Source organism: Vigna angularis, chromosome 11 (assembly GCF_016808095.1).
Source record: "Vigna angularis cultivar LongXiaoDou No.4 chromosome 11, ASM1680809v1, whole genome shotgun sequence".
Taxonomy (NCBI): Eukaryota; Viridiplantae; Streptophyta; class Magnoliopsida; order Fabales; family Fabaceae; genus Vigna; species Vigna angularis.
In genome coordinates, this window is record NC_068980.1 from 22658095 (window position 1) to 22802273 (window position 144179).

The 144179-nt window shown below is 35.2% G+C and overlaps 8 protein-coding genes, 2 long non-coding RNA genes, 1 other non-coding gene and 1 pseudogene across 12 annotated transcripts; 9 read left to right on the top strand and 3 right to left on the bottom strand.

The window, feature by feature from the left end:
* Positions 1 to 361: 361 nt before the first annotated feature.
* LOC108333810 (peroxidase 7) lies at positions 362 to 2508 on the top strand. The gene is made up of 2 exons (XM_017569268.2): positions 362 to 639; positions 1665 to 2508. The coding sequence occupies exons 1-2, from the start codon at positions 385 to 387 to the stop codon at positions 2412 to 2414; spliced, it is 1005 nt and encodes a 334-aa protein (XP_017424757.1). The 5' UTR covers positions 362 to 384; the 3' UTR covers positions 2415 to 2508.
* A 3404-nt stretch (positions 2509 to 5912) lies between these two features.
* LOC108333788 (metacaspase-6) lies at positions 5913 to 10414 on the top strand. The gene is made up of 2 exons (XM_017569257.2): positions 5913 to 6340; positions 9621 to 10414. The coding sequence occupies exons 1-2, from the start codon at positions 5995 to 5997 to the stop codon at positions 10412 to 10414; spliced, it is 1140 nt and encodes a 379-aa protein (XP_017424746.1). The 5' UTR covers positions 5913 to 5994.
* Positions 10415 to 21838: 11424 nt separating this feature from the next.
* Positions 21839 to 33000, top strand: LOC108333202 (E3 ubiquitin-protein ligase RGLG4). 2 transcript variants are annotated; one of them, XM_052871105.1, is made up of 11 exons: positions 21839 to 22428; positions 29324 to 29408; positions 29580 to 29720; positions 29809 to 29922; positions 30363 to 30460; positions 30548 to 30627; positions 31776 to 31881; positions 32110 to 32255; positions 32351 to 32480; positions 32566 to 32622; positions 32698 to 33000. In XM_052871105.1, exons 1-11 carry the CDS (start codon positions 22096 to 22098, stop codon positions 32782 to 32784), a joined length of 1377 nt encoding a protein of 458 aa, XP_052727065.1. In that variant the 5' UTR covers positions 21839 to 22095; the 3' UTR covers positions 32785 to 33000. The 2 variants fall into 2 exon arrangements, with proteins under 2 accessions (XP_052727065.1, XP_017424067.1); XM_017568578.2 differs by having other exon boundaries at positions 21853 to 22428; positions 32110 to 32237.
* Positions 33001 to 34848: 1848 nt separating this feature from the next.
* TRNAN-GUU (transfer RNA asparagine (anticodon GUU)) lies at positions 34849 to 34922 on the top strand. The gene has a single exon. It is a non-coding gene; the product is annotated as a tRNA-Asn (tRNA).
* A 4026-nt stretch (positions 34923 to 38948) lies between these two features.
* Positions 38949 to 64295, top strand: LOC108332493 (uncharacterized). Its single transcript, XM_017567784.2, has 5 exons — positions 38949 to 39030; positions 58930 to 58976; positions 59144 to 59585; positions 60655 to 60705; positions 61059 to 64295. The coding sequence occupies exons 1-5, from the start codon at positions 38949 to 38951 to the stop codon at positions 61151 to 61153; spliced, it is 717 nt and encodes a 238-aa protein (XP_017423273.2). The 3' UTR covers positions 61154 to 64295.
* A 6676-nt stretch (positions 64296 to 70971) lies between these two features.
* LOC128194669 (uncharacterized) lies at positions 70972 to 87171 on the bottom strand. Its single transcript, XM_052870231.1, has 8 exons — positions 87013 to 87171; positions 86404 to 86486; positions 85981 to 86062; positions 72405 to 72844; positions 72205 to 72331; positions 71831 to 72109; positions 71640 to 71744; positions 70972 to 71554 (listed from the first exon to the last, which is right to left on the bottom strand). The coding sequence occupies exons 4-8, from the start codon at positions 72839 to 72841 to the stop codon at positions 71039 to 71041; spliced, it is 1464 nt and encodes a 487-aa protein (XP_052726191.1). The 5' UTR covers positions 72842 to 72844; positions 85981 to 86062; positions 86404 to 86486; positions 87013 to 87171; the 3' UTR covers positions 70972 to 71038.
* Positions 76449 to 79868, bottom strand: LOC128194670 (uncharacterized). Its single transcript, XM_052870232.1, has 4 exons — positions 79357 to 79868; positions 77847 to 79274; positions 77496 to 77754; positions 76449 to 77186 (listed from the first exon to the last, which is right to left on the bottom strand). The coding sequence occupies exons 1-4, from the start codon at positions 79866 to 79868 to the stop codon at positions 76449 to 76451; spliced, it is 2937 nt and encodes a 978-aa protein (XP_052726192.1).
* Positions 87172 to 90243: 3072 nt separating the features above from the next.
* LOC108332624 (protein ACCELERATED CELL DEATH 6) lies at positions 90244 to 98679 on the top strand. The gene is made up of 3 exons (XM_017567944.1): positions 90244 to 90792; positions 91119 to 91740; positions 98591 to 98679. The coding sequence occupies exons 1-3, from the start codon at positions 90244 to 90246 to the stop codon at positions 98677 to 98679; spliced, it is 1260 nt and encodes a 419-aa protein (XP_017423433.1).
* A 5105-nt stretch (positions 98680 to 103784) lies between these two features.
* Positions 103785 to 104939, top strand: LOC128194844 (uncharacterized). Its single transcript, XR_008246287.1, has 2 exons — positions 103785 to 104067; positions 104155 to 104939. It is a non-coding gene; the product is annotated as an uncharacterized LOC128194844 (long non-coding RNA).
* Positions 104940 to 108480: 3541 nt separating this feature from the next.
* Positions 108481 to 113829, top strand: LOC108333595 (protein ACCELERATED CELL DEATH 6). The gene is made up of 6 exons (XM_017569065.2): positions 108481 to 109270; positions 109896 to 109946; positions 110032 to 110136; positions 110990 to 111531; positions 111842 to 112463; positions 112739 to 113829. Exons 1-6 carry the CDS (start codon positions 108574 to 108576, stop codon positions 112915 to 112917), a joined length of 2196 nt encoding a protein of 731 aa, XP_017424554.1. The 5' UTR covers positions 108481 to 108573; the 3' UTR covers positions 112918 to 113829.
* Positions 113830 to 135929: 22100 nt separating this feature from the next.
* LOC128194705 (uncharacterized) lies at positions 135930 to 136523 on the bottom strand. The gene is made up of 3 exons (XR_008246031.1): positions 136468 to 136523; positions 136042 to 136132; positions 135930 to 135963 (listed from the first exon to the last, which is right to left on the bottom strand). It is a non-coding gene; the product is annotated as an uncharacterized LOC128194705 (long non-coding RNA).
* Positions 136524 to 137383: 860 nt separating this feature from the next.
* LOC108332622 (triphosphate tunnel metalloenzyme 3-like) lies at positions 137384 to 137788 on the top strand (annotated as a pseudogene).
* Positions 137789 to 144179: the final 6391 nt, after the last annotated feature.

The following is a 144179-nucleotide window of genomic DNA, read 5'->3' on the forward strand; positions in this document are numbered from 1 at the left end:
CGACCTGGTGGTAGAAGGAGAGCTACGCATAGTTGTGAAGAATGATATAAATAAATACAAAATGTACAAATTCCAAATTAAATGTAACATGTCCATGTGGTTGACTTAAACATTGCAAAACTCAAGCCAGGTTGTCACACAAAACCTCAATGTCTGCTTAGTTCTGCACCAAGTATAGCACCTGCGAGCTATAGACAACAAACATAAAAGCAACAACATCTAGGGCCATATCAACCAGCACGTTGGCACGTCAACCTTAAAACGAAGAAAGTGCCTACCACGTTTTCACCATCAACCTCTACCATAAATGCATGCACCACTCTCTGAAATTAATGCAGCAAACATACATAACCAACTCAATCTGGCATTGCAAACTTTTGAAACATGAGGCTCCACTACTTCACCCTTTTCCTTCTCTTGGTCCCTTTGAAGTTGAGCAGCATTTATGGCATCTCTCCACAACCCAATAAATCATTAAAGTCCTTACCCCCTGAGGCCTTCCTCTCCATTGATCACTATCACACAACATGTCCTGATGCTGAAGGCATCATCTCACAGAAGGTTGCTGCTTGGGTTAAGCAGGACCCCACTTTGGCCCCTGCCATCATACGCCTTCATTTCCATGACTGTGCTGTTAGAGTAATTCATCACATAACCCAACATCTCTTTAAATTTCGCATCTTCTGTTTCCAGTCTTACATTATCTAAATAGGGTGCACTAGAATTTGCCAAGTGCTTCTTGGTTTATGCATGCATCACTTTAACTCTATAGGTGCCATTTCAACATAGTAGTGAGGGTGGGCCCAGTTGAAGGTTTTGGTGTTTACTTGGTGATAAATATTCATGTTTAATTTGGATCCTTTTTTACTCTAGTCAAATATCTTTAAAATTATGATTAAAAAAATCCAACTTCTAAAAATAATTGTAACAAGGAACTAATATAATGCAATTTTCTCTTAAAATTTAATTTAAAAGAAGATTGCAATACAGGTAACACGTTTAGAGTTTACTTTTGATCAAGAGGAATTTATAATTATTTTTTCACTGCAAACCAGTTAAGAATCTTTTTAGATACTTTTTAGTAGGATTTTAAAATACTTTAAAGTAATTAATCTGGGGTTCATTCATTAGTACTAAAAAACACTACAAATTTGCATTACGTGATATATATTACTGGACCATTTTTATAAGATGTTGGTAATAAGTGTGATGTGGTTGGGAATAGAACTAACTTCTGGTTTGAAAACTGGAACACGTGAAGATCTTGATCCCGTCATTTTCTGAATGATGATAATCAAAGCTTACTTGAAACACATACAATATATGGCCGGACCATGATACTATGCTACCACTTACACTTTTATTTCTCCAAACTAACTTTTTATGTCCAAATTTCTACATAGTTTTGCGGTCATTTGTTTTACTTCAGTAAAATAACAATTTTTATTGTACAAAATCAAATAAATGATGTTAAGTAATATTAGTTATACACATTTAAGTAGATGATAGCTTCGAAAACACTTAGTTTCAGATTGCAAAAAAAAATCATAATGTTTTTGACTCTATGATTCTGGTTTGATATTTTAATATTGCGATTAGCAGTGTTGAGTTAAAGTGAATGTGACATGATTTGGTTTGTTTGATGATTGATCAAACTAAATTAGGGATGTGATGGATCAATTTTGCTGAACCATCTAGGGAGTGAGAGGACTGCTTTGGAGAGCAAAACCCTCAGAGGGTTCCAATTGATTGATGATATCAAGGCTGAGTTGGAGAGGAAGTGTCCAAAAACAGTCTCTTGTGCTGATATTCTCACTGCTGCTGCAAGAGATGCCACTCTTTTGGTTGGAGGACCATTCTGGGAAGTTCCATTTGGCCGCAAAGATGGCAAGATTTCCTTATCAACAGAAGCCAATTTGGTTCCCCATGGCCATGAAAACATCACAGCTCTTATTGCATTCTTCCAAGAAAAGGGGTTAGACATTCTTGACTTGGTCACACTCTCAGGTTCACACACAATTGGGAGGAGCACTTGCTCTTCTGTTATGGACAGGATTTACAATTTCAATGGGACTCAAAAGCCTGACCCCTCAATCAACGTGTATTTCTTGAAATTGTTGAGGAAGAGGTGTAAATCAGAGATGGATTTGGTGCACCTTGATGTTATAACCCCAAGAACTTTTGACACAATCTATTATACAAACCTTATGAGGAAGGTGGGGTTGTTGTCAACAGATCAGTCTCTCTTTTCAGATGCAAGGACAGCTCCTTTTGTTGAAGCATTTGCAACACAACCTTTCCTTTTCACTAGCCAGTTTTCAGTGTCAATGGTGAAACTTGGGAATGTTCAAGTTTTGACTAGGCCTAATGAAGGTGAAATAAGGGTTAATTGTAATCGTGTCAATACTGTCTAACTTCTGTCCTACTTAATATGTGGTCTATTTCATTGCTCCAATCTTACATTTGGAATGTCATAGAAGACAATATATACATGTCTCTACTTCTGTGTTGTATGAGAAATTACCTTTCACCTTGTTAATTATGTAACTAAATGTATTGATAAATTTTTAATAAAATACAGTTACAATCTTACTATATCAAAGTTGTTAGCAAACTACATATCTAAAAGCACAGCAATTATATATTTTTAGATTATGTTTCGGTACCAAGAGAAATATAAATATCCCTTTACCCAATATGTATTTTAAGGAGAAAACTGTGGAGAGAATATAATTTTAGATTTTTTTTACTGAATCCTTATTTTCTTATTTTAATGAGTTTTATCGTTACAAAATAAAAGTGAAGAGAATGTAATTGAAGTGATTGTTATAAAGAAAATAAATTATTATTTTTATATGTAATTCAACTTGTTATGAGTGTTTTTTCCTTGTCATGTAAATAGTTGTTCCTGATATTGTCGGTTATTGTTATTGTTATTGAGGTCAAAGTTTGGTAAAAAGGTGCATCTAACAAATATGGTGAAAAGTGTTGGCAATTTTATTCTTAATAGAGTTGTCGTACACTATCAAACATCACCACCAATATTGATGCATATACTTATCTAGTTTCGACAAAGCTCATTCGCCACTACTAGATAAGGTCGTCTGGACCTCCTAACCTTATTCAAAGGATAATGATGTTTCATTTGGCTATGATTTCAGTAAATCTAACATATTGGTTCTTTTGCCAACTGAATTTCCTAGTTTAGAGCCATTTTGTGTTTTGTATTTCAATGTATGGTATGCAAGTCAATAAGAGGAACTTGGTCGTCTTAGAGTAATGCCTGAATCTATAAGTAAGTGTTTTATATAGTATATCTTTTAATGAAAGTTAAGTGAACATTCAATATTGTTGACTCAATTTCTCACGATGCTTTGAATTTTTATTCAGAAGTAACTAATATCATGGTTTGATTTCCCATGATCTTCGATTCACATGTTAAAAAAATACTAAAGAATTGAAATATGAAGATAATGATATATCATCATCACATAATGTTATGAAATCTAACATTTTCACATTATTCTTATACCAGTGAAAAAACATGATTTTATAACGACTTATCATATTGGTTATAATTAACTCATAATAAGTGACACAGTAACAATTTTGTAAGTATGATAAGAATTTTTACAGTGATCAGACCAAGAATGGATATAGAAAGTTGGTGCGATGATATTATTGGTAATTAGAAGACTTTCTGTACAATAGTTAACTTCTTGGCAAGTATACTAAATCGTTCAAGTAATATAAATTGTAAGTCCAAGTATCGTTTCCCAAGAGATTTATGTTTGTTTAGATAATTATGATTACTTACTAGTTTAGGCAATGAATATAAACAGTAGTTGGTTCAAATAAGTTGCAAACATGTAAAGTTACTAAATATAAAGATTATAAAGTGATACAGGTAAAGACTCATCACAGTTGGACTTCATGACCCAAACTCTATGCACTTATACACACAATATATCTTTAACATATTCAAGTATTCACATCATAAGTATACAAGCCCTAATTCCTTAGAGACAAGTTCTAAATCTTTATGTAGAAATACTAATCCCTTAGATATTCAAATACAAGATTTGCATTAAGAAAAGATGTTTAGAATGACCAAGAATCTAGGTCTAGAACCAAGCCTCTTGGTTGTTCTATCCATTTTTAGGCTCCAAAGCATTGTCCAATGATTAGACACCACCAAAATAGCATAGATATTCCACCATGAAAATGCATAAAAAGAATTAACATAAGAAATATGAAAGATATTTATTGCATAGAAAAAACTACAAAGTTTAAGTACATTACATCCAACCCCAATAAAATGAAGTTTAGCTACTTCTATATATCTAGAACACAAGAATGAATTAGAATGATGAAAATGATTGAGGAAGATGGAGTTCTTGAGCCCTAGAAATGCCTCAGCCTATGTCTTGAGCATCTAGTTTGTTTCCACATCCAAAAAACTATCTTTTCTTCAACTCTTGACACTTCAAAATGTTCATCAAAAAGTGTTTTCTTGTTAGGCCACCAAATCCTCTCGGTGGGTGAGAGGTAGCTTTACTGACATGTGGCTTCTTAAGCTCATTGGGCTTCTTAGCTGGACTAGAGTTGCCAATGTTTCACTGGACGAGTGGCTTCTAGCAGTATCTCTTTAATCTTCTCCAATCTTCCATTTCCCTGCAAAATAAACCAAAAACAGATAAGTATCTCTATAAAAACTATATACAAGTCTTGCACCTTTTCATGAAATTCAACACAATAAATGAAAAAAAAGACAAATAAAGGATTCTAAGAAGTGTGAATAATAGATGATTATCACACCTATCAACTCTCCCAAAACTTGAACTTTTTCATGTCCTAAAAAAGCAAAACTGGCAAAAACAAGTATAGGTAATTATCACCCTCTTCAACATATTTCTTGTTCTCCTCTTCTAGGGTATGGGACAAGGTAGATTTTTCTTTTACAAGCTTAGGCATTACAAGACAATTTACAATGCTCAAAAGATTCACAAAGGAAGACAATTTACAAAGCTCAAAAGATTCACAAAGGATTCAATGTTGTGCATTAGGGTGGTCATTTGGCCAAGTAGCTTCATTTCACAAAAGAAAAATGGCCTATCTTATCTCCAAACAAATGTGTGTATGCATTTATAAGAATCATGCAAAAATCAAATTTATAGCAACAACAACTTTCTCACTGGCTCACTATATACATTCTCATCACACTCAAATATTTAATCCATTAGGTTAATATCAAGCAGGATAAAGAATAATTATATAGCCACCACCTCCATAAATCTCAACACTTAAATTTGCAGTGATTTTTTCGAGATCAAACAAATTATCATCCAATGGATTCAAATCTCTAAATGCTAAAAGAAAAATAAAGGCATCCAAAAACAAGGTTGACCAACAAAAATCAATTTAAAATACTACATGAAAATGTTCTAACATAAAGCAAAGTACTAAATATAAAAAACTAAAACAGATTAAAAGAAACTATATAACGGTTAAGAAAGAATAAACTTTGTCTTTTCTATAGCACTTTTACAAATAACATGCTTTTTTTATATGAAAATATAGAAATTATACCAATTCATAAGCCACTGAAGGGAAAAAAAATTAAAATATTAAAAGGAAAATAAAACCATAAACTTTAAAATAACAAGCCCTTTTATAGAAAAGTGTTAAAGGAAAAATTAATTGAAGCAATATCCTAAACTGCAATCTCAAAAAGAACTCAATCAATTTCCTTAAGGCACGCGATAATTTACCATATATAAAAAAAATAATGAAACCAAAACACAAGTTAGAATATTATTTTCTAATTATACCAATAGACAATTAATGAATTAATGAATGAATAAATTAATTAATTAATGCAAATCTAATACATTTTCTTTGATTGATCCTGTGATAAGCAACATTGCAACATCAAGCAAACCCATCAATTCATTTTCCCTGCCCCTCCAAAGCAAAAGACTTTGAAGTTTTGAGATGGGTAAGAGGGCAGTGTTAATAGGATGCAACTACCCCGGAACAAAGGCTGAATTGAGAGGGTGTGTTAATGATGTGTGGAATATGAAGAAGTGCCTCATCAACATATATGGTTTCTCAGAAAGGGACATTGTTGTTCTCATTGACACTCATCATTCCTACACTCAACCCACCGGCAAGAACATCAGGTTGGCTCTGTCCAAGCTTGTCCGGTCCGCCAAGCCCCGCGACGCCCTCTTTGTCCACTACAGCGGCCACGGCACGCGTCTTCCGGCGGAATCCGACGACGAAGACAATACTGGCTATGACGAATGCATTGTTCCCACAGATATGAATCTCATCACTGGTAGGTTAAGTCTTCAACATTTCCCTACTATATTATGTTTTGATTAAGAAATTATTGGTTGAGAATTATTATGTGTTTGTACCTTGATTAATCTTAAGGGACACGTAATTAAATTTATTTATTTATTGAAATTCGATAGAAAAATTATTGTTTGTATACTTCGATGTCTATTACGTGATTATAAATTTGGTTATTTTTATATGATATATAATTGAGTTGCGTATAAAATGTAATATTCTAATTTTAGTAGCTAAAAAATAAGGCGTTATAAAATTAATAAAAAATAAGATTTGTTCCAATTTATATATAATATTAATTTAGTTATTTAAAAAATAAAAATAAATATATCTAAAAGAGTTAAATATAATTATTAGACAAACCAAAAATGTAACATTATCGTTCTTTACTAGAAATGTTTCTACATATATCCTTAAGTTAAAAGAAAACTTCATAAAATAATTTAACACATCACATATTATTTCAACATTTATAACATTTTATAATTCATAAATATATAAGTAGTTGGCTATAGACTTAATTGTTCGGATACATGTTTTGACATATGTATTTAATATAGGTGTGCACCCGTAATAGTATTTATACTCTAAAGAGTCATAAAGGTAAGGATTATCACCCTATATTCACGATGTTAATCTTTCACACCTAAGACCAAAAGTTTAGGATAGACCTCTTGTTATTCTCTCCCATTTCATTCATCTCTATATAAGTTGAATGATTGGTAGTATATCAGGATACCTACTTTTAGAATCCCCACATGTCAAAGCACACACTAACAACATCACCACCAATTCCTCCTTGGATTGGTTCCAACCATTCTCAATTACGCATCAGAAACTAGTCATCATATTATCATACATGCATAAACGTCATACATACTCATAATCATATTATAAATCAATAATTGTTTTTTCATATTCACATAATCACACTTCATAAACACACATCATAAGAGATATATGAAAACTTAGTTAAAATTTTGGTATTTTCGCTCAACCACCAAATTTGTTCCCTCAACACATTAGTGCTTGATAGCACAATCGCTCAGCGAAAAAACGACTATAACTTACAGACTTAAATTCTCCAAAAAATCGTCCAACGAGTATATTCTTGCCTAGGGACCGTCAAGTTAGTGAACTCTCTAACTTTGACTTCGTCCATCGAGTATATTCTTTCTCAGCGAGTATGCATAATTCTACAAAACAAAATTCTACATATTTATGTCATTCCACCCTACAAAACTAGTCTAACACCAACCACAAATGTTTAAACCAACCAATTCTTAGATCATATAAATTTCAACAATACAATTCACTCCAAATACAAGCTTAATCATTCAATTACAACAGAGTTTCAATCACATTATATCTAAGGCAATTCAAGCTTCCTAATTGAAATCAAGATGTCATATCTCATCTGACAACTCAATTACACAATGTAATTGTCATGCAAGCATACAAGCATCAATCATAACTTTTCTATCAGCTAAAATCAAAGTAATTAGCTTCCTTTACCTGATAGATGACCAAACAACTCTAGGATCCTAAAATAGCTCCAAAAGCTCAAGAAGCTCTATGTGCTCCTATGAACAAAACAAACACAATCAAGATACACCATTAGAATCACTGATCAACAAAGACTCAAAAGACACATGCAAGCTAAGTGGAGCCTAAATGCTACAAATACAAGAAAGGACCAAGAAAAATTATTGAAACTCAACTTACTCAAACAGAGAATGGTCCAAATTGAAGAGTTCACCACCATGATCAATCTTGTGGTCTTGGTTCTTCCATTAGACGATGAAAACTCTTAGTGAGAAGTCAGAAAACTCAAGAAAAGTGGTTTTATAAAAAATTGTATGTTTTGAAATAATGTTATAACGAAACAATTTATATTAAAACAATTTAATATTAAAATAATCAAATTATACTAAAAAATATAAAAAAATATATATTTCTAAGTCTTTACCTATAAGTCATTTAAAATTGTAGATATAGATGAGCTGAAATAATACAATGATTTTTAATTTATGTAGCAATATCTCTTTTCAATATATATATTTTTAAAAGATTTTAAAAATATGGTTTATATATATAGTGTGAAAAATTGATTATGGAAAACTTAAAATATTGCATATTTAAATATATTTTTTCTTATTTTGAAACTTTTATCTATTTGTGCGTAAGAGGTACGGGCAGAGGAGGAGTTGTAATTCACAGAATTTTAAAATTTTCGTTGAATTTCAATAATAACAATCAATATTTATTTTTTAATATTGATCACATTTAATTATAGGCTTAATTAATGAAGGTATTTTCAATTTAGCTTTTATTAAATTTTTTTAGTCTAATTATTGATAAAAAAATTTATATTTTTCATTTGAGTTTCTCTTATTTATTTATTTTTATGGAATGGGTGATGTGATTATTACTGTGTTTGGTAATAAATGTGAAGTTTTATAATTAATATAAAATGATAAATAATAAATCGTTTTTATTGAAAATAGAACATCTTTATCACCTACATTAATGGTAGTGATGATTAGAGTCTCTTAACTGTTGTAGTTGATAATATGGAAACCATCGATAAACTTGACAGCATCATATATATCATACTCTCAATTAAAAAGTAATATAAGTCACTAATAGTTTTGTATTAATTATAATATTAGTTTATATTTTATACAAAATTTTATATTTTTTAATACCTAAACAAGATATTGAAGCAATAAAAATGTCACGTGAGTTAACATAAAATTTAAATCATAGACATTTAGTTAAAAAATATTAAAGTTTTGAGTTTACATGGAATTTAAACTTTAATAATTCTTGAGTTATTTTCTTTATTTATGGATGATTGGTAATGAAAAACTTTTAAACTAACACTAGCTATGTCTATTAAGCTCGAAAAAAATGTAGAAAATCATAAGTAATGTAATGCTTTTCATACCTAGCAAGTTTTAAAACATAGTTAATGCAATAACAAGGTTTCTTAAAATTTATGCTAGTCTCACTTGGAAACATAAATACCGAATAAGAACAAAAATTCACATATTTGATAACGTACCACAAGAAATTCATCAAAAGAAAATTTAAAAAAATGTGTAAGTAGAATTTCAATTTTTCTTACATTCAAAATATTAGTATATTTACAACAAAATACGATGTTTTCAATTGTAAGATATTTGGAATGTAAAATCATAGAGGTTTATATTAAGTGATTCTTTGGGAAGGCAGGCTAAGTTGTATTTTGTGTGCAACAGATGATGATTTCAGACAGCTTGTAGACAAGGTCCCAAGAGGTTGCAATATAACAATCGTTTCAGATTGCTGCCACAGTGGTGGCCTAATTGAAGCAGCAAAGGAACAAATAGGAGACAGCACAAACGAAGAAGGCTACGTTTCAACCTCTCTATTTCACTTCAAAAACTTCCTTCATCGAAGCATGCACCAAGAACAAGAAGAAGAAACCACTGTGAAGAACCGATCTTTGCCTCTCTCAACTCTCTCAGACATACTCCGGCACAAAACTGGCAACGACATAGAAACTGGGAAACTAAGGCGTACACTCTTCCACATCTTTGGTGAAGATGCAAGTCCCAAAGTGAAGAAGTTTTCAAATTTAGTCATGAACAAACTCCAACATGTAAAAAGTGGTGAGAGTGGAGGGCACAGAATTGGGGGTGTGAGTGATCTTGCAGAAAAATTCTTCGAACAGAAGTTAAATTATGATGGTGATGAGGTGGAAAAACGTGGGGGAATCAGGAAAGAGGAACATGCTGCATCAATCAAGCGCAATGTTTTGGATTGTGGGATTCTGCTGAGTGGTTGCCAGAGTGACCAAACTTCTGCAGATGCATGTCCTGCTGGGAATTCTGGGTCAGCTTACGGGGCTTTCAGCAATGTGATTAGAGCTATAATTGAAGAGAGTGAAGGAGCAGTGACAAACCGGGAACTTGTGCTGAAGGCTAGGATGATACTTAAGAAACAAGGGTTTTCTCAGAAACCTGGTCTCTATTGCAGCGACAGCAACGTTAATGCTTCCTTTGTGTGTTGAATAAATGATTAAGAATTTGTGGGGTTGGGTTTGGTAGTGTTAATTGGAGACCATTAAAAACATGTGTTTTTTTTTTTTTTTTTGTTTTTTAGTTAGAATATTCAAAAACTTAAAACTTGGTATCTTTGCTTAGGATGACACGTGATTTTCTCTATGGATTTGGCTGGTTTGTTCTATTACCTCTAGATAAATGATATTATCTATCCATTAAACCTCATGTTAACCCTAATTAATTTTAAGTAGTACAACTGTGTTTTTCACCTAATAGTTTTAGTAATTTTATTTAGTCTCTAATAATGATTAATAAATCCTATAATCAACCCATCCAATCAGGCTAACAACCCACACTCAAACCCCCTTATGTCGAACCTAGAAGACAGAGAAACTTAAGTAATTAGAATAAACTACCACTTTAACTGACTAGACAACAAATCCTTTAGATCGGTTATACGGTGTGATTTATCCTAAAGCTGAGTTGCGTGATTTAGAATATTCGTAACTTGTATATCGTTTGATTTTAATATGGTTTTACGATTGGGATCAGTTGGTGTTGTAATTAGAAGGTCTTTGAATCATTGGGTGAAGCAGAGGCTTTTGGAAGAAGGAGTTTGTTTTGCCAGGAACATGAAAGGTGAGTTGGCTCTTTGGATTGATTTTGAAATATGTTCATAACAAAATATTTTACGTTCATTTGATAGTATCTTTATTTATTTTTCTCTTTCTTAAAATAATATAAAAGTTTATATTTTTTTATTATTTTACTCTTATAATATGTGTGAAATAAACGTAAAAATGTGTCATTTTTCATGTGTTTAAGAGTGGTATAATGTATTTTTGAACGAGTATCTTCTCTACTCTGCACCAACACTTGTTCCCATTATCTTGGAGTGAGAGAAGGAAAAGCCTACCAGGTTTAATCAAATGGGCCTCTGTTCAAACCAAAAAAAAGCCCTTTTATTGAAAAGCAAATAGAAAGATGATTGTGAGTTTTATTTTCTCATTTAAAAATTCATATTTGTTTTAAATCAATGTATATCTGCAATATTGAAAAAAAAAACTGCAAGTATAACAAAATAGGTAATATGTACGAGATAAATATTATCCGACCTGTTATCATTTCTAGTCAAAACGACGTTACTTGACTATTGGAGTGGGCTTTTATCTTTTGACGTCCCTTTTTGGCTGAAGCTAAAATGCAACATTCTTGTAAAGTTTTCAACATTGCGAATATAATAGTATGTTTTAGAAAATATATTTTCAAGTATTGATTATAGTCTGCAACAACAGCAAAGAAATGTTTAGACAAAAATTATAAAAATGTTTAGACAAAAATAAAATGATATATACAATATCATTTTAAATTTTGTTTGAATATTTAGGGGACTATATTTTAAATAATATATTAATAATTTTATTATAAAAATATTAATTAAATAAATGTATCATATTAACATATATAGTTGAAATAAAATAAAATAAAAAAAATTCGAAGTATTAATTAAAACATTTCTAATATATTATGGAATTTAGACTTTATACATATATTTTAAAATTGCATTCCAATATTTTCTACACTTTCATAATTAAAAGTAATTAAAAAATATTATCTTCAAAATAAAGAGAGAACAGATAATTCAATCATTACTCAAGAACACAAATATTTGTAAGCAGTAAAAATTTCGAACATAAAAAAAAATCATTCCTCTTAATATTATCTTAATGTCCAACCTAAAAAAATTAAAAGAAGAAATATAAATATTTTAAAATATGAACAAGTTTTTAAATAACATGACATGAATATAGAGTTCCATACTTGACTAATTTATTTCAACTTCCAATTCAAGAAACGAAGAAAACATTTAAATTAATTTTTACAATATTTAACAATTTATTTATAAAAACTTAACAATTTTTATTGAAAATGCAGAATCAATATAAGAAATAAAATAGATTTTATATCCTCCAATGTGATATGGGAATAAATAAAAATATTTCAAATAATGCATATATAATATAGATATTTATGATTATATATGAATTATTTCTTAATTCTATAACTATAACATATATCTTATGTAAGTAATAAACATTTATCATATTCATCATTCTCTCAACTAGTTTCCAGACCAAGAAAGACAACTCGCCCATTCATTATAAATAATTCTTGTCGATGAAACGTTATCGATAAAAATAAATCTGTTAGTAATATATATATATATATATATATATATATATATATATATATATATATATATATATATATATATATATATATATATATATATCAACTGATTTTACCATAAAAAATAAATACATAGATAAAATTAGTCAGTAAATTAAGATTTGAATTATTAAAAAAGTATTTGTTGATAAATATTTATAGTAAATTTTGTTGATAAATTTTTTTAAAAATCTAAAATTGTTATTATAGACAAATGATTACATTTTTTATTTTGATTTGCGGTAAAATCTATCGTAAATTCATTGATAATAAATTTTTTTAAAATTTGTTGGTAAAAATTTGTTGATAAAATAAAATTTTTTGATTACCAAAAAACATTAATTTGGTGCTAAATTTTCCACTCCATCTAACCGAAATATATTTTATAATTTAATTATAGATGTGTGAGAAAAAGAAGAGAAGGGTAAAGAAAAAGAAAGAGAAGAAAAAGGTGGAAGGGGAAGGAGAAAGGAAAGAAGAAAAAGGAGAGGAGCGAGAGGTGGTGCAACGACAATGCGACGTAGCGGGGTGACACCATCATCAATGGTCGAGGTGGTGGTGGTAGTAGAGGAAAAAAAGAAAGAGTCAGAAAAAAAGGAGGAGAATGAGGAGAGCACTCAGAGGTGGCAAAGTCAGATGATGGTGGCGATAACTTTTCCGTAATTGGAGTAGGGAAGGAAAAATAGGAAAAAAGAGAAATGAAAAAATAAAAGGAAGAAGAAGAAGAAGAAGGGAGGAGGAAAAGGATGAACCACATCGTAAAGTTAACGAATTTTATCAACATATATTTATGAACAAAGTTTTCCTCGATGATATTTAATGGAAATTTTTTACCGATAGATATTTATTGACGATTTTTATATTGGTAATTATCGATAAAAAATTATTAATGAATTTTTTGTTTTTGATAATTATTGACACATTTTTTATCCGTTAGTAAAATGTATAGATAAACATTTTATTGATTGATTTTTGGTCATCGGTAGATCGTTGATAATTTTGATTTACAAGAAAATTTCAAATGTTACTGATAGATTTTAAACATCGATAATATTATGTTTTGATATTTATTGATATAGTGAAATAAGATAATTATTTAACAATATCAAATAAAATATCTTAAGATATATTTTATTCAAATTATCTTTAATCATAAACATTTATCAATTATCAAAGTCCTTTTTATAAATAAAATAGAGAAAACTACAAGATCCAATTTTTGTTGCTTGTTCCCTCTTATTGGCTTAGACAAATTTCTTCACTTTTTCATGTTATGTTTGGATTGACTTCTTGTAGTCTTGATTATTTGCTATTACTGAATTTATCTTTAAGGTGTTATGAAACTTTAACCAATTTATTTTCACAGCTTAATGAGCTCAACTTAGTTGTAGCTGCACCAAAACACCTCAAAATATCCAAAAATATTTATGCAACTAAAAAACTATTTTTAACATGTTTTAGTATCTCATCCTAAATAAACTCAATTATAACAAATCCTAATTAAAATATTTTATAGTAAAAAACCAATTAAGAATTCAATATTAAAGGCTAAATGAAGGCATAAATATGCAGTTATCACCTAGCATCCACCCTAGCGTGATGTCTCACAAGGTGGCCTTGTTTAAAGAGGTGTGCCCAATGGCGCCAAAGAAGAGGGGTTGGGAGAATAAAAGGGACATGCGATAGACACAGAGATCAAGAAGCTCCTTTAAGCTAGTTTCATTCCTGAAGTTACATACACCACTTGGCTAGCCAATGTGGTAATGACCACTTGGCTAGCCAATGTGGTAATGGTAAAAAAGGCGAACGACCAATGGAGGATGTGCACGAACTTCACTGATCTCAACAAGGTGTGCCCGAAGGTCGCATATCTTCTTTTGAGCATAGATGGCCTAGTGGATGGCGCCTCCGGCTTCCAAGTGTCAAGCTTCCTATATGCGTATTTTGGGTATAACCACATTCCTATGTTTCCATCCGACCATGAGAATACAACATTCATCATCAAGCGAACAAACTACTGTTATGAGGTGATGTCTTTTGGTTTCAAGAACGCAGGCGCATGTATCAATGATTGATAGATAAAATCTTTCGTCATCAGATCGGGAGGTGTATGGACGTCTATGTTGATGATGTGGTCATTCAAAGTCGGTCAGTGGAGGAACATGTCGGAGACTGAGAGGAAGTGTTTAAGCAAGTCCACAAGTATACGATGTGCTTAAACCCTACTAAGTGCACGTTTGGAGTGACCGTTAGGAAGTCCCTAGGTTTTAGGGTGACGGCTAGGGTATTGAGGCCAACCCGGACAAGTGCAAAGCAGTGTTGGAGATGAGAAGCCCTTAGTGCTTGAAAGGTGCAGCGGCTAGTAGAAAGTTTGACCTCATTGTCCCACTTCATCCCCAAGTTGGCGGAATGCATCAAACCAATCTTGAAGATATGAAGAAGAATACCACAACTAAGTGGGATGAGCAGTTGCAAACAACTTTCTCCAAGGTTAAATACATTTTGGCTAGCTTGTCGGTCATGGCTCGACCGATACAAGGGCACGAGCTGCATGTCTACCTACACCATGATCAGTGCTAGTCCAATAAACCCCGGAGTTCAAGTTGGTATACTTCGTTAGTCGGGTCTTGCAAGGCCCCAAAACACGATATCAAAATATAGAGAAGGTGGCCCTAGTGTTGCTGTCGCTTGAGACTATATTTTCAAAGTCACTAGTTGGTCGTCCAAACCAATCACCTGGTGGCAAAAATTTTGAGGCAGCTTTACCTAGCAGGGATGACCGTAGGATGGTTAGGTTAAATTTCAGAGTTCGGTCTGCGTTTCGAAACGCGCGGTTTAGTGCAGAGACAACGCTTGGCCAATTTTACGACAAAATTGTCTTTCGGAGCTACAAACCCCTCTCAGCCACGGACCAAGCGATCAAGATACTTCTTGATCCAATGTGAAATGATCGACAGGCCGGTCCGTTGGACCACAAACAAGATTAACAATAAAAATAATTATGTTGACTCTAAGTCAGGTCATTACTGTTTGGATCGTAATTAGACCGACACTAAGTAAAAGTTTATCCCAAAATTTATAAATACATATTTAATATCGAGGTAGTTGGTTACTTTTACTATATATTTATTGTTACAATATTAAGACATATATTAACTTTACACTAGTAAAAAAGAAGGCTTTTAACGCGCTATATACGCTTCGATTATTACAAAACCGAAGCGTATAAAAATGCGGTGGCATTTCTGTAAATATTGAAACATTATATGCCTCGGTTATCCATAACCTGATGCTTATTCCCTCTACTGCCTCGGTCATTATGAGAACCGAATCATAAAACTACGCGCCACCTCACCAGCCCCGTCTGTCCCATCTGCAAAAGCAGACTTTTTCAAGCCTTTTTCCTCGGTTTTACTCAGACCCGAGGCAGTATCCCTTTTAGGTTAAAATTTCCTTCTTCCTTTCTCTCTCACACTTTCTTCTTCAACGTTGGTTCCTTCTTGCTGCCATCGTTGCTGGTGCTTCGTCCAAGGAGTCCACGGTGTTGCCTCCTCCACCGCTTCTCGTCGCCCCTCTACTGTGTGCTCGGCCCTCCGTCGCGTGCTCGCCCCTCTGTCGCGTGCTCGTTCCTCTGTCGCGTGCTCGCCCCTTGATGACCCAAACTTGTTAGCCGTTGCTAGGACTCGGGTTCAATCCCCAAATCCCCGGCAACGGCGTCAAAAACTTGATGAGGCCCATTTTTAACTTGTTAGCCGTTGCTAGGACTCGGGTTCAATCCCCAAATCCCCGGCAGCGGCGCCAAAAACTTGTTAGCTCAAAAAATACTTGTTGGGCTCGATTTCGGCAAGTGCACCGAATCGTTCAAGTAATAAACCGGTAAGACCGGGTATCGTTTTCCCAAGAGACTCGTAATACTAGAGAATTGTGCGATTAACAACTCATATAGACTCAATAACATAACATCAATATACAGAACAAGTGCAGGAATGTAAATTCATACATAATTACAAGGTTGGACTTTGGTATTGAAGGCACTTGGAAATGGAAAAGACTAGAAATGGTATGAAATGACATTGTTAAGGCTAGTTTTCACCAATGCACTCTTGTGTATAACCAATTTCATCTCCTCTCTATCAATTTACTAAAGTCAATCCACTAAAACACTCTAGCCCTAATTCCTTAGGTGAAAGAGCCTAGGTTTTCCTTATCAAACCCCAATTCCTTGGCAATCTAACAAGCAAAACCCACATTAAAGAATTGGGATCTAAGACAACATGTGAATCATCTTCCATTCCTGGAATCAATGACCCACAAGGACTCTTATTTCAGTTCAAGATTTCATCTTACGTTCCCATAATCCATAAAACCCCAAAATCAAGTCATGAACGTTCCCATTACATGCAAGCTTTAAGATTGGAAACAAGAATACTAGCAATTGATAGAAAAGGCATATATAAATTCAAATCATTCAACAATTACAAAAGAATTCAAAGGCTACAACTAATCCCAACAAAGATGGGTTTGGCTCTCCATTTCCATGGAGAGCCCTAAAGCTTACAAGATGACCATGGAAGAAGATGAAGAACCCAAGAGGAAGAAGGGAGTGTTCCCACGAACCCTAGCAGTCCTCCAAGCTCTCCTCTGAGTGAAATCGCGCCTCCAAATGACCAAAGACCTATAACCCTTCGCGTTTCTGGGTTAAATAAGCTGTCTGCCACATCAGTAAAAGTCGCGCCCGGGCGCGAGACTCTCTGGAAAGTCACGCCCGGGCGCCCCATTTCTCACGCCCGGGCGTGAAACTCTCTGGAAGCTGAAAGTGGACGAACGTCCACTTCTCGCTGCCGAGCGTTAACGCCTCCTTGGACGAGCGTCCACTTCTGCTGGACGAACGTCCTCCTGCATGGACGAGCGTCCTCTTCTGCATGGACGAGCGTCCTCTCGTTTCTTCTGCATGGACGAGCGTCCCTCGTGTCTGGCTGGACGAGCGTCCCTCGTGTCTGGCTGGACGAGCGTCCTCTCTGCAACTTGGACGAGCGCCCTCTGCCTGGCTGGACGAGCGTCCTCTGCCTGGCTTGGACGAGCGCCCGCCTGACTGGACGAGCGTCCTCAATCTGGGACGAACGTCCTCCATGAGCTCCTGGACGAGCGTCCGCTCTTGCTTCCACTCTGGACGAGCGTCTGCTCTTCTGCCTTCTGGACGAGCGTCCGCTCTCCTGGGACGAGCGTTCTTGCACTGCTGATGGCATTTCTTCGTGTTAATTTCTTGGTCCAGTTCTATAGTTTGTTGGAGAGTCTTCCAAGCTCATTTTTAGCTACAAAATAAGGGATTATTGATGAAAGTACATCAAAGTAGCCAAAAACACAAATATTTAGAAAACAAGACAAAACAAGAGGATTAAGCAAGTTATAAGTTAGAAAGGAGTTGATTTTGCTACTAAAATGATGCTTAAAATATGGTATAATTTAGCATTATCAAAATACCCCCAAACTTACAACTTTGCTTGTCCTCAAGCAAAAGTACTTCTCCTAGCAAACAATTCAATCACAATGGTCTAGCAACTCAAGCATAGTTTCAATCAAATAAACAATATCTCTTTTTGAAGCTTGTATTGTGGCTGGGCTAAGAAGAAAAATTGGTTTTTCTGGACAACAAAGCACCTTGAGATAAGAGACCAAACAATTTAGTTCATGATATAGCAAAGTATCTCTTTTTCTCCAAAATTGAATAAACCACTCTCAACTTATTTCCCAACTCTTTTTCATTGAATTCATGTTTTTGTCTTTCTTCTTCTTTCTTCTTTTTCTTTCTTTTTAACTCAACTTATTGTTTTTCTCAATGCTCCCCTTTGACAAGAACTCCCCCAAACTTAGACCATTCTCCTCATCCTAACATATATGTTCATCTCAACTCAAGGTAAGGAGGTTAATGATTTTTCAATAGGCTTAAGGTTTTAGGAATGAGAAAGTTTTCTTTAAGGTTCAAAGGTTATACATTGGCTTTTAGGTTCAAAATGTAGAAGAGGTGGAAGAACAAGATGGCCTTGATCATTTGTAACATGCAAGTAACAGTTCAAATAAAGAAACTTAGGCAAAATCAACTGTGGTTCCAAAGTAATAACATTCAGCAATAAACTCTTAGGCACAACATCTCACAGGTTTACTCCGGGTTCCAAAATTTGAAAAACATCATGCCAAGAATTTTGATCACAATTAAAACCAAGCATCTATCTCAACAGATACAAGCAACCACAATCTCTGTTCAACAAGCTCAACCACATAATCTCAATCAGATTTTCAAAACAATTCACATGGATAAAGAGCAAGCACAACAGATTTGTATTCAATTCAAGCATAACATATGATTCACTCAAATCACCAGACCAATTGCACAAGAACTATCCACAAGGCAAGTCAAAAAGAAATCCAAATTCAAAAACTGAAAGCAAATAAGAACTGGAAATTAAAACTGAAAAACCGAATAAAATGGACTCTTTGCATCTCCAGCAGTGTAGGACACTAGCTTCACTTTCATCTGCAACATCTTCCTCCTTCAGTAGCTTATACTCCCCGGCAGCGGCGCCAAAAACTTGATGACCCAAACTTGTTAGCCGTTGCTAGGACTCGGGTTCAATCCCCAAATCCCCGGCAACGGCACCAAAAACTTGATGAGGCCCATTTTTAACTTGTTAGCCGTTGCTAGGACTTGGGTTCAATCCCCAAATCCCCGGCAGCGGCGCCAAAAACTTGTTAGCTCAAAAAATACTTGTTGGGCTCGATTTCGGCAAGTGCACCGAATCGTTCAAGTAATAAATCGGTAAGACCGGGTATCGTTTTCCCAAGAGACTCGTAATACTAGAGAATTGTGCGATTAACAACTCATATAGACTCAATAACAAAACATCAATATACAGAACAAGTGCAGGAATGTAAATTCATACATAATTATGAATTTCTCACGCCCGGGCGTGAAACTCTCTGGAAGCTGAAAGTGGACGAACGTCCACTTCTCGCTGCCGAGCGTTAACGCCTCCTTGGACGAGCGTCCACTTCTGCTGGACGAACGTCCTCCTGCATGGACGAGCGTCCTCTTCTGCATGGACGAGCGTCCTCTCGTTTCTTCTGCATGGACGAGCGTCCCTCGTGTCTGGCTGGACGAGCGTCCTCTCTGCAACTTGGACGAGCGCCCTCTGCCTGGCTGGACGAGCGTCCTCTGCCTGGCTTGGACGAGCGTCCTCGGACGAGCGTCCTCTTCCTGGGCGAACGTCCGCTCTCTTGGACGAGCGCCTGCCTGACTGGACGAGCGTCCTCAATCTGGGACGAACGTCCTCCATGAGCTCCTGGACGAGTGTCCGCTCTTGCTTCCACTCTGGACGAGCGTCTGCTCTTCTGCCTTCTGGACGAGCGTCCGCTCTCCTGGGACGAGCGTTCTTGCACTGCTGATGGCATTTCTTCGTGCTAATTTCTTGGTCCAGTTCTATAGTTTGTTGGAGAGTCTTCCAAGCTCATTTTTAGCTACAAAATAAGGGATTATTGATGAAAGTACATCAAAGTAGCCAAAAACACAAATATTTAGAAAACAAGACAAAACAAGAGGATTAAACAAGTTATAAGTTAGAAAGGAGTTGATTTTGCTACTAAAATGATGCTTAAAATATGGTATAATTTAGCATTATCAAAATACCTTTTGTCGCGTTTCTCTCGCTGCGTCAAAGGTCACGCTGCCACAGTTCGTCCACCACCGGCGCCTCCATTGTCTCCAACGAAGTCCTTCCTTGCGGCGACACGAATTGGTTCTGTGTAGGTGCAAATTCGCGATTAGGGTTTCCATAGTCTAATTTGGGGATTTTTCTGTAGGTTTCATGGATGAAGTATGAGGAGGTTGTTGGAGATGAACGAACTCACGATTTGGCTCACGGTGGTGATGGTGGGTTTTGGTGGTTCATGGTGGTTTCTAGGATGAGATTGCTGGTGTGAGTGGGTTTTGGCTTTTATTGCAGGTGGTTGGATGATTGATGGAGGCATTGTGTGAGGAGGATGAGATTGTTGGTGTGAGGTGTTTTTGTAAGTCTATAAATTTCTGATGATGGACGAAGAAGATGGGTTCTCAAATTGGGTGGCAGGGCGATTCTCGCGAAGGACGAAGGTGGTCTACGATGGTGTTTTGGGTGGTCCGATGTAAGAAAGACGGTGGTGTTTGGTGGCGTGTGGTGTTTAGTAGCGTGAGAAAGACGGAAGATAATTCAAACTGAACGGTGCAAAATATGACGATCTCGTGGTGGTCGGCAGCGTCCTGATGGGAAAACTAGGAAGACCATACTGCCTCGGTTCTCTTTGAACCGATTTCTAATCCTATATCGTTTTGCCTCGGTTCACAGCCGAGGCATAAAAATATAGACTTTTTATCTCGTCTATACATGCTTTGGATCAAGAATCGATGCATATAAACTAAAATAATTGGTGCCATTGCCTCTAACTACTAGTGTTAGGATTATATTGTTTTTTTTAGGGTAACACAGTATCCAATCTAACGATGAAAAGAGAACTAAAGAAAAAACATTTACATGATAACTTTGAAGCTCTTTATAAGAGAATACTAACAAAAGAAACAATTCAAAACAATGTTTCTCGTTATTGAACTGGAATATAAGTTAAATGACTTCTCTAGATAATCCAAGTCTAAGTAAACTCTATGGTACTAGACGATCTACCTGTATTGTTTACCACATATGCAATGTTGCATATCTTCCGTTGGACGATATGGTAAAATTAGATGGTACCTTTAACAAAGTTTTATTGAGTCAAGTCTCAGTTTATCTATCTCTTTTCATTTTTTCATATTTCTCCTCAACTAAACATATTTATCTGTTATTTTCTATTTATTTATTTATACTCCTTTTATTCTTTCTTCTGTCTAACTTATTATCTGCACTGTATCAATAGAGTATCAATAGAGTATTAAAGTTCTAGAGGATATATAGCTGTTAAAAACGAATATTTGCTTCTTATTCACCTCTCCTAGCCCTGATTGTAATTCATTGTGTAGATCAGAGACCCTTTGATTACCAAAGAAAAGGAATTAAATTTTTATATACTTCTCATTGATTATATACGCACCCTTCAACACGCAAGGTCATTGAAAGGCCACTAGTTAAATTCCTGAGCCTCTTGATTGAGTCACAAGATCAGGAGTACAACTTGTGCAAATCTCCCAAGCAAAAATATAAAGGGAAAAGAATCATATTCCCAACTCATTTTTCTTTATGCTCCTTCAACCCATCACCTTTTTATTTTAGTATATTTTTTTGGAAGAACCACACTCCCAGAACCTTCTTACTCCTTTCCTTTCAAATTAATATAAACACAATACCCAATATTTTCCTCTTATCTTATCACTAACACATACTTTTGTTACATATATATACCTTTAATTCTGTTTTGGAGCAACCTAGTTGAAGATGCCATGGGCAACCTCTTTGGCAAAAATAAAAAGCATAGCACTCATAGTTCAAGCCATGATAAAGGAAGAGGTGGAGGAATCTTCACCACCACAAGAGGTTTACCACCCAATTTTCCATCGCAAATATCTTCCTCCTTGCCACCACCATTATTATATCCATCTCTGGAACCACCTTCTTCGACGGCACCACCACCACCGATGCGATCACGATCCGTTTCCAAGAAACCAAGTTTTCTGAGAGTTGACTCTAAACAGAGCTCTTCAGTCATGGACAAAAAGCAATCTGCAGCCAAAAAGTATGCTCTTATCCGTGACAACTTCTCTACCCTTGAACAGGTATGACTTCATTTTATCGTTCTTATAATTTTATTTACCAGATTAATCTCTTAAAAAATTAGAAAAAAAACATTAATTATAAAAATTATATGGTACCTCTTCTAAAGTGTTTCTAAATACTTCCTGAGAAACACTTTTTGTCTCTCTCTTATTTAATATGGCGTACTCTTTCAACTAAAGTATGTGTGCCTCGCCATGAGATTATTAATGAATTGTTTTATTATAACAATTTAGAATTTCAACGTATTTAAAAGAAATAACGTGAATAATCACAAAAGGTAATTAAAATATTTAGTGATGAATGAAAATTTAGAAAGTTAAGATGATTTAAGGCTTGGAATATTTAGGAGGACAAATTATTATTTTGTTTCTCCCATGGTCATGTTCGAATGTGAAATTTTGAATTAAGATATAATTGACAAATTACAGTTTCAATTTTTTAAATTTATTTATTTCAAATATGAAAATAATGGATAGACATTCAGAGAGAGAGAGAAAAGTTAATAAATTTGAAGAATAATATTTATTCCATAATTAAAGAATATATACGATGTTTTCTGTCTTCAAGCTTCTAGTTTCGCCAGTCGGTTCATTTTCTGAGACTTTGTTATGCTTTATAATATATAACGTCAGAGTTTTTTTTTTTGTCCATATTAATGGATTTTACATTTTGTTTGAAGATAGATGTTTCCCTTCTTTTTTAAAACGTGGCTGAAAATGTACTATTCTCTTAAAGAAAATTTGATTTATATGATTGTTAATAGACATATTCATGGTTGATTAAGAAGCCAAAGTAAGAAGTAGACACGGAAATACAATTGCAAGGTTAATTTCTTAAGTACAATGCAATTACTTTCATGATGTGGTTCAGTGTATATTAAAAAAATATCTCATTTATAATGACATTTGTTTATCACAAGTCATATTGTTTTCATGTGAAAATAAATATGTAAATTTATTTGAAATTGAAAATAATCCGTATTGAGATTTTCTTACTTTTTATATTATATGAGAGGATTCAGTTTTTCTTTATACATTTAGTTTTTTAATTTTATCTTTTAATAAGGAATTGATTTTTAAGATTTATCATTCCCAACTCTTACATTTTTATATTTTTAATGTGATTTCTAGTCATTACTTCATTCATAAAAATAAGATTTATTAGCAAATATAAATTAAAAGTTTGAAGATAAAATAAGTAAATGATAAAGGAATTAAATTTTAATCCACCTAAGTGTTACAAATATTAATAAGAAGATATAAGATTGATTTAGGGATGGGTTTGGAAGGAAGAGTGAAAGAAAATTCTTTTCAGTAACATTTTGATATATAAAGTTGGTTTGATGAAAGAATGCTGGAAAAGGTTCTGGGTTTAAGAACTTACCATTGTCAATTTTTTTTATTGTTATTGAATAGCATGATAATATTATAATTATAATAATGATAAGAAGTTAATTTAAGTCTAATTCAACTTTATTGGTTTGTGAAGTGAGTTTTGTCCTCACTTATATATTATGAAATCGTTTTTATCTTTAGTTAATGTGAAATCTCTAACATCCCTTATGTTAAGATATATGCATATCGAACATAACACTAAACAATAATGGATGGTCTAATAATAGGTGGGTGGAGCAATATACCAAACAAACAACAAATTTCCAAATAACAAACGGTACAATAGGCTGAACAAAAAACAAATTTCGCTAGGATAGGCTCTAACTCATTACTTTAATACAATATTAAGAAATAAACTTTAAGCCTAATTGTACTCTACAAAATCAGCTTGTAAGGTGAGATTTTCATCCACTTATATATTATAAAATTGTTTATCTTTAGTCAATATGAAATCTTCAACGAAGACTAGGCAAAATCAATACAATAATTAATTACAAAAACTTGTAATTTAAACATATTTAGTGTTGTAAAAATGAGCCACATAGCTCGGCCTAGAACGGGTTGGTCACTTAGTAAGCCAACCTAATCCAGCTCACTAATTAGCAAGTCGAAAAAATGTTAACCCAACCTAGCCTACCATGGGTTTGGTAGATTAAACGAGTTGACTCGTTAACTCACTTAATTATAAGTTTTTTTTAATTCTAAAAAAGTTAGAAAAAATTCTAATTCAAGTCTAAATAAATTTCATTCCAAAATAATGTTAAACTCAATAGACAAATAAAAATAAAAATAATACAATATAATCCAAAATCATCTTAAACTCCAAATATAATACAAAAACAAGCAATAAAACAAAACAAATAAATGTATAACATTAATCATTTTTGTCCCACTTAGATTAAAGTTTTGAATTGATAAATCTACAATATTTTATTCTCTTCAAATATGTTTTTCTTTATCTCCATCTACAATGTTTTGTTCATTTCATTTCATTATGGGTTAGTGAGTCAACTCGATTCACCACGAGTTCAATTTAGGTAACATTTCAAAATTTCAAAATTTTTTTAACTCAACTCAATTCAAACCCAAATTTAAACCTATAGACCAAGTTGACTCATGGATTTCATGGATTCCAACCTATTTGACAACACTAACCATATTGCTAGAAAACCTCCCAAATATAAGGGCTAAATAATTCCACCAAAGAAAATCAAGACCTGGTATTAATATCCATGTTAAGTAAAATATCATTCCATTGTTTTATTTTTTTCTCTAAAGTACGAACAATTTGAAAATTCTTGCATTCATTTCATTTACTTACATTAGAACTAGTGAATCACATCCCAACCACAACAAATTTCAACCCTTTGAATGTGGAAGTTTTGTAAACTAAAAAAAAAACAAATGAGTGAATGAAATAATAAATTCACTGATAAAATTACTCACACAAACAGAGAACCCTGGACAATCTCTAACAGCAGCATCACCATTACAATTAATATAAAACATGGTTTAGATTTTTCAAAGAACCTTAACAATTTTAGGTTTTTTATCCTTTGAACATGGATATTAAAGAATTTTAGGAATTCCTCGTTAGTAAACTTATTTGTTGAATTAAATAAATAAAGTATGTTACTCTTATAACTAGGAGTCATAGTATTTTCTATTCTATTTTACTTTTCAGTGTTTTGTCAACTTATAATGTTAATCATTATTTAATGTGTCTACTTGAAAGGTTATATTATTTTGAATACTATATAAAAAAAATTCTAACAGTAATATCAAATTTAGGTTTATTTTGATAATTGGCTCAGACAAAAACAAGAATGTTCAATTGTGATAAAAATTAAAAAAACAATTAGAATGAGATAAAGTATGTTGGGATGGGTGACAAATTCAGATGGAGTAAATCATGTCTCAACTTATGGTAAAAGTTCAACTCACATTCTATAAAAGATTGTTAAAAATTTAAGTATGGATTGAATGCCTTCATTAAATAAAAATTAAAAATTGAATAAAATATGAAGAAAAAAATTCATAGAGATACTCTAATTGTTTTGAATTGTAGATGATGTAATAATATCTATATAGTTGACCCATGACTTATTGAGTTTCCGACGTCCAAAGCCAACATACACTTGAAAAAAAAAGACAATATTAAAAGTTCAAGCATAAATTAAAAATCTTATATTAAATTAAAAATCATAAACCTCAAACTAACAGTCCACAATCCCATAGAGTTAAACATTTACACCGTGTAATAAATAACATTGTTTCTTGGGAACAGCCAATTTAAGACTCATTTTATCTTTAATCTGACGAAAGCATCTATTATGCAATGCATATTATCATGTTTTCCTTACTGTTTTAATAATTTGGTAGAACTTATAATTTCTAATATGTCTTTATTTATTCCTTAAATTAAAATATTTTAATTTTTCTTTTATTAGAAATTATAACAAAATCATAGGTATTCATGACTTCCACGTTATGCTACTTTCTAACAATCGATATCTATCATATTAATTATATTGCATTGATTATATCTTCATATATTATATCATCTCTATCCAACCAAACATTTTCCTTTTTTAAAGTTCTTTGTCGTTCAAGAAATTAGCAATTTTTTCCAAAAATGAGTTACCGATGGAATTAGTTATTCATTTTGGTCACCTATAATTAGTTATTCATTTTCATATTAAAGTGCAACCGCTAATTTTCCATTCAGACATCTTCTTGGAATTTTCAGAAGTTATACTATTATACTTCTCCCTTATTCTTTTTATATTTTTATTGCATAGATATTTTAATGAATAAAAATAATACAAATATATGTTTAATGTCTCAATAGGTCCTATTTTCGTCCAGAATCTCAAATAGGACACTTTCTTTTTTGGCGTCTCAATTGGGTTCTTAGTTTTGTAAAATTAAATCAATTACAAGCTTACCGTTAAATTGGAAAAACGACGTTTAATATTGAATTACGGGGCATAAACAATATATTATTTAATTAGATGTGACATTATAAACGTGTTTGAATTGTATTTTGTATTAAAAAAAGATTGCAAACAGGGGAAATAAGGGGAAATCAGATTTACTTAAAGGGCAAAGTGGGCAAAAGAAAAGAAATTAAGTGCAACCAGCAACTGAGATATCAATTTGAAGCTCAAAAACGGAAACAAAAATCAAGATCCCAATTCAAACATTGCAATTTCAATTACACCAGAGAATCCCTAATTTCCCAATTTCAGCAAAACTTAATCTCCAAAATCAGATAACAAAAGGAACCCTAAATCGCAGAGTCAAGAATTTCCCAATCACAACTCGTCGTTGAAGTTGTCATCGCCGGATAAGGCAGTCACTCGCCCTCGCTGTTGTCGTCGGAGATCACTCCTGACGCATTGTCGTCGTCTTCTCTCACCACCGCGACGCTGTTCGCACATAGGCTCGGTCAGAACTGAACCCACATCCACCATTGCAGGTTGATTCGAAGGAGGAAAGATTCCCCGACCCCACTGCCCAGAAAACGCCCACGCACAGAGCATTGCCGAGACGCCATCGCTGTTGCACCCACACCGTGCCATGTGGAAGGGTTCACGTCCTAGCCACCGGTAAGCTTATCCCCTACCTACAAAACCCCTAGCAGAACCAAGAAGAAGAGATGAAAGGAAGACGTCTACTCTTCCTACTCCGCGAGTTCGAACAAGGTCGAAAGGAGGAACAAGCTCTGAAGCGAAACACGCCACTGCCGAAAACGACAATCAGATCTTCTCCCCACAAGGCCGCAACCATGGTACAAAGAATCGATAAGAGGAAGAGGAAAAATTTTTCTGCGTGCACCGCCAGACTCCCATTGCTGGAGTTTTTGGTTCAAGAAAAGAAAGGTGCTACCTTAGCAACTTTCTCTCGGTGGAACAAAGAGAAAGGGAATGCCACATCAATTAAAACTATACCCTTACTTAAATTTTATTTTCCTAATGTGCACTCTATTTTTTAATTCAAAAATTAAAAAAATACATTTCACACACCTTTTTAATGCCACGTCAATTAAAACTATACCATCAGCGTGCCACGTATTACCTTCCTTAACGTCGCCTGATCAATTTGATGGAAAAACCCTATTTAATTTAATTTTACAAAAATAAGGACCCAATTGAGACGCCAAAAAAAGAAAGGATCATATTTAAGATTCTGGACGAAAATAGAAACCTATTAAGACATTAAACCATACAAATATAATTTCTGTTGTAGAAAAGTAGTTTTATTAATTGTAAAACAAATGTTTAATCCATATTCAACCTATATAGCTATAGATGAACAGTAAATGTGTCATTGGTCATATGAAATAAATAATCATCCATCTCAAATTCGAAATTTTAATTTAGAAAGTTTAATTTTAAAATCTGTTTATGAATTTTGTTGAGATAATATTATTAGAATCAATTATTATATTTATTTTAAAATCTAAAATTCTTCATAATTTTATTTTCAAAATAAAGGTGAGAAGAAGAAAATTGTATTTAAATTTCATACTCATCTTTAAAAATAGAGATATAATAAAATCCGTAAATGTTGTTCATCGTGGGAATAACGGCACTAATTGACCTCAGAGTCATTGCATGGTACACACCATCTTGTGCAGGTCAAGCGTCAACCTTACTACAAATATATTACAGACACTGTTTTTCCAGCTTTCACACACCAGTTTGCAGGGATATATGGTTACCAATTGAGGTGGGAGTTGAAATGTTAAGTAAATATAAATAAAAAACTTACAAACTTATTATTTTCTTTAAGATTTTGAATTGAATATGATTAATTTATTTAGTGTTAATTCTTTTTTTATAGTGTTAGAGATCTCATCCTATTTGTATTATATAAGTGAAGGGCAATCTTCATTTTACAAATAATAATTTTATGAAGATTAATTAGACTTAAAATGACTATGAAAGATATTTATATTCTGCAATTATGGCTAAAGCTGTCATTACATGCAAACAAATCTTCAAACAAATGATACCAAACAAAACCAATTCCACCAAATATATTGGAGGAGAAATCACAATTTTTTTTATCGATAAATATTAATTATTAGTATTTTTGTTAAAAGAACTAATCTTATAACTCTTAGTGTTAGTTAGAAAATTGAACTTGTTAGGAGTATCCTGAGTCCAACTTTATAAGAGATTGACACTCTACTTTTTCATTTCTCTCCAACGTGGGACTTAGATTCACACTTGGATTCCCAACAGATCTTACACTGATTAGGATAATCAAATTTACACATAAGTGAAGAAAATTTTCATCTTCTAAACTGGTTTTCAAGTGAAATTCATAGGAATTAAAGAGTTTGAATTATATTTAAAATCAAATATCACGTAGAATCAGAGGGTGAGTATGTTAGAAGTGTTTGGAAACAAGAATACTCTTTCCAAGAACTTTGTAAATGTTAAATTGAGCGAATTTCATGAAAATTTGTTATCCCTTTTAACTTGTGCAGGTGACAACGGCCTTGAGGAAAGAAGGATTAGAATCCTCAAATCTCATCCTTGGAATTGATTTTACAAAGAGTAATGAGTGGACTGGTATGTGATAAAAGATGAACAAGTGTTTAGACAAGTGATTTCAGGGTTTATATGAAGCATGATTTGAGAACTAAAATTGGCCAAAGATGGTCTTCTTTCGTGATATATTATGGGATTCCGTTTGCTTATATAATTTCTTTAATTTATGAAATGATTTCTTTGTGAATGAAGGCAGAATCTCATTCAATAAAAGAAGCCTGCATGCTATTGGAACTACACCTAATCCTTATGAGAAGGCCATCTCTATTATTGGCAAGACTTTGGCTCCCTTTGATGATGACAACTTGATTCCATGCTTTGGCTTTGGTGATGGTAATGCCTAATCCTTAAGCCACACCAATTATGAACCAAGAATAGTTTTTCAAGCTTAACATTTACCTCAACTTCTATCATGATGCAGCTACTACCCATGATCAAGAAGTATTTAGCTTTCACAGTGATCATTCACCTTGCCATGGCTTTGAGGAAGTCTTGGCTTGCTACCAGAAAATAGTTCCAAACTTGAAACTTTCAGGTCATTATCATCTTAATCTTGTAGTAGTGTTGTTCTTGATGATGTTACTGCTTCTATGCTAGAGAATTTGTGGATAGTTATAACATGTTAGAACTCCAAATGAGTTGAAATGTTTGAATACTAGTAAAGTAAAACAAAATGACAACAATTATTTTTGTTTACATGGAACAATTTTCGAACAGAAGCATATATAGATAACACTTTTTGTCTTGATTAAGAAAAAAAAGTTAAGTTGATATATAAGGAAAACAAAAAACCTCAAATTTTAAACTTTTAAGGTTTTGAGTTAAATATGGTGTCATGATTTGTAATATGAATAATTGAAAGTGAATGCACTAGTCTATAAGGTCTAACATTGAGTTAAAATCATTTTGTATCCCTAATTAAATTGGTTAAGATTCATGGCTGAAGGAATGCTTCCTTTTTCTTTTTGTCTGAAGGACCAACTTCTTATGCTCCTGTGATTGAAGCTGCCATAGACATAGTTGAGAAAAGTCGTGGCCAATTCCATGTGTTGGTTATAGTTGCTGATGGCCAGGTATTCAATTAAAGTTGCCTTCATGTGTGTTTACTATTATTAGATTTAATCTTAAATCTTATTAGCATAAATGTGCTTGATTTTAAGGTTACAAGAAGTGTCAACACTGGAGATGGAGAACTAAGTCCGCAGGAAGAGAAGACAATTAAAGCCATAGTTGATGCAAGGTAGATATAACTCAATCAATCCTTGTGAAGAATATTGTTTTTATAATTGAAATGAATTCACATCATGCTAAGATAAAACAATCTCTCTTCTTCTGTATCACAACCCTCACTTTCCTCACTCTAAACCTCTAATCTTAACTCTCTTCTTCACTTACTTTGACCTCCAATTTTTCTATTAAAGTTTTGGTAGTTTCGGGTGTGATTTTAATTTTGGCATTCTGAATATATTTCAGATTTGGTCAATCCAAAAGTATTATTGATACATTTAACACATAAATATATTCTAAATTCATCAATCCGAAAAATATTTTTAAATTTAGAAATACATTTCAAATTAGATTATCCTAAACATGTTCTGAAACATGTATTTTAAATTATTCAATTCAAAACATATTTCTGGTAGTGGGTGGTGGATTTGGCGACGGTAATACAGGGGGCGGCGGAATCTAGCGGTGCACCGTCGCTGGGAAACAAGTGCTGCATAGGAGAAAGAGAGGGTAAAACGATAACTTGATGCAGAAGAAAAAAAGGAGGTGCAAGAAGTAGAGAAGCTGATAGATTGTGAGAAATGGACCTATAAAGTATAATATGCTTAAATGTTGAGTCCAACCCACGTATATTCATTAGAAACGGTTAACAATTCAACCTACATTAATTTTCCTAATTTTTTATGAAAACTGCACAACAATATTAGTGAAGTAAGTAAATGATGTAATTCTTTTAATATAAATTCAATGTTTCTACCTCCCAACCAAAATAGTAAATCACATTGATAAAATATGATAGTTAAATAATATTAAACTAGATAGATGACTTAATCATTTATAAATTCATGAGTTATTAATGTGAAAATCATTTAGAGACTTCGCCAAATAGTTAGTCTAAAAAATTATTGTCATTTTTGGGGAAAAAAAAATAAACAATTACATTTAATTTTAAACTTCTTAATTCGCCTTTAACTTGAGAATATTCATACGATCAGTTTAAATAATTTCCCAAATTTACTAAAGAAGTTACTAATGGTGGATTAGTTCATTTTCTTTATTTAGGATCTTAAAACTCACAAGAGTTGAATAGTTAACTCGAGAGTTTCATCACCTTGATTATATGATATATATTATTTATTTATTTTTTATTTGTGATACCAGTGCATATCCTCTTGCAATAATTCTAGTTGGAGTTGGTGATGGACCCTGGGAAGACATGAGAAAGTTCGATGACAGGATACCTGCACGCGATTATGACAATTTTCAGGTATAACAATACCTATTATCAGCAACAAATATTTAACGCATAATTATGTTGTTAATTTTCTAAATAGTTTTACTTGAACCTAGGTATAATTCCTTTAAGATTTCATTAAATATAAGAGTTTAGATAAAAATTTCTCAAATTTAATTATTTTCAAATAATTCAAGGATTTGGAGCTGAATTAATTAATGATTTAATTATTGAAGCAGATTTTCCCTTTGTTGTGTGCAGTTTGTAAATTTCACGGAAATAATGTCGAGAAACATAAGCCCATCGGAGAAAGAAGCAGCTTTTGCTTTGGCTGCTCTCATGGAGATTCCATTCCAATATAAAGCAACGATGGAATTTGGAATACTTGGGTATGATCATAAACAGAGGTTAATAAAAGAAATGAGCTAATAACAAAATATGCAGTTTTTGTTTGAATATGTTATGTTTGATTGTGTATATTTTTTGTGGTTTTGGAGAATAGACGTGTGACAGGAAGAGCCAAGAGAATAGTTCCAAAAGCTCCTCCTCTACCATATTCTAGGCCTACACCATCACTAGCTCGTCTTCCCACCACTGCACCACCTTCCTCCACTGATGACAACAACCAATCGGTATGTTTTAATAACCTTAAATACATAAACATTACAATTGAGGTTCTTTTACGATTGATTTGGTGTTGTATCTTCTGTTCTACAGGTTTGTCCTGTTTGTTTGACCAATCCAAGAGACTTGGCCTTCGGGTGTGGTCACATGGTGAGTTATCATTATTTTTATTTTTTTAAATTGATTTAGTATTATTATTATTTATACAATATTTTGGAAAAACAGACTTGCAAGGATTGTGGATACAAGTTAACTAATTGTCCCATGTGTCGAGAGAGGATCACTACTCGTCTGAGGGTGTACAGTGGATGATTGTAAGTGATAAAAATGAAGCACATTATTAATTACATAGTTTGCATTTCCAATTAACGTTCATGGTGTGGATAACAGTCTAAAAGTGAACATATATGCTTTATGGATGTGTGGAGTATGAATTGGCCTCTTTCTCTGTATATGTATTACGTTAATTGCATTTCTCTCTCTTTGAGTTTGGTTAAAAAAAAATTAAAAGTAAGCAACTTTAATGTTTATAGTTTTATCAATTATTTGATTTTCATTTACACATTAAAAAATAATTTTAGTTTACCTTTAGTTTATCGTCCATCTTTTTAATAGACATGCTAATATGATAAATTTATATGTAAAATTAATTATTAGTTTTGTAAATTCAATCACTTTACATAATGATGTAATAATATGTTAAAAATAATATTTGAAAAACGTATGGAAAACAAAACACTTAATCCGAACACCTCTTTTGGGAATTTACTATATTAATCAGAATTTAATTAAAAAATATATAAAATATTTTTTTCTTTCAACAGTGCATAAGAATATCATTCAATCACATAATACGAGATTATGGAACTTTTCTCCAAGACAGATGGTTAAACAAATATTTTAGATGTGTCAAAATCTTTATATAGATGTATAAGAAATTTTGGAGTTATCAAATATATAAAATATATTAAAATTTTAAAAAAAATAATTCATATTATATATTAATTTATATAAATATATAAAAAAATTGAGGGACTAGCCCCTATCCGCACCAGGGTTTCAGCAACTCCTGCACAAAGTGGCCCATGCATGCTTGAAAGTCCAAGTGTGTTGTATTCTAAATCTCTATTACAATATTATAACAATAAGCATGTTATTTTTTGACCGTTTATCATATAAAATCTTTAAATAATACGTAAGAGTTTTAAAAGTTGAAAATATAACTTCGTATTTGTTTAAAAATCAATTTCTTTATATATAGAAAGATAAGATTGTTATGACTTGATTGTGAATATAATCCAAACATATGAACTTGACATCTCTTAAATATAAATGAAAAACATATATTAATAATATATATATATATATATATATATATTAATAAATTGATTATGACTTGTTTTAAGGAGTCTTATAAGTAATAATTATTAGTTTTCATACTTAATATTTTAAGTATTATTAATTATAATTATTAGTTATAGTATTTTATTTCCCATTTTAAGAATTTTTCTTGCAACGTATATTGAATTACTAAAAACAATGAAGCTTATTAACTATACTATATTTACATAATTAAATGTTATCTGTGTTTAAATTTGTAATTTTCTTCTCAAAAAGTAAATAATAAGTTTACTTCAAATAAGAATAAAAACAAACATTTTAATTAAATTTAAAAGAATTAAAATCGGTTATAAACTCGTTTCAAGAATAAAAGCAAATTTTTAAGAAAACTGGATATTTAATTTAAAAAACATGTTATCTTTACTACCTAATAAATGATAAACTGGGCACCATACATGTAATCTTCTAGTGTTTTATATATATATATATATATATATATATATATATATATATATATATATATATATATATATATATATATATATATATATATATATATATATATATATATATATATATATATATATATATATTTAACTTTTAGTATTTTCTACCATTTTTTAATGCACGTGTCTTATTCCTTTTAAGAAGTTTAAATTTGTTTTATAATTTAAATACTTTGTCTCTAAACATGCCATATTACTTCTGATTTTACCTCCTGCTAATTTATTTTATTTTTAATATGTTTATTTAATATTTTGTTTTAATTATATATTTGTATATTATTTTGTTATTCTATATCTCAACTATAGTTTTATTTTATTTAAATATAGTTACAATATATACACACAAGTTTTAAAAAATGTTATAAGAATAAAAACCAGTATTTTTAATTAAATTTAAAAGAATAAAAATACTTTAAAGACTTATTTCATGAATAAAAGTAAATTTTGCGAAAGAAAACTGTATACATAACATGGAAAAACATTTAAATTCGCAATTAGTCAAACATGCTAAAAAGTCTCATTGATCAAAGCTGGAATAGCTCAGCTGGTTAGAGCGTGTGGCTGTTAACCACAAGGTCGGAGGTTCAAACCCTCCTTCTAGCGTATAGTTTTATTTTTTAATACTTTTAGTATTTTCTACCATTTTTTAATGCACGTGTCTTATTTAAGTTGAAATTTGTTTTTGTCTCTAAACATGCCATATTACTTACGTTTTCAGCTATTGCTAATTTACTTTATTTTGAATATGTCTATTTAATGTTTTGTTTTAATTTACAAATTTTATATTATTTTATTATTCTATATCTTAACTATATTTTTATTTTATATAAATATTATTTTGGGTGTGGAGGTCGAAATCAATAGTTTAAGTTGTGTTGAGTGGTTGTCTTGGATTTAAAAGTTGTCTAGAAATCTATGTAAGGTTGAATCGATAATTTTGGTTGCTCGTCAAAATCTTTTCAAGGGTATTTATAGGAGACACTTTGATGTCAATGTCTGCAAAACATTGAGAGTTCAAATATTAATGTGCAGTACATGCATATCACCTACCTTCTTACCTCGAACTTGTATTTATAGGTTTTAAAGTTGACTTTTGATCAATATTGGCCTAAAAATGGTCTAATTGTAAATAATTTTGCTTTACCTCTTAGTTGATTAACATTAGAGTTAATTGTGTTTGTTCATGCTCGACCGATCCTAAGATAGCTTGTTAAGTGGTTGACATCAAAGCTAATCGATCGGTCTACAACTGACCGATCGGTCTACAGCTGAACGATCAGTCTGTGGTTGATTGATCGGTCATACAGTACACGTGCCCCCTATTGAGACCTCGACAAGTGCACCGGATCGTTCAAGTAATAAACCGGTAAGTCCGGAAATCGTTTTCCCAAGAGATTTGTTTTGATTCACAGATTGATTAAAATTTACTAATTTAACGAATATTAAATGTAATTTTGAAGCAAACTTAAGATTAGCATACAGATGTAAAATAAAGTGGTAAAAACAGATGAATTAAAGTTCATTGGGGTTGAAATTCAAGTTCATCACTCCAGTAATTTTCTACTAACACAATTCCTTAAAATTAAGCATCGACATTCTAGGCGCATCCATCCCTTGATCCCTCAGATGACAATTCAAAATCACTCAAACTAAATTACTAATCCCTTAGCTAATTTAGTTATCAGATTTGCCTTAAACACAATGTCACAGATGACTAAAAATTCCCTCCTATGTTTAGGACTCGAAATCCTTTAGCAGTTCTATCCTAGGTCCGCGGTCTCATACATTTCCCAATGATTTAATCGTTCAAATAGCTCAGATTCCCATCGTAGGCATGAATAATAAAGATAAAACATTAAATTCATACAAGATCATGCATTAATAGAGAAATTACAAAGAGTTTCATAACTTTACTCTCAACCCCAGTGAAATGGAGTTTTAACTACACATATACATAATAGAAGCGAGAAATGATGGATTGGATGGTAGAAATTGGTGGTTTTCCACCATGGAAGCACTTGGACAGCAGCTGGACGTCTCCCCTGGTCTCCTCTCCGTCAGAACTCCTCCCCTCCGAACTCCCCTTCTGCCTCTGGATTCTGGTTTATAAAAAGAAGGGTCCAATAATTGAGTCACAGGTGTCTCGCTGGGCGAACGTCCAATCGCTCGCTGGACGAGCGTCTTAGCTGGACGTCTTGGATGAGCGTCCACTCTCTGAGCGAGCGTCCTCTGTGCTCTGGACGAGCGTCCACTTTCTGGACGAGCGTCCACTGATATTCCTCGCTTGGACGAGCGTCCTTGTGCCCACAGGTCGACGAGCGTCCGCTTGCTATGAAACGAGCGTGCGCTCGCTGTGTGACGAGCGTCCTCTTGCTGTTCGATGAGCGTTCGTTCTCTGGACAACGAGCGTCCGCTCGCTATGAAACGAGCGTGCGCTCGCTGTGTGACGAGCGTCCGCTCACTGGGCTATGAGCGTCCGCGCATCTTTCTAAGTCGCGCCCGGCGCCCATTTTCTCGCACTCGGGCGTGAGCCTCTCTGTAAAATCGCGCCCGACGCCCTTTTTCTCACGCCCGAGCGTGAAACTCTCGGCAGAACAGCGTCCACTGAGCGTGGTCCAAGTCTTTGATAGTATCCAATCCTTATTTTACTTCGAAATAAACAAACAAAAGCATCAAAAAACATTTAAACTGTAAAAATTATACTTATATCAATAATTATATACTTTTCATGAGAATTAACACTATAACTTACTCAAAAGCACAACAATTTAAGCAACAAAAACAAGTAAAGGTTACATCTATCAAACTCCCCCAAACTTATATATTTTCATGTCCTCATGAAAATAAACAAAAACAATAGAAAAACGAACCCAACAAGGTAGTTAGTATTCCATCACATAATCTATGTCACAAAAGTAAGGATTGTACCTACACCTCCAAATATTCAGATCAAATGTTATAACTTCTATATTGACAAGTTCTTGAATCCAAAATGATAAGATAACCAGAAAAAGAATAATACAATTATGCTCAACCAGTGTTTATCTCAACCTGCAAGTGTATACTCTCTAATTCACGCTCAGAGTGTCATCAACTACTTCATCAACTTTTGCAAGTCATCTCATAAACAATTCACACATTCTGATTTAAATCAAAAGGACTTTCTCAGGTTATAACTTGGCTTGGCTAGAAGAAACATGGTTTTATAGGGAAACAAAACAACACTGAAGAAGAGGAGAACAAGAACATAACACATTGAAACTTATTTATCAACTTCCTCTTCATTCATCACATAACACATTTTCTGAATTTTTCTCTAACTTGAAATATTAATTTTTTTTTCATACAGTTTAAGACTCAACTGATTATGATTTCCCCCAAACTTAATATCTACCTACCTCTTGACAAATATGTTTCTTGTTCTCTTCTTCTAGAGTGTTGGATAAGGTAGATTGTTCTGTAAGAAGCTCAGGGTTCACAAAAAAAATATATAAATAAGGCTCAAACAGGGTAACAAAGGATGGATATTCACATATGGGTAGTCATCTGGCCAAGTAGTTAATTTCAAAAACAACAACTGCCTTTCTCATTTCTAAACCAGAATGCATTTGTAATAATAAGAATTATGCAAAAACTAAATTCATAGCAATAACCACTGCTCAATTGCTTTAAAAGTTGTCTTAATACACTCATGTATCCAACTTCTGGGTCACAATCACTCAGATTCAAGAACGAATCATATATAATCATAACACAAGTTCTAAAACTCAGATTTTGCAATAACAATCTCACAATCATGCCAGTCATCATGGACAGAATTCAAAATTCAAAATCAAAATTCAAACACACATTTCACAATCAAATCCGTGCAGAAACACAATTCAATCCACACAACCCAACAGATTCAGATTCAATCCACACAACCAAAAGAACTGAAAACATAAATAGATAGAGTTAGAAAGCTGGGTTGCCTCCTAGTAAGCGCTTGTTTAACGTCTTTAGCTTGACACTACGTAGCTCTCTGTGGTTGAGCCAATGGTTTGAAATCATCCTTCATGAATATTATATGCATGGAATAAGAAGAAGGACTTATTCCTTTCAGATCAGAATTTGAACAACCTACAGCTCCTTTGTCCACTTTCAATAATTCAATCAATTTTTCTCCCTCCAGAGTGGATAAAGCATTACTGATGATCACAGGTTTATTGTCATCTTTGTCAAGAAAAGCATACTTCAAATGTAAGAGTAGCAACTTCAAGTCCAACTTCTTTTCTTTTTTCTCTTCTTCATCAGATGGAATCTCCTTCAAAGTGTAAGACCCGTGAATTTTAGGAAGGTGGGACACGGTGGGTACCCACCTTTTCATTAAATTGGGGGAGCATTATTGAAGGGCAGAGAAGAAGCTGAGGAAAGGGGGTTTTCATTTTGGCATGGGAGAGGGAGCGGGAGAGCAGCAGGGGGAAGGGAGCCCTTCCTTCCTTCCGTTTCCAGCCAACCAAAGAGCACCGTGGAAGTTGCACCAAATTCAGAAGAGCTGAGAGGAGGATCAGAGGTTGGGTCGCGGTGGCTGGTTCAGTGGCGCAGTGGTCGGTTTGGCGGAGATGGAGCAAAAAGGGGGTGGTTATGGTGATGGAAGAAGCTGGAAGAGGTGAAGGTGCTAGTCCGGGATATGGGGTTGCGGGTGCTGGACATAGTGCTTGGAGAAAACCAGGTAAGGGGAGCTTGATATTGTGTTCAATTTGTTTGCATTAATTGTAGGTATGTTAAATTCTCGATGGGTGTGATATATGGAATTGTAGAGTAAGGTTTGTAAATTGAATTGGTTGAACCTAGCTGCTGTAATTGGGTGTGTTGGAAGTGCTTAAAGTGATAAATCTGCCATATCTTGAATGAAGGGAAAATTAGTGAAATTATAGTGTTGTAGGACAAAATGGAGGAAGTGAAGTAGTGAAATTGGGTATTTGTGGCCTAAAACGAAATTGGGTTGTTGGGACAGTCTTAGCCACTGTATTATGACTTATTTGAGTCACTAAATTGATCAAAATAGTTGCAAAGTAGTAGAATTGAATTTGGACACCTAAGTTGTGAAAATTGATGTTTTAGAGTGAAATTGGAGGGGTTTTGAGAGGTGAATTTTAGAGGGAATGATGGTTTAATAACAGTGGCAGTTTAGGGACTGTTTTTGAGTTATATTAGACTTGTTGGAACTCTTAAAACATTAAGATTTAATCTACATTGGAGTAGAGGCCTTGTGAGGGTTTATGTGCATGGTTTTAGTCATTTGGAGAGGAAGTGAGGTAGTGATTTTGAGCATTTGGGGTCTAGAGTGTTATTAAGCCTTTGGAACAGTTTCACCCACTGTATTATGACTTGTTAGAGCCATCAAATTGATCAAAATAGGTGCAAAGTTGTAGAATTGGATTTTTGGTATCTAAGTTGTGAAAATTGGAATTTTATGGTTGAATTTGAGTATGAATCCCTTAAGAATTGAATAAGGAACGGTTATAATCAATTAGGTAAGTCCAATCTAGTATAAAACATGAATTAAGGGTGTTAGAAGTTAATAAAAATGGTTAGAATTGGAAAAACGAAGTTCTGGCATCAAATCTGCAGAATTCTGCATCAGGTCACGCCCGGGCGCCCCACTGTCGCGCCCAGGCGCGAGGTATTCGCAGAAAGTCACGCCCGGGCGCCCCTTTTTCGCGCCCAGGCGCGAGGTGTTCGGGAAAATTGACTTTGTCTTTGTTTTTGATAGTTTTTGGGGTTCCGGGTGTCCGTTTTGGACGTTTCTTGAGTCGTTTTGGAGGTTTTGAACCCTTCTGGAACTGCTGGTGATGGTTTCAAAGCCATTTTCTTTGTCTAAGTATGAGTTACGGGGTTTTGTGTTGTTTAGTGGTTCTTTTAAGATTGTTATTGTCAGGTAAGGTGTATTGGTTTGATTATTGTTGTTTGCTTAACAGATTGTCATGTATGAGGAATGTTTGGAATGCATGATATGATATGATTTATGTGGGAAGTATGTGAATATTGTTCGAATGAATAGTGTTCTGTATAATGTTGAATTTTAAGTTCCTTTGCTTTTGGACTGAATTATGTGTACAAATGTTTGGAATATTATCTATGACATGAATCATGTGAATGTATGAAATATGTTGGAATTGTTGGGATAATATGGTGGTATCTGATTATTCATAATTGGGGTATGGTTATAAGTGGTTTATGAGGCACATGGTTCCAAAAGAAATATCATGAGATTTAAAATGGTGGGATTGAATCGGAAATTTAGATCTCTCGGTGGGATCAGTTGGTGTATTGAATGAATGTAAGAGGCTTCCATATGGGGGGTTATCCCTACACTCCAACGGTCTTTCATTCTCACTTAGAGAGGATTGACGCGTGTGGTGGGAGTAGAGGGAGGTCCCAGGGTAGGCGCTATCACTGGAGGTCTATTCCGCGGTAACGGACTAACCTTGTGTATGGTCGGGTGAAACCCCTCGGCAATGGCTTTGCAAAGCAGTAGAGGCCATCACAAGTGCACAACCCGCCCCAGCTCTACATACATTCTAGTCCGGACGAGTCGGTCTATGAAGTAACAAGTCGGGGTATAAAGTAACAAGTCTTTAGATGTCAATTTACCTTGTTTGGATGACTTTTGCATGTTGTATGAGTGGGTGGAATTATGGTTTAATGAACATGCTATAATTGCTCTTTTATACGAATATAAGTATGATCATATTGAAATTAACTGTGCTATCTGTATAACATGCTTTTTATATCTAGCTCACCCTTGCATTGTTTTCGTTATGTGTTGTTTGGGTATGTTTCTTTGGCGATGATCATCCACTTGGATGGGAGCAGATCTTGTCGTGGAGTTTCACTTGGAGCAAGAGCTGGAGGTTGCTGATATTGCAGGACATTTTTCTTAGAATTTCTTGATTAAACACTCGTAGTGTTTAATCCTTTCAACTGTTTAAGTTTAAATTCTCAGTTTCTTTTATTTCTGGATGACTGTAATACCACATTTAATTACACGTCATACTCCGACTGTTCTCTATATTTGGATGTTAACGTCTTTATTATATAATATTGGTTATTATATAATCGGGATGTTACATTAATGGTATCAGAGCAGTTCATCCTTAGGATGACCTTTGTGTTGTGGGTTTGCCGTGTCTTCTCTGTGAAGACTTGGGTGTAGATGGTATGATTTACCATTTCTTTCAAGTCTATATAGTAAGGTGTGTATCTAACTAGAAGTTTTAAGAACAGAAAACGTCTTGATAAGAGTAATGGGGGTGCACACTCATGACTTTTACCGTAGATGATTTTCCTTTCTTAATTCTGAAGGTTTGAGGTAAGAAAGAGTTAGAGTTTCAGTGTTGTTTCCCTTAGAAATTCCTGTCTTGTTCTTGTTTTGTGGTAGCGTTATGTGCTCTATAGTAGTATTGGAATGCATATTCGAGGACAATTTGAGTTGTATACTTTTTTTTGGAATTGGTTTAAGTCTTTGAGACAAGTTCTTGCCTCGAAGATAGGAGATTGGAGACTAAAATTTAAGCTTCGGAGGACGAGATAAGATATTGGAGTTTAGAAGTAATGTTATGGATAAAGAAAATTTCAAGAAAACAAAGTCAGAAGGTCAGATACCGTGTATTCCACAAGAAGAGTTGGGTTTGAAGGTTAGAATAAGAAGAGCTTTGGGTAACCATGGGTGTGGCAAAGTTTGAGAGATCAGTTTAGTTCAGTGTATCAATAACGTCAGAGGTTAGAAGAAAAGGGTTTGAGGAGCAGTGTGTAAAACATAGAACGGATTTAAGGAAGGTGTAATAGAAGCCGGATCTCCAAGTTGAGGGAACATGAAGTGTGTGAGGAGAATTGGAGTATTATAGGACTGTGAGTTGAATAACCAAATGGAGTGGTTAAGCATTAATTGCTATTGGAGAATGCATAGTCAAGTTCAGAAAAATGTTTCAAGATTAGTGGTTCGTATAGAATAAAGGTTTGATCATTGGCTGAGATGAGAGATTTCAAATGTTGAAGGAAGGAGTACACCAGAATGCCAGTTTGGTAAGAAAGTATAAGGTTAGAGAATTAAGAGCACAGTGGATGGAGAAAGATTTTAGAATAGATGATAAAGGGTGGCTGTAGTATAAGTTGCTAAAGAGGGTATCGAGAATGATCAGAAGAGTTTGGGTTGGTTGAGATGCTTAGAGTTATGAAGTTGCATGTTGTGATAAAGTTAATTTTCTTTGGGTATGGTTTTATGGTGATGTTCAGTGTTCGGCTGAGTTTGATCAAGAGAGGAGTGGATGTTGAATGATGGATTGCAGAAGGTAGTGAGTTGGTAAGTTCAGATAAGGTCAGAAGATTAGTGGTGTTGGTTAAGAGTATCTTGAGGTTTGGAGGATTAAAGATAGGGTTTGTATTTTGACGATTCCGAGTTGAAGAGGGCAATTCTTGAAGAAGAAGGTTTTAAGTTAATCTGGACGGGATGAGTGCAAGAAGAATTATGAGTGATGTGGCGTTTGTGGAGTTAATCTAAGGGTTCAAGTTTGAAGTTTATATGGAGTGGTTTCTGGACAGGGAAGGAGAACGAAGGTGGTGCATCAAGTATAGTTGAGTGAAAGATGGAAGCAAGTGTTATGAGAATTCAAGATGTCTGTAAATTGCAAATGAAGAAGAGATGATGTTGTTCTTTCGTATGTTTGAGGTGTGATTCAAGGGAGGTTTGTTGTTTCAAACAAGTTCTCTAGTGCTTTATAGTCTTTAATAGAAGCTTCGTATTTCAAGAAGAAAAGTCACTGGTTGTATATATCAATTGTGGATCAAATTAGAAGTGAAGAAAAAGGAGTGTGGGAATCAAAAGAGATTAGTATGAATATGTGAAAAAGAGAAGATAAATTGTTATGAGGTAAGGGTTTTGATTGGTTTTCTGCAACAAGTATGGGATTTTATAACTTGGAGAAGTGGAATTCACTTTGGAGTGGGGTCTTAGGCGACACCAGTGTTCGAAATTTTTGAGTGGTTCCTGTTTAAGTCGTGCAGTGCAAGAGGAAGATGAAGGTTGAGTTAGAGCAATAATATTTTGGACTCAGTATAATCATAGGGAGAACTACAAGGTTAAAGAATCGCAGAAGAGAAATAGAGGGCATGTTGGCATAGTCTAGTATAAGTCTTGACAATCAGGAGTGATTTCGGGCATGGTCGTTGATAATGCTAAATTTTACCATATTTTAAGCATCATTTTAGTAGCAAAATCAACTCCTTTCTAATTATAACTTGCTTAATCCTCTTGTTTTGTCTTGTTTTCTATATATTTGTGTTTTTGGCTACTTTGATGTACTTTCATCAATAATCCCTTATTTTGTAGCTAAAAATGAGCTTGGAAGACTCTCCAACCATGTATAGAATTGGACCAAGAAGTTAGCACGGAGAAACGCTCGCCACACATGCAGACACTCGCACAATCAGGACGTTCGTCCAAGATTCAGAACGTTCGTCCAAAAGAGAAGTGGACGTTCGTCCAGAAACAAGCGGACGCTCGTCCTCCATGCAGAGCGGACGCTCGTCCAAATGCGAGAGGGAGAGGACGCTCGTCCCAGGCAGAGGACGCTCGTCCAGCCAGGCGGGCGCTCGTCCAAGAGAGCGGACGTTCGTCCAGGAGGACGCTCGTCCCAGAAGCGGGCGCTCGTCCAAGAGAGGGGGACGCTCGTCCAGAGGCAGCAGGCGCTCGTCCAAGAAGCAGACGCTCGTCCAGCCAGGCAGAAGTGGACGCTCGTCCAGCCAGGCAGATGAGGTTCGTCCAGGACGCTCGTCCAGAAGAAACGAGAGGACGCTCGTCCATGCAAGAGGACGCTCGTCCATGCAGGAGGACGTTCGTCCAGTAGTAGTGGACGTTCGTCCACTTTCAGTGTCCAGAGAGTTTCACGCCCGGGCGTGAGAAATGGGGCGCCCGGGCGCGACTTTTCGCCAGATTTGAATATTTCCAGAGAGTCTCGCGCCCGGGCGCGACTGACAGAGGGCGCCCGGGCGCAATTTTTCTGATGTGGCAGACCAGTCTATTTAACCCCAAAACACGAAGGGGAATGGGTCTTTGGTCATTTGGAGGCGCGATTTCACTCAGAGGAGAGCTTGGAGGGCTGCTAGGGTTCGTGGGAACACTCCCTTCTTCCTCTTGGGTTCTCCTTCTTCTTCCATCTTCCATGTTGTAAGCTTTAGGGTTCTCCATGGAAATGGAGAACCAAACCCATCTTGTTGGGATTAGTTGTAGCCTTTGAATTCTTGTGTAATTGTTGAATGATTTGATTATATATATGCCTTTTCTATCAATTGCTAGTATTCTTGTTTCCAATCTTAAAGCTTGCATGTAATGGGAACGTTCATGGCTTGATTTTGGGGTTTTATGGATTATGGGAACGTAAGATGAAATCTTGAACTGAAATAAGAATCCTTGTGGGTCATTGATTCTAGGAATGGAAGATGATTCACATGTTGTCTTAGATCCCAGCTCTTTAATGCGGGTTTTGCTTGTTAGATTGCCAAGGAATTGGGGTTTGATAAGGAAAACCTAGGCTCTTTCACCTAAGGAATTAGGGCTAGAGTGTTTTAGTGGATTGACTTTAGTAAATTGATAGAGAGGAGATAAAATTGGTCATACACAAGAGTGCATTGGTGAAAACTAACCTTAGCAATGTCATTTCATACCATTTCTTGTCTTTTCCATTTCCAAGTGCCTTCAATACCAAAGTCCAACCTTGTAATTATGTATGAATTTACATTTCTGCACTTGTTCTGTATATTGATGTTATGTTATTGAGTCTATATGAGTTGTTAATCGCACAATTCTCTAGTATTACGAGTCTCTTGGGAAAACGATACCCGGTCTTACCGGTTTATTACTTGAACGATTCGGTGCACTTGCCGAAATCGAGCCCAACAAGTATTTTTTGAGCTAACAAGTTTTTAGTGCCGTTGCCAAGGATTTGGGGATTGAACCCGAGTCCTAGCAACGACTAACAAGTTAAATTGGGCTTCATCAAGTTTTTGGCGCCGTTGCCGGGGACTCGTGTCAATACTAGACTTTTGTGAGGTTTCTAACTTATGTAGACTTGATTTTGTATATAGAACTAACTCTTTTGTTGTAAATAGATTTTCAGTTTTGTTTGGGCTAATTTGTGGCTTTAGCCTAGTTGTGTCTAAGTGTATGCAGGGAGATGTTCATACAAGGAGGACTGCAGCCTCAAATGCATCATGAAGACCCTGATTTTGAAGGAAATATTAGGACACAAGGAGACAACTAGCTTGAGCATCACAAGCTGCCCCAACTTCTCCCTTCATTGAAGATGCTCCAAATGCTAAGTGAAAGATGAAGAAGAAAGGGAGAAGGAAAAGAGAAAGACTAGTCATCACCACCCTTTGATGAGAGCCAAAGAACTCAAGCCTAGCAAGCAAAATTTGATCAAGAGGATTGCGTGTTTGAAGATGTCAAGGTAGTGGAAGGGCTAAAAAGAAGAATTCAAGCTTTGAGAGTTGATTTGGTGGCTAGAAAGTTTTTCAAGAAGAGTTGGTGGAAGGAGCACACCAACATCAAAATCTGCACTTCATTGAGTAATCCGTCAAGCTAATGACGTTAAACAAGCGCTTTTGGGAGGCAACCCAATTTTCTTATCCTATTTTACTTGTGTTTGTGTGATTTTTGTGTTATTTGCATTTTTGGCTTATGTTTTGCATGTTTGTGTAGTTTTGCATTTTTTGTGATTTTTGAGTTTTGATGTTGTTTTTGTGGTTTGTATAAGTGTATTAGATTAGTTTTAGCTTGTTTGGTGTGTGAGTGCATTGAATGTAGGTCTAGAACCAAAAATCACATGGTGAGTGGCCAATTTCGCAAAAATCTGCATTATGCAGAAAACTGATATGGCGCCCAAGCGCCCCCTGCTGAGGGGCGCCCGAGCGCGAGCTACACGAGGGCCATCCTGCACCAACTTGACCGAGTGGCGCCCAAGCGCCCTCTGCTGAGGGGCGCCCGAGCGCGAGCTGCACCAGGGGCGTCCAGCACCAAAAATTTCTGGTTCTGCATTTTCGTTTTTTCTTGATTTATGATGAGTTTCCCATTCTTTTGCACTCTTTAACACACTCCTTTTGATGTGTTTTTATACCTTTTTGTGTTGTGGTACCTTTGGGAAGCTTAATTCTAAGACTTCCCTCTTTGTTCTTGTACTTTTGTCTTTGTTTGTTTTGGCTTTCATTGTTTTGTTTCTTTGCTTTCTTTTGCTTATTTCTTTTAGTTTGTTTTATGGATTCTTCTCTTCAGTTGTTGACTATGAGATACTAATTTTGCTTTGAGCTTTCTTGTTACAGGATAAGATCTTCCTTAGGAATTAAAGAGTTTAAAACCACCAGTGGCCAACCTTTGAGGCATGCGTGAGTTGAGCACCATATGAAATGAAGATTTTGCTGCTCGTGTAGCATGGCCTGGGGGCCAGGCCCCTACTGATGGGGGAGGTGGAGCAGTTGCGGAGTATAAGCTACTGTTGGAGGAAGATGTTGCAGATGAAAGTGAAGCTAGTCTCCTACACTGCTGGAGCTGCAAAGAGTCCATTTTAATCGGTTTTTCAGTTTTAATTTCCAGTTCTTATTTGCTTTCAGTATTTGAGTTTTTGATTTCTTTTTTTGACTTGCCTTGTGGATAGTTCTTGTGCAATTGGTCTGGTGATTTGAGTGATCATATGTTATGCTTGAATTGAATACAAATCTGTTGTGCTTGCTCGTTACCTATGAGAATTGTTTTGAAAATCTGATTGAGATTATGTGGTTGAGCTTGTTGAACTGAGATTGTGGTTGCTTGTATCTGTTGAGATAGATGCTTAGTTTTAATTGTGATCAATATTCTTGGCATGATGTTTATCAAATTTTGGAACCTTGAGTAAACCTGTGAGATGTTGTGCCTCAGAGTTTATTGATGAATGTTATTACTTTGGAATCACAGTTGATTTTGCGTGAGTTTCTCTATTTGAACTAGTTACTTGCATGTTACAAATGATCAAGGCCTTCTTGTTCTTCCACCTCTTCTACATTTTGAGCCTAAAAGCCAATGTATAACCTTTGAACCTTAAAGAAAACTTTCTCATTCCTGAAACCTTAAGCCTATTGAAAAATCATTAACCTCCTTACCTTGAGTTGAGATGATCATATATATTAGAGTGAGGAGAATGGTCTAAGTTTGGGGGAGTTCTTCTTGTCAAAAGGGGAGCATTGAGAAAAACAATAAGTTGAGTTAAAAAGAAAGAAAAAGAAGAAAGAAGAAGAAGAAAAACAAAAACATGAATTCAATGAAAAAGAGTTGGGAAATAAGTTGAGAGTGGTTTATTCAATTTTGGAGAAAAAGAGATATTATGCTATATCATGAACTAAATTGTTTGGTCTCTTATCTCAAGGTGCTTTGTTGTCCAGAAAAACCAAATTTTCTTCTTAGCCCAGCCACAATACAAGCCAATCAAAGTCCTTGTGATGTAACTTGCTTGTAAATGTGTTTGAAATTGTTGAAACGAAAGGCAAAGTTGATTTGTGTAACATTGTGATATTTGAGAGTTAGACACACATACTTATACACCATTGTGCTTGAGTGAAACACTTTACTTGGTGAGGATGGGTTCCATACACTCATTGAAAACAACTTGCCATGTTTGTTGATCTATCATTTGCATCTATAATGTGATTTTGAACTGTGAGCACCATGATTGAAGTTTAGCTTGCTAAGACTATATGGTCTCTTGAATGTGATTTCTAAGTTGAGCAAGCATGATTGATTTTGTTTATTTGATTGAAACTATGCTTGAGTTGCTAGACCATTGTGATTGAATTGTCTGCTAGGAGAAGTACTTTTGCTTGAGGACAAGCAAAGTTGTAAGTTTGGGGGTATTTGATAATGCTAAATTTTACCATATTTTAAGCATCATTTTAGTAGCAAAATCAACTCCTTTCTAATTATAACTTGCTTAATCCTCTTGTTTTGTCTTGTTTTCTATATATTTGTGTTTTTGGCTACTTTGATGTACTTTCATCAATAATCCCTTATTTTGTAGCTAAAAATGAGCTTGGAAGACTCTCCAACCATGTATAGAACTGGACCAAGAAGTTAGCACGGAGAAACGCTCGCCACACATGCAGACACTCGCACAATCAGGACGTTCGTCCAAGATTCAGAACGTTCGTCCAAAAGAGAAGTGGACGTTCGTCCAGAAACAAGCGGACGCTCGTCCTCCATGCAGAGCGGACGCTCGTCCAAATGCGAGAGGGAGAGGACGCTCGTCCCAGGCAGAGGACGCTCGTCCAGCCAGGCGGGCGCTCGTCCAAGAGAGCGGACGTTCGTCCAGGAGGACGCTCGTCCCAGAAGCGGGCGCTCGTCCAAGAGAGGGGGACGCTCGTCCAAGAAGCAGACGCTCGTCCAGCCAGGCAGAAGTGGACGCTCGTCCAGCCAGGCAGATGAGGTTCGTCCAGGACGCTCGTCCAGAAGAAACGAGAGGACGCTCGTCCATGCAAGAGGACGCTCGTCCATGCAGGAGGACGTTCGTCCAGCAGTAGTGGACGTTCGTCCACTTTCAGTGTCCAGAGAGTTTCACGCCCGGGCGTGAGAAATGGGGCGCCCGGGCGCGACTTTTCGCCAGATTTGAATATTTCCAGAGAGTCTCGCGCCCGGGCGCGACTGACAGAGGGCGCCCGGGCGCAATTTTTCTGATGTGGCAGACCAGTCTATTTAACCCCAAAACACGAAGGGGAATGGGTCTTTGGTCATTTGGAGGCGCGATTTCACTCAGAGGAGAGCTTGGAGGGCTGCTAGGGTTCGTGGGAACACTCCCTTCTTCCTCTTGGGTTCTCCTTCTTCTTCCATCTTCCATGTTGTAAGCTTTAGGGTTCTCCATGGAAATGGAGAACCAAACCCATCTTGTTGGGATTAGTTGTAGCCTTTGAATTCTTGTGTAATTGTTGAATGATTTGATTATATATATGCCTTTTCTATCAATTGCTAGTATTCTTGTTTCCAATCTTAAAGCTTGCATGTAATGGGAACGTTCATGGCTTGATTTTGGGGTTTTATGGATTATGGGAACGTAAGATGAAATCTTGAACTGAAATAAGAATCCTTGTGGGTCATTGATTCTAGGAATGGAAGATGATTCACATGTTGTCTTAGATCCCAGCTCTTTAATGCGGGTTTTGCTTGTTAGATTGCCAAGGAATTGGGGTTTGATAAGGAAAACCTAGGCTCTTTCACCTAAGGAATTAGGGCTAGAGTGTTTTAGTGGATTGACTTTAGTAAATTGATAGAGAGGAGATAAAATTGGTCATACACAAGAGTGCATTGGTGAAAACTAACCTTAGCAATGTCATTTCATACCATTTCTTGTCTTTTCCATTTCCAAGTGCCTTCAATACCAAAGTCCAACCTTGTAATTATGTATGAATTTACATTTCTGCACTTGTTCTGTATATTGATGTTATGTTATTGAGTCTATATGAGTTGTTAATCGCACAATTCTCTAGTATTACGAGTCTCTTGGGAAAACGATACCCGGTCTTACCGGTTTATTACTTGAACGATTCGGTGCACTTGCCGAAATCGAGCCCAACAAGTATTTTTTGAGCTAACAAGTTTTTAGTGTCGTTGCCAAGGATTTGGGGATTGAACCCGAGTCCTAGCAACGACTAACAAGTTAAATTGGGCTTCATCAGTCGTTTTGTGGAGTAGAAAACAGTGTTGAGGAAATGGAATGACAAGGCTTTTATGCAGGGGAAGAGTTTTCAGAGTTTTAGTAAGGTCATAAAAGTTCTAAGAAAGGTTCTTCGAGGGTGATCTTTTGCTGGTTACAGTTGTCATGAAGGAAGTGTTGTTTTAAGTTTTTTGTTGAAATTGGGCTCTTTCACTCTAAACTTCATTATCATTAGCAGCCATGTTTTCAATCAGATCATGTGCTTCTTCAGGTGTCTTCCATCTGATACTACCTCCAGCTGATGCATCTAACATTAACTTTGTTTGAGATTTCAGCCCTCCAAGAAACATATTTAACATTGTAGGCTCATCAAACCCATGAGTAGGGGTTTTTCTCAGTAGGCCTTTGAATCTATCCCATGCTTGACCTAGAGTTTCATAAGCATCTTGTTGAAAAGAAGATATCTCCTACTTTCCCTTATTGACTTTGGACTGAGGGAAGAACTTATTCAGAAATTTGGCAACCACATCATCCCAAACTGTTAGACTATTCTCTGGAAAAGAATTCAGCCATATTTTTGCATTACCAGCCAATGAGAATGGAAATAAGCTGAGTCGGATTGCTTCATCTGGAACCTGGTGAATCCTCACTGTATTACAGATCTCCATGAAAGTAGCCAAGTGAGTGTATGGATTCTCGTGGGATAATCCATGAAACTGATTGTTCTGCACCAGATGAATAAGAGCTGGCTTCATCTCCATGTTAGCAGCATTCACCACTGGTCTTGCAATACTGTTGAAGTGCAGAGGTCCTGAGAAAGTATTATAATCTGCAAGAGTACGTCTTCCTTGCCCAGAACCTTCTCCAGTACGATTATCTTCCATTTCTTCTTTTTCTTGAATAGATGAAGAGTCCAGAATTTCTTCAGAGATAGCAGATGATTCTCTGGATTCTCTACTTTGTCTCCTCCTTCTGTTGTTGTTCCTCATACAAAACACAAAGTAAAAAGAAACAATCCAAAAAGACACAATTTCTACAGATGATAACAATTATGCACAAGAATTCAAATATAATCACAATAAAAACTTAAACAAAAGATAGCTAAAATCAACTAAACCAGATAAACTACAAACAATCGACGAAAATAAAAACAAATCTCCGGCAACGGCGCCAAAAACTTGTTGAGACCTCGGCAATTGCACCGGATTGTTCAAGTAATAAACCGGTAAGTCCGGAAATCGTTTTCTCAAGAGATTTGTTTTGATTCACAGATTGATTAAAGTCTACTAATTTAGCGAATATTAAATGTAATTTTGTAGCAAACTTAAGATTAGCATACAGATGTAAAATAAAGTGGTAAAAACAGATGAATTAAAGTTCACTGGGGTTGAAATTCAAGTTCATGCCAAGTTGGTCAAGAGGAGCTTCAGCTGTTTATCCCCAAGAGTAAAGGGAGAGGAAGAAGAAAAAGAAGAAGAACTAGTCCACCAAAATTCTGTGATAGCAAGCGATGAGCCCAAACCTGGAAAACCAGTGAGATTCAAGAATAGGTTATGGGTCATCAAGAACATAAAGATAAATGGAGTGCTTGAGATAGAGGCTCCATATTCTAGGAGAGTCAAGTTGGTGACTAGGAAATTGCTGAGAGGATGTTGGTGTCATGACAAGAAGAAGCATTCCAACATCAAAAATCAAACTTGAGCTTAATGGTGTCAAGCTAATGACGTTAAAGAAGCGCTTACTGGGAGGCAACCCAGCTTTCTAACCCTTTCTATATGTGTGATTTTGTTATTTGAGTGTGTTTTGATTGTTTGAATTTGCTTTAGAATGTTTTGATTTGATTTGGTTATTTTGGAGCATGTTAGTTTCAATTGTAGTTTATGTGTTGTTAATGGTTAACTAGTGTAATGTTGAGTTTTTTTTGTGTATTGATGTGTTTTAGAATTGTTCAATCTGTTTTTATGTGTTCTAGTGTGATTGAGTATGTTTTGAATGGTTATGTTGAGTTTTGGTATGTATAAAGTGTAAAATTTGAAGCCTTGAGTTGTAGAATTAGAAAGCTTTGGAAGTGTGCACCTAAATTGGCATTCTTGCACTCAATTTCAATCCTTATGGATTTGATCAAGTTTGTATAGTGAAAACATGTTAATCTGGGCTGAATTGAGCATCAAGAAGTGCCAAATTCCAAAAATCGTAGGTGTAGTTGTGAAATTCTGCAAATCTGCAATCTGGTATGGCGCTCCAGCGCCCTCTGCTCAGGGGCGCTCCAGCGCGCTCAGCACGAATCCAGTTTTCTGGCATTCTGACCCATAGCTAGCTCCAGCGCCCTCTGTTTAGGGGCGCTCCAGCTAACCTTTTCCAACCTGACCAGATTTTTCAGCAACTCTATTTTTCTCTTCTGCTTCAAATTTTTCATGCTCCAGGCTGTGTTTTGTGATTTTTCTTGCAGATTTAGTGTGCGTTTGACCTTGTGAACTCATGATCATGTGATCTAATGATTGTTTGTTACAAATACATACATTGTGAGTTCACATTTGCAAACTTTATTTTCAATCTTTTGTGCAGAAATGACTTTTTCATCCAACTCCAAGAGAATAAAAACAAACGCCGCCACAAAGTAGAGATGTCAACAGAGGAATATGCGACCCAAGTAGCATGGCTTGGGGACCAACCCAATTTATTGGGGGAGGTGGTGCAGAAAATGAAGGAGTTTGACAATGAGCTACAAATCATGAGTCACAGGACCTTTTATTTTGCTTTCTTTTACTTTGGTTGCTAGTTAGCTTTTGTTTTTCAATTTTAGTTAAGTTGTTTTTGTTATCTGGCTTGTTAGACTTATGCTGATTCATAATGCTTATGGTTTGATATGAAATGATGCTTGAGATGGATCAATTTAGTTCAAATTGTATTGCTTCCTTCATGAAAAAGTCTGAGAATGCTATATGCTTAACTGAGATCATTATTCATGGCAGTTGCTTGATGATGTTTGTGGAACCTTGAGTTAACCTTGTGAGATGTTGTGCTTTAGACTTTTCTTGTGAATGCTATCATATTTGATCACAATTGACTTTGCCTGAGTTTCTCTGATTTGAACCATTTGCTTGTTAGTTGCACATGATCAAGGCCATCTTGCTCTCCTACTTCTTCCACATATTGCCAAAAGAAACCAATTCAAAACCTTTCGACCTTGATTGATAAATGACTCTTTTTGAACCTTAAAGCCCAAATGAAATTTCCCTATTTTCCTTACCTTGAGCTAAATGGAGAAATCATCTATACTGCAGGAGAATGGTTTAAGTTGGGGGAGTTGTTATGAAAGGTTGAATTGAGAAAAATTTAAAAGATACAAAAGTAACAAAAAGGAAGAAAGAAAAAGAGAGAAAGAAAAGTACTGAATGAAAAACAGTTGGGTGTAAGTTTGACATTGGTGGTAATCTAAGTGAAGCAAAAGAGAACTTTTATTCATGATTGTAATTGTTTGATCTCTTAGCTCAAGGTGCTTTGTTATCCAGAAAAACCATGTTCCTTCTTAGCCCAGCCACAATACAAGCCAATGAAAGTCCTTGTGATGTTGACTTACTTGTGAATGTGTTTAATTTGGTTGAAACAAATGGCAAAGTTGATTTGTGTGACAATTTGATAGTAGAGTGATAGACACACATCCTTATACACTAGTGCATTAGAGTGAAACACCATCTTAAGTGAGAATTGGTTCTACATAATTCAGTAAAGCATCCTGCCATGACTATTGATCTCTTATAAACTATGGCATTTGATTGATTGATTGTGTTGTGAGCATCATAATGGAAAACTAACATGATACACATTTCTAGTTGTTTCAAGTTAAGCAATGTATTATGAATCCAACTGTAATCTTTGAAATTTGTTTTGTTTGACAGTCAGATACCTTTTGCTTGAGGACAAGCAAGGTTCTAAGTTTGGGGGAGTTGATAGTGGCATATTTTACTATGAATTCAGTATTGAATTAGAGAAAATATCAACTCTTTCTCATCCTTTTTACCTTGTAAATCCTAGTTTTCATTTAGTTTAAGAAGTGGTTTCATCTTAAGCTTTAATTAGATAAATTGATCATTAACCCCTTTATTTATACAAGTTAATTAGTTGGAAGAAGTCTCTGCATCAAATGAAGAGTGCTGGAACCAGAGAAAACAAGAAAACAGCAAAAACAGCAAAAATATGAAGAACCAGAATCTGGAAAAAAGTTAGCTGGAGCGCCCTTTTTCCATGGGCGCTGGAGCGGGCTCTGCACCAGGACTGGAGCTAGCTGGAGCGCCCCCTACAAAAGGGCGCTGGAGCGCCCTTTTTCCTGTTTTCGCGCGCTGGAGCGCGGTCTCAAGCGCGCCTGCTGCTGATTTGGCAGATTGGGTTTATTTAACCCCAAATTAGAAGGGCTTTGATATCTTTGGCATCCCAGACACAAATTCTCTCAATTGGAGCGTCCAGAGGCGAGCTAGGAGCTGTGGGAACAACCCTTCTTCATCCTTGGGTCCTCCTCCTTCTTCCATTTCCACCATTGTTGTAAGCTCAAGCTCTCCATTCATGGAGAGCTAGTTTCATTCTTGTTGGGGATTGATGTAACCACGGATTTCTTGTGTAATTACAGTTGTTTTGAATGATTATATGCCTCTTTGATTAATTGTTAGTGTTTAATTCCTCTACTTAAAGCTTGTATGAGTAATTCAACCATATCTTGATCTTAGGGTTTGCTTGATATTGGGAAATATTGGGTGAATCTAGAACTGGATTAAACACCTAAAGGAAATTGTATCTAGGGATAGAACTAGGACCTTTGGTTGTCTTGAATCTCAATTCTTAAAGCGGATGAACTTGTTAGGTTTTCCAAGGGATTGGAGTTTAAGAAGTAAGTCTAGGCTCTTTCTACCAAGGGATTGGGTTTGAGTAAATTAGAAGATTGACATTGGCTAATTAATGAAGAGGAAGTGATTTTCTATACATAAGAGTGAAGTAGGTGAAATCAACCCCCAACAATATCATTCCATATCATTTCTAATCTTTCATTTCTTAAGTGTTTGCATAATCAAAGATCACTTTTACTCTTTATGTTTTATCTTTAATTCAATTGCATGAAAACCACAAAAACATGGAATCATTCTTTAGTCTAAATTAGTTAGATATTATACGATTGTCTAGGACACGAGTCTCTTGGCAAACGATATCCGGTCTTACCGGTTTTATTACTTGAACGATTTGGTACACTTGCCAAAGTCACAACAAGTTTTTCTGGTTTATAAAAAGAAGGGTCCAATAATTGAGTCACGGGTGTCTCGTTGGGCGAACGTCCAATCGCTCGCTGGACGAGCGTCTTAGCTGGATGTCTTGGACGAGCGTCCACTCTCTGAGCAAGCGTCCTCTGCGCTCTGGATGAGCGTCCACTTTCTGGACGAGCGTCCACTGATATTCCTCGCTTGGACGAGCATCCTTGTGCCCATAGGTCGACGAGTGTCCGCTTGCTCTGAAACGAGCGTGCGCTCGCTGTGTGACGAGCGTCCTCTTGCTGTTCGATGAGCGTTCGTTCTCTGGAGCACGAGCGTCCGCTCTCTATGAAACGAGCGTGCGCTCGCTATGTGACGAGCGTCCGCTCACTGGGCTACGAGCGTCCGCGCATCTTTCTAAGTCGTGCCCGGCGCCCATTTTCTCGTGCCCGGGCGTGAGCCTCTCTGTAAAATCGCGCTCGGCGCCCTTTTTCTCACGCCCGAGCGTGAAACTCTCGGCAGAACAGCGTCCACTGAGCGTGGTCCAAGTCTTTGATAGTATCCAATCCTTATTTTACTTCGAAATAAACAAACAAAAGCATCAAAAAACATTTAAACAGTAAAAATTATACTTATATCAATAATTATATACTTTTCATGAGAATTAACATATAACTTACTCAAAAGCACAACAATTTAAGCAACAAAAACAAGTAAAGTTTACATCTATCACCCCCCAAACCCAAACCTGAAACTATTAGCGAAGCAGTTTGTTAACTATTGCTCTCGCCATTCGGGTGATTCAGGCATGACTTGATCAAAGGTTGTGATCGTTGGGGAGACAATTACTCAACATAGGTCGCGCGATTGAAGTGGGTGGTAAAGATCTTCTAACTGATTTAACAATTATGAAGGGCTTCTTGACTGTTCAATTCGGTGGGCAACTACCTTTGTGCAAGGCCTATGACCTTGCACCAAACCTTAGTAGTTGAAAAGTCTGAAATTGTCAGTTTCACAAGATGCTATGACAACAATTTTGTAAATAATTGATACCATAAGCCCTCTAACATTAAATTTGAAAATGTATATTTATCTGTCACCCTTTTGGGCTTTAATTTTAATTTAACTAAGGCCAAAAACACCATATGACTTCAGTTTTTGATGAACCGAGCCTTATATGTTACAAAAAATTGCAAATTTACAACCACACCTTTTTATGCTTCAATTTTGTTGAAATCGAAGCGTAATAGGTGTGTTAGAAACCCCTTTTTGTACTAATGGTTGGTTGGCCAAGCTGGGTAGTCGAGTTGTTTAGCCAGCTTGAGTTGTATGGCCAAGTTGGGTTGGTTGGCCAGGTTGGGCTATTTGGTTGGGTTGTTTGGCCGGGTTGTTTTGAAACCTCGACTTAGAGGTTTTACAACTTGTTTTGGTTGTTCTAGAGGTCAGTCTCAAGGTTTCTGACTTTGGTCGAGATATTTTTTATGATTGATGGATTACTTACGATTTTGGCCGAGTTGAGATGTTTTCTTGCCATACTATTTTGTTGTTTATCTGAGTTATGCTTTTGCATGTTTGTGTTGTGTATGCTAAGGATTAACTATCATTTCTCTTGTATTGAGTGCGTAGTCTGATACTATGGTAGGAATAAGAACAACTAATACCTAGAGACAAGAATGACTAATACCTCACAAGCCACGTCACTTAATGATTTAAAGGTTTCATTTTATTCATGTAGTTAATGTTCTTAACTTCCTTAGTAAAATAAAATAAAATGTAGGATTGAATATTTTCCTTTTCAACCACTTTCCTTATTTATTTGCTAAATATCCATTGTTTTCATGGTCATGAGGTCTAAACTTTCATAAATATTAAAATTATCACTCTATCATTGTGTAATTCAAAAATAAAAAAAATAGATCATAAAATCAAAAAAGTTATTTTTTATTTTCAGATTATATAATCTAAACTTATATATTTTAAAAATTAAAAGAATAATTTTTAAATTATATAATTTAAAAACAGAAATATCTCATCATTGTTCTATATTTGGTTGTAAGAGTAAGAGTGAAAATCTAAAAGAATTAGTAAATTAATTGATTGAGATTGAAAGTAAGACAAAAAAAAAATTGGATTATACATAAATTGATTAAATTTTTTATTTTTACTTTTCGATTATACAATTTAAAAGATGTTTAAAAATTTTAAATTATATTTAAAAAAATTAAATTTAAATTATACAATTTTTTTTTATAACTAATTTTTTTTATATAGATAAAATAAAAGTGACAGTTGAATGTAAAAGAGAAAGAGAAAAATAAAAACAAAATAAAAAGGACAGTTCAGTTTATTTAACACTTAACTTATACAAATTCAGTGTTTTAAAACTGAAGTCTGAAACAGTACAGTTCAATTATTATTCCAAATAATTTAGTTTTTTTAAGAGTATAATTAACTATAGTTTAATATAGCTAGATTAGTTTTGCCCAACCCTATGTACATCTAAATTTCGTCCTATTATTTTTTTTATATACTTTATTTTCTCTAATTTCACAATCATTTGGTCAGGGTAACGAGGAACATATATTAATTTCAAAGACAAGCATCCACCACTATTTTGGAATTCCATTTCTGCCAGCCATTTGTCCTTTGTAAGGGAAATTTATTTAATTTATACTTCCTAAATGATGGGATTTACTAAATTTATTATTAAATAAAACATATATTAGTAAAATTGCAAAAATGATTATTTATGAAACTTTACATAGTAATTAATTACTAGACACTAATAAGTTAGCCCTTTTCAGATTTAGAATTAATATCTTATTTCGAAATTGTATTTTAAAGGTTTAATAGGTTCGAAGATCTCTATATTTGTGGGTTCGTTTCAATTGGATCCTCCAATTTTGAAAGTGATCAATTTGGTCCCTAATTTAACAAAATTGAGTCAATAATACCTTTTTCCGTTAAATGCAATGGACGATATTAACTTTTTAAACATGTGGTATGTTGAAGCATCCTAAAACTGTGCAACCTGCAAATAAAAGGATGCCTCAACATGTCACATGTTTAAAAAGTTAATATCGTCCATTGCATTTAACGGAAAGGGTATTATTGACTCAATTTTGTTAAATTAGGGACCAAATTGATCACTTTCAAAATTGGAGGACCCAATTGAAACGAACCCACAAATATAGAGACCTCCGAACCTATTAAACCTATTTTAAATTAATTTTGGTAATTGTCACAGGAAATGATCACATATTAAAGCTGATGATTGGATATGTCACAAGACTTTATTTTATATATTCTTTTCTTGTGGAGAAAAAGGGAAGATATGGTAGGTTAGGGGATGCCTTTCTTATGTAATCTTTTGTTTTAGAAGTTATGAGAAATAACACAGTTTTAGGGGATGTCCCAAGTTTTCTCTTTTACTTTTTTTTATGCGCTTCCCTTCTACTTTTTTACCTTTGAAGCCTCCTAACAACTCTCAAGGTGATTCTACTTATACAGGTTGTTGGTGTATGTTACTTTGCGTCTATAACCTTTGAGTTTTCTAAGGGAGGGAAGCTTCCAGAGGGATATAACGACTTGAAGGTGAAATTGAGAATTATGTGTTTTTGTGTATGTTGTGATTTATTGATATGTCTGCAATTTTGTGTTTTTGGACAGGAAAAGTTGGTGGAAGCAAAGAAAAAGAGCATGATGAAATTTCTAAGGTGTGGAGGGAAGATATGTATGAATAATAATGACGTCGAAAATAACTACAAGGGAGAAGAACAACCTTCAAGGAATGTGATAGAAAGCTCAGAAGAACGACGCAGTGATGAAGCTAAAGCACATGGTTGGTGGTTGTTGCCAAAGAAAACATACGATTCGATAAAAGAGAAGAAACACGGTGCTGCATATAGCAGCTCTCTACGGAAATGATAAGTGTGTGGAGAAAATAGTTGAAATTGGTCCAGAGCTTTTGAGAGCAAGAAATAGTAATGATGATACACCACTGCATGTTGCTGCAAGAGCTGGCAAAATCTCTACTCTCGAGAAATTGGTGGCTGCACTTCTCCATCGAAATTCTGAAGAAGCAAAAGAGACAATCCTTGTAACCAACAAACAAGGAAATACTTTCTTCCATGAGGCCTTATTGAATGGTCACAAAAATGTTATGAACATTCTAGATTCTTCACCAGCCTTAAAGCAATTGGCTGAGGATACTGCGTTTACTAGTAGAAACAGTAGACGCAAATCAGTTTTGCACTTAGCAATCGAGAAAGGCTACCGAGACATTGTTGATGATTTATTGACCAGAGTAATTCATCGTTACAAAGGTATAAAAGTTCCTACACACTTCAATTTTCACCTATTATTTTTTTCTTTAATTTCACAATCATTTGGCTGGAGAACGAACGATGATTGCTGAATAATTAATTGCTAATTACTAATAATTATTTTTTCCAATTAATATTCTATTTAATAATTGTGTTTTGAATAAATATTTCTCAAATTATGTCCAATCTACTGTCAATCTGTTTTACAACACGTTTGAATCATATTAAATTTATAAAAAATATAATTTTTTTATAACACGTTTGAATCAGATTAAATTTATAAAAAATATAATTTTTTTATGCATATAAGTTTAAATTGAGTTGTATAACTCATTAAATAACCAACTATAATAGGTCAAATAAAATTAAATAAAATTATCCATTTACACCTCTAGTGGAACCTCTTCTCTTTCCATCCAATTAATACACATATGTCTTTAATGCACCTTCAAAAATTGTTCAAGTGAGTTTGCTTAAGTTGTAAAAAATTGAAATGTAAATATGTTTTTCTAATAGCTTTACGAGATAGCATAATCTTCAATGTGAATTTAATACATACAAATTATTAAAACCTAAAAAAGACTTTCATATAAATTAAAAAAATAATTGCGTAGTTAAATAATTTTAAATCTTTATATATTATAAGCACTTTCCTTTTTATTTTAAACGATTTATATACAAAATAATTTACATTAAAATAATAATTTTATTCATATATATCTCATTCTGAGAGAGAGAACTAAAGATCATAATTACTACTTCATAATTCTCAATCATAGTTTGTCTGCATATTACAGTTTTATATGACAATCATCATAGTATGTTTGATATAAAAAAGAAAATAGCATTTTTTTATTAGGGAAAAATCATCTAAATTTATATTTATGTTCCAGTCTCTCTCTCTCTCTATCTATCTATCTATCTATCTATCTATCTATCTATCTATCTATCTATCTATCTATCTATCTATCTATCTATCTATATATATATATATATATATATATATATATATATATAAATATCTTATTGAAAAATCATCTAAACTTATATTTATTTTCCTGCATTACAGAGAATATATTAACTGATGATGGAATATTCTACTACCCTCAAGTACGCTTTGGTAAGAACACTGGAAATATCTCAATGAACTTCAACTACGACTGTTGTGTTAGTATTTTGTGTAGTTTGATTAAATTTTTGTAGTGTGTTTTTAGTCCTATATTGCTTAGTATTGTGAGATGGTGTTCTTCACTTTGCTATATAAGAAAGCTTATGTAAGGTTTACAAATGCACCAAAACAAATACTTCTTAGTGTTGTTTATTTCTCTCTTATCTCTTTATTGCCCTTGTTCCCAACAATTGGTTTCAAGAGCCCATTTCTTAGTATGCTCTGTGGTTGCAACAATGTTTGATCTTTCACATCAGAAAAGATTTGGTCAGAGTAAATTTTCTTAGTATGCTCTGTGGCTGCAGCTGTGTCTGATCTTCCACATCAGAAAAAATTTATTCTCTTGTTCTTGGGATCTCAGTTTAGAGAACCAGTGGGGACTTTTCTTCAAAAGCAGTAGGAGCAATGGCAATGGACGAAGGCAAGATGAAGATTGAAAAGTTCAATGGTGCAGACTTCGGCTTTTGGAAGATGCAAATAGAGGACTACCTGTATCAGAAAGGCATGCAAGAACCTCTCACAGGCAGGAAACCAGAAGCTATGAAGGAAGATGAGTGGAGCTTTCTAGACAGAAAAGCTCTCGGAGCCATCCGTTTGACGTTATCTCGTAATGTTGCTTTCAACATTGCAAATGAAAAGACTACAGTTAGTCTTATGGCGGCCCTTTCCAACATGTACGAAAAGCCATCAGCCGCAAACAAAGTTCACTTGATGAGGCGGTTGTTCAACTTACGGATGACAGAAGGCGCATCAACAACGCAACATATAAACGAACTCAACACAATTACAATCCAGTTGAGTTCAGTTGGAATCAATTTCGATGAAGAAGTACGAGCTCTAATACTTCTTTCTTCCCTACCAGAAAGTTGGAATGCTACTGTCACAACTGTGAGTAGCTCCTCAGGAAGTAACAAGTTAAAGTTTGATGATGTTCGTGACTTAGTCCTCAGTGAAGAAGTCCGCCGGACAGAGACGGTGTAAGACCCGTATTTTTGAATAGTGGGGGTGATGAATCGTTATTTCTTGAATTAGATTTAGTTTATTGCACTTAAATAAACCGGGGAATTGTGTTTAATTGTTTGTTATTTCCCAGTTTTCCGAATTCCGCTTAATTTGGTCGGAAAATTGTAATTGTGCTAATTTGGATTTTCTGAGCTGATTAAGTGCAATTTTGAAATGCAGGAAAATTTCGGAAATACATTTTGGGACATCAGGAAGAATGCCAAATAAATTCAAGACTCTCCACACAGACATTTTTGAATTAATTAAATTGTAATTCAGTAGTTTAAAATTTCTGTATCAACTCTTATATTTTGGGTCAATTTTTGGTAAATTAGAGTAGACCCAAAAATTAGAAGTTAGTGATTTAGACCTAGGGTTTTTCTTTTGTGTGGACCCACCCTTATTAAAGGTGACACACGTCCTTAGAGGGAGCCCTAGCCGCCACCCACTCTCTCGGTCTGGGGAGTTTTTAGGTTTCTGTTTTGGAAATTGCCCTTTGGACGGAAAACACTGTTTGGAATGAAGAAGAATTTTATTTTTCACTTTGTCTTGTGCACGTTGTTACAAAATTTATTCACATTCATGTTGGTTTCCTCTTGAACGCTGATTTCATTAAGAAATGTTAAAGAAATGTTAACGCTGGTCTCATCTTGATAAGCAAGCTGGTGAAGCGGTGCACAGGGACTCTCGGTTACCTTTCTTTTCTTTCTTTAGAGGCACTTTGTCACTACCTAAAAGTGGACGTGGAGAAGAGGGAACGGTGATGAAATCTGGAAGCATCCAGCTGCACCGAAAAGTGATGAGAGCCTTGGAGGATGCGGTGCTAGATGGAGAATATTAGAAGTTTTATTTCTTTTCCTTTGAATGCTGAAACGGTGATGGAGTTCGTGTGATGTGGTGCACGACTGGAAATATTTTATTGGAGAAAAAGAGAAACGGTGAAGGAGCTGGAAGCAGCACGGTGACTGATTGAGAAGGAAGAAGCTGATGTGAAGTGGAACTAGGAAGGAAGAACACGGTCTTGTGTAGAATAGGGAGCACATTGAATTTTATTTAATCTGGGTCCAGCAGCGTTGAGTAAGCACACGTTACGGGAGTCTTCAACCGCTGCCATCGTGTTGGAAGCAAAGGTGAAGCTGGAAGCATGAGGTGTTGGTGTGCACGGGTAGTGGGTGCAGAGGCAGAATGAATTGGAATTGGTGAATGAGCTGGAAGCAAAGAGAAGGGGCTGGAACGGATGCAAGTGTTGGTTGGGGAAGTTGATGCTCAAAGCCTTGGAGGAGAATGAAGCGGTGTTGAGGTGGAAGAGTGAAACGGTGATGGCTGGAAGCACACGGACAGAGTAGAAGCACGTTGAGAGTGCTGTCACAACTGCACACGCGAGATGGAAGTTAGAGAAATAGAAATAGTGTGCACGGGAACGTAGAGCAACGTGTGTGCGTGTTGGATAATGGTGTGCGTGGAGTTGGATGTGTCTAGCTGCTGCACGGTGCTGGAATGTTGATTAAAAGGAGTATGTGTGTGGTGTCAAATTGAGAGTGAAGCACGCACATGGAGCGCAGGAGCAAGCTGAGTGACAGGAGCTCTCGGTTCTAAACTTTTTTTTTCTTATGTTGTTCAATTGATTGTGGGAAGCGGTGCTGATTTGAAGGAAGAAAAATGGTGTGAACGGTGCTGGAATGAAGGGTAGCAATTGATGATTTTTGGTGGAGAATAGCAAGGAGATTAGAATGAGATGGAAGCAGTAGAAATGGAACGTCCTGGAAACAGCAAGGTTTTGGATTTGATACTAAATTGAAGAAAGCAATCGGTGTTACGTTTTGGATGCACACGACCATTTTTTATTTTTGCTGGAGAAGCTTTATTGCTTGGAGAAGTGGGTGCAGGGGTGATTCACGGCTGGAAGGAGAGACGCACGTTGGAAGCTGCACGTACGGTCATTTCATTTGGATAGATAGCACACAGCTGCACATCTATTTTGTTTGGTAGTAGTTTAATTGTTGAAAGGAAGCACACGGTCACATCCAGGATTTATGCTTTCAATTTAGCTTTGAAAAAGGTGGCACACACGGTCACATCTTCATTTCTTTATTTCAATTGCTGCCACACCTGTATGCCCATGAGAGTTTCGGATGATGGGACGTGCCAAGAGAGTTGGCAGCCGAATGTGCACCACTCATTTACTTTAGTTATTTAAGAAGGAAGAGATGGATTAGGATGGAGTACGAGTGTGGTGTCAAGGCGTGAAAGGTGTCACGGTTTTGATAACTTTTAAGAAGCACAACACGCACGCAAGTAGGGACCAGCTGCCACGTCCTTAATGGAGAGGGCCAAGGGGTTTAAATTTTCTTTACCTATTCAAGCAAGCATTTAATGTTAAATCTCTTTAAGCATTCATTTAAATTGTCCGCCATCCTCAGTTTGCATTTAAATTGTTTAGCTCAATGTTGCTTTTTAATTTGGTTAAAGCACTTTTCATTTTGACGTTCTCTATTTTTCGTGGTTGTGATGTTTTAGTTGCGATGTTAGCTTAAGTGACCAATCATTTTAATTCTGTGTTTACATCTATGTTTATGTTCGTGTTTTAATTTAATTCAACTGCATTCACAAAAATCTTTCAAACCCCCCCACTACGTGTTTAGATCTGAGACTGAACCCAATTTGGTCCTTGAGAGACGACCTAGGAGTCACTTCCTAGTACTGTACTGTATTAATATCTGCAATCAAATTTTGTTGGGAGGTGCGACCCTCTCATCAGGGGGACATGGTGGGACATGGTGGTCACCCACCTCTTTGACTATTAGAGTGCAATTATGAGGGGAGGGGAGAAAAGGAGAGGGTCTATTGATTGGGCAGGGAGGAGAGCAGCTCACGGGGAAGGAACCCATTCTTTCTCTCTTTAAAAGCTTCATTCCAAAATTCTCTCGCTTCTCTCTAAGATTCCAGCACCTTGGACCGTAGGAATTTTATCCTGATGCTACCATGGTCTCCGCAAAGTAGAGGACTTCATTTCAATCGAACGTTTTCGTCCTTCCGATCGGGGCAGAATTCTTGGTTGAAGGATGGTTGTGCTTGGAGAAAACCAGGTAAGGGGAAGCTAGATCTGTGTATATAAATTGTAGGAATAATAGGTTTGATATCATATTATGATTATTTGATGAATAATGTTATGATTAGAGTATCCTTCTTAACTATGAATCTGTATGAGTGATGGTAGAATTATACTGTTGTAAATCTGGGAAAGAGGGGTGAAACAATGGGGTTTTCTGGGTTTTCTGGACTCTGGTGCGATTCTGCAGAATTTCTGCAGAATGCGTGTTCGTCCAATTTTGAGGAGTCAAAATTGGACGTTCATCCCATCAGGGCTTGACCAAATAGTGGTCGGCCAACTTCAGAACGTTCGTCCAATTCTGGTGAAATTGGACGTTCGTCCAAATTGTTGAGCGTTCGGTTCTGAACGAACGCCTGCGTTCGTTCGTCATAACATATGGGACGCTCGTTCAAATCGTATCTAAACCGTACATTAATGAGCGTTCGTCTGTAACTTAGTATTTTCGTGGGACGTTCTGGAACGTTCGGTCTTGGTCTCAAGACGAACTTCCATAGGATGTAATGAGCGTTCGGTCATACTATGGGTTAACGAGCGTTCGTTCTTGAGGATGTTTGATCTTTAAGCGCTCGTCCAAACAGTGATGAATTCAGTATGGCGTCCAATGGTTTAGCGTTCGGCCTAAGTAATTGATCTTAGCGTTCGGCTCAGTAGTGAGCGTTCGGTTTTAGGTATAGGTGAGCGTTCGGCTTTTGGATATAATTGAACGTTCGGTTTTAGGTATAAGTGAGCGTTCGGCTTTTGGATATAATTGAACGTTCGGTTTTTGGTGTAAGTGAGCGTTCGATTTTAAGTGTTCGGTGTGGATCTTGGACGTTCGTCCTTGGTTTTTGGGAGCGGACGTCCTTGGTTTTGGGAGCGTTTGCCTTGGTTTTTGGGAGTGTTCGTCCTTGAGTTGGTGAGCGTTCGTCCTTGAATTGGTGAGCGTTCGTGCTTGATTTTGGTGAGCGTTCGTCCTTGGTTTTGTGAGTGTTCGACCTTGGTTTAGTTGTGTTGTGAGCGTTCGTTCTCGATGATGTAAATCCTCAGGAAGTACTCGTCTGAAGTAACGTACGACTAGGCTTGGTCTCGAGCGTTCGTCCTTGGAGCTCGATTAATAAGGTTTGGTGTTCATCGGCAGCGTTCGGCCTTTGATGAGGATTGATTTCAGAACGTTCGTCCTGACAGCCTCAGAGTTGGAAATAACGTTCGACAATAATGCATGAATCCGTGGGAGTATTTTGAAGCAATTATTGAGAATTGTTAGTTATTTCCTTGATCCAATATTGGTTTAGTTATACATATTATTGAGAATATGTATGACTTCGTGATTGAGCACGTTTATTCTAGTTATACATATTATTGAGAATATGTATGACTTCGTGATTGAGCACGTTTATTCTAGTTATACATATTATTGAGAATATGTATGACTTCGTGATTGAGCACGTTTATTTTGTTGGAGGTGGTACATACACTATGTTATTTACTTGTAACTTCGTCGGTCTTTTTAGCATTTTTGCTAGTCTCACGCGTGAGACGGAGATTCGAGTGTCACCTTCTTCTGCGCGAGGAGGTGAATGTCTCGCCCAATGACTTCGGCTCGTGTTGAGTATAGTGCATCGTTACGCGTAGTATCGATGTTTTTACTCGTTAGTCCTTGAGGAGTCGTGGAGATAGGTCTGAAGTCGCGATGGATGACGGCTCGGGTCGCCTGTTATTGAGAGCAGGTTATGACGACGAATTACAAGTAAACGACATCAGTTTATGAAAGACTAGTCTGCAGTGTCATGTGAGTCGATTTATCACGGGAATTGTTATAGTATATGTAGTGGGTTTATAATATGATAATTCTGGTTATTCATCTGCGTGTTGTGGTTGTGGTTTCTAACCGTGATGGTCGTACAGATACGGGAGAGATGGTAGTGCAGATAAAGTTGGATTTGGAATACTTCGAGAGAGAGAGACGAGAAGTAAAACTTGTTGGGTCTATAGGTAGTAACGAGCATTCTTACTAGTGACGTTCGGTCTTGGTGTTATTTATTTTCAGGTAGCGAGCGTTATTAGGTAACAGTTGATCTTGATGATAGTGGATCTGAGGTAGCTAGCGTCCGATCTTAATTTGGTAACCTGAGGTTTAGTTTGATTACGTTCGGTCAGTACTGAGGTGTTCAGCAGAGTACTCTAGGCGTTTAAAACCAGACTCAAGTGTTCTTTATTATAATGTTCTGTCTTGTAGTGATGGTTCTTAGGAAATGATCTTTATTGCTGATGTTGTAATCATTTACGGTGAGTGACTGGCCTTGATATTCGTTGAGGTAGCGATCGATTAATAAGTAGTGATCAGTCGTGATGATGCATGATTCAGGAAGTGATCATTCTCAGGTAGTGTTAGGGGCGGATGATGCTTGTTTCAGATAAGGATTGTTAACAATTAGCGGTTGTACATAGGGAACATCCGGTCTCGATGAGGTTACCCTCAGATAGTGTTAAATCCAGTAAAGTGATCAATTAAGTGTTCGCCCGAATGGTACTTAATCTGTGGTGCGCGAGATTTGATCTTTGAGCAATCGTTCGAATAGTGTTTGAAATAATAGTAATTGTTCTAGTAGAGTACACTGTCTTAACGTGAAGTCTAAGTACTTGATCTTAATCAGCGTTTGATCTTTTGGTATTTGACCTAATGGTATTCGGTATAATAGCGGTTGATGTTTAGTTTCGAGCCTAAGTGATCAATCTTAATATTCGTGTAAACAGTATCCGATGTAATATAAGTTCGTTGTTTTATCGTTTGATTCAATAATGATATGATATCTGGGTATGTATTGAGGTTGAGGGTACTGTAGTAGGATGTCTTGATCTGTGGTTGATTGTGGACATATTGAGGGGACTAAGAATGAAATTACAAGTGGGGCACTTTCCGTTGATTTGCTCATCAACGTATCGTCCGGTTGAGAGTTTATTGTGTACTGGGTTGATTATTAGGTACTATGGAATGAGTGTCCAACAGGAATTGTGGTACGTTGGTTTGAGGATGTCTGACTTAATTATTATATGATATTTGTATCGAAATAACTATGCACGTTTTATATATGATGTGTTTCAGATTAGCTCACCCTTACTTTGCTTGTTTGTGCATGTGAATGCGATGATCGTATAATGTGTGATGTTATACGGGAGCAGTTGAAGGATTGTCACGTGATCCTGTGCAAATGTAGGAAGAGATGGAAGATCGAATTAGAAGGATTCAATGTTATCTTTGCAGTTACGTCTGAGCTTAAAACTGATGTATAGATTTTAGTTGATGTTCGGGATGTTATGTATTATTACAACATTTAAGTTTTGAAAATAATTTTTTTAATTTTTGGTGAATTTTTGGGATGTTACAGACGGGTGAATCAACAACCTCTTCAGTATTGCATACAGAGTCAAGAGGTAGAAGTTCAACCAGAGGAACTGGACGCGGTAAATCAAAGGAGAGGCAATCCAAATCCAGAAATCATCAAATCTCTAACAAATCGAAAACTATCGAATGTTGGAATTGTGGGAAGACTGGTCACTACAAAAATCAATGCAGGAGTGCCTCGAAGAAACAGGAGGTGAAAGATGAAACAAACGTTGCTACGACCTCAGGAGGAGGTGATGCGCTGATATGTTCGTTGGAAAACAAGGAAGAGTCTTGGGAGTTAGACTCTGGAGCATCCTTCCATGCAACTTCACAGAAAGAACTATTCGAGAATTATGTTCCTGGAAACCTTGGTAAGGTTTACCTTGGTAATGAGCAGTCATGTGAGATTGTAGGTAAAGGTGTAGTAAAGATTAAGTTAAATGGGTATGTATGGGAATTGAAAAATGTCAGACATATTCCCGACCTGACGAAGAACTTAATCTCAGTGGGTCAGCTAGCCAGTGAAGGCTACACAACAATCTTCCATGGTGATGATTGGAAGATTTCAAAAGGTGCGATGACAATTGCTCGAGGCAAAAAGAGTGGCACTCTTTACAAGACAGCAGGAGCATGTCATTTGATTGCAGTTGCAACAAATGAAAGTCCCAATCTATGGCACCAAAGACTTGGGCATATGAGTGAGAAGGGGATGAAGGTCATGCACTCAAAAGGAAAACTACCAGGTCTTCAGTCAGTAAAAATTGACATGTGTGAAGACTGTATACTTGGAAAGCAGAAGAGAGTGAGCTTTCAGACAAGTAGAAGAACCCCAAAGAAAGAAAGGCTTGAGCTCATCCACTCCGATGTTTGGGGACCAACGACTGTCCCATCCGTCGGTGGGAAGCAATACTTCGTGACTTTTATCGATGATCACTCCAGAAAGGTATGAGTTTACTTTCTGAAACACAAGTCTGAAGTATTTGAAGCTTTCAAGATTTGGAAAGCTATGGTGGAGAATGAGACAGGATTGAAGATTAAGAAACTCAGATCTGACAATGGTGGTGAGTATGCAGACACCAGATTCAAGAAGTTTTGCTATGAGCACGGAATCAGAATGGAGAGAACATTGCCAGGTACGCCTCAACACAATGGTGTAGTTGAGCGTATGAATCAAACGTTGACTGAAAGAGCCAAAAGCATGTGTGTACAGTCAGGCTTACCAAAACAGTTTTGGGCAGAAGCAGTCAACACAACAGCTTACTTGATCAACCGAAGTCCATCGGTACCATTGGAGCACAAGATACCAGAAGAGGTATGGAGCGGAAAAGAGGTAAAACTCTCACATCTTAGAGTTTTCGGTTGTGTAGCATATATGCATATCAGCGATCAAGTTAGAAACAAACTTGATCCAAAATCAAAGAAGTGTACTTTTCTTGGTTATGGTGAAGATGAGTTTGGCTACCGCATATGGGATGATGAAAACAAAAAGATGACCCGCAACATAGATGTAATCTTCAATGAAAAGGTGATGTACAAGGACATGCATAATATTGACACCAGAAACTCTGAAACGAGTGGACCAGTTTATGCAGAGGTGGAAGATATCCTAGAAAGTCCTATATTGAGGAGTCCTCAGCCAGAGGAATCAAATGAAGAAAACAATGAGCAATCAGAACTTCCTACTCCAACTCTTGTATTGAGAAGATCGTCTCGGCCCCATGTGCCTAACAGGAGATACATAGATTACATGTTACTGACTGATGGAGGGGAGCCTGAACATTATGTGGAAGCTTGTCAAACCACGAATGCCGACAAGTGGGAGCTTGCTATGAAAGACGAGATAAAGTCTTTGATCTCAAATCAGACATGGGAACTAGTTGAGTTACCTATGGGAAAGAAAGCACTTCATAACAAATGGGTGTACCGAGTAAAGGAAGACCATGATGGTTCCAAGCGATACAAGGCCCGACTGGTTGTCAAAGGATTTCAGCAAAAAGAAGGAGTTGATTACACTGAAATCTTTCACTACAAGAAAAATCGCATTTATATACGGCCGAAATCCGTATATAACATCGAAAATCCGTATAAAAAGTGGTGTTATATACGGATTATATACGGTCAAAAATCCGTATATAAAAAGGGCGTAGATAAGATTACATACGGATTAGCCGTATGTAACTTATATACGGATTATCCGTATATAATTTATATACGGAATATCCGTATATAAATTATATACGGATTATCCGTATGTCATTTATATACGGAATATCCGTATATAACTTATATACGGAATATCCGTATATAACTTATATACGAAATATCCGTATATAACTTATATACGGAATATCCGTATATAAATTATATACGGATAATCCGTATATAATTTATATACGGATATTCCGTATATAAATTATATACGGATTATCCGTATATAATTTATATACAGAATTCCGTATATAAGTTATATACGGATATTCCGTATATAAGTTATATACGGATATTCCGTATATAAATTACATACAGCTTGACTTGAACAGCAGACCTGGTCATCCAACATCCAAAAAGGGACAATTTACAAGACCTGCCCATAATACCACACAGACAATTCACAAGACCTGGACATTATATCCATTCACAAATTTGATAAATAAATTAAGTCTTTAAAACCTACAAACATGCATTTCACATTAATCATAATAAGAAAGTTTACATAATTGTTAATCATAATAAGTTCAAATAACATGAAAAAAGTCATTGAGGGAATAAGTGTGAGTCATACACATGTCCTACTTCTAAAAACATAACTAGTAATCTCCATAAACAGTATCATCTTGTGGTTGATCTGTTGGTTGCTGTGGTTGATCTGTTGGTTGTTGTGGTTGTTGTGGTTGTTGTGGTTGTTGTGGTTGAACATTAGCTTGTGGCTGATTCTGGGATTGAAGAAATTGTTGTGCAATTGCGGCTGCAGGAGGTGGAAGATACTGCATCATGACACCAATAAAGCCTTGCAATTGAGAGTTCATCTGTCGAAGTTGGTCATCATGGGTTGATACTCGTGTGTGGAGGTTAAGAATGTCCTCTGCAATCGGTTGCTGAGAAGAAGATGCCTGTGTCTGTTGTATGTAACTATCGACACAGTCATCTTGAGCACTGACATTTCCAATGCCGTATACGCGTCCCTTGTACCTTCCACCAGCAACATCCAACCAACATTGGTTCCTCAATCTTTCCTCATCTGCAGGGTCTAGGGGAGCACATGTTGAAGCCCCAACGGATGCTGTCTCAGATCTTATTTGAGAAAATCTGGCTTCAAACTCTTCCTGTTAAATGAATACATGATTATCGTTAAATAGATAGACCTAAGAATAATATAACCTAATAAAGAATAAGTTAGTAGAAACTAACATGTGTCCGCCTAGACCTTTCATCGACAAATTCTCCTGTTGATGCTCGAATATGTGTCTGCTGAAATATTTCATCAACATGCACTGACCGACCAAGCTCCTGTGACTGCAAGCAAAGAAGATGTAAGTTGTTAACGTCAAATATTTTTAAAGTTTATCCGTATAGAAATGTAAAAATAAATTTATATGTACCAGACGAATTGCATGCTCATGCACGCTAATGGATCCCCCAATGTGCAAACAACCACCCTTGTCAGATGTCCTGTTCTTTTTGGCTGTTTCACATTTTTGTCTATAAAGTGGCATGTTCCACTTCTCCAAAAGACCATTCCAAACAATATCCCCCATCCAATCAGGTTTTTTTCCTTCTGTTCGAGCTTTTTTAAACATCTCAGATAATCTATGAGATGCTTTTGTGTGGAAATTTTTTTTCACCTTTTCTTCATGGTTAGACCTCCATGAAACCTTTCTCTGTTGACAAAAAAGATGAATATTGGATAAGATAATTGAGGACCTTAACATTTAAAATTAAGTGTAGTACATAATGTAAATGAACACAAGTGTACCCTAAAACGCTCAAAGAAAACATCTCTTCGTGTCTGAGGTATTTGTCCCCATGTCACCCATGGCTCATCAAACTGTGCCTTGATGGTGGCTGTGATTGCTTTGGATGCTGTTTTTGTTGGATAAAAGCTATACCAAAATAAAAGTGAAATATTAGAATAATACAGTATATGCTTGGAACATTAAATTGATGTTTTCTTACCCTCCTCCAATAGGTGTAATGATTGGACGATTGTTGGAAACATCTTCAAAGTCATTGGCTGCTGAACTTGAACGTGGAGGGTTATCCCCTATAGGAGATGGTGATGGCATATTTGTGGGAGTTGTTGGGTTAGAACCAACATGGGGGGAGGGTGATCTCCATTGATCAGCAGCAAATTGTTGTGAACTAGGTGTCAAAGGAGGAACTTCCAACGAAGGTGGAATTGGTGGTGGAGTAGGTGTCAAACCAGGAACTTGTAATGGTGGTGGAACAAATCTAGCAGTGGAGGTAGAGGTAGGTGTAGATGGCTGACTACTTGAAGCATTTACGTTATTGAAACGGTTTAACAACTTGACCATATAAGATTTCTTCTTGTCCTTCTCCTTTTCTGATTTTGCTGAAGGTGGAATAGGAGGGTCACAACCATCTGATGCCATATTCTTGAACAAAAAACAAAATTGTACGGTCAATTTATTTTTACAATTGAATGGAAAGGAAAAGTAAGAAAAGAACATTTTGTGTTATTATGATATTACCTATTAAATGTGCAGGGAAAAATTGCAAAACCTATTATTGAAGCCTTGAAAAGGAAAGGTGCTTCTGCTATGGGATTTGTTGGTTTCTATTGGGGTGGTAAGTGGCTTCCACTAAATTGGTTTCTATTAGGGTGGTAAGTGGCTTCTGCTATGGGATTTGTTAGCTATAAAATGAAGTTTTTTTTTTTTGCAGTGAAAAAACTTCATTTTATAGTGCAGTAAACTGGAGAGATATTGTTGGTAAGCTGGTCTAGGTGCTGTGAAGAGTAGTGCAGTGGGAAACCTCCACCTGACAGTAATCTGAAGTTACAAGAGAGAAGTCTAATTTGAACATGAATTGATCTGAGATAGGGATGTGTGAACTGTTGGACCAGTCAACTTGTTGCTGCCAGTCAAAAACTCTAATGGACAGTTCAGATTATTCTTATGCAACTTGAGATAGCAAGTCATTACATCTGAAGATGAAGAGCTGGAAAAGAGTTGGACTTATAAACTGGTCACTTGAGTTACTTATAAATATAGCTAGTGTAGGTTTTAAGTCAGATTAGCAATCTCACATTTGTAACATGTCATAGACAGTTGACCCATTTCTGATTTCCACTCATGGGTATACAAGGCAGAAACACATTCCATTAGATACGGGTATACAAGGCAGAAACACATTCCATTAGATACAGTTCATTCGTTCCAACAACTTTCAGTTTCTTAGTTTTAGTTTTCTGAGTCTTTGGGTTCTTACAAAGCATTGTATGATTACTCATTAGCATGTTTTCTGTGTCACCCTTGCCATGAAAGCAACTGGGTGATCATTATAAATAAAGCACACTTTTCAAACGGATTGCACTACAAGCAAGCTTTCCTTCCTATTTCTCTCAGAGTTGTTGCTGCTTTCAAGCTGTAACATTCCATTCGAGAGTCATGATAACTATCTGCATATTGCCTGCAATATGCAGTTTTAGACTTTGCCTGTATAAGGGTTCACAGTTTTCTGGTTCATATATATTATACATTATCCACATCCCTTTTGTTATATGTTTATCTTTGGCTCATTCAAATAGTTAAAAAATGATTCTGCATGCTCATTAACAAATCAGATCACTCTTAGATGTTTATTCATTTGGTTAATTGAATGCGATGTTTTACACTGAAGGATTTGAAAGCTGAGGATAAGTTGGGAGATGTTGAGTACCAAGCAGATAAGACTACGAGACAAGGAGGATATACAGCCACAAATTCGAGTGTAGTATATATATATATTAGTATGTGTGCATAAAATCAGATTCAATTTACTTTTTTATGTTTTAGTTCTTCTGTTTCCTTTTACTTTTTTAATCAGTTTTTAGTTTTTACTAACATTAATTCTTTAGACATCATTCAAGCAAAATTTAGCGAGGATTGACTATTCACAGCAATTAGAAGGAATAATAGAAGATCTAATAGTAAGCAAACATAAGAAACCACAAAATTATCCAAGAAAAAAAAACTATGATTTTGGAGAGTTATGCACACATTTCAGAAGATTAATAAGATGATCTTCTAAAGCCCTTTTGTGCTCCCCCAACAGCCTTTCAATCATTGTCGGAAGATTCTTCCGAGGAACTTGTCTCAGCAAGACTTTCAACCTGATTGCTCTTTGGCTTCTTCCTTCCACTAGAAGATTCTCCTAATGTAAGTGTACGTTTCTTAGGATTCTCTTCTGGTGCATCAAGTAGAAGTCTTTCTCCTCTTGCGGCTCTGCTTGAGAGAATGATTTCTAGATTTGGGTTTGGAAAGGATGGGTCAGAGATGCGGTTTAGGATTATCATCTGAGTTAGAATCTTGAAGATGAGAAGGGAGCAATAGCATTCTTCTATGTTTGGATTGTAGTTGGCTAAGGTTGAAGGGGTTGTTGGTCAGCAGATTGAAGAGGGCAAACTTCTCTAGCTCCGTTACCTTCCTGGAGGGGTTAGAGTGCAGAGTGGTTCTCCTACACATGCGAAGCAGATTCTTGGCTTCTTCAATCATCATATCGATGACAATGTCATCGCTGATGAATGTCCATTCAAAGTTCTCACCACAGAGAACTTTTTCTACGTTCTAGTTGAAGGCATATTCTTCATCCTAGTCATCCTAGTCATCCGTCAAACAAATTCGAGTGTAGTATATATATATATATATATATTAGTATGTGTGCATAAAATCAGATTCAATTTACTTTTTTATCCAAAATTTAGAACACCCTTGGTTCAAGATGGGCCTTTCTTTCTAGTCAATTTATTTGGCACTAAGCAATAATTTTCTTGAAAATAGTACACTACAGAAGACTGGATTGCTCCTGCACAATCCAAAAAAGAGCTTAATTATTGAGTTAAGTACGACTGGCTTAGTGTTGATGTGTCGTTCCTAATATATTCTCCTTTGGATTGGTTGATATAAAGTGTGCAGCGTCAACATCACACTTGCAGCATCAACTGCATTTGTTTGTCACATGCTTACCTGCTTTCTCAGGAATGTTGTCTCAAATCTTGTTTAACTTTACTGCTTAATGTTTTCCTTCAAGTTGTTTTCATGACCAATATTTTCTATTAACTCTGCATGTGGAACAAGGCCAAAATAGTTGACTAACAATGAGGACGTTCCCATTTTACAAACAATTTCTTCGCATCACGACACCAGTTCACTATGTTTCAACAGGGGAATATCCAAAACAAACACTAAGTCTTTAGAGTTATGGGGTCACCTTAGTCAGTGTAGCAGGGTACATGTGTGACCCATATAAAGGATAGATGGTGACCATGTGAATTCCACGTGACTATGAAACTGAATCTGGTTTATACTTATAATTTAAGCAAATAATCAAAACCCAGTCTCTTCTTACAACCACTGACTTATCTTCTTTCCAAATATTCAAATATCTTCAACTAAGATCTACCCAACTAATGTCAACATCAGATCACCACACGACATAATACCCTCTTAGGACCATAGATTGAAAATTGCTCTATAATCCGTTATTGGATGATCTAACTATTAGTAGTTGATCCAATTCTAAAAGATGCCAAAAGACGATAGACTTCACAATCAAACCCAAGAGCTACTAAAATGAACACAAAACTACACTCCACATTCAACACGTATTACAAACTTAGATAAAAGCAGAGTAATTATGCGAGGGGAAACAACACCCAGATAAAAGCAGAGTAATTATTAATTTTAAAAGTATAAAAGACAACAAAAAAAGATGGATAGATAGATCTACAGTTTGGAATCAGGAGGTGAATAATCCAATCTTTTATATTCTTGAAGATTAAAATATAAATGATTTATTTGTAAAAATCATGTGATGTTTAAACCAGTAAAGAGATTAGATTTTCATGAATAAAACAGTTAACTGAATTGTACTGAACTAAAAAATAGTTCAGATCAGTTACTTTGAGCTGTTTTTAAGTACATTACAGTTTTCCTAAACTAGTTTATAGTTAACTATAAAATTTTACAATACAATGTAGTACACCAACACATCGTAACTCTATTCACTGCTAGAACTGTGAAATGAATCTTCATCCTCATCTTCACTTTGTCCCTCTTCACTGCATTCTTCTTCCGATTCACTTGTTTCTTCATCCATATAGCGTTCAACTGATGGTACATTGTTGGGGTCCACTTCTTCAAGACCGGCTTCTATATCTTGCAATCGGATAACTTCTTCAACTTGAATGATGTCATTAACATGTGACATTTCCTCCACTTGGTATGGCTCAATGGCATCTACCTCATTAGAGTCTATACGACCTCTAGGTTTGGTCTTTATTGCAACACACCAACCCCGTTTGTCAGTGCGCGATGCAGGATATGGTACATAATACACTTGTTCTACATTATGTGCAATTATAAAAGGATCAAACAAGATATATCTTTTATCCATTCGAATATCCACAGTGCCATACTTTGAATCCACTCTTGTCCCTATTCTTGATGGATCAAACCAATCACAATAAAATAATACAACCTTCTTTTCAATGGTTGAGGTATTATACTCGAGCTCATATATGTGCTTAATGACACCATAGAAATCATCTTCACCCCCTTTTGTAAGGCCTTTAACATGAACCCCACTATTTATAGTCTTCTTGCCCTGGCTCCATGCATGGGTATGAAATTTATATCCATTGACAAAGTAGGTATGCCATTCCTTCACACATCTTAAAGGACCAAGTGATAAATCTCTAAGATGTTGGTTTCTGACACTTAAAGGATCGTTATGAACCTACAAAAATATATGAACCTATTCAATATAATTAAAAATGAATCAATATGTGAATAACAAATTTATGTCGAAGAATTTGATAAGTTGTACTTGATCCCTGAACCACAATGGGAAATTTGCATGTATATGTGTCGAACTGTTTGACTCTGAAAGTTGATAGGTATGTAAGAATGAGCTGTCCATAGGTATGAGATTATTCAGTCAATATCAATTTAATACTTAAAAACAAAATCCATAGACAAATGCAATTTATTTGGAGCCTTACTGAAGATAAGGTTGAACTTCATTTCAATTGATCAAGAGATGAACATGAGCTGATCTCAATTCTTCGTCACTTAGCCAATGAGTTGATTCCCTCCCGGAATGACGACCACCTTCGTCAAACACTGATAATGTTGTCCTTTCAACTTCAGTGTCTACTTCATTTCTTATGCTTTGTGGTGTTAACATAAAGTTCTTGAAGTAGTGTGAACAAAAATGAGTTGTTTCTTTGTGCAAATATGATGCCACTATTGATCCTTCTACCTTAGCTTTATTCTTAACTGAACGTTTAGCATATCCCATGAACCTACAATTTAAGAAAGTGGTATGTTAGTTTCAATATGTGTTGCATCTAAATTCAACACTTGAATGAGATATTGTCACCTTTCAAATGGTTACATCCACCTATATTGGACCGGTCCACCAAGTCTTGCCTCATATGGAAGATGTACAGGGAGATGTTCCATACAATCAAAGAATGAGGGGGGGAATATTCTCTCTATCTTGCAAATAATGATTGGAATGTTTTCTTCCATCTTCCGAAGGTCGACCTCATTCAATGTTGTACAACATAAATCTCTAAAGAAATGACTTACTTCTGTAATGGGATTGAGAACATGAGTCGGTAAAGAACTAAACGCTATAGGAAGTAAGCATTCCATAAACACATGGCAGTCATGACTTTTCATCCCAATGACCTTTCCCCTATTCACATCAACACACCTTGACAAGTTAGAAGAATATCCGTCTGGCATCCTAAGATCTTTCAACCACTGACAGACCTGTTTTGATTGGTCTACTGAAAGTGTATAATTAGCTTTTGGCTTGTACATCTTTCCATTTGTATGAGTTTTGAGCTCCAAGTCTTTTCGTTTACAATACAAGCCTAAATCCATTCGGGCCTTTTCATTGTCTTTTGACTTTCCACTGACATTCATCACAGTATTAAAAATGTTGTCAAAAAAATTCTTCTCAATATGCATGAAATCAAGATTATGCCTTAACAAATTATCCTTCCAATATGGTAGATCCCAAAAGATGTTTTTTTTCGTCCAATTATGCCACTCACCGTATCCATCTATTCTTGGTGCACCATTTTCAGTTACTTTAGGATAACCATTAACTCTATTCCAAACTTCTGTTCCCGTCAAATATGGTGGCGCGTCTTCCATGTCCACTTCCCCCTTTTTGAAAGCATTCTTATTTCTCCTAAAGGCATGGTCATTTGGTAAAAACCTCCGATGGGAGTCAAACCACGAATTTTTTCGCCCATTATATAATCTAAAAGCCTTTGAATGCTCCATGCAATGTGGACAAGCCAATTTACCATGGGTGCTCCATCCAGACAGCATACCATAAGCAGGAAAATCATTAATTGTCCACATTAGCATTGCCCTCATGATAAAGTTTTGTCTCCTTGAAATATCGTATGTTATGACACCACTCCACAACTTTTTCAAGTCATCTATCAAGGGCTCTAGGTATACATCAATGCGTACTTTTGGATTGAATGGCCTCAGAATGAGACAAGTCAAAAACATGTAGGGTTTAGACATGCACATTTCTGGAGGCAGGTTGTACGGCGTGACAATTACTGGCCAACACGAATATGGTATAGATGATGCCTGCACATATGGATTAAAACCATCGGAGCATAAACCAAGTCGAACATTGCGTGGCTCAATGGAAAAATCACGATGTACTCTATCAAAGTGCCTCCACGCCTCTCCATCACATGGATGACGCAAAACACCATTTGACGACTTGTTGTGATGGTGCCATGTCATTTCTGTTGCAGTTTCTTTTGAGGCATACAATCTTTGAAGTCTTGGAATTATTGGCAAATAGAACATGGATTTAACGGGAACTTTTTTTTTTTGAACTTGCTCCTGTCTTGTGTTGTTGATACCTTGGCTTCCCACAAAATTTGCATTCAACTAACGCTCCATCCATCTTACCATATTCATTATCATAGAATAGCATGCAACCATCCACACAACAATCAATCCTCTGCGACTGTAATCCCAGCTTCGACACTATCTTTTTTGCATCGTAGTAAGTTTTCGGTAAACCACATTTGTGTGGTGTTACATCCAAAAGCATTTTTGCAAAAAAATCTATGCATTGGTTAGGAATATTCCAATTCGACTTGCAAGCTAAAAGCCTCACACACATTGATAATTTGGAGTCTGATGCTCCTTCATACAAAGGCGTATTTGCCTCCAACAAAAGGTTATAAAACCTTTGAGTTTCTTCATTTGGAGCCTCTTCTATGTTAGAAGAATTTGATGCTTGGAAGGGTTGTCTTTGTATGAGAGCATCATGGACCATGTCTTCCATCGTGATAACTTGTTCATTTGGTTCACCTTCTGTCTCCACACCCCTGAAAGTGACATCATTATCTATATCAGCTTCTTGCATGGTTTCCCCGTGATCCTCCCAAATGAAATAATTAGGCTTGAAACCGTTTTTATACAGGTGAACCTTCACAACTCTTTCGTTCAAAATCTTTGTACAATCGCACTTTGAACATGGACATCGAAGCCCCCCATCTATTTGATAACGGTCTTGTTCACAAGCTTTAATTATAAACTCTTCAACACCCAATACAAATGACTCTTTCAACGCATCCTTCCTCTATAACACCTATCGTACATCCATGAACGATTTGGTGGAACTTGATCCATGTTCTGTATACATATCAATTAACGACAAATTAGCCATTACTTAATACAAGGCTAAATTAATTGAAAGTTCAACACTAAACAATCAAGTAATTGAATTTCCATCACTGCTCCTTGGAAGGTAATGTTAGGTAAGTACTTAGTCATGTTAGTTTACAAGGTTTGGCATATTACATGGGGTATAGATGTTCATGCTTTATGAAAAGTGATGTTGTTATAAAGAGTACACATGGTTGGATACTTTGGGATGTTGTTTGTGTATGAAAAAGTGTCATGGATACACTTTAAAACCATGTATATTGTGGATATCTTGTTTTTAGCCTCTTGCATTAAGTATACATTGTTGGGGCACTTATCTATACTCTTTGACCAAGAGTGCGGGTAAGAGAGTATTGAGTATTCTCTTCCATTGTTTGAAGAGAAAAGAACGAGTTTTAAGTATGAGAGGAGTGGAAGTGAGGTTTGAGTGAGTTGGGGTACATGGGTTCATACAAATAATGAAGAAAGGAGAACTTTGGTGTCAATGGTGTGGAAAAAGATCATGAAAGAATAATAGTGTTAGTGGAGTGAGGAGATGGACATGCTACAAATCACCTAGCAAGGCAAGAAGAGAAGATGGAAGTTTTGGAGTTGGAGTTGAGAAGGGGCATACTTTGATTGAGCCTCAACAAAATGAGGAGGAGGATTAGGAAGAGCTGAAAAAAAAATTTCAATATTTGAAATGGAACAAGACTGGCAGAATCATGTGACCATATGTCATTACCAGACAAAGCCAAAAAATGCCAGTGACACCATGGATATTTTGTTATTAAAAAATAAACTGTCAAATTAGGAAATGCTAAGAGGAAAACAAGCATAAATTATGCTTGTAAGAAGGAGCCAAGAGCAAGAAGAACTCAGTATAAGAGGTGATTCCTTCACAGGAATAGAATTGATTTTATTGGAGTGTGCGTGCTCAAAGAACTTCGACTTAATGGATTAGGTTATTAGAAATTGTAGCTGACACCTACAAGGTTCCGAGCTGTGATGAGTGAGTTTATCTCTTCCTTATAAGAAAAGTTGGAGTATGTGAAGAAACTATTGAAGAGTCACTATGTACAGAGAAAATATGTTCAATTATTTCCATATGTAGACAGATAAGAAGAACAGAACCTTGATCAAATTTTGTTAATCATCCAAGGTGAAGAGCATTTATGTGGAACTCTACTTTTACCTAGACACACTGAACCAGGTGTTTTCTCATATGAATTCACCCCAGATTTTCCCCAGATGCAATAACCGTGATGGGTAACCTAAATGCCCTGGCCCCAACTTTTTCCATAATGCATTGGTCCTGGTTTTTCCCTAAATTCACTGTCCCCAACTAGTTGCTAGATGCACTAGCTCCAACTATTGCCAATTTACCATTGGTCCTAGTAATTCCTGCAATGACCCCAACTATTTTCTAAACTCACAAGTCCCAACTTTATTCCAAATGCAAAGGCCACAACTTTGTCCCAAATCCCAGAGTTGTTTCTCCAACCATTGTTTTCAGTCAATTTTGATTTTTATGTTTTTAAACATTGAACTTGCAGGGCAGTGAATTATTTTCTTGTAACAAGCTGACACTCAGTAAACATCCTCTTATGGAGGAGTGTAGAAAGACAGTAAATATCTAAAGATATTATCTTGATATTAGAGGGTAGTGGTGAAGTTTGTAAGGTCACTGTTTGTTAGGGAAAGGAAGTTTGTAAGATGGGAAATTGGACTTTAAGGTCATTGTTTCCTATATCACATTATTCAAAAACTAGGCTTCTACTCTACATTTATAAATTGGAAAAGGAATGTTTGGGGTATTGTTTACTAAAGAACCAAAGTAATAAATAAGGATTCCAAAACAAGCAATGGTGCTGCTTGCAGCACTCATTCTAATGTACAAGAAAACAAAATAAAAATATGGCAGAAGGCATGATAGCCAATAGTAGAAAAAAAATTAATAAATATATCTATAAATGCTAAATATAGAAAATAGAATACAAGATAAATAAATAAATTAAAGAAAACAAACTCATTGACTAAAATCCAAGAAAACATCACAACTCCAACATTAATTTGGGAAAATTAATCCAAATAAAAGGTTAGAACCACTTACTTGAGTTTTGATTTCACTATTTTACTACAAATTTGGGGGAAATTTTTACCTGATGATTAACATAGTTCACAGTCAAGACAAACAACACATCTTACTGGAGTCCTAAGAAATCAGACCACACACAGGACAACCACACCATACACACAAGGAACAAAGAAACCAACACAGAGCAAAACACAGGAGTAAACATACCTTGCTTCAGTTTCTGATAGATCTTTTGCTTCACTGTACAACACTTTAAGCCTTCCCAATGAGGTTCCCCACAATTCTCAACCACTTCAGCTCCTATATCAAAGTCAGAATAAAATTTCAACAAAAAATAAACACATATTATAGCAGAATAAAATCACAAACATCTAATTATCATTCTCAAAAATGGAACCAGCACCCTAAATGAAATATGTTATGGATGATTCCTTATAGATTTCTAAATATGTGAGTTAATAGTAATATTGAAAGGTGATGTGCAGAATAGATTGAGGTTCATGATGAGTAAAGGTGAAATGAAAAGGTGGTGAAATTTTGCTCAAGTTAAGATGTCCCTCCTAGGTCTTTTGTTTAGCCTATAAAATTACGTAAAGCATTCTAAATTGGTCCCATAGATGTGGGTTGCTCAAGTACCTAAATTGACACGTGAAATTAATTAAAATGTAACAGGTTTTACAGACATCCCTTCCCCTTCCCTGCTTTTTATTTTCTATTATATTTTGTAATTCTAATGTGCCCAAAATGAGAGTTAAATTGCTCCAATAAACCAATGAAGTTGCTTCCTAGGTACTTTGTTGCACCATCACTATGGGAGAGAATTAATGCATTGTCCAATCAATGCATTAAAAATTTTCAATGCCAAAACAACTCCCTCAATTATTCACCTCTCTATGCTCCTCCTCAATCATACCTTACAGTATATATATATATATATATATATATATATATATATATATATATATATATATATATATATACACTATAATACAACTTATCCCTAAAGTAATTGTGTTCCTAATTTCAGGCTTGCCATTTGGCCTTATGCCAAGTTGATACTTAGTTGCAAGCAACATTAGACACAAAACAGAACATTGAAAGCAACATTAGACAAAAAACAGAACATCATTTCAAACAATTAAATGGAATCTCACAACAACTCAATAAATGCCAACAAAAACCATTAATCTCTTCATTGCAGATTAACAAAAGAAACAATATATAACACTCTATCTCTTGAGATATCAGTATTACATTATCCTCTGCTCATACTAAGGTTATATTTTAAAGGATTTCATGGCTATTTTTGTCTTCATTTGGTGAATATATATATATATATATATATATATATATATATATATATATATATATACGTAATATTAAATTTTACTACTAGATATTGCTCATGCAGAATATATTGTTTTGGTTTTGTAAAATTTAGGTTGAAGTTGTGTTAAACAATCAAGGTGAAGAGGAGAGATGGATGCATTATCTTGAGGAATCATTACTCAGGCTCTTTTCTTTGCTTTGAGATATCATATAACAACATGGTATTAATTTTTATTTATTTATCATATAACAACTTTATATGATTAAATTGAAGGTGTTCAAACTGTCAAACAGCAAGGAAAAAGACCACACCCGAAACTCACTGGTCCACTTAAAAAAAAATAACCAAATCAATGGTTGGAAACTGATTTTGCAGTGCTGGTGTAAAATTAACCAAATGAACAGTAACTACAAGTTTCAAACGGTAAAAGACACATGCACAAATGTTTAAACTGCACTGAAATAATCAGATTCTATAATTCACAACAGTTGTAGCTTAAAATGCAGCAAAATGTGATGATTTAAAGGTGAATTGTGCATATAGGCTTCTCAAGGACCATTTCAAATTTGCACACAACTTTCAATTGACAACATACACTTGCTCAATTGGTTAGAATACATAGACACAGCCAGTGGCTTCATATGACAGCAGCAGTTGTTTAAAATGTCGAAAAATGCATTGAAAACTTTTGCAGATTTAATAAAACAGTAGATTCAAAGCTGGCTGGTTCAAATAAAGACTCAAAGAATGCCTAAACACTAGATCTAACTGCAGGATATCAGCTACAACATTTAAAGTGACCTAAAACCACACAAAGACAGCAAGCACGGTGCAAACACTTCATTTAAAATTGTGACAGTTTTGAAATCCAGAATTTAATCAACTCAACCATTCATTTTTCAATTCTGTGATTGATTGGAGTTGCTATCACTTGAGACATGCTTAAAATCATAAAAGAAACTTGTCTCAAGCTTTATACACAACAAAACTGAGCATAAACAGTATTGACCAAAGCAGACCAGATCAGAATACTTGGAGTATATATGAGAAAAAGAGCTTCAGACTAGATCTCTCTACTGATTTACTGATTTATATTCATATGTGTGTGTGTAAGGACCACTGGCTTAGAACCAAAGCTCAAGAAAAGAAAGAAAAATACAATAGAGTTTACCATTTTAGGTTACAGATGAATACAACACAAAACAACTATTCTATCAAGGATACAAAAGGGAAATGTGATAGGTTTGGAATTGGTTATAAGAGGAGGGATAAGAGGTATAACTGAATATGACAGTTATAACCTCTTGTAAATGTTTCTTTTTTTTCATATAAACTGGCTATTATAAGTAGTCACTGTGGTGGGAGGGAAACGAGGTTGTTGATATTTCCTAGGAAGTAATAGGTTGTGGGAGTTTGAGGACAACTCGAAAGTCCTTCTGTGTTGATGTTTTACAGTCTTGTACCATATTGGTAGAAACAGTGCTTGTTTCAATAAGAACCTACCAAGAACGTGTCTTCTTTGTTCTATAATATTGGTTGAATCTATCAATTGGTATTTAGAGTTGGTTCTGTGGGGGACACAAAATAGGGTATGGTGCGTATGAGAATGGAGTCACACATGGATAATGTGGAAAAGATGATGCAAGAAATGGTTCAAGATCAAATGAATATCATGGGAGGTTTCAATGCTGGGAAGATTTCAGTCGTGGGCTAGCTGTGGTGGTGGAGCAAATGTCAGCAGCAAGGAATATGTCTGACGATAATTCTAGCTGTGGTTTCATGTTTTAAACACTTGAATTCGCCAGACAAATTCGACATCTATAGTGCTGGTTTAATCTTTCTATAATTGGTAATTATCTAATGGTGACAAATTCTTCTCCTATGATTGGAACTAATCAGTCAATATATGTATTAAATTTTATATGCATCCACATATAGCTCCCTTTATCTGATTAAGCTCATATTTTGAAATGCTTAAGGTTTATACCACCCTCTTATAGGCTTTCCCTGGTCTAAGGACTTATAATAGCCTTATTCAATACACAATAAAATACAACACAAGATCATTCTTTGATTTCTTATACAGTGTATCTATAGGATATTTGATAGGTCCTCTTTAACTGTGTAATTTCTAAAGGGTTGTAAATATAATTGGGAAAAGAATCAAGGTTAAAATGTAAGGTCTGGGGCAATCCAGAAACAAAAGCTGCCATTTTTTATAAACACCAGAACAACACATTAATTTATTACTGAAAAATGAACATAATATTACAAGATCTTACAAGATAATATATCTTAAATTATAAAACATGCAATACAGGCCTTTTCTGTATTCAGAAAGATGATTATGAGAGATAAGTAACTAAAACACAACCATCATTGACATACAAGATTGAGTAATACCTGTAGGAGTATCGAATACAGCTAACAATCTCCTGCCAAGATCTTCAGCTAAGTTTAGTACTTAAAACTTGGTTTGAAGAGGCTGGATAAACATGAATTTCAGAAAATATATCAATAAATCTCTTCCACAGGTGCACACATCCTAACAGTAAGAAAGATGTTTATGTTTGTATCCAAACTAGTAGAAAACAAATACTTCTACATGTAATCATAAATAAAAAGATCAATCATTTCAAACATTAATCAAATTATACTCTAAATCCTGACCAACTTCTTAAAAAAAATCTTAAACACAACACTTGCCATCAGATAAGATGCTTCAGTTACATATCACATAAAAAGCCAGAATCTGACATCATATATTATATTTACAAAAGAAGAAAATCATATCAAACCAAAGTAACAAGACAAACCAAAACCAACCTTAAACACTTACAGATTCAATATGCCCAGTCAATGAGTATACTAAGCTTTCGTCAAATGCATTCCAAACACAAATTCTGCATCTGCAAGAATATCATGCAACCAGATAAAATAATAATCTTCTAGCTTCAAATCATGAAACAAGATTACAACGGCTACAACATTATTATCCTCACACTTGCACAAGACTTGTATGATAACAAGAACAATGCTTAAGTAATTAAGGGTTTGCTTAGTAAAGAAAATTATTTTACATTTTCATCACTTGTCCTATTACTTATAACAAAAGAAGCTACTTGTTGTCAAACATTTGCACGTTAAAGGATGAAAACACCGAAATGTTGTTTCACTCTTTCCCTTCAAATCAAATATCTAAACACAAAATAACTTCAAAACAATGTCACAGTTATCAAATCTTTTAATAACCACTTATATCAGGATGCAGAGGTAAACACATAAATGGAATACACACTTTCATGCATTTTTCGACCTCCTCAACACAAAAACTCATCTCCATCAACATCCCATATCCCGTCCCCTCCCTGAACACCCATTTTCAATAACACTCAAGGTTTAACACAAACCTAAATCTAAACAATTGAAACTTACAAGGTGTAGAAGAGAATGCCAGCTCCAGCTTATATCTTCCACATCGACGAAACCAACCTACGTTTCCTTAATCACAATTTCAAACCTCCAAACAACGACAACCAAAAATAGGTCAATGTGACAACAACTAGAGCAAAAGGAAAAAAATTAACCTCAAAGCTTCAACTACTCACCGGGATTCGAGGATGACGACAACTACGGTTCGACTCAGGGAAAACGATGCCTGCAATGCCATACTACGGTTCGGAGAACGAATGCCAAGTTACCGTTTCAGTGAAAGCGATTTCAGAGAACGAATGCCAACTACGTTCGAGAAGGAGTGTGAGCTCAAGACTAACAGAGTTGCAATCGGACACGGAGAATGAGTGGAGGGAAGAAGACAGTGCAGGGAGAATGTTAGGGATGCATAATGAGAAGAGTAAGGGGGAGAAGGTTAGGGTTGGAGAGTGAGAAGAATCGAAAGTAAGAAACAATCGAGACTGAGAAGACTCTAAGAACAGTGCACGTGCTAATTTTTTTAATTACATACCGATATTACAGAGGGATAATCCGTATATAAAATTTTCCCCCAATTACATACGGAAAATCCGTATGTATTGCCATTATTCACATCCGTATAAAAATTCCGTATGTAAAATTCACATTATATACGGATAAAAATCCGTATATAACATTCCGTATATAAATACCATTTTTCTAGTAGTGTTTGCTCTAGTTGTCAAACACAATACTATCAGGACTGTGCTAAGTATTGTGGCTAGTGAGGAGCTCTACCTAGAGCAATTAGATGTGAAGACTGCATTTCTTCATGGAGATCTAGATGAGGAGATTTACATGCACCAACCTGAAGGCTTTTCAGAAGGAAAGAAGAAAAACATGGTGTGCAAATTGAATAAGAGCCTGTATGGCCTGAAACAAGCTCCAAGACAGTGGTATAGAAAGTTTGAAAGCTTCATGCACAAGGAAGGTTTCCAGAAGTGCAATGCTGATCATTGTTGTTTCTTCAAAAGGTACAAGTCCATCTATGTCATTTTGCTACTTTATGTTGATGACATGTTAGTAGCAGGATCAGATATAACAGACATCAGAAATTTGAAGATGCAATTGTCAAAAGAATTTGACATGAAGGACTTAGGCCTAGCAAAGAAGATTCTTGGAATGCAAATCACGAGAGATAAGAAAAAAAGGAGTTTTGCAGTTATCTCAGGCAGAGTACATCAACCGTGTTTTGCAGAGATTTAACATGGACAAGGCCAAACCAGTCAGTACTCCTTTGGCCAGTCATTTTCGTCTATCCAAGGATCAGTCTCCTCAGACAAAAGAAGAAGAAGAGATTATGGCTAAGATTCCGTATGCTTCAGCCATTGGAAGTCTGATGTACGCGATGGTATGCACAGGGCTAGACATTGGCTATGCAGTAGGAGTTGTAAGCAGGTTTATGTCAAATCCAGGTAAAGCTCACTGGGAAACTGTGAAATGGATTTTGCGATATCTACGAAAAACTAAGGAGAGGTGTTTGTGCTTTAGTAAAAGTGAACTAAAAGTACAAGGTTACGTAGATGCAGACTTTGCTGGAGAAATTGATTATCGAAGAAGTACCACTGGCTACATATTTACTGTTGGAACTACAGCTGTTAGTTGGATGTCACAAATACAAAAGATCGTTGCTTTCTCCACTACAGAGGCTGAATATGTAGCAGTAACATAAGCTAGCAAAGAATTGATATGGCTTCAAGGATTGTTGACAGAGTTGGGATTCATCCAGGAAATGACTGTTTTGCACAGTGATAGTCAAAGTGCAATACATCTGGCTAAGAATTCAACTTTTCACTCTAGAACGAAGCATATTGATCTTCGTTATCACTTCATCAGATCTCTGCTTGAGGATGAAATACTAACGTTGAGGAAGATACTGGGAAGTAAGAACCCAGCGGATATGTTGACAAAGGTTGTTACAACAGAAAAATTGAGGCTTTGCAGTACCTCAATTGGCCTTCAAGAATAACTAATGATGAAGGCAATTACACTATGTGGAAATCAAACTCCAAGTGGGAGAATTGTTAGTATTTTGTATAGTTTGATTAAGTTTTTGTAGTGTGTTTTTAGTCCCACATTGCTTAGTATTGTGAGATGGTGTTCTTCACTTTGCTATATAAGAAAGCTTATGTAAGGTTTACAAATGCACCAAAACAAATACTTCTTAGTCTTGTTTATTTCTCTCTTCTCTCTTTATTGCCCTTGTTCCCAACATGTTGAACTTCAATGTTAATGGTCATTGAAATCTCGAACACCGGTGTATCTTTTGTTATCAGAAACCAAATCAGAGAGTCTGGAAATTCTAATGACAAGAGAAAACATGTTGACGATCTTAAAAAGTCTTGGGTTATCAGAAACCGAATCAGAGAGTCTGATGACAAGAGAAAACATGTTGACGATCTTAGAAAGTCTTCGGTTATCAGAAACCGAATCAGAGAGTCTAAAAATTCTAATGGCAAGAGAAAACACGTTGACGATCTTAGAAAGTCTTCGGTTATCAGAAACCGAATCAGCGAGTCTGGATATTCTAATGGCAGAAGAAAACATGTGGACGATCTTACAAAGTCAACGAGCCCCGTCACCATCCATTGAGGCAATCTTAAAAGGTAAATTTTGTTGTATAACTGTACATTTTATATTATCATTCACTAATTTTATATGATCATATTTACATACATTTGTAGTTAGTGTTCATAACGAAAATTTTACACAATTAATCTTAATTAAAAACAAAGAAAATTTTAAAGATTCAATTACAAAAATATTTTACAGAGCTGATACAAAAACTTTCGCAGCTTAATTGAAATTTATTTTCATTTTAAAATAAAATAATTAAACTCATCCATTTTCTAAATTTTGTACTTTCATAAAGTTAACAAATTTAGTGAATGCAATAAGAATATTCACTACAGAATTTTAAAAATAGTGAAAGAAAATAGAAAAACACTTTGTATCCTTTCTAAGTTATGCTATTATTTCTATTCAATATTCAAGTTTTTTTAAATTTAAGAAATTTCCTTTAGGAAACTAGTGATGAATTGAGAATAAATATATAATATAATTGGTTAATTTCTTTTGTCATTCATATTTTGTTTATTTAATATGGTTTTTCTAATATTTCTTCATTTCTCTAAATAATTAATGTATTCGATATTTTTTTTTAAGATTGTGCATATAATTGGTTATTTATGATATATGTCAGATATTCTAGAAACAATAGTAAACAAAAAGGAGGAATGGATTCATGGTAAGGATCACAAACAAAGAAATGCTCTTCACCATGCGGCTTCTATAGGTTACCTACATGGTGTTCAGTTCTTGCTTGAAAGTTGTGATACATGTCATATGGAAAGAGACAAAGATGGATTTTTTCCTCTTCATTTGGCTTCTGCATATGGGCATACTGAAGTGGTAAAGAAATTGCTTGAAATTTGCCCAAATCCCAGAGAAATAGTTAATAACAAAGGTCGAAATATCATTCACATTGCAGCTATAATGGGTCAATTTAATGTGATAAAGTACATCTTGCAAAATGCAAAAGATGAAGTTAAAGATATGATAAATGACAAGGATTATGATGGAAACACTCCCTTGCATCTGGCTGCCTCATATTGTCATCCAAAAGTTGTGCAAGCCTTGACATGGGACACAAGGGTTGATCTACATTGGCTTAACAACAACAGTCAAACAGCTCTCGATGCTTTTGAGCAATTTAAACAAGAAGATAATCCGCCCTTCCCACAGGCAAGTATATATAGAGTATTGTTTTTACTTAAAATTTCAAGATTTAAATATATGCCTTTTTTATTTATAGTGACTGTTATGGGAATATATGTTCGACAAGGTTCTTAATCAATTAAAATTCATCTTGAATGATTAAGGACCTATTTTTGTTTTATTTTCCATTAGCTCTCACATAATGTAGTATGGTGGTATATTTCATCCACATTAATAGTGTAAATTGTGAAAAAAATTGATCATCATCATCATAGCTCTGTTAAGACATTATTGGACTATTTATTTTTTCATTATTGGAATGTTAAATTTGTAACACAAACTTGTATTTGTAGCGGCTAACATGGTGTCTACTAAAATCTGCTGGCGTACAAAATGCTAAAAGAGGGTTACCGACTATCGATATCCCTTTCCCCGAAAGGCCACAACCCAAAAGCACAGAATTTTATAAAGACAGAATCAACACTCTTATGGTGGTTTCAACCCTTATCACTACAGTAGCATTTGCCGCAGGTTTTACTTTGCCTGGTGGAACTAATAGTTCTGCTCCAGAACAAGGCATGGCTATTATTTTACCTCACGTGTGGTTTAAAACATTTATGTTCTGCATCACAGCATCCATGTACGGTGGTATTAGTGTCACTATTATACTCATTTGGGCTCAATTAGGAGATATAACTTTGGCTCTTTTTGCTCTTGATGTGGCAATACCCCTTTTAGGAGTCACTCTTGCAACCTTATCAGTGGCATTCTTGGCTGGTGTCCACCTTGTTATAAGCAATCTCAGTTGGTTGGCCACTACTATTATGATTTTGTGTGTGATCTTCATTCTTCTGCTTTTGTTGCTGTACATTCTTCTCTGGTTGCCCTCAGCATCAAGCAACCTAATAATGCGATGGATTTCTTATTTTCCTTTCAAGATTCTCACATGGTTATTTGAGAAAAATTCAACTGAAGGTAGGTACTTTCCGATACATTATTCAAAATTCTACACCTTTATGGCTTTGTTTTCTTCTTTATTTTTTTTAGATGGAGATTGAACTTTGTTTTCATGTACATCTTATCTTATATACTTATATATATATATATATATATATATATATATATATATATATATATATTACTCATCATTTTTATGTACAAAATCATTTGGCTTTTGGAGATATAAAATCTTTTATGAAAGTTTAATGAACAAGTACGTCATACTAGTACTTCTAAAAGAATTCATATACATATCGGTATATAGAATAAAACTAAACAATAATTGTATCAAAATATTAATAAATATTAAGTCTTGGATGATGAGTATGTACATTTTTACCAATTGAAAAGATTTTTCAGTTGTGTTAGTCCCTATATTCTTATCATTTTAACAAGAATATTGATTGATATCCGAGTTTAATTATTTATTGAATTTAACAGATTAATGAGATTCCTTAATTTGAATTCAAATGGAAGAAATTGCCTATGGCGCGACATTAAAAATTTTACAAGTTTACTACCAATTCTCATAATAAGGTGCCATGAAATTATGTTTGTGTGATGAAACCTTCCCTTATGATTCATTTTTCTGTGAATGATTTCCTTTATGTTTTCAAAGGGAAGGATATTACATTACAGTTATTACAGTTGGAGAACTCTATTCTTGAGAATTTATTCATCACTATTTTGCTTTTATTGAATATGTGTGCTAACTATTTTTCAGATAAGAATATGTGAAAGACCCCTTCTATGATCTGTATGATACTTAGAAAGTGACCCTAGATCAATATCTCAAGCTAGGGGTAAGGAGCTTGGTGCATATCAACATGTTTGAGTTGTTATTTGATAGTATGATATTAGCGGATGTTAAATAAGACACTCCATTGTGGTGTTTTGTCTAAGTTCGTTGATCTCATCTAGTTATGGCTATATGTGTTTGTAAGGCCAACATAATTTGTCGGAAACATGTAATTTCTATAAACTCTTGGCTTGTTTTTGTGAGATCCTATATTGGTTTGGGTGTGTATGCATTTATTTGGGCAATGTGAGAATATATACTTCTTTGAAGGAGTGTTCCTTTATTATGTTTGTTGAGTCTGATTGCTACTAAATCATTATTAGAGAATTTCCAAAAATGGACAACGTAACATGCCTTTGATTTGATAAAAAATTTCAACACTTATTTAAATTAATTAAAATTTGAATTGATGTTTATTTATTTTTTAATATAATAAATTAGATTTGATAAATTTAATTTTCTCATCTACATAAAGTATTTTAATTTTTATTAAATAAAAAATACTTAATAGTTATTAATAATCTTTTTTCAATCATATTCATTTGATGTTATTTTTTTAGTCAAAGTTTATTAAAGAAGTTCAATCAAATTATGACAAAGGATTTTCTTTATAGATATTAGTTGAATTGTTTCCGGTTGATATCCATAACAATGTTTTAGGGTAACATTGATAATAGTTATTTTTACAACGTTGTTGGAGTTTTTTATTTCTTATTATTATTATTAGTTCTTTTCGATTGATAGTAACAACTAAAAAATTCATTCCTCCACAGATAATATCATAAAAAACAATTATAATAAATTTTAATCAAAATAAATCTATGATATCTTGATTTTCATTATTTTGACAATATTAAGGTTAAAATCGACTTGAAAAGAGAATTATATATATATATATATATATATATATATATATATATATATATATATATATATATATATATATATATATATATATATATATATATATATATATATATATAAAACATAATTGATATTATTATGAATCACTTTTTGACAATACACTATGTCACGTCCATTAAATTCACTGCTGAATCACCACTCTACTTCCATTAATGCACATGATACGTGTTCAGTGCCATTAAAGACGCACACGCACTCACTCTGCATGCAACAGCCAGATGTCATTTTTGGAACGTTCCAAAACGTTAATGGAAGACATGTGGCAGCAGAGGAATGGACACACGTCCTGCTTGGGAAGAGAAATTGAATTCTGGAAAACTCTTCCCATTTCTCTGCACACTTCATCTTCTTCCCCAAAATTTCTGAATCTCAAATTCTCCATCTTCTCTCTAAAAACCATTCTCCTTCTCTCTTCTGCAACTCACCATTCTCTGCTCCATTCACGTTTCAGCACCGTGAGAACGATCCCTGCACCGTAAGCTTCATCTGGAACCGAACGGTTTTGGATTCTGAAATGGGTAAGTTTCACGTGCTTCATTGTTCTTCCTTAAGCCACATGCAAGCCTCACTCTGATTTTTGCATGCATCTTCTCTGAACCATTATTGGTTTTCTGTAATTTTAGTTTAAGGAGTTTTGGGCTGAACGTTAAGGGTAGAAGAGTGTACTGGAATCTGGTTTTCCTTTTGAAGAACGAACGCCCAATTCGGGGATATGAGAAGCTGGTACGACTGTCGCGGTCATACAAATTTGATGTGCAATTAAGAATGCAGTATAACTAGGAAGTGACTCCTAGGTCGTCTCTCAAGGACCAATTTTTGTGGTTCAGTGTTAGATTTTAACACGAAAGGGGGGGTTTTGTTGGTGTTTTTGAATGCGAATAAATTAAAACTGGACTGGAATTTAAATAAGACAACTGAATTTAAAAACACTGAAATAAATTTTAACAATGGTAAAAACAAGCGGTAAAAGATGGTAAAAACTGAATGGTAAAAAGTAATGACTGAATTTAACAATGTAGAAAATCATAAACGGTAAAATAAAAAAGACGGTAAAAATAAAAGCACTTGACTGAAAATCAAATTCATCAGGGATTCAACATTTAAATTAAAATTCAACACTTAAATTAAAATGAAAATGATCAAACTGTGAAATGAACTACACGCTTCAGAAATAAAATTCATGCACTGTTTGAAAAATAGAACTGGAAAAGAAGGAAGAGGCAGAAGCCTCTTCCAGGACCGTGAGTTTCTTACACTACACCTAAACTACCTAAAATCTGATATCTCCCTCGTTCTCCTCTCTGCTTGCTTCTTTTATAACCAAAATTTAGACATGCTCATGTATACTCTGCTTTGATTCCAGCCAGGTTTTCCACCCGTTTTCGTTTTTGTCTCCCCTACAGCCCCCACATCTTTCTTTACTCTATATGTGCCAAAACTAAGCAAAAAGGGGTCCTCCATGTCTTGTCCGTGTGCTGCTTTCTTCTTTCAGTGGAAAATATTTTCAACCGTGGCTCCCACTCCAAGATGTTGTCCGTGTGCTTCTTTCTTGACACCACTTGCTTGCTGAATCACCATGCTTCCCACTGCACCTCTTCAGTCGTGTCCTGTGATGCTCTGTACGTGCAAATCACATGTTTACTGGACTACCTTCTACGTGCTTCCAAGTGCAGGCCGTGATGCTGCTATATAACGTGTGGACCTCTATTTGTCTTCTTCTCCATCGTGAAAGTGGCTGCTCCAAATTGCTGGACCGTGAAGACTCCAACGTGGGTGTTGCACCTCTCCAAGCTCAAAGAATGTGTAAGAGCCAAGTCCAAGCTGCTGTCCATCCAACCAACAAAACCGTGCACATGCTGCACCAATTCTTCAAATTGAAAAGCTATTTTTCTGGGGCAGCTTTCTTATGTATTCACGGCTGCTGCTCCTTTGAGGACCGTACCCTCCATTCTCTCCAAGGTGGCTGTCCGTGAAGACTCCTCTCCAGCCGTGAGCTCTGCTTGGTGTGAAGATCGTCTTCTGCTGCATGCCAACTACTGGACTTGGAGATGGCTGGACGGGTGGACAGTGCAGCTGGATTTGGGTTGCTTCTTCTTTGCTTGTAGCTGCTGGAAATGGCTGGATGTTACTCCCAATCTGCTGCTCCCTTACGTGCCAATCTCCAATGCTCTTCAATTTTTATAAGCCATAAACGTTAAAAAAGCGTGAGTGGTGGACCATGTGCTAGCCAAAACCAAAATGGAGAAAACCATTCAGATTTTTCCATGTGGGCCGTGAAATGTGAGCTGCCACTTAAATTAATTGAAGCTCTCCAAATTGATGGCTTCATATTCACGTTCCAGCCAAGAGAGTTTGGTGGTTCCCACCTTTTACTTTGCCAAAATGAATTGTCATGCTATTCTCTTCCAAATCTGAACAAAAACCGTGACTGCAATTGCAATATGGTGGCCCCTTCAATTGATTCCAACTTAGTGATGTTTGGTAAATGTTTTTCTGAATTTTCCAATGGGGCCGTGAGCTTACACATATGGTCCCTCCATTTTGTTTCTCTTTGGAATTTCTTTGCAACTTCTTTTGGCCGTGACTAAGTATGGAATGTGGTCCCTTTTTATTTTCATTTAAATTGATGCTTGCAAGCAAAAACCGTGTGAGAATGTTGTTTCTTGAATATTGTAGCAAGGTCTTTCCACTTTCTCTCTAGATGTGCAAACATGTGGAGACGGTTTGTGCTATTTACACTTCAACAATTTCAGCATTTGCAATTGGAGTTTCACGTAATGAGTTGCCATGTGGTCTCTTTCATCATTTCATTTGTTCAACATGAAAGCTCTAAATCCGTGAGATGTATATGTGTGTTGCAAGCTTTGCTTCTAAAAATTCAATTCCAGCCACCATAATTGTTAAACAACAAGCAAACAATGCAAACACATTAGAACACTCAACAGTAAGCACTGAACTGACATAGGAGAGTAAAATAAATACTGGGAACAGCACAAAACGAATTTGAACAAAGTAAAAACTATACGTGAAAATAGACATCCAGACGAAACTGTGAAAAAAAATTGCATGCAAAACGGATAAGAATTGAACTCAAACGAAGACACACAAGTTGACACAACATTCACGCAGCACTGGTAATCGTTTACAGCACCCCTGTAAACGATTACCCGAGAGGAATTTCAAATTTGTACAGAAAGTCCAACACAGGTACTCAGTCAGGTGAACACAGGTCACCATTGGCAAAAAAACTGACTTTTAGGCACTTTTGCCCCTGTAAACGATTACCCGAGAGGAATTGGGAATTTGTACAGAAAACCTAAATGTCCAAAAATATTTTCCAAAATTTTTCATTCACTCAATAATGTAAATAATTCGTTTCAGATAATTCAAATTAATTAAAATAAGAATTTCTGATCGGATTAGGCTCAATTCAGTAAAATGGGAAAATACTGGACAATTAAGCACAATTCCCTGATTAATTCTAGCACAATAAACTAAATGAAGTGAATAAAATAATGATTCATCAGAAGCTTATTAAATTTAATCCTTGAGTTATGCTGTGTTGCATGAATGATCTGTGATGTTGAAATGTGTTGGATGCATGTTCTGTGAATATTATTGAGTATGAATTATGGTATCAGATTTTACTATATGATTTTGATGATGAGATTTTGCATGAGAAGCATGAGCTACACTATGATCTGATTTAGAAAATGTATGAGAATTTGTACTGAAAAATATGTTACTGTAAGTTGAATTTGAATATGAAAATCCATGATAATGAACGTTCGTTATCGAAACGGTCTTTGACCGTTCGATAGTCTTAGCCAATTCTTTGATGTATTTGAACCCTTTCATTTGGAAAGGATTTCCCTTTGAGGACGAACGCCCTCTTATACATAATTTACGTTTGAGCGTTCGGCCAAACGTAGACCTGATGAGTGTTGTGTGAGGAATTGAGAAGCTTGAAAATCTACCTTTATACACTTAGTCAAATTGTTAAAACACGAACTTTAAGTATCCCATCTTAAGTAAATTCCAAAATTCTATGATTTTGAATCAGCGGATAAGTTTAGACTCAAAAGCGTACGTCCTAAGTGGCGCTCGGTCTGATACCGAACGCTCGTCCTAAAAGTATAAATGATAAATAGCGCTCGGTCCTATACCGAACGCTCGTTCCTTCCGTGATTATCAACGAGCGGTAATAGTGTTCAAAATATTCAAAATATCGTTCGTCCAATAGATCTAGTAACGTTCGTCAAAGACTTCAGTGACGTTCGTCCAAAACTTCATTAAATGCCTATTTTCGCGCTCGGTCATTGACTGGCGGTTTGTCTCCTGAATTAACTCGTGTTCGGTTTATTTATCTAAACAAGTTGTGATGTATCTATCCATTGGATTCGCTCTAGTGTTATTGAACTTAAATTATTCTAAGTATTTTCGGGTCGTACTAGGGTCAGTTCATTTAACTGATTCAAAGGAGTCTTTCTTGGTCTCACTCTTGACGTTCGTCCTCGTTATGAAGGGGAGTGAACGTTCGTCCTTTTATGAAAGTGAAACATAGAATGAAAATGTATTTAAGAGGAAGAATTAAGATGTGCGAACACTATAAGAACTGAAATTGTGATTGTGGTTTTTGAACGAGCGTTCCAGGGAGGAACGACTCTTGAATGGAAATTGAGATTTGTAAGTATGAACGTGGTAAGCTTAGATGGTGGTTCATCCTGATATTCCGTGAGTTCTCGTTCTCAAGTAGAGAGGAGTATGTCATGCGTGGGAATGGCAGGAGGTCTAGTCCATAATTGTAACTTAGACAGAACAGACTAACCTCAGGTGGCTACTGATGAGCATTCCAGTTACCCCACCTGAGTGCACGGACGCCTTAGCTACACAGGATTTATACAGTCCGGACGGTCGGTCTAGTATCAGGATTTGGATGGAATTGATGTATATGTTGTGAATTTACTTGATGGATTTGATAAGTATGAAATATATGTTTGACTTGAATTAAATTCAATAAGCTTACCCTTGCATTTTCCATTGTGTTGTCTGTATGTGTATCCGTCATGTCCTTGCAATGATCATCCGTGTGGATGTGAGCAGAGGGAGATGCTTCTTTGGAGGAAACCCTTGAGGAAGGATTCATTGCTGAAGCAAATCTTGTAGAAGTTGAAGTGAAGGCCGAACAATGAAGCGTTCGGTATTTGGTTAGCGTAGTTAGGATAGCGGGCCGTTGTGAGCGAGCGCCCTTTTAGCTTTATGTAAATTTTAAGACGTTCGGTATTTATTTTTGTGAACCGTTCGTCCTCATTGTTTTGTAAACGCTCGCGGATTCTTATATGTATATATATCAGGCTGTTCGGCCACTTTCGAATTTTCGTTCCCTTTGCTTTAAAACTGTTTTGCCATATTGATATATGTGATTATTCTAAGTATATAGTTGATGACTGTATAATTTTGGGATGTTACACACTACTAAAAGTATTGAGTATTAATGATAATTTGTTTTTCACAAGTTGTAGATATTCTTATAAACTAACTTGAGGATAAATTATTTTTCAAATTAAAGAAAATATTTGAAATGGTAAAATACTTAATTTAAGCGAAACAATGTTAGACACTAAATTAGGTGTAATAAATAGAGTTTAATGACCTTACTTTTTGGTTGTTGTAATAGAAAGTGGCTTTGGTTGTTATAAAATGAAATAGTTTTGGTTGTTGAATATGAAACGAATGTTAAAATAAAAAGTCGTACACTATCATATAAATGTGATTTATTTATAAAATATTTTATATGATTTAGTAGGTAAATCACTTGTTACATGTGAATTTTACATATTAATTACTAATGTCAACAACCGAAATTACTCTATCCCTAATTCCTTAGGTGAAGAGCCTAAATCCTCTATTAACAATAAACTCCATGATCAATTAATAAGAAAACTCGGATTAAGAACAAAGATCTTAAGACAACCAATGTAGTAAGTTCCTTACTAGATTTCATACATCCACTATGCCCCTTTTTTCAGATCTAGATCACAAGATATGTTCCCATACCCCATGAATTCCAAAAATCAAGTCATGAATGTTCCCATTACAAGCAAGCATTAAAGATTGTAAACAAGAAACTAGAAATTAACAGACATATATATATATATATATATATATATATATATATATATATATATATATATTCAAAGTGTTCAACAAATACACAAGAATCCAGTAACTACATCAATTCTTAACAAGATGAATTCGGTTATCCATTTCCATGGAAGAACCTCAAGCTTACAAACATGGATGAAAGAAGAAGGAGACCCAAGGAGGAGAAAAGATGCTTCCACATGCCTCAAGCGGCCTCCATGAGCACCTACAATGAAGTCGTGCCTCCACATCGTCGTCCCTGAGCGACACTCAAAGTTGAAGTGGCTTGGTTTCTTACATATATAGCATACGAGAGGACTTTTCTTTCGCTGATCATTTTTGGAAGTTGATCCAGGGCGTCTACATTTGAACTGTGTGTCCTTCTTTCTTCTCCACATCTAGTTGATCTTCTTGGAGATGAACGATAGTTCATCCTTATCTGATTCTTCCATGGAGTCTTCTTTACCAATTGATTCTTCTGAAGGTTCTTCTACCTTAAGGGCTTTTATGGGAGTCCTTCTGGCTGGTTTCTGAGCTTTCAACCCTATGTTGTTTTCTTTCTTTATGATTCCATCTTGTTGAAGATCATGCTCATGAACTTTTAGGATTCCAACGAGTACCTTTAAGCTCATCCAATCAAGATTCTTTGAGATTCTTAGGATGGTGACTTCTAGTCTCCATTGCTTGGGAAGACTGCAAATAATTTTGTCAATATTATCATAGGTCTTACCTAGCAATCTTAACTCATTTAAGATCGTTTGAAACCGATTGAAGATGGCTTGGATATTGTCGTTATCCAGCATGGAAAATAACTCGTACACCCAAGTTAGTACGCTCAGCTTATTTCTTTTAACTTCACTTGAGCCTTCATATGTGATAACTAAGGTGTTCTACATTTCTTTTTCTTCCTTGAACCATGTACTTTCTTGTATTCTTCCTCAATTAAAGCATACATTAACAAATTTATGGCTTTAGAGTTATGAAGGTACCTGTGCTTTTGGTCATCAAACCATGAACTTCCTTGCATGAGTTCTCCCTTATTATCAAAAGGCATATAGTTACCATTCTCAACCATATCCCACATGTCGATGTGGAAATATTCAAAGAATGCAACTAGTCTTTGTGAGACCACAAATAAATAAATCATAAAAAGAATAATAAAAACAAACAAATGTATTCATCTAAACTTAGAATCCAATTAAGAAATTACAGTAGAATCAATCCAAAGCCTTAACACTACATCTAATGTGGAAATAAGATTAAAATATAAGAAGAGAGGGTGAAAAATTTTAAAAGAGATAAAGGACAAAATTTGAACCCCCAAAGGGTTCCCCAAGCTCCTCTAATGTGTTTCCCTCAATCTACTTATATAGAAATTAGACTGGGCTTTCTTTTGGACTTTTATGTTATTATAATCACCTTCTTGATAATGTAGCACTAGTGCAAAAACCGCGTATAATGTCACACGTTCAACATCTAACCACTAAATAGCCAACGTTAAAACGAATGGTGACATTTTTGTAAATAAATGCAATTATTAGATGACGTTTAGAACTATAATTCGACGTCAATTTGTTATATTGGGTATATTTTACAAAAATACTTGGCACGAAGGTGAAAATGTATTTACGTATGACGTCGAATTCCCTAGAATTAGACATCAAAAGGATATAAAACGTCGAAGGCCTCAGCGTTAGACGTTAAAAGGTTAGTGAATTCAATAAAAAATTTGAGCGGGAGATTGAAAATTCATTCACTTTATCTTAGCGCGTGATACCCTCTTCTCTGCTTAAACTTTTCTGAAACGAAGTTTGACGATCATCACATGTAATCTTTCTTTCATTTGTTACAAATGCATGTTAATTAACTACTTTAGGTATGATTTTTGTTTGTTTTGACCATTTTCGTGTTCTTGTCCTTCATAGGCTCATTCTATTTCCTCTCTCACTGGTGGCAACACTTTATTTCGACGAATCTACCTTTTGAATGTTAGTTTTCATTTTCGTTTTAAAGAACTTATTTGTTGAACTTGTTTGTTCTTTGTTATTATTGTTTGTTGTTCATACTACACTACACGTTCATAGTTCGTGCTTTATAAAATACCAAAAACTAAAATTTATTGTTTTTCTACTTTTTATGTCTCGAAGAGTTTTAAAAAAGGATCACAATTAATTAAAAAAAATGATTAACGTCGAATATTGACAAAATTCGACGAAGCCTTCGAACAAAATGTCCTTAAAATGTTCCCACGAGCTCGTGTGTGAGCCCATGGTGGTAATGTTCATCCTAGTTAGCCATTGCATAATGTATTCCTTTAAAGCTAATGTAGCTAATTTACACACAAAGAATTATCTACACTATACAAATCAAAAGCTTGTTCTAGTTTAGCTAGCTAATTTGAAAAAAAATAGAAGGATCTTCTTCTCCTTTAAAAGGCGACAAGTTTAACTTTGGCAATTAAAGGCATTGGTCAAAAGCTCTATCTTCTTAATGCTTTTTGAAACGGCCATGACCATGAGGATTAGACTTGTGATCTTGGTGTCCATATGTTTGCTTTCCTTTCATCTTAAGCTCATTGTCCATCCTCCTATTAAGAGAGTCAAGTTCATATTGAATTTGTTGAAGTGCATTTGCCAAGTCCAATTTGCTAGATGCACTTCCATGATAACTATCTCCATTAGAGGAGGATTGCCTTGAACTTATAGGCATGTGATACGGCTGTCGCGGCCGATCAAATTTGATGTGCAATTAAGAATGCAGTACAGTGCTAGGAATTGACTCCTAGGTCGTCTCTCAGGGACCAAATATGATTGAGTTTCTTGTCAACACGTAATGAGGGGGTTTTGAAAATTGTTTTGGTTGCGGATGAAATTTAAAAGCGTTGAAATAAAATTAAAACAGTAAAACGAAATAAAAAAAAAACGAAATTGCTACAGTGAAAATGAAAATACAGTAACGTAAAACAGTAAAAATAAATCTGGACCAAAAAATTAAATACAGAAAACGAAAATACAGTAAATAATAAATACAGAAAACAGTAGAAACAGAAAATAAATTACAACAGTAAATAATTACAGCAAAACAGTAAATACAGAAACAGAAAAACTGCAGTACAGAAAACTACAGTACAGAAAACGAAAATACAGAAAATGAAAATACAGTAAAACAGTAAATACAGAAAATAGTAAAATTCAAATATGAAAACAGAATTAAAATTACAGCAGCAAAATACAACAAACAAAAATACAGAAAATCATTTCAACATATGATATAAAATATTTTAAGACAAGAAATAAAATTAAAATGTGTCTACCATTAACCATGAACCATTCTACTAGAAGAAAATAATTTAAATGAATGCCTTTAAAGCTTGAAATGAAAGACGTTACACTCCTCCTAGATTGGCTTAATTTTCCACTTGAAATACAATTAAAGAAGACCTTTAAAACTAACAAAACAAGGACGTGCAGCAGCTATAAATTGGCATATGTTTCCATGTGAAATGAATTAAAATAAGGCCTTGGAACTAATACATAAAAACGTGGCAGCAGCACTTGAATTGGTTAAATCCACCTATTTACCAAGAGCAATTGAAAGCTATTAAAGTGAAAGCAATTAACGTGCAACCAGTACTCCATTATAGTCATGTCCAATTCCAATTAGAATAAGAAATGCAAGAAAGGGGCCGTGGGCCACTTCTTCTCAATCACATGAAAGAAAGCACTTGGTTTAAGAATTCTGAAAAGTTGCTTCCATTCACGTAAATTCCTTCTCCAAAAGATGCTCTTTGAAAGCTTTTGTCTTCTTCTCCAAAGCACTCTTCACACGGCTCCACTCTCCTTACTTTCCATCTAAAATCAATCACTACTTCTTATAATAATAACAATAACAATCCTATTCTAACAAACCAAACTCGGTGCTGCATAAATGATTCACGTTTCCCTTCATTTTAATCAAAACAAAACAAGATGGAAAGGTGCAAAGGGGCTGCTCCATGGACTCAACACTACACGGCATTATATAAAAGAAAGGCAAAGATAACATAGCATTTGGAAAATGAAAACAAGTAGGACCCTACTACTTTTCTTCAAAGCTAAATAAAATTGTATATGCTGGCTGAATTCATATCCACATCACCATGCAAACAATTACTTGGCCATGTTCAAATGAATAAAAAGATGCAAGACCGTGGACACTTGCACTTTTTCTGCAGAATTTAATGCACACACCCTTTCTATAAGCTAATGACCGTCCACTTTGCTGCATCCATTCCAGCTGCACTCTCCTTTCCTCCTTCTTCAACTACGTTCCCTTCTCATCAAAAATCACTTCTCCCCTTTGTAACAAATCCTTCTCTTCCTCTCTACTCTTTAGCAAGCAAATAAGTGTGTGTGGTTTACTCTTCCATACAGCAGAAACAAATCAGCATCTACAAGGTTTCACTGGCCTCTCCTCTTCTCTTTACCGTGAACTCCCATCTCATATTAAACAACTTTCTTTTTGTGGTTTTTTATATTGAATAGGTGACGGCAGTTCCTTTCTACTCTACTATGAAAGCAAAACAAATGAACATGATATTTGGTTCTACACAAAGCCATGAATCATCTTTTCAAAGGTTACAAGATGCTAAGAGATTGTATGAAAATGCAGAAAACCAAATGGAAGATGCAATTACAATTCAAGAAAGAAAATAAACATAAGCTATTCATTCATCATGAACATGTTTCCAGTTCTCAAGGAAAATCATTCAAAGTACAAAGAAGCAAAGCAAAGTAAAGGAAACAAACTAGCTGCCTCTTGGTCTTGTGTCTTCTTCCAGTAGTGTTTCAAGAATCAAATACAGTTTTGCTTCCCTCTTCTAGCTCTCTGGACGTATCATCTCACACCAGCACCTTCTCTTCCTTCATCAAGCCATGATCTCTGTAATACTCTTGCTATACTCCACGGGAAAAGAGAAAAGATAGGATGCCCCCAAATTGCCGAGAGGAAGGAGGTTTTAAGAGACCCCAAAAATCAGCATGTGTGTTGTCTCTTTGTGCCATAGAGTAGCGGCTGATCCACCACCTAGTAGTTAGCCTTTTTCATTTTTCTTCAATCAATCCCCTGTGCTTGGATTTAGCTCTCCAATTGGTGTTTCACGGGATGACTTTGTTCTTGGATTTAGCTCATTCTACCTTTTCTCAATTGTATGTTGAATTTTCCAAAGGTGGTATGTGTATGGCCGAGACTTTCAAGTATGGTCACTTCCCTCATTTAATTTGTAATGTGAATTGTATACATAAGACAATGCTATTCTTTTCCAAAACAATTCATAAAACAGTGGGCTGCACATGGAACTTGGTGGTCTCTTCTCTTTCATTCCAACTTAGGCTAAATGTTTTGCAAAATTCTTCATTTGAATCCAAAGAGTTGTCGTGAGGTGTAATGATGCCAAGCCTATTTTGCTTTTACAAACTCAAGAAAAATATTTCATTATACGGATCAATACACAGATTAATTCAATGCAGTACGGCTTCGACTAGATAACACAGTGTGTAAATAAATATTGTTCCTAATGTTCTAAAATATTTACATAATTTTCCCTGCACTCACTAATGTAAATAATTATTCTCAGATAATTCAAATTAAGTAAAATAAGAATTTCTGATCAAATTAAGCACAATCAGTAAAAACGGGAAAATACTGGACAATTAAGCACAACTCCCTGATTAATTTTAGTACAGTAAACTAAGTGAAGTGAAGAAAATAATGACTCATCAGCATGTTTCTAACACAAAACAGTAGCAAAAACTCACAATAAAAGGGGTTAGAACAACAACAAAATCACTCCAAAATAGCAGCTCACTTATAGGTTGAAGGCTTACGATTTTGTGTAAAAGAAAGGAAAGATCACTTAAAATCACTTGCAAGCTTCACTCAAGATAGAAATATGTCTCAAAGTCAGAATTTAGATCACTTAATCAATGAAAAATACAAGTGAAAGAATGTACAATCAACCTCAACAAATACAAGGGCACAAGCCAAGAGACATAGACTTCAAGAAGCAAAAAAAAAAAAATCAAGTGAAAACCACTAGACAAATGATGTAAAAGGAACCTAGTAAAACAAGAAAAATTGACAGAAAAATGGCGGCAAACTAGAAGACTACAAGATACAAAACAACAAGGAAAATAAAGGAATCAAAACAAAGGCACATCTAAATATACTACAACAAAAGAATACACACAAACAAGGCAATCACACCAAAAGTCCTCTATGCATACATGAAGAGAAAGATCTAAAATTGAGTGGAAATAATTTAACATGCTTCAAACTAATATATTATGTAAACTGATGATAATAGAGGCTCAAATTAAGATGTTAAAATACACACCCAAAACTGGAAGAGTGCCTTAGCCACATTCAAAATAGTAAGCACAAAACATATTGATGCATTGTTGATTGTTTTCAAACTGCTACAACCATATGTTTCAACCAAGCACTCAAGATTTGAGTTTGTGTGTTTGAACAACACTGATTTTATGTTTGTTTGAGAGCTCTACTAGTGTAGAACACATAAGCAAAGCATACACACTTAAATCCTAGTTTGATCCATCTCAATTCATCATATAAGAGTAATGATGCAAAGGACTCTAGCAAGTGCAATTCAAGATAAAATTGCTAGAAAACCCCTAAAGAGGAATCACATATGACTCAAATCAAAAGTTAAACAGTCAATAAGGACTTCAAATAGACCATCCAAGACAAGAAATAATAGTTGGAAAGGAAAATAAAAAGAATTTAGAAGCCTACTTATTGAAGACTTCCAAGAGGTACTTGTTGTTTGTGTTCGAAGGATTTGTTTATACCATATGGACGAAAACTTTTGGACCACTTCTAGGAACTTAATTGGAGTCTTTACATCATTCTTGAGGTATTCTTGATGTTGAATAACATCCAGAAGCAAAACTCTATCTAGCAAACACACAAAACAGTAAACAAATATGACAAACGGATTAGGAATGACCCAAACTGCAAGCAAACTATGGAGTATTGAATGAATTATCACCAAATGAACATAGTAAATGATAAAATTAAAGTGAAATAAAGACTGGGTATTGGTCCTAACATGTAAACAAAACTATACAAAAGATTTCACTCAAATTCGAGTTGAAATGCGCAAGTTATGACATAAACATTGCTGGACTACAATCAACGTGCGTTGGAGATTGCGCTGAGCGCCGACGAAAAAAAAACAAAGGTTTTTTTCTATCTAACATGCATTCCTAAATTAATCAAACCTAAGGCTCTAATACCACATGATATAGAACAACATGCCCAGATAGAAATAAGCCTAAGAACTAAACGAGAACAATTAAGAATTGGAATTAAAAGGCTAAAAATGTAAGAGAGAAAGGAAAAAAACCTTATGAATTGGAAGAAATACCACTTGAAAGGATCCAAGATAAATTTCAAGGATGATCGACGCTTATTCTTCACAAGATAAGACCCGAAATTGGACTAAGAGACAAAATTCTATCTAACATGCATTCCTAAATTGATCAAACCTAAGGCTTTGATACCACATGATATGGAACAACATGCCTAGATGAAAATAAGCCTAAGAACTAAATGAGAACAATTAATAAATGGAATTAAAAGACTAAAAATGTAAGAGAGAAAGGAGAAAAACCTTATGAGTTGTAAGGCATGCCACTTGAAAGGATCCAAGATAAATGTCATGGATGATCGACACTTGTTCTTCACAAGATAAGACCCAAAGTTGGACTAAGAGACAAAATTCTATCTCAAAGAAGTAATGCAATTGAATACAAAACACTCTTTATATTCAAATTTGAAGGTGTATGTGCAAAGGAGACCTTAGGTTGCTTATATAGCACTAGGAGATTAAGTAGGTGGAGAAAACTAAAGAATGTGAGACTTTGAGACCTTCAAGTCTAGACAACAGCTCTCAAGGTTGTTTTAAGTCCCACATCTCTTAATTCTACAAGTTCTTAAGGGTACTTAATCTACCTAACTAGTCTAAAGATCAAAACTAAAACTATACATGAGCGAACTTGCATTACAAGCAACTATAAGGAGAATAAACTTATTTATTCTTCTTTCTTTTAAGTCCAAATCATGTTGAGGAGGCACGAATGGAGGAATGCCATGACCAGGACGCAAACAAGAGCCTTTGACAATGGCGCCAAAGACGACGCTCTGCGACGATGGTCACCAGAATGCGAATGTCATAAAAAAATTATCGGTAATTTAAAATATTACTTAGGTCTTTACACAATAATTCTTTTATCATATATATGTTTTTAATAATATATATACTTAATTAGATCACTTGATTAATAAAATATAATAATCATAATATATTTAATGAATTCTTATATATATATATATATATATATATATATATATATATATATATATATATATATATATATTCTTTTCTTAGTGAGAAAAAAAGAGAAAAAAGAGAGTAGATAGTAGGTGTTTTAAGAGATGCCGAGTGAGAAAGAAAGTATTTTTCTATGTAATCTTTTGTTTTAGAAGTTTCTTTGAGAAATAATTCAGTTTTGGGTAATGCTCCACCTTTTCTCTTTTTACTTTTTATTTTATCGGCTTCTCTCTAATTTGTTTACCTTCTTTTTGAAGACTTCTAACAACTTCTCTGAAGATGGTTCTACAAGTTTTGTTAGTACATGTTACTTTGCGTCTAAAAGCTTCGTAAGGGAGGGCAAGCATCTAGTTCAGGGATATGAAATACTTGAAGGTGAAGTTGAGAATTTTGTGTTATTGTATATGTTGTGATTTATTTATTCGAATTATTCTTTAACACGTAAGGGTAGGTTGATGTGTCTGTGCAGTTTTGTATTTTTAGATAAAAAGTTGGTGGAAGCAGAGCAGAAAGGGCAGGAACAGATTTCATATTGTTACAGAAAAGGAGCATGATGAAATTTCTAAGGTGTGGAGGGAAGACAGGTATGAATAATGATGACGTGGAAAATAGCTACAAAGTAGAAGAACAACCTTCAAGGAATGTGATAGAAAGCTCAGAAGAACGACGCAGTGATGAAGCTAAAGCACATGGTTGGTGGTTGTTGCCAAAGAAAACATACGATTTGATAAAAGAGAACAAGCCTGAATCCGATTGGAGCGAAATAGACGACGACACTGTAAAGCAAGAGAGGCCCAGAAGAAACACGGTGCTGCATATAGCAGCTCTCTACGGAAATGATAAGTGTGTGGAGAAAATAGTTGAAATTGGTCCAGAGCTTTTGAAAGCAAGAAATAGTAATGAGGATACACCACTGCATGTTGCTGCAAGAGCTGGCAAGATCTCTACTCTTGAGATTTTGTTGGTTGCACTTCTCCGTGATTTAGATCCAAATTCGGAAGAAGCCAAAGCGACAATCCTTGTAGCCAACTTCCAAGGAAATACTTTCTTTCATGAGGCTTTATTGAATGGTCACAAAAATGTTATTAACATTCTAGATTCTTCACCAGGCTTCAAGCAATTGGCTGAGGATACTGCGTTTACTCGTAGAAACCGTAGTGGCAAATCAGTTTTGCACTTAGCAATCGAGAAAGGCTACCGAGACATTGTTGATGATTTATTGACCAGAGTAATTCCTCGTTACCAAGGTATAAAAGTTCCTACACACTTTAATTTCCACCTATTATTTTTTTCTTTAATTTCACAATCATTTGGTCGGAGAACCAACGATGATTATTGAATAATTAATTGCTAATTATTAATAAGTTAGGCCTTTTCAATTTTTCCAATTAATATTTTATTTTATAATTAAGTTTTTCGATAAATACTTCTCAGATTATGTCCAACCTCTTCTCTTTCCATTCTATTAATACACAAATGTTTTTAATGCATCTCCAAAAATTGTTCGAGTGAGTTTTCTTAAAAAAAAATTGAAATGTGAATTTCAATACATACAATTTATTTAAAACCTAAAGAAAACTTTCATAAATTAAAAAATTATTACGTAGTTAAGTAATTATAAATCTTTATATTTTATAAGTACTTTTTTAATTTTAAACAATTTATATACAAATAATTTACATTAAAATAATATTTTAATTCGTAAATATCTGATTCTGAGAGAACTAAAGATCTTAATTCTGCATCTCAAACATATTTTGTCTGCATATTACAGTTTTATATGATAATCATTATAGTATGTCCCCGATAACATTTTTATTAGAAGAAAATCATCTAAACTTATATTTATTTTCCTCTCTCTGTCATTCCCAGCCACCACTGAACATGAAAGATACTTCCCTTGCCGCATGCGTAACAAAGGAGGTAACATTTCAATGAACTTCAACTGTGTCTGTTGAACTTTTATGGTCATTGAAATCGCGAACACCTGTGTATCTTTTGTTATCAGAACTTATGTCAGCGACTCTGGATATGCAAATGGCAAAAGAAAACTTGTGGACGATCTTACAAAGTCAACGAGACCCGTCACCACCCATTGAGGCAATCTTAAAAGGTAAATTTTGTTGTATAACTGTATATTTTATATTATCATTCACTAATAAATGTATTCATGATCCTTAAACGATATACTTTTGATTGAGAATAAGGAGTTCAAAAAATATCCTTAAAAAGTGAGAATATTCACGATCATATTTGCATACATTTGTAGTTAGTTTTATAAAACGAAAATTTAACACAATTAATACTTCATTAAAAAATAAAGACAATTTTAAAGATTCAATTAGAAAAATGTTTTACACAACTTATACAAAACTTATCCCAGCTTAATTATTAAATTGATCCATTTTCAAAATTTTGTACTTTTAAAACATGTGGCGGTGGTATGGAAACTCCCGCAAAATAGTTCTGAAATTCCTATAACTACTGGCGATTTTGAAAATTTTCAACAAATAGCTAGAAATTCCTGTAATTAGTAACGGTTAAACAAAAATTGCTAATAATTATTTACTTTTTTCAACTATGTTTTTTTCTGACGTAAACACAAAAAATATATTTATTAGAGATTAAAACTGCGTAAAAAATAACTTCTAATAAAATTTGACATCTTTGTAATGTTAACAAATTTAATGAATGTAATAAGAATATTTACTATAAAATTTTAATACTAGTCAAAGAAAATAGACAAACACTTTGTATTATATATAGAGGTTATCCTATTATCTCTATTCAATATTCAAGTTTTCTTAAATTTCAGAAATTAATGTAATTGGTTAATTTGTTTTGTCATTCATATTTGTTTATTTGATATTGATTTTCTATTATTTCTTCATTTCTCTAAATAATTCATTTATTCGATATTTTTGTCAAGATTGTGCTTATAATTAGTTATTCATGATATATGTCAGATATTCTAGAAAAAATAGTAAACAAAAAGAAAGAATGGATTCATGGTAAGGATCACAAAAAAAGAAATGCTGTTCACCATGCGGCTTCTATAGGTTACCTAGATGGTGTTCAATTCTTACTTGAAAGTTGTGATACATGTCATATGGAAAGAGACAAAGATGGTTTTTTTCCTCTTCATTTGGCCTCTGCATATGGGCATACTGAAGTGGTAAAGAAATTGCTAGAACTTTGTCCAAATCCCAGAGAAATAGTTGATGAGAAAGGTCGAAATATCATTCACATTGCAGCTATAAAGGGTCAATTTAATGTGATAAGGTACATCTTGCAAGATGCAAAAGATGAAGTTAAAGATATGATAAATGACAAGGATTATGATGGAAACACTCCCTTGCATTGGGCTGCCTCATATTGTCATCCAAAAGTTGTGCAAGCCTTGACATGGGACACAAGGATTGATCTCCATTGCCTTAACAACAACCACCAAACAGCTCTCGATGCTTTTAAGAAATTTAAACAAGAAGATAATCCGACCTTCCCACAGGCAAGTATATATAGAGTATTGCGTTTACTTAAAATTTCAAGATTTAAATATGCCTTTTTAGTTTATGGTGACTGCTATGGTAGTATATGTTCGATAGGGTTCTTAATCGATCAAAATTCATCTTGAATGATTATGTTCAGGGAACTACTTTTGTTTTATTTTTCATTAGCTCTCACATAATATAGTAAGGTGGTATATTTCATCCACATTAATTGTCTAAATTGTCAAAAAAAAAATTGATCATCATCATCATAGCTCTCCTAAGACATTATTGGAATGTTCAATTTGTAACACGAACTTGTATTTGTAGCGGTTAACATGGTGTCAACTAAAATCTGCTGGCGTACAAAATGCTAAAAGATGGTTACAGAATATCGAGATCCCTTCCCCCTACAAGCCAAAACCCAAAAGCACAGAATTTTATAAAGACAGAATCAACACTCTTATGGTGGTTTCAACCCTTATTACTACAGTAGCATTTGCCGCAGGTTTTACTTTGCCTGGTGGAACTAATAGTTCTACTCCAAGACAAGGCATGGCTATTATGTTACATCACGTGTGGTTTAAATCATTTATTTTCTGCATCACAGTATCCATGTACGGTGGTATTAGTGTCATTATTATACTCATTTGGGCTCAATTAGGAGATATAACTTTGGCTATTTTTGCACTTGAGGTGGCAGCACCCGTTTTAGGAGTCACTCTTGCAACCTTATCAGTGGCATTCTTGGCTGGTGTCCACCTTGCTATAAGCAATCTCAGTTGGTTGGCCACTACTATTATGATTTTGAGTGTGATCTTCATTCTTTTACTTTTGTTGCTGTACATTCTTCTCTGTTTGCCCTCAGCATCAAGCAACCGAATAATGCGATGGATTTCTTATTTCCCTTTCAAGATTCTCACATGGTTATTTGAGAAAAGTTCAACTGAAGGTAGGTACTTTCCGATACATTATTCAAAATGCTACATCTTTATGGCTTTGTTTTCTTCTTTATCTTTTTTGAGATGGAGATTGAACTTTGTTTTCATGTACATCTTATCTTATATAGTTGTATGATATTACTCATCACTTTTATGTACAAAATCATTTGGCTTTATGAGATATAAAATCTTTTATGAAAGTTTAATAACCAAGTACGCCATACTAGTACTTCTAAAAGAATGCAACGACTACTTACTTGTTGTCTCTATTGTTGAATTGGTGAAGGCATAGTTACATTACATGATATTGATACTGATATTAAAGAACTGGAGGAACATGAATATGGAGGAAAGCAAACAGAAGAAACAGAAGAACTTGAATATGGAGGAAAGCAAACAGAAGAAACTGAAGAAACAGAAGAAGTTGATGAAGGGGAGAATGAGAAGGATGATAATGATTGTTAAAGTTATACTGCGGTTGCAGCAGCAGTTACAACAATTTACTTCTTCAATTAATTTCTGTTTTATTTTTAAAAAAAGATGTTTGACTGTTTCAAATATCTTAGTCAGTTTCAGATTTTGTAGTAAGTTGTTAAACATGGAATTGTGTCCCATGTATTCCTACTTTTATGCTTTGTGCAGTTTGAATCTTTGCTGTATTTAAAGTGTTTATCAATTCAATAAAAGTTGTAGCTTTTATTCAGAAAATCTCCAACAAATTGGTATCAGAACTCTCTTCTTGAGGGACCTGTGGGAAATCATTTTTAATCTCTATGGCTTCAGAAACCCCATACACGGCACTGGCACCACCCGTTTTTTACGGTAAAGGCTATCATGTCTGGGCAGCAAGGATGGAGGCTCATCTTGAGGCAAATGATCTTTGGGAAGCTGTGGAAGAGGAGTATGAAGTTCTTCCATTACCTACAAACCCAACAGTGGCACAGATAAAAACTCACAAGGAGAGAAAATCAAGAAAATCAAAGGCACGAGCTTCATTATTTGTTGCCGTCTCTCCTGAAATCTTTCTCAGAATTATGACGATAAAATCAGCTTTTGAAGTCTGGAATTTCTTAAAAAAGGAGTATGAAGGCGATGAAAGGATTAAAGGAATGAAAATTCTAAATCTTATTAGAGAGTTTGAATTCCAGAAGATGGATGAATCTGAAACAGTGAAGGAGTACTTTGATAAATTACTCAAAATCGCAAACAAAGTAAGATTACTTGGTTCTGAATTTTCTGATTCCAGATTAGTACAAAAAATTCTTGTGACTATTCCTGAAAGGTTTGAAGCTACCATTACTTCCCTGGAAAACTCCAGAAATCTGTCAAATATTACTTTGGCAGAATTGTTGAATGCGTTGCAGGCACAAGAACAAAGAAGGCTTATGAGGTCTGAAGGATCTATTGAAGGAGCACTAGCTGCAAAGGCTAGCTCGAGTTATGGGCGAAAAGAAAAAAAATTTGAAAGTTACAGGGACAACCCTGATTTTTCTCCTTGTAAACATTGTGGAAGAAAAAATCATCCATCTTCAAAGTGCTGGAGAAAACCTGACCAGCAATGTGAAAAATGCCATGAAAATGGGACATCATCAAAGAATTTGCAGAAGCAACAATCAGCAAAATATAGTCACACAAGAGAATGTCCAACAAAAGAATGTTGCCCAAGTTGCTGATGAAGAAGAAGAGCAACTTTTTGTGGCCACTTGCCTTGCCATTCCCAATTCAAGTGAGAAGTGGCTAATTGATAGTGGTTGCACTAATCATATGACATTTGATCGTGATCTCTTTAAGAAATTGGATACTTCTGTGATTTCCAGAGTAAAGATTGGAAATGGAGAATATATTGAAGTCAAAGGAAAAGGCACAGTAGCAATTGAAAGTGTTTCAGGTACAAAACTTATCAAAGATGTGTTATTTGTACCTGATAGTGGCATATTTTGCTATGAATTCAGTATTGAATTAGAGAAAATATCAACTCTTTCTCATCCTTTTTACCTTGTAAATCCTAGTTTTCATTTAGTTTAAGAAGTGGTTTCATCTTAAGCTTTAATTAGATAAATTGATCATTAACCCCTTTATTTATACAAGTTAATTAGTTGGAAGAAGTCTCTGCATCAAATGAAGAGTGCTGGAACCAGAGAAAACAAGAAAACAGCAAAAATAGCAAAAATATGAAGAACCAGAATCTGGAAAAAGTTAGCTGGAGCGCCCTTTTTTCATGGGCGCTGGAGCGGGCTCTGCACCAGGACTGGAGCTAGCTGGAGCGCCCCCTAAAAAAGGGCGCTGGAGCTCCCTTTTTCCTGTTTTCGCGCGCTGGAGCGCGGTCTCAAGCGCGCCTGCTGCTGATTTGGCAGATTGGGTTTATTTAACCCCAAATTAGAAGGGCTTTGACATCTTTGGCATCCCAGACACAAATTCTCTCAATTGGAGCGTCCAGAGGCGAGCTAGGAGCTGTGGGAACAGCCCTTCTTCATCCTTGGGTCCTCCTCCTTCTTCCATTTCCACCATTGTTGTAAGCTCAAGCTCTCCATTCATGGAGAGCTAGTTTCATTCTTGTTGGGGATTGATGTAACCACGAATCTCTTATGTAATTACAGTTGTTTTGAATGATTATATGCCTCTTTCATTGATTGTTAGTGTTTAATTCCTCTACTTAAAGCTTGTATGAGTAATTCAACCATATCATGATTTTAGGGTTTGGTTGATATTGGGAAATATTGGGTGAATCTAGAACTGGATTAAACACCTAAAGGAAATTGTATCTAGGGATAGAACTAGGACCTTTGGTTGTCTTGAATCTCAATTCTTAAAGCGGATGAACTTGTTAGGTTTTCCAAGGGATTGGAGTTTAAGAAGTAAGTCTAGGCTCTCTCTACCAAGGGATTGGGTTTGAGTAAATTAGAAGATTGACATTGGCTAATTAATGAAGAGGAAGTGATTTTCTATACATAAGAGTGAAGTAGGTGAAATCAACCCCCAACAATATCATTCCATATCATTTCTAATCTTTGCATTTCTAAGTGTTTGCGTTATCAAAGATCACTTTTACCATTTACTTTTTATCTTTACTTTAATTGCATGAAAAGCCCAAAAACATGGAATCATTCTTTAGTCTAAATTAGTTAGATATTATACGATTGTCTAGGACACGAGTCTCTTGGGAAACGATATCCGGTCTTACCGGTTTTATTACTTGAACGATTTGGTATACTTGCCAAAGTCACAACAAGTTTTTGGCGCCGTTGCCGGGGACCCGTGTTAAACTAGACTTTTGTGTGATTTTTAACCGATTTAGGCTTTATCTTTTTGTGTATAATTGTCTATTTTGTTGTAATTATTATCTTTATTTTTGGGCTAACTTGTGGCGCAGGAGTTTGGTTGTTTTCTAGTGTATGCAGGGAAACATCCGTACAAGGAGGACTGTGTCATCTGAACCACTCCTTGTGGATCCTGAGATTGAGAAAGCAGCTAGAAGGAACAATAGTGACACTAGGAAACAGAAAGCTCTAGCAGCACAAGCTGCTCTTGAATCTTCATCTTCTTTCAACAATCAAGACATAGAGTCTTTTGATTCTTCTTCTGTGAACGGGATGGCTGGCGCAGGACCACCTCCAAGGAGAACCATAGGGGACTCAATAACCTACACAAGCCCGAGGAATTTCTCAAGCATTGTGAGGCCCACTATGAGTGACAAGCTGGCAGAAATGAAGCCTGCTCTACTCCAGCTCATTAGTTCCAATCAATTTTCTGGCCTAGACAATGAAGACCCCCATGCTCATTTGGTCACTTTCTATGAGCTATGTGGCACTATGGGTGTACAAGGGGAGGATGAAGAAGCATTGTACATGAGACTCTTCCCATTCTCGCTGAATGGAAAAGCAAAGGCTTGGCTCCAGTCACAGCCTAATCAAAGTCTTACAAGTTGGGAGGATGTGGAATATAAATTTCTAGCACGCTTCTTTCCACCATCAAAGAGCACAGAGGTGAAGGCTGCCATTGCTACCTTCGTACAAGGAGTAGATGAACCACTTTGTGAAACCTGGGAAAGATTTAAATCCTTACTGAGAAAGTGTCCCAGCCATGTATTCAGTCTAGAAATGCAAGTGCAAACTTTCTGTAATGGTTTGCAACCTCATACAAAGATGATATTAGACGCATCCTTTGGTGGTTCAGTACTTTTTAAGACTGCTGATGAAGCCATTGCTGTGATAGAAAATATGGCTTCCACTGATTTGAGGAGCCAACATGGGAGAATTCCAGCACAGAGGAGAGGAGTGTATGAACTGAGTGCCCAGGATGCTTTACTTGCACAAAATAAGATTCTGGCCCAACAGATGGAACTCCTAACTCAACATATGGCCAAACTACCTCAGCAGTTGCAAGCAATGCAAGCTCAACCTCAACCACATCATCAAGTAATGAGATGTGATTTCTGTGGAGATAGCCACCCTAACGGTCATTGTCAAGCTCCTAGTAGTTCCCAACATGAAGAAGTCAACTATATGGGAAATCAAGGACGGCAAAACTTCTTCAACAATCATTTCCCCAATCCTTCAAATCAAGGGTGGAGAAAAGCTCAAGAAGCTTCTAGCAGTAGAAATCTGTATCAACCTGCCCAACATTATCCACCTCAAAGTGATCGGACTTCAAAGCTAGAAGACACATTGCAGATGTTTATGCAGCAGTCCATCCAAAACCAGAAAAACACTGATGCATCCATAAAGAACCTGGAAGTGCAAGTTGGTCAATTGGCTAAGCAATTAGCAAACCAACAGGGTGGACATTTTACTGCAAATACTCAAGCCAACCCGAAGGAGGAGTGTAATGTAATATTCACAAGAAGTGGGAAAGAGGTTGGAAGAAAAGAAGAAGAAGAAGAAAAGCCAGAAGAAGAAGATCAGAAAGAAAATGAAGAAGAAGAAGAGATTGTTGGAAGAGAAGAAGAAAATAAAAAAAGTGAAAAAGAGAAAAACCAAAAAGAGAAAGAAATAGTGAAACACCTCCCTTACCCAAAAATCCCATCTACTAAAGGGAAGGAGAAACAGTTGGCTCGGTTCAAGCAAATATTCGATCAACTTGAGATCACCATGCCATTGACCGAAGCACTGCAACAAATTCCTGCTTATGCTAAATACATGAAGCAAATCCTCAGCAAGAAGAAATATTTAGATGAGGAAACAATTGAAGTACAGGGAAATTGCAGTGCCATCATGCAGAAGACTCTTCCTCCAAAATTTAAAGATCGAGGGAGCTTCATCATTCCATGCACTATTGGAAACCAGGAGATAGGTAGAGCTCTCGTTGACTTGGGAGCTAGCATCAATCTGATACCCCTATCTATGCTTAAGAAGATTGGTGGTCTTGAAGTCAAGCCTACGAGAATGATGCTGCAGTTGGCGGATAGATCCATCAAGTACCCATATGGTGTCGTGGAAGATGTGGTGGTCAAAATAGATAAACTCCAATTCCCGGTGGATTTTGTAGTTATGGACATAGAAGAAGATGTCGAGATACCACTCATACTTGGAAGACCTTTCATGAAGACAGCTAAGGTTGTCATTCATGTAGAAGAAGGAACACTGAAATTGAAAGACCAAGATGAGGAGGTGACTTTCAACGTCTTTGGGGTTGAGCAGCAAAATCATGAAAAAGAGACTAGTCTTGAAGCTATAGATGAACTTCTATCAATTACTAGTCTAACAGAGCAAGCTGCCAAGTTGGTAAAGAGGAGCCTTAGTTGTTTATCTCCAAGAGTAAAGGGAGAAGAAGAAGAAAAGGAAGAGGAACTAGTTCACCAAAATCCTGTGATGGCAAGCGATGAGCCCAAACCTGGCAAACCAGTGAGATTCAAGAATAGGTTATGGGTCATCAAGAACATAAAGATAAATGGAGTGCTTGAGATAGAGGCTCCATATTCTAGGAGAGTCAAGTTGGTGACTAGGAAATTGCTGAGAGGATGTTGGTGTCATGACAAGAAGAAGCATTCCAACATCAAAAATCAAACTTGAGCTTAATGGTGTCAAGCTAATGACGTTAAACAAGCGCTTACTGGGAGGCAACCCAGCTTTATAACCCTTTCTCTATGTGTGATTTTGTTATTTGAGTGTGTTTTGATTGTTTGAATTTGCTTTAGAATGTTTTGATTTGATTTGGTTATTTTGGAGCATGTTAGTTTCAATTGTAGTTTATGTGTTGTTAATGGTTAACTAGTGTAATGTTGAGTTTTATTGTGTATTGATGTGTTTTAGAATTGTTCAATCTGTTTTTATGTGTTCTAGTGTGATTGAGTATGTTTTGAATGGTTATGTTGAGTTTTGGTTTGTTTAAAGTGTAAAATTTGAAGCCTTGAGTTGTAGAATTAGAAAGCTTTGGAAGTGTGCACCTAAATTGGCATTCTTGCACTCAATTTCAATCCTTATGGATTTGATCAAGTTTGTATAGTGAAAACATGTTAATCTGGGCTGAATTGAGCATCAAGAAGTGCCAAATTCCAAAAATCGTAGGTGTAGTTGTGAAATTCTGCAAATCTGCAATCTGGTATGGCGCTCCAGCGCCCTCTGCTCAGGGGCGCTCCAGCGCGCTCAGCACGAATCCAGTTTTTCTGGCATTCTGACCCATAGCTAGCTCCAGCGCCCTCTGCTTAGGGGCGCTCCAGCTAACTTTTTCCAACCAGACCAGATTTTTCAGCAACTCTATTTTTCTCTTCTGCTTCAAATTTTTCATGCTCCAGGCTGTGTTTTGTGATTTTTCTTGCATATTTAGTGTGCGTTTGACCTTGTGAACTCATGATCATGTGATCTAATGATTGTTTGTTACAAATACATACTTTGTGAGCTCACATTTGCAAATTTTATTTTCAATCTTTTGTGCAGAAATGACTTCTTCATCCAACTCCAAGAGAATAAAAACAAACGCCGCCACAAAGTAGAGATGTCAACAGAGGAATATGCGACCCAAGTAGCATGGCTTGGGGACCAACCCAATTTATTGGGGGAGGTGGTGCAGAAAATGAAGGAGTCTGACAATGAGCTACAAATCATGAGTCACAGGACCTTTTATTTTGCTTTCTTTTACTTTGGTTGCTAGTTAGCTTTTGTTTTTCAATTTTAGTTAAGTTGTTTTTGTTATCTGGCTTGTTAGACTTATGCTGATTCATAATGCTTATGGTTTGATATGAAATAATGCTTGAGATGGGTCAATTTAGTTCAAATTGTATTGCTTCCTTCATGAAAAAGTCTGAGAATGCTGTATGCTTAATTGAGATCATTATTCATGGCAGTTGCTTGATGTTATTGTGGAACCTCGAGTTGACCTTGTGAGATGTTGTGCCTTAGAATTTTCTTGTGAATGCTATCATATTTGATCACAATTGACTTTGCCTGAGTTTCTCTGATATGAACCATTTGCTTGTTTGTTGCACATGATCAAGGCCATCTTGCTCTCCTACTTCTTCCACATATTGCCAAAAGAAACCAATTCAAAACCTTTCGACCTTGATTGATAAATGACTCTTTTTGAACCTTAAAGCCCAAATGAAATTTCCCTATTTTCCTTATCTTGAGCTAAATAGAGAAATCATCTGTACTGCAGGAGAATGAATTAAGTTTGGGGGAGTTGTTATGAAAGGATGAATTGAGAAAAATTTGAAAGATACAAAAGTAACAAAAAGGAAGAAAGAAGAAGATAAAGAAAAAGAACTGAATGAAAGAAAGTTGGGATTTAAGTTCGACATTGGTGGTAATCTAAGTGAAGCAAAAGAGAACTGTTATTCATGATTGCAATTGTTGAATCTCTTAGCTCAAGGTGCTTTGTTATCCAGAAAAACCATGTTCCTTCTTAGCCCAGCCACAATACAAACCAATGAAAGTCCTTGTGATGTTGACTTACTTGTGCATGTGTTTAATTTGGTTGAAACAAATGGCAAAGTTGATTTGTGTGACAGTTTGATAGTAGAGTGATAGACACACATCATACACCAGTGCATTAGAGTGAAACACTATCTTAAGTGAGGATTGGTTCTACATAATTCAGTAAAGCATCCTGCCATGACTGTTGATCTCTTATAAACTATGGCATTTGATTGATTGATTGTGTTGTGAGCATCATAGTGGAAAACTAACATGATACACATTTCTAGTTGTTTCAAGTTAAGCAATGTATTATGAATCCAGCTGTTATCTTTGAAAAATATGTTTTGTTTGACAGTCAGATACCTTTTGCTTGAGGACAAGCAAGGTTCTAAGTTTGGGGGAGTTGATAGTGGCATAGTTTGCTATGAATTCAGTATTGAATTAGAGAAAATATCAACTCTTTCTCATCCTTTTTACCTTGTAAATCCTAGTTTTCATTTAGTTTAAGAAGTGGTTTCATCTTAAGCTTTAATTAGATAAATTGATCATTAACCCCTTTATTTATACAAGTTAATTATTTGGAAGAAGTCTCTGCATCAAATGAAGAGTGCTGGAACCAGAGAAAACAAGAAAACAGCAAAAACAGCAAAAATATGAAGAACCAGAATCTGGAAAAAGTTAGCTGGAGCGCCCTTTTTTCATGGGCGCTGGAGCGGGCTCTGCACCAGGACTGGAGCTAGCTGGAGCGCCCCCTAAAAAAGGGCGCTTGAGCGCCCTTTTTCCTGTTTTCGCGCGCTGGAGCGCGGTCTCAAGCGCGCATGCTGCTGATTTGGCAGATTGGGTTTATTTAACCCCAAATTAGAAGGGCTTTGACATCTTTGGCATCCCAGACACAAATTCTCTCAATTGGAGTGTCCAGAGGCGAGCTAGGAGCTGTGGGAACAGCCCTTCTTCATCCTTGGGTCCTCCTCCTTCTTCCATTTCCACCATTGTTGTAAGCTCAAGCTCTCCATTCATGGAGAGCTAGTTTCATTCTTGTTGGGGATTGATGTAACCACGAATCTCTTATGTAATTACAGTTGTTTTGAATGATTATATGCCTCTTTCATTGATTGTTAGTGTTTAATTCCTCTACTTAAAGCTTGTATGAGTAATTCAACCATATCATGATTTTAGGGTTTGCTTGATATTGGGAAATATTGGGTGAATCTAGAACTGGATTAAACACCTAAAGGAAATTGTATCTAGGGATAGAACTAGGACCTTTGGTTGTCTTGAATCTCAATTCTTAAAGCGGATGAACTTGTTAGGTTTTCCAAGGGATTGGAGTTTAAGAAGTAAGTCTAGGCTCTCTCTACCAAGGGATTGGGTTTGAGTAAATTAGAAGATTGACATTGGCTAATTAATGAAGAGGAAGTGATTTTCTATACATAAGAGTGAAGTAGGTGAAATCAACCCCCAACAATATCATTCCATATCATTTCTAATCTTTGCATTTCTAAGTGTTTGCGTTATCAAAGATCACTTTTACCATTTACTTTTTATCTTTACTTTAATTGCATGAAAAGCCCAAAAACATGGAATCATTCTTTAGTCTAAATTAGTTAGATATTATACGATTGTCTAGGACACGAGTCTCTTGGGAAACGATATCCGGTCTTACCGGTTTTATTACTTGAACGATTTGGTACACTTGCCAAAGTCACAACAGTACCTAACATCAATCAAAATTTGTTGAGTGTTGGGCAGTTGATTCAAAAAGGTTTCAAAGTCATTTTTGAAAGTGATAAGTGTTTGATCAAAGATACAAATAACAACGAGGTATTCAATGTACAAATGAAAGGAAAAAGCTTTGCGCTTGACCCAATGAAGGAGGAGCAAACAACATTCTCTGCAACAAATGTCCACACTGAAGTTTGGCACAAAAGGCTTGGACACTTCAATCATCCAGCAGTTGTGAATATGCAAAGAACAAAATTGGTTCAAGATCTCCCTTGTCTTGAATCTGAAATTCCAAACTGTAGAACTTGTCAACAAGGAAAGCAATCAAGACTTCCATTCAAACAGTCAACTTGGAGAGCTACAGAAAAGTTGCAATTGATACACACAGATGTGGCAGGACCTCACAGCACTCCATCTCTAAATGGCAGCAGGTATTTTTTGATTTTTATAGATGACTACTCCAGAATGTGGTTGATATATTTTCTTAAACACAAGTCAGAAGTTGCTAGTATATTTTGGAAATTCAAGCAATGGATTGATACACAAAGTAGTTATAAAATCCAAGCATTGAGATCTGACAACGGCAAGGAGTACACTTCAAATCAATTTAATTTTTTTTGTGAAGAAGCGGGAATCGAACACCAACTCACAGTACCATATACTCCACAACAAAATGGAGTCAGTGAAAGAAAGAACCGCACCATTATGGAAATGGCTCGATGTTTAATGTTTGAGAAACATTTGCCAAAAGAGTATTGGGCTGAAGCTGCACACACTGCAGTTTTCCTTCTTAACAGGCTTCCCACAAAAGCTATCATAAAGAAAACTCCATATGAAGCTTGGTATGGTTTTAAACCCTCTCTGAAAAATCTCAAAGTATTTGGTTGCTTGTGTTTTGTTTATATTCCACAGATAAAACGAGATAAGTTAGACAAAAAAGCAGAAGCAGGGATTTTTGTCGGGTATAGCTCAAACTCTAAAGCTTATAGAATTTTCCAACCAAACACTCACTACAAAAAAGAAGGGCATTACCGAAGGCCAGAAGCCCTCGGAAACAGCCCAAAACCGTCGGTAAAAGGTAATTACCGAAGGCTTATCGACGGCCAAAGAGCCCTCGGTAAATCGCTTGTCGCTAACATTTACCGAGGGCTTTTGACCTTCGGTAATTACCGAGGGCCAAAAGCCTTCGGTAATTACCGAGGGCTAAAAGCCTTCGGTAATTACCGAGGGCCAAAAGCCTTCGGTAATTACCGAATAGCTGAAAAAAAAAGTATAATGGAGGGTACTCAGTCAAGGGTCTGGTAATTGTTTACACCAACCCTGTAAACGATTACCCGAGAGAAAATTGGAATTTGTACAGAAAGTCCAACACAGGTACTCAGTCAGGTGAACAGGGGTCACCATTGAAAAAAAAGTGACTTTTAGGCACTTTTGCACTTGTCTTAGGCTGTTCCTTGTGTTTCAGTGGTGGGAGAGGGAGGTTAGTGATGTGATTATGTCCCAATGATGGAGGAAAGAAACAATGTTTATGAGATGAGCAACTTGAGTGAGATAACATGCTGTCAACTTTGACCTTTGCTGGCTGTTTTACTGATAACTTTTCCCACCGACCTCCAAATGATGTGATTCTTTTTTTATTAGAAACTAGACTCAAAAATCTTTCCAATGACTACTAATTTGTAATTTTTGGACATTTGAGTTGGTACAGTTTATTGTTTCAAGTTAGCGTTTCATATATTTTTGCCAACTCTGACCTTTGCTTGTTCTTTTGCTCATAACTTTCTCCACCGAACTCCAAATGAGTTGATTCTTGTTTTGTTGGAATCTATACTCAAAGACCTTTCAGATTATGCCTTAGAAATCAAATTTACACCTTCTTTGACACTGTAATCGATTACAAGGACACTGTAAACGATTACCCGAGAGAAAATTGGATTTTGTACAGAAAGTCCAACACAGGTACTCAGTCAGGTGAACAGGGGTCACCATTGTTAAAAGAAGTGAGTTTTAAGCACTTTTGATCTTGTCTTAGGCTGGTCCTGGTGTTTTAGTGGAGGAAAGTGATGTTTTGGCACCCCATGATGGAGGAAAGAAACAATGTTTATGAGATGAGCAACTTGGGTGAGATAACATGTTGTCAACTTTGACCTTTGCTGGCTAGGTAATTCTTTGCTTTTGACAAGTTTCCTAGCTTCATTCCACTAGTTTAGACATGTTAGGATGTTCACATACCTTAGAATGAGTCTACATTAGGTGAAATGACAATTTGTCACCTTATAAGTACACTTTTTAGGTACTAAATACTCAAACATTGAGTTTTAGGTTATTGTTTTGCTTTTTATGGATTTTTTACAATGTTTTAGTCATATCCTTACATTTGGAAACATAAACCTGCACATAAAATTGGGTTTTTCTGGTTTTTTTGGGTTTTTCTGGTTTTGGACTTTTCAAAACTGGATTGCAGGGGTGTATTTGGTTGAGTTTATGATTTGTTTTCACTTGTAGAATCATTCAAAATTGTTTGAAACCACTTCAAGCAACTTTATATGCTTAAATTGAGGGGATTCAAACTATGAAACAGCAATGAAAACTGCCACAGTAAAATAGGATAGGACCACTTACTATATTGAACCCTAAGTAGTAAGATGTAATTTGGTGAAATGGTGCAAAATTGACCAAAGGAACAGTTAAGATGAACTTTGATGCACCAAATATATGTATAGAAACAACCAAATTGTGCCAAAATCTACTGAATCACACTATCACTTGTTGAGTTCCAAATTTCAAGCAAAAATGGGAAGTCAAACTATGATTTGGCAGATTTAATGAAAATGGACCAAGGAAACAGTTGAAACAAGTTTCAAATGGTCTAAAACACTTGCACAAATGTTTAAACTGGTCTGAAATAGGCAGAGTCACCAAAACACGGTTGCAGTTGGTAAAAGTGCAAAAAAATGAACTAAAACTATTGCAGATTTGAGAAAGCAGTGCATTCAAAGCTGGATAGCTCAATTAAAGACTCAAACAATGCCTAAAAACACTACATCTAACTACAGATAAACAGCTAGCAGAATTGAAGCACCTAATACCAAACAAAGACTATAAGCACGGTGCAAAAAGCATGCGAAAAGCTGTGACAGCACTACTTTACAGCATTTTGAATCAACTCAATTATGCTTTTGACAAATCAGTGGTTAATCTCAGTTTGTACAACTTGAAACATGTTTAGAAACTTCAAAAAAACTTGCACCAAGATTTAGAGACACAGAATCTGGTCAGAAACAATTTGCACAATATGAACCAAGAATTATATTTTACTGCAGAATTTCAAACTAGATTGTGATAAAGTCAACCACTAATTATACTATTCTGTGATGAATTTGAGTTGGAATTACTTTAGACACAGTTGAAATCACTAGGCAAACTTGGACAAAGCTTGAAAACCATGAAATCTGGATGAAAACCACATGATATCAAATTAATCCAGAAATGTTGTTTTATGCAGATTTTGCTACTGGAATCAATATTTCCAATGCTACTGGACAACAATTTAATTCACTCAAGAATGTGTTACTGTACTACAAACCATATATAAACTGATTTAAACACAAATGAATGTTCAAGCAACTTTGTTTGATGATTTTCATTGTCTTTAAACTCTAAAATGAGTTCAAAACAGCCTACCAACATATCCATCAATACCTTTTTAACACACTAAACACATTCACATTTTAATTTATAAGATATAAAAAGATGCTAATAAAAACAAAAATATGAACTTAGATGATAAATAACAAAAAAAAATTAAACTACAGTACAGAAGTGTGGGAGTGGATGATAAAGTAATTTGAGAAAGATGGAGGCGAGAATTAGATAACATACATTCATGCAAGCAAAGTCCAAACAAAAAATTGAATGGAGGGAAGTAATAGGGGGCCACACCCATCAACTGTTTCACAAATTCACTGACAGAAGAAAAATAAACACATCCAAAATACCACCCTTTGTCAACCATGATGCTTCACGTTTATAATGATTTCACATTTACTGCATACAACTCCATATACAAGTGGCAGTCTCTTCATTTTTAATTTCTTCACATTGCACCATTTGATTTAGTAAATATTTACAGTAAAAAATTGATCATGACAGTCACCTCATGTCCTTTTAAGAGGATTCTGAAGGGAAAGCTTATGGAATAATGGTGATGAGGAAAACTTTCTACAAAAGTGTCTGAAAATATCATGAAAGGCTTTTCATCTATATGTATGATATAATTATAAGCTTTGAGGCTTTCCTAGTAGAGTCTTATATTATATTTAACATACTTTTGTAAGAATAATACCAAGTGATTAGTGCCCTTGAATTTCAGAACCAACAACATACACCATGATAGAATGAATTGGACTAATACAAATGACAACAAGCTTTTGTGTGTAAGCAGAGAGCAATGGGAGTGCAGGACAGAAGGAGGGGTACTTTTTCTGCACAAGACGAAGGAAGTATACGAATAGCATAAGGCATAATAGACTGACTGGGTCTGGGTTCTGGAAAGCAACCAGCATAGACAAACCACTGTACTCACTAGGTGGAGAAGGCAATGATTGCATTCGACTCAAAAAAACAGTACTCTATTACCGTGGCAGTGCAGGCAAAGGCATCAAAAACTATTGGATGATGCATGACTTGACTTGCTGCTAGGGGTTCTAGTCTGGACCCCTACCTACTGCTACACTATATATCAACCATTTACAATATATAACATTATGTGTACGTTCATTGGAAGCAAATCAAGGGGAGGTTAGAGGTTGAAAGGTTTATAGTTCAAGTTTTGCGTACATAGAGCACACACTTGCAAGCATTACAAGCAAATGCAACAGGTTAAACAATTCCCACTATTGCTCAATCTTCACCACCTCGTTTGCTTTGATTTTCCCTAAACTACGATTAAGGTTATTTAAACCTTCTCACTGCCATGCCAATACCTTGCCCCTCATTCCAATTAAAAACCAATTTTTCTCAATCAAACAACAACATACACTCATGCCACAACAACATCAAACAAATTCAATAACATTGTCACTCATAATGAATTTTTAGACGCACAACTTACCTCAATCGAGATAGCCCTTGACGATGGCAACCTTTCTACACCACGACGGCCACGCCCCACAAGTCAGCCACTCCAACGAAGTCCCTTAACCAAGTTCCTTCAATCATATAGCAACAAGTGAATGAAAAGTAGATGAAGGCAGCAAGTAGTGTTTATGCTTCAGCAAAATGAAAATGACAGTGTGAATCAAGTTCTGTGGAACTTACCTCTACCAAGATGCCGCTTGACGACCACGACAACAACAGAAGCCCAGAACGACCCCTTCGACAGAGTCCCTCAACCTCCACACCACCAGCCCTCAACGAACCAACCAGCGCAATACGAACCCTAGCCCCCAACTCCCTGAAAACACCACGCACCGTGAACTAAGACCGATCAACGCACCACTGACCACCGTCACGGACCACCACCGGTGACTAATGGACAAACTCACGGAGCGTATTGCAACAGAGGGAACTATGTGAAGAAAGGAAGGAGACGCACAAAAACGACGAGGCTGAAGAAAGTGAACTTGGGGATCGAAGAACCCAATTTGGGACTTAAGTTGGTCAGGTCCTTACCGACGGCTTCATAGCCTTCGGTAATCGTCTCAATACCGAGGGCTTCAAAGCCTTCGGTAAAAGTCCGTCTGTAATTCCCACTTTTCCAGTAGTGACTAGGAAAATTTTAATAAGCAGAGATGTTCATTTCATGGAAAATGATGAGTGGGATGAAGAACAAGTAGCTGAATTTCATGATCAAGTTTCAAAATCTCAACTTGATACAAATGAGTTGATTGATGACATTCCAATTAGAGGTATGAGATCAATTTCTGATATTTACCAAAGATGTAATGTAGTTGTACTTGAACCAACAGATTTTTGGGAAGCAGAAAAAGACTCCAAATGGATTACAGCAATGAAAGAAGAACTCTTAATGATTGAAAAAAATGAAACGTGGAAGTTGGTGAAAAGACCCACAAATAGAAAAGTGATTGGTGTGAAGTGGGTATTTAGAACAAAGTTGAATCCTGATGGCTCAATCAACAAGCATAAAGCGAGACTTGTTGTAAAAGGGTATGCTCAAATTTTTGGTGTTGATTTTTCTGACACTTTTGCTCCTGTTGCCAGATTAGACACAATCAGACTTATGCTTGCAATAGCAGTACAAAAGGGTTGGAAAGTTTACCAACTTGATGTTAAGTCAGCATTCTTAAATGGTTTATTGGAGGAGGAGATTTATGTTGAACAACCCGAAGGTTTCACTGTGAAAGGGCAAGAAGATGATGTGTATTTGCTTAAAAAGGCTTTATATGGCCTAAAACAGGCCCCTAGAGCATGGTACAGCAGAATTGATGAGTACTTGATGAAATTAGGATTCAAGAGAAGTCTTAATGAAGCTACTCTCTACATTAAAGGTGATGAAATACATTTCATTTTTATCTCATTATATGTGGATGATTTGCTGGTTACAGGAAGCAATGAAGAACTTGTGAGAAAATTCAAAGAAGATATGAAGCAAATTTTTGAGATGACAGATTTGGGGGAAATGGCTTATTTTCTAGGAATGGAAATAAATCAGAAAAATGGAGAAGTATTCATCTGTCAAAAGAAGTATATTAAAGAAATTCTAAAAAAGTTTAAAATGGATGAATGCAAGAGCGTAGATACTCCAATGTGCCAAAAGGAAAAGTTGAGCAAAAAGGATGAAGCCGAACCAGTTGATGAAACCTTTTATAGAAGTCTAGTTGGTTGCTTAATGTACTTAACAACTACTAGACCTGATATCTTACATTCTGTAAGTCTGTTATCTAGATTTACAAATTGTGCAACTGAGACACATCTTATTGCTGCAAAAAGAGTTTTGAGGTACGTGAAAGGAACATTAAATTTTGGAATCAAATTCTATGCAAGTCAAGATGATACACTGCAAGGATATTCTGATAGTGACTGGGGAGGCTCACTGGATGACCTGAAAAGCACTTCAGGCTACTGTTTCTTGTTTGGATCATGTGTGTTCTCATGGTGCTGTAAAAAACAAAACACTGTAGCACAATCTACTGCAGAAGCTGAATTTATTGCAGCCAATGCTGCTGTAAATCAAGCCTTATGGTTAAGAAAGATTCTAGTTGATTTAAATATGAAGCAAGAAAAATGCACTAAAATATTTGTTGACAATCAAGCTGCTATTTCTATTTCAAGCAATCCTGTTTTTCATGGAAAAACCAAACATTTCAATATCAAATTATTCTTTCTCAGAGAAGTGCAAAAAGAAGGTACAGTTAGCTTGACATATTGCAAATCTGAATTGCAACTTGCTGATATATTTACCAAGCCTTTACCAAAAAGCAAGTTTGAATTTCTCAGAGAAAAGCTTGGAGTTTGCAGCAACCAAAGTAAGGAGGAGTGTTAAAGTTATACTGCGGTTGCAGCAGCAGTTACAACAATTTACTTCTTCAATTAATTTTTGTTTTATTTTTAAAAAAAGATGTTTGACTGTTTCAAATATCTTAGTCAGTTTCAGATTTTTTAGTAAGTTGTTAAACATGGAATTGTGTCCCATGTATTCCTACTTTTATGCTTTGTGCAGTTTGAATCTTTGCTGTATTTGAAGTGTTTATCAATTCAATAAAAGTTGTAGCTTTTATTCAGAAAATCTCCAACAATGATAATGTAAAGGACGAAGATGATAATGATAATGTGGAGGACAAAGAAGAAAATGAAGACGAGGACAAGGACACTCATGAATAGTAGTTTTTCTATACAATTCAAAATGTAGGATAAATGTACTTCCTATTTTAATTTGGTGACTACAGAGAAAAACAATCTCTAGTACCATGTAAATGGGGAAAATGCTTTTTATATTGGAGTCTTAACTTTGTTTGGGGTGAATTCTGAAAGCATGTCAATTGAAAAGTTAAGGGAGTCATTCAAAGCATTCTATCCGTCTTATTGGACTTTGCTAGTCTCTTTATTTATGCAAATATAAGTTACAACAATAAGTAATTTTATTAGCATGTAAGAAATTGAATTTTAAGGTCAAATAATAGAAGAAATTAGTGCATGCTTTTGTAATTTTGTTTAGTTAATTTTATGAGATCTATTATCCTTTAACAAAGTTTTATAATATTGTAAGAAAACGTTGAATTACCAAATAAATTTGACTGATGAATGCTAACTGATTATTTATGCATGCAATGCCACCAAATAATTGCTATGTGATACAAGGTGTACATTATTGACAATATAATCCATTGATCAAATATATTTGTTTAGGCGGTAAAACATCCACCGATTACGTCTTATAAATGATGCCTTAGAAGGTGAAAAAATATATAGCATTTGCCGCAGGTTTTACTTTGCCTGGTGGAACTAATAGTTCTACTCCAAGACAAGGCATCGCTATTATGTTACATCACGTGTGGTTTAAATCATTTATTTTCTGCATCACAGTATCCATGTACGGTGGTATTAGTGTCATTATTATACTCATTTGGGCTCAATTAGGAGATATAACTTTGGCTATTTTTGCTCTTAATGTGGCAACACCCGTTTTAGGAGTCACTCTTGCAACCTTATCAGTAGCATTCTTGGCTGGTGTCCACCTTGTTATAAGCAATCTCAGTTGGTTGGCCACTACTATTTTGATTTTGAGTGTGATCTTCATTCTTCTACTTTTGTTGCTATACATTCTTCTCTGTTTGCCCTCAGCATCAAGCAACCGAATAATGCGATGGATTTCTTATTTTCCTTTCAAGATTTTCACATGGTTATTTGAGAAAAATTCAAATGAAGGTAGGTACTTCCAGATACATTATTCAAAATGCTACACCTTTATGGCTTTGTTTTCTTCTTTATCTTTTTTGAGATTGAGATTGAACTTTGTTTTCATGTACATCTTATCTTATATAGTTGTATGATATTACTCATCACTTTTATGTACAAAATCATTTGGCTTTATGAGATATAAAATCTTTTATGAAAGTTTAATAACCAAGTACGCCATACTAGTACTTCTAAAAGAATTTTTCATATACATATATTGGTATATAGAATAAAATTAAACAATAATTGTATCAAAATATTAATAAATATTAAGTCTTGGATGATGACTATGTACATTTTTACCAATTGAAAAGAATGTGTTAGTCCCTATACTTATCATTTTAACAAGAATGTTGATTGATCCTATTATGTAAAAGGTATACTAGTATCATGATTATGCTGCAATGCAATGTTTTTTTTTCATATAAGAGTTTAATGATTTATTGAATTTCACAGACGAATGAGAATCTTTAATTCGAATTCAAATGGAAGAAATTGCCTATGGTGCGACATTATAAATTTTACAAGTTTACTACAAATTGTCATAATAAGATGCCATGAAATTATGTTTGTGTGATGAAACCTTCTCTTATGATTCATTTTTCTGTGAATGATTTCCTTTATGTTTTCAAAAGGAAGGATATTACATTACAGTTATTACAGTTGGAGAACTCTATTATTGAGAATTTATTCATCACTATTTTGCTTTTATTGATTATGTGTGCTAACTATTTTTCAGATAAGAATATGTGAAAGACTCCTTCGTTGATCTATATGGTACTTAGAAACTGACCCTAGATCAATATCTCAAGCTAGGGGTAAGGAGCTTGGTGCATATCAACATGATTGAGTTGTTATTTGATAGTATGATATTAACGGATGTTAATAAGACACTCCCTTGTGGTGTTTTGTCTAAGTTAGTTGATGTCATCTGGTTATGGCTACATGTGTTTGTAAGACCAACATATTTTGTTGGAAACATGTAATTTCTCTAAACTCTTGGCTTGTCTGTGTGAGATCCTATATATTGGTTTGGTTGTGTATGCATTTATTTGGACAATGTGAGAAGATATACTATGTTTTTGTTGAGTCTGATTGCTACAATATATGTCATTATTAGAGAATTTCTAAAGCAAACTCAATGGAAAATTTCTCATTCCTTCAACCGTTACTTGCCTTTGATTTGATAGGAAATTTTTATCACTTATTTAAATTCATTAAAATTTGAATTGATGTTTATTTTAATTTTTTAAATTTTTTTAATATAATAAATTAAATTTGTTAAATTTAATTTTCTCACCTAGATAAAGTATTTTAATTTTTATTAAAGGCTTAATACCCTATTTTGTCCCCGTTCGAAAATGTCAAATTAGTTCATCCTTTAAAAAATGCGTCAATTACGTCCTCACTTAATAAAATTTGCTTCAATGAAATCTTTTCCGTTAAATCCGTACAAACGGCGTTAATTATTTTTCTCTTTCTTTAATTAACACCGTTTGTACGGGTTTAACGGGAGGGATTTCATTGATGCAAATTTTATTAAGTGAGGACGTAATTGACGCATTTTTTAAAGGATAGACTAATTTGACATTTTCGAGCGCAACTGAGGATAAAATAGGGTATTAAGCCTTTATTAAATTAAAAAACTTAATAGTGATATGGTTATTAATAATCTTTTTTCAATCATGTTTTATGTGATGTTACTGTTTTTTGTCACATCTTTTTGAAAAAAAGTTCAATCAAATTATAACAAAGCGTTTTCTTTATAGACATTAGTGCAGTTGCTTTCGGTTGATATAAATCACAATGTCTTAGGTAACATTTATAATAGTTATTTTTACAATGTTGTTGGAGTTTTTTTTTGTTATTATTAATATTTTTGAATTAATAATAACAACTAAAAATTCCTTCCACATATATTATCATAAAGAAACAATTATAATCAATTTTAACTAAAAAAATGTCAATAATATCTTGATTTCAATTCATTTGACGATATTACAGTTAAAATCAACTTCAAAAGAGAATTATATATATATATATATATATATATATATATATATATATATATATATATATATATATATATATATGGATAATCTTTTGACAATTATAATAAACTAATAAAAATATTTAGTATTAATAATTTTTTTATAAGTAATCATATTTTTATAAACTAAGAGAAAGATGAATTATTTTATAAGTTCAAAAAAATATTAGAAATGATAAAAAACTTAATTTAAGAGAAATATTCTGAATAAAGTGTAATGAATAATGTAACATCCCAAAATATAACATAATACTATATCATAGATTAATCACATATAACAATATGATAGATCAGTTTTTCAAGACTTAGTAAAGTATTTAACAGTACAGTTATTCAAAATATCTATAAAACTCAAAACTGTACAGAGTATCATAAGTCTAAATCAAGACATAGGAAATAAATCGAACGGTTCTACAACTAGGTTTTTACACATCATCACATACCGAACGGTCATACAATACCCTGTATAAACCGATCGGTTTACAAAAGATAAGTTAAGCCTAATGACCGAACGGTCCTAACTAAGATGCAGGATCCTCGCCTTCCAACGCTTGTTCCACCGAACACTCATCTCCTTCTGCTCACATCCACAGATGATCATTGCAAGAGAAAAGTCAATCAAACGGACAATACAAAACAAAACAAAAAGGTAGGGTAAACTAATGTAATTTAATTATAAATACATCTCTACATTTCGTACAAGTTCAAATCATGCGAGACCGAATGCTACCTCATGCCAACACCGAATACAAGCAATCATTTACACAATGAACACCACAATTCCTTGTAATTAGGGTACCCCAAAATTGCTTCCCTTGTTCTTAGCAGTTTTTGTCACTCTTAAGACATCAACTTCCCCACAATGACATATTTGTGTTCTAACCAATCCTCTAGATGAACCACCATGAGAGATCCTCATGAGCAAGATGAGCAACACTGATTCAATAACATTGCCCCTTTCTAAGTCAAGGTGCAAGGACAGGACTAGACTCGTGAAACAACCCTAAAGAGCATGCAACACTTTTTCAACGAACTCTCAACTTTGTCAACCAACTCGCAAGGAGGGAAGAAGACTTTGTCAACTCACTACAAAAAATTATATTTTTACCGGGGGTTATTTTTTCCATTTCCGGCGGTTTTAACCCCCGAAAAATATGTTACCCGCGGTTAGAAAAACCGTTGGGAAAAAAAAAACCGCCGCAATTAACGGGTGTTTTGAAAAACCGCCGGTGGTAGTAGAGGTTTTACTAAAACCGCCGGTAGTAGTGGGGGTTTTACTAAAACCGCCGGAAATAACTGGGGTTAAGCAAAACTGTTGGTAATTTGTGAGGGTTTATGAAAACCGACGGTACTTTTGAGGGTTTTTCAAAACTGCCGGAAATGTAAATAATTTAATTTTTTTTATTATTCAAATTACTTGATTATCATTAATAAACCAAAATTAAATAATATGAAACCAAAATTAAATGTAAACATTAAATATAAACCAAAATATTATTATATAAATTGTAAACATTAGAAATACAATTAATGTTTCTTAAAAATTAAAACTAACATGTTATGAATAATAATTATAGTTTCGTACTTCTTCATTATTTTCATTATTTTCATCATTTGGTACTTCTTCATTTTATCCATCATTTGGTACTTCTTCATTTTATCCATCATTTGATATGCTTTCTTTTTCAAATACCTACAATATAAAACAATAATTAGTTAATAATATTTTAAAAAAATTATTAGACGAATTTAAGAACTATTGATGGTTGAAAAATATTAAAATATGATATAATAGAAACTAAATCCATGTATATCGATGAAAACAAAAGGTTAAGCATTTTATGGAAAGTTAGAGAAAAAAAAAACATAGATCTTGATCTTAATATCTTCATTTTAGCCAGATCAATAGTAAAGTTATTGTGCATAAATAATTTCACCACATTGGATACCTAACTTATTGAATGTGACAAGGAAATAGTACAACCAATATAGTTCTTTCTTACTAATTAAAAATCTTTAATATAGTCATTGGTAGAGTTATATTTTCACCTAAATATAACTGAACATTAATTAGGTAAAGCTGACAATAAAATGACGAATCACTGAAACATTATTAATAGTGTACTTACTTATGATATGCAAACATTATCCAAGGATCAAACTTCTTCATCTCACTAACAATTTAAAATTACAGAACTAGAAATTTGAAGTATACTTAAACAACTAATTGCTTTGCAGTTTACAATTGTATGCTCATTAGTAGGGGCACAAAATTTTAATACACGAAAAGTTCATTAAAAATTTTGAATCTCAGACTGAAGTAATAAATCAGTTAAAAAATAGTTTATTAGTTTTAATCCACAATGCACACTTTAACAATTTTACACTATCAATGAACTATAAAATGTCACCTTTTAGAATGGGGTTAAAAACTTTTATAGAAAGATCTTAATTATTACAACATATTATTTTAGTAGTGACAAAACACGGTAGTTTTACCAAGACAACATACCATACTTGAATTAACTTTTGATGCACTAGAACATTCTTATATAACGATGTATATTTTACTTTGATCTCATTCAAGGTGTGCAAATGGCAAGTACCTTTAATATCGAAGAATGCTTGTTGATTGTGCTTGTGTCTCCACCAAATAACACCTCCAAACTGGAAATATAAACTGAAATTATGCATGAGATACAAGTACAAAATAGAAGAGTTCATATGTGTATTACAGAAAAAGGAAAACAATTTATACACAGTATTAGTTTCATAACATTCAAGAATTAAACAATTCTGGTTTTGGCTATATAAATAATATAATTTAAGGTATTAAATTTTTCTTATATAAATTTTATATAATTTTATTGTTGTTAAAAATAAGAGTAACTAACCATGCTGAGTTTTTCTTATATAAATTTATTATTGTTAAAAATAAGTACTAACCATGCTTAGTTCTTATTCACATTTGCCCTGCACACGCATATGAATTTATGTCAGTCAGATTATAAGGCCTAACTTGTTTGCAACTGAATAACTATCTTAATGTACCTGACTGTTTGCAGCAGTATAAGGCGTAGAGACAGTTGTATCATCCTCATCTCTAAGCAGTTGGTCCAATGTTGGCCACAGTTCTTCTTTCCTGCAATAGTAGTCATATTTAGGGGAGGAGAAAGACTATAAAGTGTGTTAGGATTGTGGAGTCCTATAATTTAATACACCTATTACGTTTTAATATCTTCAAAAATAATTCATCAGTGAGATCTTCACGTGAGATCCAAATCCAAGAGTAATATTCATATAGAAAATAAGGCAAGGGGAGAGATTGCGCAATGCCCTTGCAATTATAGTGTTAACTTTTTAAGAATCTTGCTTAATCATTTTAGAAAAATCAAATCCTAAATAAATAAAAATTGATATACTAAAAATACTTATATCCTTATTTGATGTATTGAAACCAAGAAGAAGCATGCATACCTTCCTTGATACTAATCTAATTGTTTGCAGTGCATCCTTAGAAAATATAGCAGTCCATAATTCTGCAACAAGTAGTTGCATCCAATAAATAAAAATTTAGCAGAACGAATAATGAAAACACATGCCTTTTTTCAAAGTAAATATTTGTTCAAGCTTAATGATATAAAAGTAAGGGAAAATGTGACAAGAATCATCATGTTACGTTCATTGAGCTTACTTGGTTGCTAAGCCTTCAAGGTTTCCTCCATCACCAATGGTGATATAAACAGGGGCTGATTGATCTTTTATAGGAGTGCAAATGCCAAATGCAAAATGTTATTTGGCACCATTTGAAAAAGTACGGTTTCACCCTACAACAAAGTGTTCATCTATGTTAAAAACTTTATTCTTACCAACATTTGGACTGGGTAAATGCATTACACCAAATTTAAATTTTTTCGTTGAGAAAAACACAAAGAAATTTTTCAGATAAAGTGAAACCAGATAAAGTGAATTGGTTTGAGAAGCTTACAATTTCTGGAGCAAAATCAATTTCATGGTTCCCTGTAGTCCAAATCCATGGTTGATATGCAACACTTCTTTTTGTAAACCTTCCCCAAGTATCCCACCTCTCGTTATCATGATTCGGGTAGTTATCAGCATAAGAGAGGTCGCCAACAAACAGTACAGTTTCTCCTTTTCTTGGACTCAATTCATAGTGAGAAAGAGTCACATTTGAATCAAAACTCTGACCAAGATCCCCTACAAATAATGTCACACCAATTTACAAAAAAAATATTATCACTAACACAAGTATAATGCTTCAAAACCTACAAAACAACATTTGGGAAGTGATAGTGATCACAGATAACAAAAGTAGAATAACTGTAAAATTTATCGTAAAACCCTAGCCTCAGTCTCCCACCTTTCTTCCCCAATGGAGGTCAAAGTGAAGCTGCGCCTCGCAGACGCTAACGCCCACCGTCGTGTCACTAGCTTGCTCTTCCCCTTCCACGTCGTCACCCACCGAAAAAAACCTCTTCTTCGACGTCGCTGTGTCTGAGCTCTCTAAGCGCCGCGCTGTGCTGCGCTTGCACTTCTACGGTGACGACGAGCGTGCGTCGTTTCGTTGAAGGCTCGAGCGGTGCTGGTGGACAGCGTCAATCGCGTAGACAAGGATGAGAAGGATCTGGACCCACGGGTCAGGTACGAATGCGTTGCAGAGCCTGAGAAGTTGGGATCGGTGGAATCTAGGGTTTTGCGGAGAGTGAAGGAGGACTTTGGAACTGAAAAGGGGTTTACAGATTGGGAGGATTTGGGAGAAGATAAAAAAGAAAAGTAGAGTTTCAAACTAAACGAAGGGCAATGAAGAAGAACTGGGGTTTACAATAATTAGTCAGAAAAATTATTTTAAAAAAATAAATAAATGTTTAGGGACGGTTTTTACTTATAAACCGCCGGAACTATTTGGGGTTTCAAAAACCGCCGAAAAATAACCCCTCTTAAAATATACTTTTTTTGTAGTGACTAAGACCCACCACACAGCTGGCAACAAAAAATAGTAACACTTGGGGAACAAACTTCACTTAGGACAACCACTTATAAGTTCCTCCTTTGTAAGCACATGTCAACAACACCGTTGCACAATCATGTTTTCTCATGTTACTATATTATTTTGTCACATTATCACACAATTAACTTTGTTTCTGTAAAATTAACGGAATGAACTTGATTGATATATATTACACAAAACGTGGACAAAGTTTACACTTTTTTAAAAGTGGAGACCAAATTGACACAGTGTAATGAAAGTAGAGACCAACAAAACAATTAAACCTTAAAAGTGAGAGTAAATATATAATTTATAAATAATTTCATTAAAATTGTTTCGTGGCTTTTATAAATAAGTTATTTTAAATAAAAAAATCAAAATAATTGATTTGATTATTGGAAAAAAATTAATCATTTATTAAAATATGAAAGTACTGGTTTTTTTTTAAAATATGTTATATAACTAAAATATTTTGAAATGAGAATAGTAACACAATTTCTCAATTTTTTGAGAGAAGTTCACACGGAACAAAACTATGTATAACTAAATTTTATCACATGGCATATTTATGAACATGAAACGAATAAATTATAAGTACAGTTGAAACCAACCACTGGAAAATTAAAAATGAAGGTTAATAAATAAATAGTCCTTAATCTTAGAGACAATAATCCAAGGCTTTTGCTTTATGTATCTTTGATTTTGTTTTTCATACATCTATTTGTATTCTTTATTCTTCTTTTGCATTGTCAAATTTGAAAATCATTTAAATTAAACCATTCAAAATAGTAATTTGAAATTTAGTTAACTAATATGTTGTAAAATATTACATATAGCGTTTCAAGATTTACAATTCATTTTCAGAATGAACTACATTCTAATGCACGTCGAATATAATAATTTATATAATTAAAAATAATAGTTTTTAAATTACTGATCAGAAAATGCATAAACTATTTTTAAAACATTAATTGTGAAAACAATATAATTATCAATTTCAGATTTAAGAATTCATAATAGTTTTTTTTTTCTTGAAATATGAAAGTTTGTGTTTCAACTTTTGAATTATAACTTACGCAGATGCGGTAGGTGAGGGAGTAGCAATTTCGTGTTGTCAGGTTAACTTGCACTGCCGTTGCTTTCACGTGCTTTTCAGGTCCCACGTTGCTTTAACTAACCCTATCAAAATATCTTATATACGGTTGTCGGGAAAGTATAAAAGTGGTACAATTTTTTCGGGAAATTATGTAAATGGGTAATGTTTCGGTAGATTTTGTTGGGATTTCAATCATGTGTTCTACCTGTTCTTTCCGTATAGATTGTTTGGCTTTTACGGTTTAACCGTTTAGTTGATCTCTGTTTGGGCTGTTCGGTGGACTTCACTCTTAATCGTTTGGTAGATTTTTTAGAAGAGGGGGAGGTACCTACAAAAAAACACTCCAACGCTCAAATTATGAGCGGTTTGAAGAGCTTTTACTCTTAATTGAATTTTAGTAAATTGTTTTTACTGTTGATTATTTGAGAATAATGGAGTGTGAGTATAATGTGAATAAAATGTTAGTAGAACGTATTGGAATATGAATTGAGCATATGGCTTGTGGTCTTGGCTCTCTATTTATAAGTTGTCTGACATAAGCCCAATAAAATAAAAACAGAATAAAATATAAAAATACTTACCTAAAAATCTGGTTAGTTGTTTATAACCTGCTTATCAATATCTTTAATTAGATATTCTTGATTATTTTATCATCTGTTGGATCACTAACCTAATAATAGCTTTAAGCGTGTAGGCCCAATTACAGGTAGACTAATCGACTTTATTCAATAACCGCTCGGTTCATATTTCATACGATACATTATGCCCCCTAAGTCCGAGTTAAGCATTCGGCTTTAGCCGTGGTTAACTATAAGACTTATGAGTTTGAGGGAGGTTGTTTTCCCTGTAAGTGAGGAGCTTGCTTTCCATGTGCTTTACTTCGTTGCTTCTTCGGTGGTTTACTTGTATGGTCGAATACATGTGATTCGGTCATTGTCATCAGAATCTCTCGGTTGATGAGAGGGATTTACCTCTCGATCTTTGACATCGTCAACTCTTTAGCTGAAGAGAGAGATTTACCTCCACTAGTACAAAAAAGCGTAAAACGTCGAATATATTGGGCCTTTCACGTCGAATTCGAGAAGGACGTCATATCGGGAGATGTTAAATTAACATCGAATTTAAAAACTTCGACGTTAAATTTAACATTGAATTTTATCAATAAACGACATTAAAATTTTTTTTATTTTTTTAAATTAATTGTGATCTTTTTTACAACTCTACGATATCTGAAAAGCAGAAAAACAAAAAATTTCAGTTTTTGGGTATTTTGTAAAGCATGAACTATGAAGGTGTAATATAGTATCAACAACAAACAACAATGACAACCAACTAACAAGTCCAATCAAACAACAAACAAGTTCAATCAAACAACAACAAATAAGTTCACCCAAACAATAACAACAAACAAATTCAACAAAAAATAACAAGAAACAAGTTCAACAAATAAGTTCTTCAAAACGAAAACGAAAACTAACCTTGGTTCACCGGAATAAAGTGTTGCCACATGTGAGAGAGAAAGCAAAATGCACCTTTGAAGGACAACAACACAAAAATAATCGGTCAAAACAAACAAAAGTCATACCTAAAGTAGTAAATTAACATGCATTTGTATCAAAAAAAAGAAATATTACATGTGATGGTCGTCAAACTTCGTTCGAGAAAAGTTTGAGCAGAGAATAGGGTCTCGCGCGCTAAGATAAAGTGAATGAATTTTCAATCTCCCGCTCAAATTTTTATTGAATTCACCAATTTTGACGTCTAACGCTAAGGCATTCAACGTTTTATATCATTTTACGTCAAATTACAATTCTAAACAACGTTTAATAATTGAATTTATTTACAAAAATGTCACCGGTCATTTCTAACGTTGGCTATTGAGTGGTTCGACATTGAACGCGTGACATTATACGTTGTTTTTGCACTAGTGCTCTCAACCGAGAGGATTTTACCACTCGGTATTTGACTTGAGAATTTTGGCGAGAGAATTTTACCGCTCATAATTTGACTTGAGAGTGAGTGTTCACTAAGAACGTTCCCCACCGCTCGATTTAGGATGAGAGTGAAGCCGTATAGAACCTCACCGCTCAGTTTAGGACGAGAGTGAGCGTTCACTGAGAACGTTCCCCACTGCTTGGTTTAGGACGACAGTGAGGTCGTATAGAACCTCACCGCTCGGTTTAGGATGAGAGTGAGGTCGTATAGAACCTCACCGCTCAATTTAGGATGAGAGTGAGCCTTCACTGAGAACGTTCCCCATCGCTCGGTTTAGGACGAGAGTGAGGCCGTATAGAACCTCACTGCTGATGACGGTTGATTTTACGTTCCTTCATAGCTTTTACCTTGTTTTATCCTAAAGTTTAGTATATTTTCTAGTTTTCTTGTGTTTTATTTAGTATATGCTTGTTTTTACCTCTAATCTCTTTATTTGAGTGTGTAAAATAAATGAATAGGAAGCAATTCTAGTGGAGGAAAACAAGCAAGAACTCAAGAGAACATGTTTTGGAACAATAAAAGATCAATTTGACGCAAATACCCATGTTGAAAGTCTTTGGACCAAGCAGATCTGCAGAAAAAGTGAAAAAGATGAAGTGTAGAAAAATCCGGTACGGCCCCCCTGGTTCAGGGGGGCTGAGCGCCACCTGCATAGAAGCTGATTTTTGGTGTGCTTGAGCCGGGCGCCCCAGGAAATGGGCTGGGTGCCAGTCTTCGTGCAAGTCTCGCGCCAGGCGCCCAAGAAGGGGGCTGAGAGCGGACGGTCCTGATATGTCAAAATAGGTTATTTAAACATGGGTCTCACGATTTTTTGAGCATTCTTCTCCTCCTACACTTCATTCTTCACCTAGAGAGATTGGGGGAGGCCGTTGGAGGGTGTTTGGGGTGTTGGGAAGCTCTCTCACTCCTCCTTGGGTCTTCAATCTTCATCAATGGTGATTTTGACCCTTTTGGGTTGAGGAAGAAGATGTGTCACAAATTGGAGATGTAGATGTGAAGTGGAGGCGCAAATGGAGCATGAAGCAGCTGCCAAAAACCTTGGGAAAGGTTGTGATCCTCTCTTTGGTTCCAATTTCTTTCTTATCTCTTCAATTTTGTAGAACCCTAAGTTCTCCACCATGGAGGGCTTTTCCTATATGTTGAGATTAGTTGTAAACATGGAAATTCATATGTATTTTGTGATGTTAATGTTATATGCTTTTCCAATTCATGTTAGTATTCAATTTCTATTCTTAATGCTTGCTTTGGATTGATTACCCATGCATGAATGTTGGTTCTTGATGTATTGAGAAATATGAATTGAACCTAGAACTGAAATTGAACACCTATTGGATGGAATTGAGATGTTTGTGAATGCATGAGAATGAAATGAATGAATTCTAGTCTTAACAAATTATAAATACTCTATGTTAAATTCCTTGCACACCAACTGTTTGATAAAAATACCAAAAAGAGTTTCTTGTGTTTTTTGTACACTTTAATGTCTAATTGAGTTATGGAAGGAAGAGTTGTCATGTGTTGCATAAGTCCCTTGGGAGCGAACGATATTTATCACTTGCTACGGTGCGACCGGTGCACTTGCCGTTGGTTTGCAGCTAACAAGTTTTTGGCGCCGTTGCCGAGGACTTGTGTTCCAACACAAGACAATTTGGGCATTTATGGCTTTTTTAGATTTTGCTATTTGTTTTGTCTTTGAATGTTGCTTTGTCTGTAGTTGGCTTTAACTTTTAAGACTTTCCATTAGTGTAGTTTGAACTTACTGCCTGTCTCGGGGTACGCCTTTGAGCTTGATGCAGTTACTGAAAGTTCTTAGGGATGAGATTTCATTGGCGGAACTAACTAAATCAAACTAGATGTGCAAATCACCAAGGATGGGGTTGTGTGTTTGGATTCACTGTTTTGGAACTTAAGGCAAGTTTGATGGACTTCTTACACCAAGGGATTGGGTGAGGGTTTGTCATACTTAGGTAGGCACAACAAGAGGGATCTGAGCGTTCTAACTTTAGAAAACAGGGAAAGTGGAATTCTTTGCCAATTGTATATATGTTTTGTCTGTGTTTCTTATATTCAATTTTCCTACAGATGTTTTTACTTTCCACTGGTTTGGTTTGTGCTTAAAGCTTGTTTCGGGGTACGCCTTAGAGCATGATCTAGTTGTTGGAAGGTCCTAGGGATGGGATTTCAGCAACCAAACTAGCTAAATCAACCAAGATATTACTAGTCATTCGAGTGACAGACGATGTGATTTTGTATTTGGACCCCACTATTCTGGTTCTTAATGCAAGTTTTGATACATTCTTAGGCCAAGGGATTGGGTGAGGTGTGTCAAGCTTAGATAGGCGCAACAAGAGGGATATAAGTGTTTTTACCTTAGAGAACACAAGGAAAGTAGTATTCATCACCTTAGGAGAGTACTAAGAGATCTTGCAACAAGAGGGATTTGAGTGAGGTTATTTAGGGAATCCATTTCAATCATTCTACATATTGGAATTGTTGTTTGGTTGGTGTGCTCATGTTCTGCAATTTTTGTTTCTTCTTTTCTTTATTTCTTCGTTTGTGTTTTTTTTTATTTTTCTATTTTACTTTTTTATATGTTATTTTTATTTTCATCTTTATGTTTTCAATCTTAAATCTTGGTTTTTATAAAAATTGGACTAGCGGGTTTGTTCGAGTTTCTTGGTGTTCTTGCAAGTAATAGGTATGAATGTTGATGAAGAAGAATATACAAGGAGTTAAGGAATTTGAGCAGCAAGTTTGTTCGCCCAAAAAAAGTTTGCTTTTTCTTTCCCTTTCTATTTTTTTTCATGCTTGCTGAAAATAAGCGTGACTTGGTTGGTTTGACAAATATATGCATTGGTTATGTGACTTTGAGTGAGTTTTTCATGAATTTGAGGAGAACTATTTGTGTTTGCTCATAAATTGGTTTTGGAATACCTTGGGAATGTGTTGTGATTAGTGAAAACTTATGCTTGTGGTTTTTCTCATGTGGGAATATCGAGAATATTGTTATTGCTTTTATTGTGGTTAATGATTATGGCATGGTATATGACAACCATCAGAAACCAAAGAACTAAACCGGGTGAGATTTTG

Excerpts from the sequence above, each read along its gene's own strand:
- LOC108333810 (XM_017569268.2), top strand. The coding sequence starts at position 385 with ATGAGGCTCCACTACTTCACCCTTTTCCTTCTCTTGGTCCCTTTGAAG. Across the intron at positions 640-1,664 it reads TCCATGACTGTGCTGTTAGA|GGATGTGATGGATCAATTTT; the intron begins GTAATTCATCAC and ends AAACTAAATTAG.
- LOC108333788 (XM_017569257.2), top strand. The coding sequence starts at position 5,995 with ATGGGTAAGAGGGCAGTGTTAATAGGATGCAACTACCCCGGAACAAAG. Across the intron at positions 6,341-9,620 it reads AGATATGAATCTCATCACTG|ATGATGATTTCAGACAGCTT; the intron begins GTAGGTTAAGTC and ends TGTGTGCAACAG.
- LOC108333202 (XM_052871105.1), top strand. The coding sequence starts at position 22,096 with ATGGGCAACCTCTTTGGCAAAAATAAAAAGCATAGCACTCATAGTTCA. Across the intron at positions 30,628-31,775 it reads AAAGCCATAGTTGATGCAAG|TGCATATCCTCTTGCAATAA; the intron begins GTAGATATAACT and ends TTGTGATACCAG. Across the intron at positions 31,882-32,109 it reads GCGATTATGACAATTTTCAG|TTTGTAAATTTCACGGAAAT; the intron begins GTATAACAATAC and ends TGTTGTGTGCAG.
- LOC108332493 (XM_017567784.2), top strand. The coding sequence starts at position 38,949 with ATGGAAGAAGCTGGAAGAGGTGAAGGTGCTAGTCCGGGATATGGGGTT. Across the intron at positions 58,977-59,143 it reads AGCATGATGAAATTTCTAAG|AGAAGAAACACGGTGCTGCA; the intron begins GTGTGGAGGGAA and ends ATTCGATAAAAG. Across the intron at positions 60,706-61,058 it reads CTACCCTCAAGTACGCTTTG|CTGTGTCTGATCTTCCACAT; the intron begins GTAAGAACACTG and ends CTGTGGCTGCAG.
- LOC128194669 (XM_052870231.1), bottom strand. The coding sequence starts at position 72,841 with ATGGCATCAGATGGTTGTGACCCTCCTATTCCACCTTCAGCAAAATCA. Across the intron at positions 72,332-72,404 it reads ATTACACCTATTGGAGGAGG|CTTTTATCCAACAAAAACAG; the intron begins GTAAGAAAACAT and ends ATTTTGGTATAG. Across the intron at positions 71,555-71,639 it reads AAAGGTCTAGGCGGACACAT|GAAGAGTTTGAAGCCAGATT; the intron begins GTTAGTTTCTAC and ends TTCATTTAACAG.
- LOC128194670 (XM_052870232.1), bottom strand. The coding sequence starts at position 79,868 with ATGCAAGAAGCTGATATAGATAATGATGTCACTTTCAGGGGTGTGGAG. Across the intron at positions 79,275-79,356 it reads AAATTTTGTGGGAAGCCAAG|ACTTCAAAGATTGTATGCCT; the intron begins GTATCAACAACA and ends AATAATTCCAAG. Across the intron at positions 77,755-77,846 it reads CCGGTCCAATATAGGTGGAT|GTTCATGGGATATGCTAAAC; the intron begins GTAACCATTTGA and ends CTTAAATTGTAG.
- LOC108332624 (XM_017567944.1), top strand. The coding sequence starts at position 90,244 with ATGTCAGATATTCTAGAAACAATAGTAAACAAAAAGGAGGAATGGATT. Across the intron at positions 90,793-91,118 it reads ATAATCCGCCCTTCCCACAG|CGGCTAACATGGTGTCTACT; the intron begins GCAAGTATATAT and ends TTGTATTTGTAG. Across the intron at positions 91,741-98,590 it reads TGAGAAAAATTCAACTGAAG|AGGGAGATGCTTCTTTGGAG; the intron begins GTAGGTACTTTC and ends GGATGTGAGCAG.
- LOC108333595 (XM_017569065.2), top strand. The coding sequence starts at position 108,574 with ATGATGAAATTTCTAAGGTGTGGAGGGAAGACAGGTATGAATAATGAT. Across the intron at positions 109,947-110,031 it reads CCGCATGCGTAACAAAGGAG|AACTTATGTCAGCGACTCTG; the intron begins GTAACATTTCAA and ends TTTTGTTATCAG. Across the intron at positions 111,532-111,841 it reads ATAATCCGACCTTCCCACAG|CGGTTAACATGGTGTCAACT; the intron begins GCAAGTATATAT and ends TTGTATTTGTAG.